The sequence below is a fragment of the Gambusia affinis genome, linkage group LG05, assembly GCF_019740435.1.
Source record: "Gambusia affinis linkage group LG05, SWU_Gaff_1.0, whole genome shotgun sequence".
NCBI classification, from domain to species: domain Eukaryota; kingdom Metazoa; phylum Chordata; class Actinopteri; order Cyprinodontiformes; family Poeciliidae; genus Gambusia; species Gambusia affinis.
In genome coordinates, this window is record NC_057872.1 from 25,841,121 (window position 1) to 25,985,299 (window position 144,179).

A 144,179-nucleotide genomic window follows, 5' to 3' on the forward strand; every position below is an offset into this window, starting at 1 on the left:
TGGCAGCAGGAACATGCACAGACAGTCACTGGGAGGTGCTAGAGCAGACAAGTTGCCCCTGCCTATTAAATGTTTAATTTCAATACATAAATAAGGTCATAAGAACTAGGTAACATTACAGTTTATCTGCTTGTGAAATTACATTTAATAAAGTTCTGTTCAGTAAAAACTGGGCATGTAGATGAAGTTATGCTTTCTTTTTCTGTGTTTGTAAAAATGACAATATGATGATAATAGTATACTAATACGTAAACAATATCAGCAGACATTGTGTTAACAGTTCTCAGGGCTTGTAGTTAATCTAATTAATTTTTACACTTTGGAGTAAATTTGGCTAGCTAGTCACTTTGGGGAGGATTCTGCTCTGTTTTCGTCATTTGAGGATATTGGTTTCTATGATTGTTGAGTCCCAATGCCTTAGGAATGGCTTTGCAAATGCATTGTCAGTGTTTGTATTTTGTCACCTGTTCTTGAATGTCCTAAGATCAGGGTTGATAAGTTGCTTATTGACATCTTTCATCCTTCTTTATGTTATTAGACATGTTGTTTTATAGGAATTTCTTGATTCTAGTGGTCTTGTAGTAAAGAACTGTGTTCGAATAATAAAATTGAACCAAAGAAAGTGATTAATTGCAGGAAGCTTATCATTTAATAATGGGTCTTGTATGTTTACAGACCAGAGTGGCTTGGATAGTTTTTTTTTCCCTTAGCAAATAAAATAATTAGAAAATTACTTTTTAATTTTTTTCTGGTTACTTTGGTCTGACATAAAATAAAAACATAATCGATGTCAATGTAGAAAAAAACAATGGCAGATAAAAGTCTGATTTTTAAAGCCCTGCTGAGAACTTGTGACCTAAAATGAGTAGTGATGCATAACGTCAGTGCCAACCAATCTTAGTTACGTTTTGACATATTGCTAATGGTCAACTAAGACAAATTGGGCCATTTAACAACCAATGTTTGTTTCCACCATGTTGCCAGCTGTGTATGTGATTTGTGAAGAGGACTGGAGGAGGTGGCCATGTTTTCATCAGATTTAGTACAACATAAAATGCAAAGATGACTGAATATAAATTGTATAAATATAAATTTAAATATATACAATTTAACCATTTTCAGTCCACTTCACAACTTTTTTGTGTTAATCTATCATAAAATCACAACAAGCTATATTGAAGTATATGGTTGTAACATTACAAAAAGCCCATTAGCTTAAAACTATAACCACACTGTTTCAAGAAATTATAATCCAGTAAGTCAGTGAACATCACCTACTCAGTCTTTCTTTGTATGACCATCATGACTGCTATTACTGAAGAGATGATCTAAGGTTTAAGTGCCTCCTGGTGAGACAATATTTAAAGTGTGTTTCTGCAGTGGGAGCCCAGGGTTTTCTGCCAAAACCTAAATAAGCTTAGAAGCATAAGAGGGATTTTCTCTTGATATGCTTCTTTATTTTTCATTTTGTGGGATTTCCACATTCTTATAAACTGATCCCATTTTGGAAAGATCACATTAAGATTTGCCAAGAATCTCAAGGTTTTTGTTGAACCTTAAAATGTATAAGGGACAAAAAGACAAGACCTAGTTTTATGAAACTAATCTGATCAACACTATTAAGAAATGCAGATTTATCTGTCAAAACTTTATTTCTACCATTGTTATTCTGAATTTTTTTAACAGCTAAAAGTGTAAAGCTCCAACAACATACCTGACTCAAATGGTACTTGTTGGTAGTTCCATGTTGAAGATTTACTTTGTATCTCCGTAAGTAAAGTATGAAAAATTGATAAATTGTAAATAGCTATTGTTTACTAAACATTTAATTTCATGGGAGCTCACCATGTAATTGCTATATAGTTACCCCATGCAATAAAATTAATAAAAATCTGCTCCTGTGCAATTATGGTTGATCACAGTTTATGTTTTTAAAGACAAAATTTATTTTTAAATGTTACAAAATGACTGCTCAAACTTATTTTTATGGAGCTTTTACATATTTCCAGATGCCATGATTGCTTTTCTGAATGTTCCCTTAAATGCAAATAAGACTTGTTCCCAGACATTCCTCACAGAACCATGCTGAGCACCAGACCTGGAGCTTCTGGTTGTATTTGGAGATTACATAGCTGACTGCAATTATATAAAAAGTGATCCAGTGATTGCCAAACTGTCCAGGGTGAACCCCGCCTCTCGCCCGGAACGTAGCTGGAGACAGGTACCAGCAGCCCTCCCAACCCCACTAAGGGACAAGGGTGAACAGAAAATGGATGGATGGATGGATGATCCGGTGATTTTGTGTTGAAAACACTCAAACATTCTATTGGAGCTTTCAAGAAATCTCTCACAGTAAATATTGAGTTTTAAACACTACACCTAGGATTTAGGAGGGTTTTCTTCCGGATATAAAATAAATTATGTCCTAAACCCTTTGTCATATTCAGGAAGGATTTATAAAGTGCCACTCCCAGGGATGCCAGGTTAATAGAACTGTAGCTTCCTTTACTATGTAAGTGTAACCCCCATAAACTATGCTCTTTAAACTATGCTCATTAAACTCTGTCTGCATGTTTAATGTGTTATTTTGTAGTTCTTAGAATGTCCTGTAGGGGGCATTAGACCCACATTTCCCCTGTGTCAGTACGAGAAGAAGAGTAAGAGCGAGGAAGAGAAAAGAAATGGCAGACTAAGCACGTTTCAGCAGGAATAGAGAAGCTACTATGCAAAAGAGCGGTTGTGATATGAAAGAAGTCTGTTTATCTTGAACTGGATGATGTATAGTCTGTTCTTAGATTTCTCCGGTGAGTCTGTTGTTTTATTTTCAGCTGCTTACTTACACTAAATGGCTACTTAGCTGGAGCTAACGTTGCTCAGTTTTTTTTCCGAACTGAAAGAACTGAAAAAAAAACCAACCGGAGTATTAGGTGTCGCTCTGTAAGTAGCATAGCTCTGTGAAATGCGACTGTTTATGATGAAGTGATGTTTGTTTAGTAAGTTTTTTTATTACTGAGCGTTTTTACAGATTTCTCTGATTTCCGTATACCTGCATGATCGGTTAACGTTCTGCATGCAGGTTGGTTTTTTTTTGTTTGGACAACTGAAATCTGAACGAGCCAGTGGAGTTCCAGAAGCACGAGGGTCCCGCCGCCATATTTGTGACTCGGACTGAAGCCTGGGACAACGCAGAGGGACTGATGCTACTGGAGCTGGATATTTTGCTTGGAAACCAGATAAGAGAATTGAACAAGAGAAAAGGGGGGCCCCCCAATCCTTTATTTTTTTTGGTTATTCCACAAACTACTTGTTCATGAACATTTTCAAACTGGACAATTTATGTCCACATTGACTGAACTGACTGACTGAACGTTATATTGAAGGACTAATTGAAATATGTAATATCTTTGTTGAAATGAGCTTTAAAGCTACAGTGTAGAAAAACCTACCCTAATTTTTTGAAATATTTGAGTTATTTTTAAGGGTGGACAATTTAAGTTTTATACCTTAATTTTATTAAGGTAATTATTCTTTTGTGGAGAAAGAAAATAAACCTGAGTTGTTAAAACGTGAATGCTTATCATCCTCCTGTATGACCCTAGAACAAAAGTAACTTTCCTACTGAATTTATTGTTAATTAAATTAAGTAGTGGTTACATGATAACATTTTGTGGCGAGCCAGCCAGGAGGATTATAAGTAATCTCAGCTCAGTTTAACATAACAGTAACTTTTAAGAAAACTGATATCAGAAAGAATGGAAGTCAATAAGAAAACTGTTTATGACATTGAGCAAAAGTATGGAGTGAATGCAAAGAGATCAGTTTTAGCTCTTGGCCTAAATGAAGATGCTACTGATGCAAACATTACTGAAGTTCTTAAAACTTATGGCACAGTGGTGAAGATAGTCAGGTTAAGGTTAAGCCATCATTGAGTTGGATGCTGAAGAAGCAGTTGAGCATCTTAAGCCAAATTTCCCATGTGAAATAGCTACAGCCAAATATCCAACTGCAAAGTGGTGCGTTGATGATATAGAGAAAGTTTTACTTTCACCTGTGTTTTCTCAGTCTCCATCAGAAATGAATGCTGAGGAAACAGCCTCAGAACAAGATGTTGGTGAGTCGACTAGTTCTGATAGTGAAGAGACTGAATCAGACAACACTGACACTGCCCTCACATCAAAAGGACATCAAAGACAAACTCAAGCAACTCATGCCATTAATCCATCACATTCCAAACAATCTGAAAAAAGTGTGAAAAGTAAAAGACGAGCTTTGCCAACTAACACAGCTTCACTGAGTGCTGATATATTGAACCCCCAAGATGTTCAGCGCTTAATCGTTGAGCATGTCATCAAAAATGAAGCTTCTTCATCGAGTTTGACTCCAAAGAGACTCCGTTCCTTTTCTGGACGAGTGCCTAAGCCTCCTGGAGAAGTAGATTTCGAGACTTGGTTCCTACATGTTGAACTGATGTTTCAAGATGGATTCCCTGTTGACATACAAAGAAGGATGATTCTGGAAAGTTTACTATCCCCTGCATTGGATATTGTGAAACAGCTTGGCTCTCATTCATATCCACAAGAATATGTCCGTCTCCTTCAGTCAGCATATGGACTTGTGGATGATGGTGAAGAGATATTTGCCAAGTTTTTGAGCATTCACCAGGATGCAGGGGAGAGAGCTTCTGAATATCTGCAAAGACTGCAGGCAGTACTTAGTACTGCGATCAAGCGAGGTGGTGTGAGTGAAGTTAATGCAAACAAACAACTGTACAAGCAGTTCATTCGTGGGTGCTGGGATCAGACTCTGCTTCTAACTCTTCAGCAGAGATTCAAAAGTGAGTCCCCTCCAGATTTCTCTGAACTTCTTCTCCAGTTAAGAACAGAAGAAGAACGGAGATCAGTAAAGATTGACCGAATGCAGCGTCACTTTGGAAGCTCAAAAGTAAAACCTTCTTTACATTTTCAGACTGTCCCAGAACCTCCACTAAAACACGACCATGACATTGTACAGAAGTACATCACAGAGACAGAAAGCTTAAGAAAACAAGTGGCTGAGCTGCAGATGCAACTTACAGAAAAAAGATCTCAGAGGAGGGAGAGAAGACAACAGAAAACAACTGAAGTTGTCGACCTGCCCCCTGTGGCAGCAGCGGAAATGCATGTGCAACAGCCAGCATGCCAACCTGCTCCAAAAGCTTGGTTTTGCTTTAAATGTGGAGAAACCGGCCATATTGCAAGACAATGTGAGAATCCTCCAAACAAAGAATTGGTTGATAAAAAGTACAAGGAACTAAAGGAAAAACGTCGACAGTGGGAAGCAAGATACGGAACGGCTTTAAACTGGACCGGGTTTCAGTAGAGGGGCGTACTGATACCCGACTAGAGGAGGCTCCACAATCAACGCAAGACGTAAAACATGATCAAAAATTGACAACCATCAACAATATGAGTCAGTTCCCTACATCTACATCAGATGAAGCACTTTTGGATGCTTTGGTAGGATCGAAAAACACTGCCAAGATGTTTATTGATGGAGTTCAAAGTATTTGCCTCCTTGACTCGGGCTCTCAAGTGACAACTGTTTCAGAAACATTTCATAAGCTCTACTTGCATTCACGACCAATCCAGCCACTAGGAGACCTTTTAGATATTCAGGGTGCAGGTGGTCAGAGAGTTCCTTATCTGGGGTACATTGAGGTAAATCTTTTCTTTCCAGAAGAGATTGTGGGGAGACCTGAAGAAGTGCAAACTTTAGCCTTAATTGTGCCAGATTGTAGGTCGAACAGAGAAGTTCCAGTGCTGGTTGGAACAAATGTGTTAGATGTTCTCTATGACATTTATACAACCTCTAAAAAGACCAGTGTTCACAACCAGCAGGTCCACTGTAAAAATCTGCCACTGATCAGGAAACTGTATGGCATGTACAAAGAAGATCGAGTGAGTGGTAGAGTAGGAAAGATAAAGTTACTAAGGAAGACGAGTCAGAAAGTGCCTGCAGGAGAAAAGGCTGTTTTGATGGGTTATGCCAGAAACATTAAAGTTTTCCCAGGCACTTCCCTATTGGTTGAACAAGCAGACTCCATCTTACCTGGTGGCTTAGTGTTCTGCAACTATGTTATGACAGCCCCATCGACAACATCTTTCAAAATCCCTATTTTGGTGAAGAATGAAAGAGCACATGACATCACAGTACCTGCTTCGTTAACTGTTGCTGAACTTTATAAGCCTCAGACAGTTTCAGCTCCTAAGTCAGCAGTGAAAAAAAACGAGTCAAGCTCTCAGTCTGACCTTACTCAAAAGACTGTCTTATGTCAAAACATTAACACACCTGTTACAGCCAGCCAGCTCAGACTTGACTTCACAGATACACCTCTTTCTGAAGAATGGAAAGAAAGGGTAACGAAGAAGTTAAGTTTGATGTCAGATGTATTTGCTACTCATGATTTAGACTATGGCCACACCACTGCGGTAAGACATAGGATACGCCTCTCTGATCCTAGTCCTTTTAAACAAAGACCGAGGCCAATACACCCATCAGATTATGAGGCTGTCAGGTTACACTTAAAAGAACTGTGTGATGCCAACATAATCCGTGAGTCCGAAAGCCCATTTGCATCCCCTATCGTGGTTGTAAAAAAGAAAAATGGTGCGATCCGGCTCTGTGTCGACTATCGTAAGTTAAACAATCAGACAATCAAAGACGCCTATGCTTTACCCAATATTGAGGAGGCTTTTTCGGCATTGACAGGGTCAAAGTGGTTCTCAGTCATGGATTTAAAGTCAGGATACTATCAGGTTGAGGTTGAGGAGGAGGACAAGTATAAAACGGCGTTTGTAACTCCTATGGGCTTCTGGGAGTTTAATCGGATGCCACAGGGTGTAACCAACGCTCCCAGCACTTTTCAGCGTGTAATGGAGAAGTGCATGGGCAGCCTCAACCTTAAAGAAGTTTTAGTATTTCTGGATGATCTGATTGTTTTTTCTAGCACATTAGAGGAGCATGAAGAACGCCTTATGCGTGTCCTAGGGAAGCTTAGAGAATATGGACTTAAACTTTCCCCTGACAAGTGTCAGTTTTTCAGAACATCAGTGAAGTACCTAGGACATGTAGTTTCTGAAAGAGGTGTCGAGACAGATCCTGAGAAAACTGCAGCGTTAACAACCTGGCCAACACCTAAAAACATTAAAGAACTAAAGTCCTTTTTAGGGTTTGCAGGGTACTATAGGAGATTTATCCGAGACTTTGCCAAAATTGCAAGACCCCTAAATGACCTTACCATAGGGTATTTTCCACCCAGAAAGGCTGCTAAACAGCACTTCAGACATACCTCAGCAGTTGACCTGAGAAGACCATTTGCTGAAAAATGGACATCAGAATGTGATGAGGCTTTTAATACTCTGATCCAGAAACTCACCACTGCACCAGTTTTAGGATTTGCAGATGCAACAAAGCCTTATATTCTGCATACTGATGCAAGTTTGCTCGGGTTGGGGGGAGCTCTTTATCAAGAGCAAGATGGTCAGCTGAGGGTTATTGCCTTTGCCAGTAGAGGTCTTTCAAAGTGTGAGAAGCGTTATCCAACTCATAAGCTTGAGTTCCTTGCTCTTAAGTGGGCAGTGACTGATAAGTTTTTTGATTATCTTTATGGAGCCAAGTTTACAGTAGTAACAGATAACAACCCTTTAACTTACGTATTGACAACTGCTAAACTAGACGCAGCTGGACATCGGTGGTTAGCTGCCCTCTCTACATTTGACTTTCAGATGCAGTACAGAGCAGGAAAGAAAAATCAAGATGCTGATGGTCTCTCTAGACGGCCGCATTTTGAGAGTGGACTGGATGATTCAACACATGAAGAAGACCAAACCATAGAGCGATTCATAGCTCACATTGCCAAAGAGACTGGTGACGCAGAGGTTTCAGCAGAGGTTGTAAATGCCATCTGTCAGAAACATCTGGCTGAACAAACAGGCCCTTTACACTCTGAACCTGCATTGAAACCATGTCTGGTTGAATGTATTGCTGTTGATGTGCATGTTATCCCTCCTGAGTACACACATGTTGACCTTTTACCAGGTTCATGCACATTACCCTGCATGTCTCAGAAAGACTGGGCTCTTGAACAACAGAGAGATCCGGCAATAAGCAGAGTCATTTCCATTTTAAAAGGTGGGAGGCGCTTATCGTACAGACAACGACAGCAGGAAAACAGAGAGGTACAACTGATGTTGCGCCTCTGGGATCAACTAACACTGAGAGAAGAGGTCCTCTATAGAAAACGTGTAACCAATGGAGAACCATCTTTTCAACTGGTTCTACCCAACAGCTTCAGGGAGGTTGCTCTGGAGGCTCTACATGATGCTGTTGGACACATGGGGGTTGACCGCACCACAGACTTGGTGCGTGCCCGGTTCTTCTGGCCACACATGTTAGACCACATTACAAACAAGTTGCAGACATGCGAAAGATGCATACGACAAAAGGCAAAAGCTGAACGGAGTGCCCCTCTGGTGAATATCCAGACAAGCAGGCCACTTGAGTTGGTTTGTATGGATTATTTATCATTGGAACCCGATAGCAAAGGAACCAAAAATATCCTAGTTATAACTGATCATTTCACCAAGTATTCTGTAGCAGTCCCGACACCTGACCAAAAGGCAAAAACAGTAGCCAAGGCTCTGTGGAACAATTTCTTCATCCATTATGGATTCCCTGAGCGGCTGCATAGTGATCAGGGCCGTGATTTTGAATCCAACCTAATCAAAGAACTCTGCACAATGCTTGGAATCAAGAAAACGCGTACAACGCCATACCATCCACGCGGAAACCCTGTGGAGAGGTTTAACAGAACATTACTGGCCATGTTAGGTACACTACAGGAAGAAGACAAGATGAGGTGGAAAGAGTTTGTACAGCCACTTGTACATGCTTATAACTGTACCAAGCATGACACTACCGGCTACTCTCCCTACCAACTGATGTTTGGGAGGCAACCTAATCTGCCTATCGACATTGCATTTGGATTAACCTGTGAAACTGGAAAAAGAGGGTCACACACACAATATGTGAAAAACCTCAAGGAAAGCCTGACAGAGAGTTACAAGATTGCTGTGGATCATAGCACTAAAGCTGCTCTTCATAACAAGAAGCTCTTTGACAAAAGAGTGAGAGAGTCAAAGTTGGAGACTGGAGATCGTGTCTTGGTGAAAAATGTTGGGCTACGTGGGAAACATAAGCTTTCCAACAGATGGAGCCAGACCATTTACCAAGTGGTGAAACAAGTGAAAGATCTACCTGTGTATGTTGTGTCTCCTTTGGAAGCAGATGGTTCACACAGAGTGTTGCATCGTGATCTGTTGTTGCCTTGTGGATTTTTACCACAAACTGAGAGTGAGCCAAGGCCAACCAAGGACAAGAAGGTGCCACACTGTTCTACAGGTTCTCAGCCTGTTGTGGATACAAATGATTTTGGACTTCAGGGTGAAGACGATCCCCTGTCAGAAAATGATGATGGAACAGATGAGGACTACTACTATCCTCCAGTTGTATTTGTGGATGACAAATCTACAAGAACTGAGGATGAAACAACCAAATATGACGTGCAGAACACTTCTGGAGAGGATTTGGGTTGTACTAATACAACTACTCTCACAAGTCAAGAGGATACGACGGCTAGTATCACAAGATCCCCATCCGGATACACACCAGAAATCAGTAGTGAAGAGTTGGGTGGAGATCATACACTTGATCCAGAAGCACCTCCTTTCCAACCACAAAGTTCTGTTGAAAGTGACATCAAATCTACATCCAAACCTGAAATTGTGGCCGAGGCACCGGCGCTTACAATATCTCAGGGGGAGCAAAGGTCGGAGGATTTGGCCAGAATTCAAATGCTAAATGACAGCAGTCACCAGGAGGAGAATGATAAAGCAGAAAACGTGGAGTTGAGACGATCATTGAGACAGCGGAATCAACCTAAAAGACTGACTTACCCATCACTGGGTAACCCTCTGGTTGTTGTTATGCAATCACTTTTTGATGGGTTAGATAAAGCTTTCACGACAGCTTTAAGTTCTGATTTCATACCTGCTATTTCACAGCTTCAAACTAACCCTGTGGAGACTGTGTAAATGAACATGCAGGGACGCATGAGAGGTTAGGGGGGGAGGATGTAACCCCCATAAACTATGCTCTTTAAACTATGCTCATTAAACTCTGTCTGCATGTTTAATGTGTTATTTTGTAGTTCTTAGAATGTCCTGTAGGGGGCATTAGACCCACATTTCCCCTGTGTCAGTACGAGAAGAAGAGTAAGAGCGAGGAAGAGAAAAGAAATGGCAGACTAAGCACGTTTCAGCAGGAATAGAGAAGCTACTATGCAAAAGAGCGGTTGTGATATGAAAGAAGTCTGTTTATCTTGAACTGGATGATGTATAGTCTGTTCTTAGATTTCTCCGGTGAGTCTGTTGTTTTATTTTCAGCTGCTTACTTACACTAAATGGCTACTTAGCTGGAGCTAACGTTGCTCAGTTTTTTTTCCGAACTGAAAGAACTGAAAAAAAAACCAACCGGAGTATTAGGTGTCGCTCTGTAAGTAGCATAGCTCTGTGAAATGCGACTGTTTATGATGAAGTGATGTTTGTTTAGTAAGTTTTTTTATTACTGAGCGTTTTTACAGATTTCTCTGATTTCCGTATACCTGCATGATCGGTTAACGTTCTGCATGCAGGTTGGTTTTTTTTTGTTTGGACAACTGAAATCTGAACGAGCCAGTGGAGTTCCAGAAGCACGAGGGTCCCGCCGCCATCTTTGTGACTCGGACTGAAGCCTGGGACAACGCAGAGGGACTGATGCTACTGGAGCTGGATATTTTGCTTGGAAACCAGATAAGAGAATTGAACAAGAGAAAAGGGGGGCCCCCAATCCTTTATTTTTTTGGTTATTCCACAAACTACTTGTTCATGAACATTTTCAAACTGGACAATTTATGTGCACATTGACTGAACTGACTGACTGAACGTTATATTGAAGGACTAATTGAAATATGTAATATCTTTGTTGAAATGAGCTTTAAAGCTACAGTGTAGAAAAACCTACCCTAATTTTTTGAAATATTTGAGTTATTTTTAAGGGTGGACAATTTAAGTTTTATACCTTAATTTTATTAAGGTAATTATTCTTTTGTGGAGAAAGAAAATAAACCTGAGTTGTTAAAACGTGAATGCTTATCATCCTCCTGTATGACCCTAGAACAAAAGTAACTTTCCTACTGAATTTATTGTTAATTAAATTAAGTAGTGGTTACATAAGTATACAATAATCAAGAACTAAATCTGATTCCAGTTAAATAAAATCACCAAAGAGATGTTGAGAGAAAATAAGGTTTATTCAACATAGGCATCACAGGTGTTCTTGACATTCTGCATAAGAATTCATTCTTAGCATAGTGTTGCACTGGGGATTTACAAATTCCAACTTTAGAGGTGACATGGAAAGCATTAAGGGATCAGAAAACATGTGGACAACTAAGACACAAGAGAATTAATTGCCTAAAGATAATTTTAAAACTCTCAGGTTGAACTTGAATCACCCAGGTCTTGCTTGTTTACAAAGTCCGAACAGCTTTCTATGAAACCCCTTCTCCTCTCACATGGTAATGAACTCATTAGCCCCTGAATGAGAAAAACATGTAAAACTTCTCAAGGAGTTTTATGCTGAAGTGTCGCCAGCTCCTTCACACTGAGGAGGATGGTGTGATTAACACTCTGGACAGTTCCAGAACATCTGTGGGAGGAGAAAAGTGCTTGACTGAAACATAAACAATGTTGGGCAGAGAGAAAAAGCATGTTTGGAGCTGTGTAGTCCATGCACCATGCAGAAAGAGGGGATGACAGAAACTTGCAAAGACGCAGAGCACTATACTTCATGTTTCATTTTCAAAAAGTCCTCAAAGTGCGATGGCTATTTTATTTGCACTATTTGCCATAGTTAAAATAATAACATTTGAAGTAATAAAGAATAGAAGAATAGGACAAAAAGTGATATTAATGGCACTGTAACTGTTTTGACTGCTGTGGTACGTAATTCATTGAAGTGTTTCATGGCAATGTTGGGGTGAAAGCCCTGGAGGTTCATATATTTGCATAATATTTATATCCATGACTGTTATTCGACATTTCCCAGATGACTGATTCTTTCTAATAAATGTTTGTGCTGTTTTTCTGTTTTAACTTAGTTTTTAGCTCACAGTTAATATATATACATATACTTTTATTTTTACTATTATACTACATCCACCAAGTCTTTGCAAATTCCTGCTGCCACTAGTCTGAAGGAGCTGAGTTGGGGTGTTGCGTGGGGAGGATTGCTCTGTAACGTGGAAGCTAGGCTTGGGGACTACAGTTCCAGGAACGAGCTTCCTTGAAAAAGCAGTTTCACCACTCATTTTCTTCACCCAGAATGGTCACCAGAGGAGATTGAAGGATTTCTCAAACATGCAAGAAAGAATAAAGAATTATGTTTTTTTGTTTGTTTTTTAAGAGGTTTTGTTGGATCTACTAACCTTTATTTGAAGGTAGTCTGACAGGAAGACATGCAGCAAATGTCACCAAGCCAGGAATCGAACGTGCAACTACCACCACAAGGACTTAAAACATCCATACGTGGATTGTGCTTTGCCCCTGAGCCGCCACAGCATCCCCAGCTATGTTTTTGATGAGAGAATAACATTGTATTATGATGTACAGTACAGACCAAAAGTTTGGACACACCTTCTCATTGAATTCAATTAGAAAGTGTGTCTAAACTTTTGGTCTGTACTGTAAATCTAAAAAAAATTCTATTTTACTTTATATTTCCCCCATTAAATTATCTGGCTAAACTAAATCTCTCAATAAAATGTAACCCTTGCAGTCTAAAATTAAAAATCACAGATTATTCCCATATGCACAGTTTGAAAGATTTGCATATGGGCAACATGCAAAGATAGTTTTGCAACTATTACCATAAATCATTAAAAAGAATTTAAAAAAATTATTGCTCAACAATAAAATGTGGAACTTGCCACTTGAGGGGACACTATTCCCAGGGTATGTATTTAAAACTTGTCTTACCCATTTGTAAATATTTCCACTGTATGAGTGAGGAGCTAAGGATTCAAAGCTGAATGGGATAACTTGGTGCAGATGGAGGGAGGTTCAGAAGCTTCTGTGACTGTGAGCTGTCTTCAGATGTGGGCATTAGTGGGCAGACGGGTAGATGAGTTATGCAGTAACCGACCCTAGATAAAAACTTACAACAGATCTTTGTGGATTGGGACAGATAATCCAAGTAGGTACATCTGATGGACTGCTCGAGTTCTGAGAATTTCTTAAGTGGAGACTCATAGTGAGACTCAGGTAAGCTATCCATGAACACAAGGCCTTGTGAGTTCCATAGCAACCGAGACCTCACTTCATGGGGGGTATTTTTATTGCAAACAAAGGAGATGAATCAAGTCTTGGAGGTCATAAATGCTAGACAGTTAAGGAGATGATTAAGCACAAATAAGTCAGCAGTGAAAATAAAAAACAACAAAAAAAGATGAACTTATATTGAACTAATAAATTGGGGTCCAAAAGTGATCTAAATATTTTTCAATCTTACATTGATTTTCATGGTGAAAGAAAGGCTGCATTGGTTATTGCTGCTCCTGGGATGTCTTTGTCATTTGATCTGCTTTTTGTGCTGTACTCATGTCCCCAGACAGCTGTAAGTGTAGGAGAGATATGTTCAGAGTACAGCTGGAAGACTAGTAGTAAAATTTTATGATGGTCAAATCCAACTAAAAAGCACTTACTCTGTAGTTTTGTCCACTGCACCAAGTCATCAACAATCCATATAAAAGCAGAAAAAGCATGCTTGAGTTAGCTTATGTCAGTAAATTGCTCTGCATGAAAGCACCAACGTTCCTGATGATTAATATTACACATTACCATAACACTGATGAGTTAAGTACTAATGTAGACCATACTAATACAATTTAATGTGTCATTTACAGTGAAACTTTAGAGCTACTGCATGTGGAATTGATTCTTAGAAGTGTTAAAGTAAGATTCAGAGCCGCCTAATCTTACATGATTGAGATAAGTATCAAGGACATAAAATCCTGATCAATATGTCCCTATTATTTTTTGTGCATCAGTAATACAATTCATGTTTAAATTTGTGCTTTGTGCTACAAATTTCGAACTTCTCTGCACGGACGTAAAACATACCTTTACACATGAAAAAGTGAAAACTGATGTTACTTCTGTTTCAGTCAGTATTCTTTAAGTTCAGTTGTTCAGATGCTAGCAGTTTAACAAATTATCTGAACCATTCATTCCTAAATGGTGAGTAGAAAGTCTTCCAATCAATCCTAATTATTTTCCCCTTCAATACAATATAACAATGCTACAAAATGGCTGTTGTGAGCACAGTTGGTTACAGCAAAAAAAGAGACTTGCCAACAAAATTAATGGCCGTCTCCACAATATCTCAATACCTGCAATTTGCAATTCTGTAAATTTATTGTAGGGAATAATCGCCCGAGGCTATCGACTCTAAAATATTCTGCAGGACAGGGAAACCAGAAACTTTGCAATTATCTTAATTAATTGTCAGACGTTGAGGTCTATTAAGTTGTTTGGTGCACATTGCATATCCAACCACTTTGCACTTATTGGCATTTTTCGTGTTTGTTTCAAGTGATTCCAGATATTTTTCTTCTGCTCATGAAGTCAGGGTGGTTTTGAAGCAGTTGGATTTGTCAAAGCTTACACACAGAAATACTACAACACACATCATGAGATACTATTTTCAAACATAGCAAAAACAATATCTGATTAGAGTGACTCATTAAGCCATTGCCTAAAAACAAAAATAAAGATGTAAACATTGTAATTTGTTGTTTTGGACATGAATACCATTAGGCTGACATTATAGGTGTTCTTTAACTATAACAATGTTTCTAAGATCTTCAGCACATTGCATATTTTTTTTTTTTACCCTCCTATTACATTGTCGGGCAAACTGGCCCATTTTAATTTAAAAAAATAATTTAAAAAACAAGTTAAAAGCACTCTTTCTATTTGAAACTTCTTCTGCTTGGCTTAATAAACATAATTAATCCATTAAATTAAAAACGGGCTGTTTTATGTATCTGCAGGCCTCCATTCAACTATATAGAGCAAAGATACTGTTCAGGTCAAGTTGATCCAGTGATCAGTTAAAAGTGTAAAAAGTGTTAAATAACTGTTTAATACTATTTGTTTGCAACTGTGAAGTAGACACACAAATATTTCCCTTTTCTGTTTACCTCACCAGTAAACTGTAAGAAGGTAGCTATTGTTACGACTTTTGACGGAAACCTTTTCTGTTCCCATGGGCAAACGTGATACATGTTGAGTGGAAACACATCAGAGGAGGGGGAAAAGATATAAATACTCTCTGCGAGAAAGTCCAGGAACATCCGGTCGGCCTCCCGTATCATAATATAGTAATTTTAAATAAGAATTTCTGGGTCTCTCAAAACTGAATTAAGTCACTAGCCTTTGCCTTCGAGGCCACAGTAGGTAGCATTTATTACAACACTAGGGTCTTAATTTAGTTTTGACAGACACAGAAATGCTTATTTAATATTATTATAAATAATAAATTTACAGGAAAATAATAATATGGGAGGTCAGTGGGAAAGACAGGTAAAATACTGTAGTTTCATGTCTAAAACTAGAGACTTGAGAGGTATGCCCGAACAGCTGCTACAGGAGATTCAAGAAGTTCTCAAACATGCAAAAAAGAATCAAAGCAACACTCCAGGTATGTTTTTGATGAGGAAATAACATTAAAACATAATATAAAGCCTAAAAAGGTCAATTGTACATAATACTGCTTTAAAAACATCTAAAACAGCTATTCTTCGTTGTGAATCATTTGGTGGTATGATGCAATTCGTCAACTGCAGGAGGTCAGAATGTCTCTTCAAAAATGTCTTTTTATGATCAGTAAAGTAAATGATTAGAGCTGATTAGCTTTTCTCCTAGCAGCTGTGTTCAAAATCTTAGCAAACAGTTTTATGTTTCTCTGGCAAAGGAAAGCCATCTTTGTGTGCACAGGCCAGATCCCCAGAGGAGATTTATAGGGTTGAGCCTCATGCACATGCTCACCTTAAACTACCTCTGATATTAGGGAAAACAAATTCTTTATCTTTAAGAAAATTAAATCTTTGAAATAATAATTAATAGTGCTTAACTGTTGTGCAATTGGTAATTCTTTAATGTTTGTCCCCATCATTCCATCAACATATTACATTATATTATTAGATCAATATGATCAATATAATACAATTTTTAATTAAATAAAGTTGTTTTAGTTTTTTGTCATTGTCTTATGTCAATGGGGAGCCAGAGGTTGGAGCCATACAGGACTTGCATGAACCACCTCTGCTGAAAAGTAATAAAGGCTGATTGATGTGATATCATAAGATATGAGGTACAATAAAGAGGTGAAAGTAGCATTTAATCTGTTTTTCTCCAGATGTGAGGGTTTTCTTGTCAATCCTTTGCCTTTAGAATGGATTAGTAAAAAGGTAATATGTGGCCAAATAATTGGTTAAGACCTGGAAATGCTAATAGTCTTAAGTTGTAAAAATCATATTCATAACTTTAAAACCAAATTCAGATCTTTGTTGTTGTTTTAAAAAAAAACAAAAAACTTGGATCTGTTAAATGGTCAGGCTAATGTAACATTCACCTTTTGAGTGTTACATCATATCATAATGTTATTCCTTCATCAAAAACATGCATAACTGAATCAAAACAACATATGAGTTTTTACTCACATTTTGTATTTTAGAACTCAAACGGGCCCAAGGGACAACAAAAGCTCAAAGCAACATTAAAACTTAACAACTCAGGAATCAGTTTTAAATGTTTCCAAACTAATTAGTGGAACAATATGAAAAGAGGGAATATTTTTTTCCCCACTCTAGCACTTCCGTTTTCTTCTGCTTGTAAATGATTATTATATTCTTATTCCTGTACTTAATTCCACAGTTTTTGCATCATCTCTTTTCAGTTTACTGAACGTTGCTGTAGTTCATAAACAATATTCAGGTGATACTGTCTGTGTATTGGTTCTTAGTAAGTTGAAAAATGTGAACCTAATCTCAAGTAGGTGAGTCAATATACTGATGAAATCTTATTTCACATCTGGATCTTTCAGACATCTATTGCAGACAAGTCATTTGTCTCATACATTTCTGGGCCTCTTTTGCCCTCCGACTGATTGATTTAATGACTGAAATTCTCATAGCAAGAGATGAGCTTCAACATTACCTAATGCTTTTAGAATGCAACTAATATCTATAATCAGTATCATATGACTTAAGGTCAGATAACTTTAAGTATAAGTACAAAACTATTTATTTTATTTTAGTTTCTGTCTGTTGAAACTCAAGCACATGTAGCTCACCTGCTTCAAATTGTCTTGGAACATCACATCCAATAAGATCTTCCAAAGGGAAATTTAAAATGCAGAACATTTCTGCTGTAGGAAATAGCTACAGTATCTTGCAAAAGTATTAATACCCTTTATTTTGTGCAATATTGTCTTGTTTTAACCATATAACTTGAATATGTTGGGATTTTATATAACTGGCTGATACAGTGAGGTGCACTGTGGAAAAATGAGGATATGGGTTTTTTATACTAGAAATCAGAAAAGTGTGGCATGTGTGTGCATTCTGCCAACATGAGTCAATGGCATTAAAATCACAGTTCACTGCAGCTACATTTGCATTTCATTTGGGATATGACTCTGCCAGCTTTGTATTTTTTGCAACAAAATTTTTTGCCAACTGTTTTTTTTTTTTTTTTTTTTTTTTTTTTTTTACAAAATAACTCAGGTTCATTGAGATTGGAAGGAGTGCATCAGTGAACAACAGTTTCACGTTTTCACACAGATTTTCAATTTAATTTAAGTCTGGATTTAAATCTAGGAAATTACATGGCATACATTTGCTTTGATATAAAATAATAAATTACACTCTTGCTGTATGTTTTGGCTCAATGGAAGGTGAATGCCCACAATCTCTTGCAAATTCAATATGATCAAACTTCACCCCTGTCCTGTCCAGTGTATTTCTTCATATTCATTATGCTACTTGTTCACTTTAAACAAGTGAACAACCTCTAACTAACCTCTAAGGTCATCATAGTACATGCATAGTACATTAGAAAAGACCCATGAGTTGATTATTAATTGCGAGGCTAGACATCCAGAGGTGACTGGTTGTTTTGGATTTTAGGGGTAAAACATTGAATGATTCTGAATTCATATACAAGTCACACTTGCATATAAAAAAATAATCTCATTAGTTTTGGAAAGTACTGTAAATGATTATTCTATCTTGTTTATTTTTTTCCTCCTATCTGTTATTAGTTTAGATTTAATGATTACTCAATCTTGTTTTTCTCCCCTTCTGTCTGTTATTAATTTACATTTCAAGACTGAGGTAAATCAGTTTCAGCCATGTCAACATATTGCAACTGATAAAAAAAAACAAAAAAACTACATTTGATTTCTTCCAATTTCTGGAAACTGTTGACATCCTTTTAGAGCAGCCACTTGGCTTTCGTGCTCAGACATCAGGTAATTTTCTCCTCGTCTTTTGGGTTGCTCATTTGAGGACCAATATGGCAAACACATGTTGGCAGCGGATAACTCTCCTGGCACACTGTTTCAAGTATGATCAATCATTATTTTCAAGCAGTGGGAAGACTTTCAAAGAAAAAGCTTCCCATAACATCTGAGGTATACATCTATCTTCTGTCCACTTGACAAGATGGCTTTTATTTAGATATTCTCAATCATAATGTTGATGTTAAAGAAAGGGATAGAGTTATTGTCTTGACTTGATAAATAGCTGCGTGCACAATGTTTACATCAGCTCAGATGACTATAAATGTATTGCAGGTTCAAAAATGAAAACGTCCATTATCCAGTAAACATACCTTTGTTACAGATGTAACATTACCGTTAGGACTGAGGTTAGAAATGTGAAACATTGTTAAAGCCACGGTTGTGAACATATACAAAAAGTGAACTTCAAAAATGGTAAATACGGATATTTATGTGGTTTAGAAATATGACTGAGACCGTAATAATTTTAAAGATGTATTGTATAAACACTTTGTCTCTAAAGGAATTATGAAGGCTCCAATATTCCAAATCCAAAAATAGTCAAAGGACATTCATTAATTTCATCTATCACTTTCCCATAAACGCTAAAGTAATCTTGGATAAGTACTAGATTGGATGGAAGGAATGCAGATAGGACTGCTGGCAACTCCTGCAAAATGTTTCTGTCTCTGTTCTCTTAAAACCATCAATTAAAGAATCTATTTCTGGGTATTCCTATTTTTAAAGGGTGCATAAACAGTATCTACATCTTCAGATATGTAAAAAAAATAAATAAATAAAAATTAACTAAAGGACTTTGCATGCATGTAATCCTCATATGTCATCATGTTTCTTCCACGCAAGGTATGATCAATTTACAGATGTGCCCTAAATGAGAATATAAACTGAAACTGGTTTATAGAGGCACATTATTTAAACATCTCTCAGCACAAATGGTTGGAATATTATGTCTGCAATTTGCAGGAATAAAATGTTCAAAAATAGAATTGAGAATAAGTAAGAGGCATCAGTTATTTACAATGAAGAAAAAAATGCAAAAAAGACTTTAAAAATAAATGTTGTTTTTCTTTGGATGGCATAATTTCTACCTTATCTCCACTGGGTCTGAAGCTGGAACTGTTTGCTTTAGTGAGATGGCCTCATTGATGGCCAAGTATGAGAGGTGTGCAGGTCCTTTTTAGCTGTGACTTAATGAACTCGTGAGGAGAAATGAGTGAAAAGAAGGCAGAAGGAGCAGCCCTGCCTTACAGTTTAACAGCACAGAGGGGAGGTGAACATGCACAATGAAGGAGACAGCAATCCCAGGATTATGACATCTTTCTGCTTTTTAAATTAAGGGGACCAAAGTGACTTACAGTTTAGCCAAACAAACAGAATCACAAAATAAATCAAAGTAGAAAGAAATTACGATGCATTAACTGCAGCTAGTTCACTATGCTACTCTAATTTAAACCACGAAAAAAGATGTCTCTCAAGAAGATATTTTCAAATCTTGGGTAAAACTCTTTAAAAATAATTAGAACAATTACTGCAAAGGGCTCAGTTACTTTTATGTTTTAATTCAGATATTGGAAATCTTAAAAATATCTACAAGGGTGTACTTTGAGTGTGGATGTTTATAAAAAAAAATATTTTTTTAAAGGAAAATGTATTTAAACTTAGAAATGGATAGAAATTTTAACACCAAGTAAAAGACAAGCAGCAGTTTTATGAAAAGTTTGGAAAGGATCTAATGAGATTAAAATGGTTCAGGCGGGAGGTCATAAAAATATGTTTTTCTAGGTCTCTTCCAAGGAAGGTATTACTTTGGTAGAACATTTAGTTGTAAAAATTTGGATTTCACAACCGCAGTAATGTGGTCATCTAACTTAGTTCTTAATAAAGTTTTATTTTGTTGAAAAGAAATTAATATTGAGGCGAAATAAGAATGTGTTCACCTTCCTTTGTGCTAAAGAAATTACAAGACAGGGGATGTCTGACTGATTTTCAGATTTAGAAAAACAAAAGCAGCCACCACACATGAGCAATTCAATTAAAACAGCTTGTCTTCAGATTGTCACTTTTGTTTTATATTATTGTACTCTTTGAACATTTTATTTGTATCTGAGAGTTTAAACTATTTGAACCTAATTGAAAAATAATTATTGAGTACTATACAGGAATCAGCGGATGGAGCACCAGTCGTTGTTCTCAGTGAAGAAAGTTTTGCATGAAAATGGACTGAGAAGATGTTGATAGTTCAACATCAACACAGTCAAGCAGAGCTGAAACTTTCAGTTGCCCACATGGACAAACCAATTCCTAGCAGAAGAATGATCCAAGCTAACAATAATCTTCAAGTATAGCCCTGACCTCGATGGCCATGAAGACCATTACAAAAATTCTGCACCTTACTAAGGGACATTTATTTAAACTTTAGTTAGAATTTTAATGTGGTTGAGCCTGCATGTACAATTTTGATCCTGTGTAGATTAGAGAAAGCTTATGCTAAATTAAAATTTGTGCAACCCAAGTTAAATAAGGGTTTATTATATCCTTGCCCATGATGTAAGATCATCAAAATCTGAGTGGCAATCTAAATGTTCCATTGCAATGTTGAAAAGCATATGTCTCTAAGGGTTTCATGATTAATATAGTCAGATCTATCCAAGTCACTGTCAAATCACTTCATTGTTTAGTCTTATGAGAAAAAAAAAGTAAACTTGTTATGTCTGCAATGACGTCAGTGTTCACGAAACACCACATTGTACACTCACCACTACTTCTTGCACAAGTTAAATGTTTATTGGCTGCATAATGTGAAAATTATCTAGAGTGAAAAAGCTCTTTCCTCCTCTTCTTTCATTGCTTGCACAACAGTTGATTTGTTTGCAAAAAGTCTGCACGAGAAAGATTCTTGATGATCAGTGCAAATACATTTATCCTGTACACCTGCTTCCTTTTGTTTAGTTGGTGTTTAACACATTGAAGCAAACAATTATAAATTATGATTCCCTAACTGACCAGGCTGTGGACCGAAAACTCAGAGAGAAAGCAGTCCTGACACACTTTCATTGCTTCCACTATTAGCTCAAGATTTTTCTTTTATCCTTTACATCTGCCATGGAGTGCATCTCAGTTTTTCATTTACAAAATAAAACACACTGATGTATGACGGTCCAAACACAGCCTTTCAACACAACCAGTAGAAACCAATTAGACTCTTTTTGCACCAGATCCACCCAAAAATTAAGAGTTCCCGGACATCCGAACGTTTTGGTGTTTGACTTAGAAACAATCCCATGTGAGATTTGCATCCTGCAAGCAAATTAAATCCAAATCTTTTTTTTTCTCTCTCTCTCTCTCTCTTTTCAAAATTGTCTGGTGTGTATTGTAAACCACTCTATCCAATAAATATAATTGGTTTTAAAATATTATTCCTCTTGTTCATAATTTTTGGGACAATAAAACTATGTTTGTTTATATTTGATTGATGTAACCACCATCTTTATAATATTTTCCAAAGTTCTCCCTGTTCTGTGGAGTCATAGTACAGTAGTCATAAACCTATCATTAGTCATCATTTAAACCCCTTGGCTCTGTTGAAACTGGCTGCTCTGCAGTCTACCCAGAAGGTACATGGTCCGTAACTACCCTTGGCTTTTAGACCGTGAGAAGAATTATGACCTTAATAAAGTTGACCTTGCAATATTTGCATGCATAAGGATTTTACGGCTGATACAAAATGACTGTCTGACTCTGTTTTAGGGCTCCCCTGGACCATCTCTTGGCAGTCAGTGGATGTACTCATGACATAATGAGCAGTCGGGATGATTTAAAAAGGACTGCAGAATAAGTGATAGCAGGATGTTTAAGGAGTGTTTATTGTCATTCACATTCAAAACTAAAGACGGTTGGAATACTTCTTTAACCCTTATGGATTCCACAGAGGATTTGGCTACAGCAAATTCTAAGAATATACGACCCCTGAGCCAGAATGTATTTACTAGAGAAATGTTTTAAAATTAATGGGTTTGTTTAAATTTGACCATTCACCGGTCTTCTTCTTACGTCATAAGAATCCAAGTGCATCACTAGACGTCATAGAGACAGGGTTATGCATGCTTTCAAGATCACGGCTCTGATTATCATTTCGTTAGGTGAAAAAACAGAGAGAAGACACTCTAAACCCGTTCTCACACTGAGCCTTTCAGAAGAATAAATATGTGTGTTTATCCAGTAGCCTATCTTGTTGAAATTCAGTTGATAAATGTCTCCTTCCTAAAAACACAACATTACTGTGGTGAATTTCCAAGAAATGTTGCTTATAGACTCCTGTAGGAGAAAGATGCAATGGAGACAGTTCTGCTGTTTTTTGCACAAACTGACAAAAGTTGTTTTTCTGACTTTTTCCTCTCATTTACTCTCATAAAGGCGATATTTTTCTTTCAAATTTTTTTTTTCTTTCCACTACAGACACCCCTGGCCCAGTGATTCTTTGTTTAGCACTGTCTCTTTCTTGGACACATCATTGGTGTTCTTAATTATGTCTACTGTGTATATTTACTAATGGCTCGGTGCTTCTGTGTTAAGTTTTCTTTTTTTTTCTAATTACACTCACTGAAAGATTAATTGATATTGTCAGTAATCTGTAGTGAGTATATTTTTCTAACAATGTTCAATTGTTCCCCTAGGAAGTCTCCTCGGTTAGTTATTCTGTGTTTAGTAGTGTTTCTTTCCTTAATGGAATTATTGACAGAGTTATTAAGTGACCTGTCTGTTTTCTTTTTGTTTTGTTTTGTTTTTTTCCAAACACAGACAAAGCCATATGACAGAGCAATATAAAACATGATGTCTACGTTTTTGTTTTTCTTTCCCATGTACCAGAGGCTTTTTGTTTGTTCTGTGCCTCTTTCCTTTAATTTTTATCACATCAGTGTCTTTAGATGGCATGTGTCAAGAATGTATGTTTTCAGTGCAGCTAGAAAAATACGAAACAAGGAAAATAATCTTAAAAAAGTTGGCTCACGTAGAGCTCACGTTTATTTTTTTAGATTGATACGCCTCAAATAATTAACAATCTGGCAATTAAAAATAAATGAATGAAGATAGCAAAATGCTAGAGGCTCATTCGTTAGCTTCCAGCTGTGCCAACGTGCAAAAGTATTTAATTCCGTCATATTGTTTTGTTTTATTGTAGGTTTATGTAAGAGTTCACACACACGCACACACACGCCCACCCACGCACACACACACAAAAACATACTGCGAGATGACACTAAACACGGGAACAGATATTTATTTAGCAGCATGTCTATAAGCGCAGGTTTTTCATTCTCTCTGTGAGAATGTAAGGGGCGGGCCTTGCAGTGCCCTCTGGCAGGGACTGCAGTTTATATGTTAATACTACAGCTTTGGAATCACTCAGTAGTTGGACGCAGTTGGAGCCCGAAAGTGCGTTTAAAAAGCGCACCTCGCAGGAGAGTCCGAACAAAGAAGCGCGTCGCGACTGAGAGAAAGGAGCAAAATTCAGACTGACCTGTTACAGCGGACTGTGCGCGCCTGCGTAGCTTTTGTACCTTTAAAAAAAATAATAATATAGATTTCATATTTTATTGTCGTGTGCATCGAGTATTAATATAATTGTTTAAAAGACAAGAGGAGAAAAAAAACTGCGAGTGAGTTTCCGGTAAAAAGGATCTCTTTGTGACTAAAGAAGTGAAGGATTGTAACTTAAAAGAGGGATCAGCTTCAGGCACAACATAATCAGGTGAGTTTATGGCTTTTATGTTATTGGATATATTTAGCTCTAAACCTGAAAGGTCAAGTAACTAAATTAAGCGAATTATTATTATTATTATTATGACTATTAGTTTTGCGTTATCAATTAACGATTTAATTGGACATATTTTTAATTGTAGAAGTAACCTAATAGGTTTGAGTTCCAGTGCGCCTAATTTTTTAATATTAGTTTTCTTTCGTGCCGTAATTTAAACATATTCATAAATCGGTGTAATACTACTTCTTCCAGTACACTGGGTATGAATGGATGAAAATGCGGTTTGTGTAGATTTGTTTTTGTTCTTTCAAGATAAAACCAAATTAACATTTATGTAGAAGTTTACGGTATAAGAAATTTCTGAGTTTTTAACAAAACTATCTGTGTCCAGCAGCAGAGATGAAATCTGTGTAGGTGTTTTTTTTTTTCCAACCTGTATTCAAAGAGCTGTCTTATGCACTTTACTGTAAACTGGCACGTTGTGCAAGCATCTGGAGGGGAAAGTTGACCTGCAATGATCTGAGCTGTGCAGGATCAACCCAAAGGCTGCTGGAGCTCTGCACGCCTTAGGAGTTATGTGGGGGTTTGACTCAGAGAACATGGCAGGGAGTCTTTCACTTGGCTGCCTGGTCTGATAAGTTATGTTAGTTGCTCCAATTTTGACCTCTCATGACAAGCGCAATTACAGCTTCTGCAGATACTCCTGAAGTAACCCAGTATGTAGCTGTCCATACTGCAAATGGTCTGGGCTGCTTATAGTGATTAGGATAAAAAAAAATGCAATAAAGAATTATACAAAGGTGTATATTTTACAGGTTTCTTCGTCAAAAACAACCAATGGTTTTTCTATTATGAGGTTTGAGAAAATCTTGCTGTAAAAAAAGTTTTACTTCTGAGAGCATCACCTCTCAGAAAAATTTTTTATCTTTTGAGGTCGTTTTGAAGCTTTTCTTTGAAAACTTAAACAAAATATAACATTTGCTTTGTTTGCAGGAAATGTTTTGTTTCCTGTGATTTTTCCTTTTATGCTATCGTGTTTCAGAAGTAATCTGACCCACATAGTATGAACAGAAGATTTGTCAGCACTCCAATATGCCAGTAGGTTGAATTACAGGCACAAAGTTCATCCACAACTCTGCTCTCAGAGTTGTGGCACTTTCTCTGGGTTCAATAAATTCCCAAAGTGGCAGCTCCTTTTCAGCATCTGAATAATTGATACATCAAACTTGGGGCTTACAAAGGAGGCAATTTAATCTCCTGATTTTTTAATGAGCTGTTTGAGCTCTGGGAGAGGAAAGACAAAGTAAAATGGAAGAGGGCGTAAAAGTGAAGAGAACTTTTAACAGCTTACACCACATTTGCCTTGGGAAACAAATGTTTGTGATGCAACATTAAAAGAAATAATATTTTATAGTAAATGATAAATATACTTTGGATCACTGTGCTCAGAAATGATTTCAGCCTTTGAGTAATATCGGAAGTGCCAAAGTTCAGGATTATAAAATCATTTCTGGCCCGTAGTTTGAGTGAGTGAGTTCTGGAAAATTTCACTCTGACTCATCCAAATGCTGAGTTTCCGGTTACTTGAATCACAATTTGCACAAAAATCAAAGCGGCAGTAATTAAATTGTACATTTGTAATATGCTTGCTGGGGGAAAAAAGTGTAAATGAATAATTTTATTTTTGATGATTAACAATGATACAATTTGCTTACCCTTGCATTCCACTGGAGTATAGATGTATGTACATACTCAAATTGTATAAATACATATAATTTGAATAACAGTAATACTAATGCGTACTCTCATGACATTTTGGTCTTAGGGATGCTCGGAATTCAAAAAATATTTTTGATTTATACATGAGCTAGAAATGCAATATTGCCTGCTGGAATGTTTAGACGCACCAAATGGTATTGTCCTCAGCGTGATTCAGAGCCACAAGCAGCTCAGCGGCCAAATATGGTCCTAATTTTCTTTATTGAGCTGCGAGGGAGGACCGCCCATTGCTCAGATATGAACATGTTCTGTGTGTCCTCTTCACACGGGAGCTGTAAATATGGGCGGCATATGACACTATCTTACAAAAAGATCTCAACACCAAATATGACAAAAGACTTTCGAGGTTCTAAGGTTCGTGTTGTGCCTCCAAGAGATGACACTGAATTTCCAGAAGATAAACACCCCTGAGTTATTGATCTGGGGCCAAATGCAGCTTAAGGTGTGAACGCAAAACATTTGTGTGATTCAGTTTCCCTGTTGCATGATGGATTGTTTCATTTAGCCAGTCATCTTAAAGTTTATGAGTAAGCACCACAGCACGCTGAACACAGTCTGGAGCCAAATTGCACATCTTTGTTGCATCTGTTTAGGATTTTGTGTCACTAGTTAACTGAATCAGAAGAAAATGATATAAACCTTTTTTCCTCTGCAAAAATGAGTCAAAAATATTTATATATTTTTAGGACTGAACATAAATATTGCCTCATTTGTGACCATTTGCTAACATTTACATCACAGGAAATTGAAACAACTCTGTACCAGAAAATCTAAAGATGCACACAGAATACTTTGCAAGAGTATTGTGTGCACCTTCTTCCGTGTGACTCAGACATGGTATTTGGCTTATTTGAGGAGACTTTTATGGGTTTCTTTCAAAATGGGGGAAAAGTAGTGTTAAGTACTTTCCCCAAAAAGCCAGATTTGTGGGGTGCACAACTAATAGCTGTTTTTGCCCTAGACTGTCACATATGAGTTCAGGATCCCTGCAGCTCCTCTGGAGTTACCGCAGGCCTTTTGGCTGCATCTGTGATTCATTCTGTCATTGTGCAGCTATGAGTTTAGATGAATATTCATATTTTGGCACATTTGCAGTTGCTATGGCCTCTTGTCTATCAGATGATGGATTGAACAACATCAGCTGATGTGTACAAATCTTGGGATGTCGTTCTGACTTAAACTTCCCTATATGTTTGTTTCTGGCATGTTTGTTGTGTTCCTTGACCTTCTCAATGTTGTTTCTTTCTAGATTTTCTCTGACAAAACCTATTACTCCTCTACACAGAACAGCTGAACTTATATATTCATACCTAATTTATAGTGAGATGAAATTTCACAGGGGTGAAGTCTTTTTAGCAATTAGGCAACTTCCAAAGGCAACTGAAAACATAGAATTTTTTAATGTACAAATGCACAACACACTCTAGATTTTTATTAAAAGACCTAGTGTTTGGCAAAATAATACTTCTCTTTCACTTAACAGTTATCCACTACTTTGGTATATTATGTCCATGTAGAATACCTTTAAGTTTGTTGTTTGTTGACAAAGATGTGGAAAACTGTATTTGTTGCCTTGCAGAAACAGTAATGGGGTTCAAAGCACTTTCATATTTTATAAGGAGGGAAGCTAAGGGATATTTTCTGGCCTGCTGCATTAACTTCTTGAGACGTTCTATTAAAGGATTTAGGTGAGATTTACATCATCCAATAAGTAGCCAATAAATCTCTGAAAATAATTCAGTTTGTCATTTACAAGACTCCTTTGTTGTTGATTAAAAAGAAAAACACGTGCCAATGAGAGGACTTTAGCTGTTCTTGCTGGCAGCTTCAAGGGTTTTCATATATATTCTTGCGATTGGCAAAAGTAATCAAAACTTTTAAACATTTTTCATATTTTGTCATGTCATATTCACAACCTTTAAGGCATTTAACTGAGATTTTATGTAACAGACCTAAGCAAAAATATTGCTCAACGGTGAAGTGGAAGGAATGGTGTACATGCTTTTTTAAAGATTTTATAAATAAAAGTGTGAAAATTGTGGGATTTATATTTAGCACCCTAATTGTTTCTGACTATTTTTTTTCAAATGTGCTTAAGGCTCAGATTATTTAGATTTGAACTTTAACTGGGCCATTCTATGCTGTAAGCTGTAGATTTAGTTTTAGATGTTCAGAAAATAAATTTCTCTAAAGTCTTTTACAACCTAAAAAACAGTTACCCTGCTGTTCAGGGTAACTGTGTTAAGATCTCGCCAGACTCCCGTTCCTCAAAGTTGGAGCGCCGGTTTTGCTAAAATGACATGGATCTCTCCCTTTCCCTTCCTTTGGCCACATTAGGAGAAGCAGAGCGCTCCTTGTCCTCCAAGAATAGAGTTTTCTTGTCTGTTTTGTCTGAACGACTTTCCTGTTTCCTTCAGGTTTTACTATGATGTGTTAGAGATTTAGATTTACGTGACACAGGTTATTTTGCATCTAGGGCAAAAAGTTATATTTTGGTCCCAACTAGCCGGAACATCTTCTTCCATTTGTTTATTGCATCCTCTCTTTGCAAAACAGAAGCAGTTTTCTGGGGAAAATCTAAAATCAAAACCATGTAAAACTTGTCTTTCACCCTATAATAATCAATTACTTTGACTTGATTCACCAAAAAACAAAACAATTAAACTTGATGAAGTTTGCTGCCGTGTGACAAAATGTGAAAAAGTTCAAAGGGCATGAAAACTTTGAAAGACATTGTGAAAAGGCAATGTATTTAGCAATCCCAGAAGATATAAAAAAAGTTTTCAAAAATGTTTAAATGTCAGTATTCTTTCTGTGATTTGCTGTGTCTGTATTTTCCACATAAAATCCATTCTAATTTTTTTCTTTTTTCTTCTCTAGTTACTTTTTGCTCATTAGGCACCGGATCAAACGAAAGTGCAACCAGACATCAGAAGAAAAACCTGTATCCGTCTTTTGTCAGCTTGCACACCATTACTTGCCACCATCTCCAAAGCAGCCCGCATACTTAAACGACAGCTTTAAGCTTTTTTAAAGCTCCTCATAAACTTCATGGGTTGACCCACAAGCACTCCACCACGCCTCCTCCTCATCCCCTGCTCTAACCCTTTTCGCTTCCCGCCGCCTCCGTCTGTTTACGCCACCTCTGACATGATGACTTGTTTTGCCTCGTACTTCCACGGACGTGTAATTGCAGCGTCACATTTTACATCTCCGACTTGTGGATATATCAGGCAGTAGAGTGAAAGATTCAGAGAGAGACCTGGGGAGGGAGAGGCAAACAGAAGGAGAGCAGCACTGCGTGTTGAGAAGAGGGTCCATCAGTACCTGCAGCAGAGGGATCCACCTGCCCCAAGGAGGAAGGGGGAACCCCCCCCTTACCTGATCCATCTGGTTGCAAGGGGGGGGCCTTGCACAGCCTAGACGGCAGCAGGGACTATGCAGCTGGGATTGGTGGCGCTGGCAATGATTATTCTCAGCTCCATGGGTCACAGTGACGTTCTCAAGCTCTCCAAGGCGAGAAGGCAGAGACGGGGTAAGTTGTAACGCTTTGGTTTGTTTTATTGGTTTCCGTTTCTTTCCACTGCACCAATGCTCCTTTTCATTTCTGTGGTCTTACTTACTGCGGTGGACATCTTATAAACATTTAACAAGCAAAGTAACGATAACATTTTGTTTATTTCCCCTTGACTCTTATTTGTTTTTCCAAGGCGGGTTATGTTGGGTTCAGAGTTTCCCCCGGAATGGATCATCTTTCTGGCTCTTTTAAGATTATGCCCCTCTCAGTTTATGTAAAACTTTTATGGGTATTAAAGTTGTTTATAGAAGGTTTTTTTGATGGATTCCCTCACAAAGCCATTGCTCATTTTGTGTTTGGCTGTGTGGGCACATAACAGAGTGAGTACCTGACAGCTCTAAGCTCTGTCTTGGACCAGGCAGCCAGTATTATTGTAAGCATTTTTCTGACCTCACGCAACTACAAAGACGGGGCGCCCAGATCGACTTGCGGCATATCTCTCTGCGCTGGTGTTTCTGTCAGCTTTGAAATAATTCTTCCTTTTCACACAAGGAGCTTTCAGTGGATGCCAAGCTCGCCTGACTCCTCAAAGTCAGAATACATATAATACCAAGACTGGCCTGAGTAACAGATGTGGTGCTAATGTTAGCACGCAAACTGGGAGGGAAAGTCAGAATTAATCTTGTGGCAATGTGATGAAAACATAAGATATGGAGCAACTAATAATACTTAGGAGGTTCCTTCCAGAGTGGCGCAGACAGCTCAAGGTTTCCCTCTCAAAATATGGGAAATGTTTTTAATTTACATGTCTCATCTTAAGATATCTTATCTTCAAAGGGACCAGATTTGGCTTCCTCAGCTGAAGAGAAATTTTGCTTTTAAAGGAACAAAAGCTGCTTTAAGTTTGATCCTTTTTGTTTTAATATCAAACTAAAATAAAAAGAACATTATCAGGAAAATCTCTTGACAAAAACTGCTTAAAACATTCCATCTCACATGTGAACTATGGTAGAAACCAGATTTTTTTCTTGTGGCATTTAATTTATTTTCCATCACCGTCTAACATTTAATTGGGAAGAGAATGCTTTATAATCTTTAAATTCAAAATTTATCTTTAAACTGTATGACTGAGTGTTGAACATTGACATGTTTTATTCTTCAACAATCTTCTTGTAATAGTTTGCTGGAAGTTTGACTGAACCCTGTGCACATAACTGGCGTAACTAAGTTAGATTTGTAGGCCAGCTTGATCTAATATACAAACATCCTTTGTGACCTCTCTAAAACTTACTTTGTTGTCTTTAAGTCAATTTGTAACTAATTTGATATTGATAATTTGGCATGCTTTGTGTCACTTTTCATTTGACAGAGACAAATAAAACCCATGCCTCAGGAATTGAGATGTTTCTTCAATATTTCCTCATATTCCCAGTAGGGATGTGTGATATGGCATAAAATTCATATCCTGATATCAGTTGTGATGGGTGGTGCTAATGATAAATGTCACAATGTGTTTGGTATAAAACTTATAAAAAAGGAAAAACAAAAAGCATATGTTCCACACAATTAGTGTATTTTTTTTTTAAATTTCTATTGTAAGTTTTAAAATGTTAAAGAAAATATTTTATTGTCTCAAACCAAGCATCTCAGTTTTTCATTCAGGGTGGCTGAAGAAGCCATTTTCTTTCAAATGTAATTTAAAAATGTTGGCTATAAACTGGTTGTGCTTCAGTGGAAGGATAATTCATCATTGCAAAAAGTAGGCAACACAATTTCTCGGTTTTATCCAGACGTTGAGCACACCAGTCTGATGCTCCTCCTTCTTTTCACTCATGTTTGTGACTCTGTATTACAAGCACAAGACCACGCTGCTAAAAACTAGATAGTCCTCCACAGGAGAGAGGCTTTTAGGTCAAAACAAGTAATGTGATCAAAGTGCATTACATAATATTAACATGCTAAACCTTTTAGATTAAATTGAGTTTAGTTTAAACTCAAACCAGGTCCAGAAAATTTACGTTTTTCCACCTGCCTTTTAGTGAGCTCCTCCCTCGCTGCTTCCAACTTGCTGTTTTGATGCCAGCTGATTACATCAAGTATTACTGCGGTTAGCTGGTATAATACAAATCTCTATCATAGGCCAAACTTCTATCGTTTCTGCTTTGTCCCGTATGTAATGAGCATTAGTAAATCTCACAATGCAATCTATTTTGTGAGGTGTTGCTTTCAGGGTAGTGAGTATTTGCTTGCTGAGTGGCCTTTCATACCATGTCAGTACAGGACTACACACAAGGAGTTTCCTGTGTGTGGTCCTGTATCAGTTTTGTTGTGAATAACGACTCTTACCAATTCACTTCTACTGCTTTTGTTCTGGTGTTCGTAGACCAACTAAAGCCGCTTTTAAAGGAATGTGGATGTTATTTAACTTTTTAAGGTCACACACAATATTGCACTTAATAAAACGAAAAGGTTGTTTTAAAAAAAAGACGCCCCATTCAGACGTTTGACAAATTAAACACCAAACCATGATCACCTCTCGGATGCCTCCTCTTTCCTCAACTATCATGGTTGGAAATCCCTTTGATGTTTTTACTTCCATATAATTGTCTAGTAAAATGTCAAATGTCTAGTCACTCCTTCAGGCATCTGAAAGTTGTACCACAAGAATGAACCAGACTTGTGGAAGTATACAATCGTCTTCCTTGATATCTAGGATGGCGTATTTTCCGTGGTGTCACACCAGAAAGACAGATTTTATCGATAGCACAATTTGTAACAGACTAACTAGAACTTTTACTGCTCACTGCTGCTTACCATTTTTCAGCCATGGAGAAATCTGTTCCTGGAAGAAACCTTTTAGCTGGTTTGGACTTCCCTCTTTATCTCTAGGAGGCAGCACGGCAGATTGATTGCTGTACAAATGAACATTGAGCTGATAGAGAACAGCACAGTAAATCAACTCAGATGACTGTTGTTTTGTTTTGTTTTTTTACCCAAGAACACTGCTAGTAATGGGTATGCACACACATTTCCTAGGAATGAATTTCTGCTTCTGTGTAAGTTGTCTTCTGCTTTTTTGTTGTTTTGGATTGAGGGATATGATTGCATAGGATGAAGAAAGTGTGTGTTGCATCTTTAAATGGGGTTTGTTTTCTTGCACGTTTGGCTGTATGTTAAATTTGTATGTTTACACTTGCTGTATTTTTTTTTCTAAACCATTTACCCATCAATCAGAAATGTTTGTTGACAAACTCTAGATTTTACTTAGTGTACTGGTAGTCACAATTTTGGTTAATTTTCCCACAGTAAAATATTTTTGCGCTCTCCATCAATCCAGTCTTGAAATAAACAAATAGTAGCAGCTTAAACAAATGTGCTTAGATATTTAGTCAATGTTTATTTAGATTCTGGACCCCTCTTCAAAGCTATAATCCTGATTTATCTGCGAAATCAGTCAAATTTACTTTAGATATAGTGTGTAGATCATAAAACATCAGCTTTTGTTTTTAAACAAGCTAGAAAAAAAAACTGGATTTGTGTGCACATACCTCTGATAAAATCAGTCAGCCTGAGGCTACTAATCAGCTTTCTTTTGAATATTCCTCTATGCATAGCTTTTATTGTTTGCTTTTTTAAATTTTACATTTCTCTTAACATATTCCTTTACAGGAGATTACTTAAAAGTAATCTCCTTTTAAGCTGCAGCAAAACAACTGAGCTGCATGTGGACGATGACGTTGATTTTCTGTTCTGCTTTAGAAATATAGTCTATTAATGGTTATAGTTTGTCAATGACAGCGGAGGCAGTGAATGAAGTCATTCATTCACTGCAAGTGTGTTGGCCACTCTTTCAAATATTGAGCAATAAAAGTCGGAGCAAGAGGAATGTTTAAGACATTTTATTACTGACGAAAATACCATTCGGCTCACCACTTTTTCTTTGTAGTTGGGGATTTTTGTTTACAGCGCAGAAAAGTTCCGTCAAGCGTCATAGCTTCCTGGTGCTGGTGCATTATGGTCGTCATGTGCATCATGCCCAAACGTTAGTGACTGGATAAATTCAGACCCAGTTCTTTAAAATTTCAACAGAGTCCTCACCTCTTTTTTATTATCCATCGTTTGATGTTTTTTGACCCAAAAAACTGTGAAAAATACCCAACTTTAATCCTGTGGACTGTAATAATGCTGGCATTGTGATAACAATTGGAGGAGTCAAAAACAGAAACACAGAAGCTCCCTGGTCTCATCAACCCAATGTGGACAAATACCATATTTTTTACTGTCTATAGGCTCATTATACCTGTTCCTTCCTCTTTGTTTATTCTCATGTTCCCACAGTTAGCACAGAGGGACCACCATCCTGCCCCAAAGGCTGTGACCGATGCTCTGAGTATAATGGCTGCATTAAATGCAATCCAAAACTCTTCATCTTCCTGGAGCGCAATGACATCCGTCAGATAGGAGTGTGCCTCCCCTCGTGTCCTGTGGGATACTTTGGCATGAGGAATCCAGAAGGCAACAACCGATGCACACGTGAGTAATACTTTCAACACTAGAAAACGGCAAAAGAAACTCAACCGAAAAGAGCTAGATGAACCTAAACAGGATATGAGTGGGCATAGCAAATTTGTTGACATCCCTATACAATCCTGCACAGTCGTGAAGGTTTCAGCATGCTCGTTTTCCGATAATTCTCAAATTAGACCTGTGGAAGACATGTGCGTACTATTGACTCGTCAAATCCTGTTTATGTGTGCATTTAGTGGTTTATACAAGATTTCTGCACAAGTTTTGGCTAAGTTGCGTCTCTTGCATCTGCAGATGTCTTAATAGAAGCTATATTCATTTATTTTGAATAGCTTAGGGAGAAATAGAAGGTAAATGCTTATTTTGATTCTCTATTTCTTTAGTTTTATGTTGCCAGTTTCATTTATATTATACAATCCACATATAAGCACCACCTAGACAAAGATATGTTCAAAGAAAATAAAATACATTTTGTTCTTACTATAAGATGCAAGATGTAGCAGATGTCTTTTCTCCATAACTACCATATTTACTGTACATTACAGCAAGACAAACCTGAACCCTCATCCAGTTTTAATTTTGGAAAGAAGCCTACAGCCACAGTATAAAGTGCTTTTTCACATTCTCATATTTTTACAGTCCACCTGGAGTGTTTGTTGCTGAAAACATTAAGCTTGCCTGACCAAATGATAGTCTTACCTGACTTTAGCAGACTCCACATGTGTGTGGCGGACAGAAAGGGCTTTCCTCTGGCATGCCTCCCAAACAACCATTTGGAATGTAGATAGCTTATAAAGGCTGTTACATAGACTTAGCGCCCCACTTTGCAGCACTTTGCTAACATTAAACTGTAAAGATGCTTCTTCTTTTTAACCCTCTCTGGGTGGGTGACCTCGTCCAACCTTGTTTGTCATAGTTCCAGTTGAATTATTGCTGACTGTGGTAATGTGCATTTTTCATTTTTTAAACAACTGATTGTGAAATTGCTTTTATATTGCTACTTTTCCAGTTGAAAATACTGGCAGAAATACATATTACAGCTATAAAAGTGCAAAGCTGCAGGAATGTAAGGATTTAAATACTCCTCTGCTCATTTACAGGGTGGTTAAAAGGGCAGCTGCATTCTCAATAGTTGATAAACTTCTTTTTTTTTCCTCTCAAGGCATTGGCTCCAGTGCTTTTAGGTGAAGAGTGCCAGGAGCTTTGTCTGATGTTTGTTTTCACAAATGTGTGGGTAGAAATAAGCATCGGACTAAAAATCCCAATGAAAAGACTTTTAAGAGTTTGTTTTGCAGTATTTGTCTGTTTTTTAGCTGGCTGTGATCTGCAGGTTTTATGTCAGGCCAGGATGTTTGTTGTGTTCTCACTATAGCAATGCTTTGAATAATATGCAGTCATATACAGTGGCTGGTTTGGATTATGAGTAAAACCAAAAGTGAAGCTGGTTTCCTAATTATGCATGTTAAATCATAAAAGAATGAGATAAATACTACTTTGAGCTACTTTTATGTCGGTGGATTTTGCTTCCATATGAATAATAGACTATTTTACACATCAAGTTAGATTATATTTGATAAATAAACATAATGGCATAATGGTTTGCAGACAAAACAAAACTCCAAAGAACACATTCTTTTTGTTGTTTTGTTTCAATTTTGTAGCTTAAATGGTTAAATTTATCCTTTACATTCTTTTCAGAGGCACTTAGTGGTAAACTGGGGTTATTATCCAATCATCTGGCTTTTTACATGTAACATTAGCAACATTAATCTTAAATTATCGTGTTAAAATGATTGTTTATGCCAAATTTAGCTGTCAAGGCTTGACAATACACTCTAAATTTTGATAAGTTGACTTTACTTAAAAAAAATCTTGGAAACCGATTGCCTTGAAAAATGTGAGTAAGTTTAACTACTATTCTTATGTTTTGTTTTCTTAACATATACTTGTTCAGTGTACTTAAGACCTTGTATAAATTTAATTGTGTCAAGTTAATTTAACTTAGTTAAGTGAAGTTATTTCAACTTAGAAATAGCAAGTAAATTATCCTCTTAACTCAACTACATCAAGTTAGGACAAGCATATTCTGAAGAAACTACATCACATTTTTTCACAATAAGTAGCATAAAATAATTATTCACCCTTATTTATTGTCTAATACTAGATTAGAATTTTGATGGTTGTACAGTTAAAGGACCAACAGCAATTTTCCAACCTGCTATCAGATGATTATTATATTAATGCCACAGACTGTTGCTCAATCATTCATTATTTCAACAACTGTGTTTTTTCCAGTCTCAATCACCCAAATATCATCAAGACAAATTCCCCCCAAACAATATGACTCAAGATTTTTACCTTTTAATGGTTTTGTACCGTGATTCTAACACAGGTGTGGGCACTCCTGGTCCTCGAGGGCCAGTGTCCTGCAACTCTTAGATGTCTCCCTGGTCCAACACACCTGAATCCAACAGCTGAATCACCTCCCAAGTGCAGTCAGGTTCTCCAGAGTCCTGCTAATGACCTCACTACTTGACTCAGGTGTGTTGAAGTAGAGATGCATCTAAAAGTTGCAGGACACCGGCCTTCGAGGACCAGGATTGCCCATCCCTGTTCTAACACACCGGTGTGCACCTCTGCAAAGCAACACGTCTCTGTCGCGAACCCACTGGTGAATCCTAGCATTGATGTTGCATTTAAAGACGGCTCTTAAAAACACATTACTGCATTTTAGCAACTGATTAAACTGTTGTAACATCTGAAAAAGTGCGGTGGAGCTCTTTCCGTATCAAATACGAGTTCACCACTCAGAGGTAAAAAATATAGATAAAAATACTAAATTAACAGCTTCGAAGCCAGGGAGGGCACGGCTGACTCTTTGAGAGGCCATGCTGCCGTGCCCATTAACAGTAAGGGCTAATGCTCAACAAAACATTCCATTCTCCGCCGTACTACATATGCAGAGCATTATGCGCAAGCAAAGTCATAAAAAAACAAAGAACGGCTCTCACTAACTGAGACTTGAGTCCTCCCGTTCACGGCATAGAGCCGTTAAAAAAAAAAACAGAATCGGATTGTTCCTGAACGCCACATTACACTCCGCATGGCCGACTATAATTAATGCTACATGAACGTCAGCAGGCTGGGTTTATACTTACAAACATGCTAAGGGTCTGCAGTTGAAAGACAGCCAATTATTATTGGAAGATCTCTTATCATGGAGAAAAACATTAAAGGCTCTCAAGTAAAAGGCATGACAGTTTTAGCTAATGTTGGACCCATGAGCCCATGCTAACATTAGCATATAAGCCAGTAAAGACTTATATGCATCATCCTTTTTGGTAAAAATCAACCTGTAACCATATATGAGAGCAGTAAAGGCATACATGACAAATTAAAATATACTGAAGACAAATAACTCACCTTTGGAGAAGCTCTATGTCTTCCAATGTGCAAGTCCACAAACATTGTGGAAGCTTCCTGCACTTTACTGCACATGCACACTGCTGAGCTGAAGCATTCACTCCAGTAACAAAAATATTCAAATGCAGTTTACTTAAAATAACTTTGTCTTGTACCTTTCTCAGGCCAAACACGTACATTACTCACATTACTTGAGTTAAATAAACAAGTTAGTGAGACTTGAGTAAAGCATACAAACCTATGCTTTAGGTTTGTATGCTAAAACAAAGCATACGGTTACTTAAGCAATATTAAGTAGGCTAACAATATTCTTACTTATTCTATTAAGTAAGAATAGGAATTGCCTTTTAGAGTGGAGTAATTGGCAGCAAAAAGGAAGAGCATTAAGATCTCACAGAGGGATCATTTCTGTTTTTGACAAAAAATGTAGCCTGATTTTTTTTTAAAACCCACGTTGTTATCTCTGTTTTAAAAAGATTTTACCTAACAGAACTTTATAAAGTACTTCACAATATCTTATTTTACTTTTTCTCTAATTAATGTATCTAAGAGAAGCATTGATACGTCAGTTAAATTATACAAAGGAGGATTTTTTTTTCTATATTGGACTTATCCTTCCCAATATGTTAAAAACACAATGACCACCACACTGCCAACAGCGTTTCACTGTTGATATGATCTTCCTTGTGTTGTCTGATTTCTAGATTCAACAAGTCAGACTGGAAGACCTGAGTGTATGGAGGTGTCAAGTGAAATTGAATTTAAAAAAATTATTAAACCACAGCTCATTCATTATTTAAAAATGACACAATTACAATTTACCATTAGATCAGATTGTGTTGGATAAAGTACATAAAATTAACATTTGAAAATCATTCTCATATTTACGTATGTATGCTCGACAAAACACATGCGTATGATGACCCAAAATGGATAAAAACAGAAGAAATCCGTAGATGATAAATACTTTGACACATTTTTTCTAGAGTTTGGACAATGCTTCTTTTAGCATAACGCTTTGGGATCATGAAGATATTTCTATTTTAAAGACTAACTATGAGAGTCCAGCAGGAGTATTTTTAATATAGCTGCACAAGAGAGGGAAGTGTGTTAAGGGTCGAATTTGAGGTACTTGTGGTCACCCCTATGTTGGAACGGTTTTCAAGCATGAGATATTGAGAAATCGCCTGTTGTGAAATCTGCTATAACAGATTCTGGCAGCAATTATTTAAACTAGTTTAAAAAATAAAAAAATCTCCCCTGTGTTGGATGTGTTATGAAAAGGCAACTGTAGTTACTCTGAAACAATAAAATCCTGTGCATTTTACGAGTACTAATAAATCTCTTTGAGAAACAATTTTGTCTTCAAGCTTTAAATGTTTAGATTGAATATTTCATTATCTGTGTTTGGAACTGAAAACATCCTGAAACTGATTGCTTTGAAATTCTCTTTGTTTTGTTTTCAGCGTGTAAAATTGACAATTGTGAAGCATGCTTCAGTCGCAACTTTTGCACAAAATGTAAGGAGGGCTTATATTCACACAGTGGCCGATGTTATGTCAGCTGCCCTCCAGGCAAGCACACCACCAATAACACCATGGATTGTGACGGTGAGTGAACGTTTATATGTTTTGCGTAAAACGTACAAAACAGCTTTGCCACTTCATCTTACTTGGATGAAAAATGTGAAGAGCAAATTTTACACATATCCTCTTTAGCCATTGTTTGAGACAATATCGACACTCTAATTTCCTTTTTAGTGCCTCAAGCACTTACAGTCGAAAGACTTCAAATGCCAAACTTTTTGGCATTGTAAAAGTAGTCATACACTTTAAACCTTTTCACATTTGACATATTACAACAACAAAGCCCAAGGTATATTTTAATTAGATTTTTATGTAATTGTTAAATTGTTTATATTTTTTATTTTACAAAGGATTCTCTGAAAAGTGTGTAATGCATTTCCATTCTACCTACGTACAATAAATACTCTGTAGAGCCACATTCACTGAAGTTACATCTGCAGGCCTTTTGGATACCTCTCTCTGGGTACAACCAGAAACTGTAATTTAGATTTTTCTAAATCTTTTCAAGTTTAGTCAGATTAGACGATAAGAGTCTATGAATTGGAATTTTAATACTTGCCACAGATTCTCCGTTACATTCTGGTTCTGAACAAACCAATGTGTTATAGTTCTTGCTGTATGTTCTGCAAGAAGGCAAACCTCTGCCTCAACCTAACAGCTCTTCATTCAGGATTTCAGTGGAAACAGTTAAATTGTGATCTTTATGGCAGAGGTTGTGAATACTTATTGTGATTTTCTGGTTTTCAATTTTTAGTAAATCCCCAAAATCTTTTTCCACATACTCATAGTGGGATATTTGTGTGTAGAATTTTGAGGAAAGAGAAAATGTCGAACATTGCAAATACTTTCTAGATGTCTGAAGTCTATTCTTATAACTTGGCAAAATGTTCAAATGCTCCAAAGATATGAATACTTTGCAAGGCACAGTATTACTAAGTTAAACTGGCTTTGCTCCTATTCATAATTGTCACATGCAGAGTCTGCTTAAAGACAACACATTTTCAGTTTCTTAGCAACTACCCAAACCTGTTGCTCCCCTGCTATAAATCCATCCACAAATCACAAATTGTTTTCAGATGTGCAGACTCCCTAAGCTCATTATTCTAAGTCAAACCTACTGAGGTGTGAAAAGCACAGAAAATATGAAGCGAATGTGAGATACTGGAGATTTGAACCCTTCACTCAGCTCCTACATTTTTTGAACATATATGTATATATGTATTTATATATATTTTTGTCCCAGGTCATCATGCTTCAGAGTGTGAACTAGGAGAGTGGAGCCAATGGAGTTCCTGCATGAAGAAGAACAAGACATGTGGATTTAAGAAGGGCTCACAAACCCGGGTTCGTTCACCCCTTCCCCAGATTCAAAGTGTGGACACCTCCTCTGCTAATGTGCCCTCACAGACCTGTGCTCCAGAGACAGAAAGGAGGAAGTGTGTTGTGATCAAGATGCCTTGTACTAGAGGTAAAAGACACAATCAAAAAAGATGATTCACAAATTAGAGTTTTTTTCCCCTTGAACATATGAGCAAATGAAAGTCAAAATGTTCCTTAAAAAAGGCATCTAATGACTCATTACTCACTTTTTAAAAGGTTGTTTTTGATCTGGCAGAAGAAGCTTAGCACGTATAAACAATAAACTCAATCCACCAGTTGAGCTGATGAAGGGTGGACATTACGCACTGCTGAGCTGGATGGGGATCTGAAAAACTAGAGAAAGGGCTGTTTGTTTCTGAAGACCACTGAAGCGAGAGGCTTTCATGGCTGCACACAACCACTTGCTCTCCAGCAGGTTAACAGTCATTCTCACAGTTTAGAGACCACTAATGTTTTATTAGTAACTCTATAGTTTGTTAACTGCTGAGGCCATCAAATAACAACTCAGGCAAAAAGCAAAAGTAAATTGCATATGAAGTTCAAGAAAAATGCAGTGTTTGTTTAGTTGAGAAACAGCTATCACACCTGGATTTAGGTTCAGACTTGACCAGGCTATTAATAAATTCCCACTGAAAGACTTATGTTCTTCAGATCTTCCCCCTGCTGCCAAGTATGTTGGATCTTAAGGTCACATTTTGATGACATATTGTGTCTACCGAATATTTTCCTAAAGGTAGTCAAGATGTCTTTTATTTCTTGAGAAAATGTGAATAGGTCTTTGTGTTCTTTTTGATCAGTAGTGGATTTTGCCAACAGTTTCAAATGTGTCCAGTGTTGTTCTTTCTGTTGGACTGCAAACATTTAATGTGATTGTAGTAGAAATAGGAGGCCAGTTATTCCTAGGATTCATTACTACTCATGTCTCTCACTCTGGAAGTCTCTGCCATAGTCTCAGAGCCAGAAGAAAGGCCCTGCAATTCTTATGAATTACTGATAAATGTTCTTGTTTCTCATTTGTTCTTACATTTCTTTAGATTAGGACATGAAAAGTTGCTTTTTGAGAGTTTAACTTAGTTCATGGTGTCACTGAGGTGCTATTTAAGTTACAGTCTTGCCACTGAATTTGAAACCGGCTTTCCAAAAATTGTTATTCACAATGGATAAATCATTTAACAAAGGGGAGAATTACTAAGTTGGTTTTGAAAGCATTTTCCCCTGAAAAACTTGAGCTCATTTGTGGAACAGATTTTGTATTCCTTGGGCTTTTGCCTGTCAAGAAGTTTTCTAAAATCTTTTTTGATAATAAAAAAAAAAAAGAAAGTGTCACAAGAAAAGCAAAAACAGAAAAATATGTAAAGGTTAGATACTTGTTTCCTGCACTTTGGTAGCTGTTGCTCCTACTTATTTAATTTCATTGGATTAGATCTCTTCAATTTCAATCGGATTAATGGTAATTTGAAGTTATTAGCAAATCACTTTCTCTTTAAATGCCCCCATATGTCAGTTTCTTTTACATACTGCACCAATTTTAACAAGGGCTAGAACAGTAAAGTTAGTTACAAGGGCAAGTGGAACTTTAAATAGGGAGTATTTAAAGTCTTTATTGGACGGTGGCACGCTTAGGGGATTTCGGCCACAGCAGCAATGTTGGCTAACAACATTTGCACAGTGCTGGCAGCAGTACAGATGTTTCAACATGTAACAGATGGCCTGCCCTGATACACTGTATGTGAGTAAACATGGGGAGGGCTCGCATATTATGTTTCCATTCTCTAAACTTGGAAAGTTCCTCTTGGGTTCTGGATCTAAACAACAGAACATGATCTGACAGTGTCCCGTACAGATCTGCTCGGATGGAGGATTGTAGTTGTTCATTGAAGAGCTGGCTATTCACTGACTTTGGACTACAGGGTGTCAAACATAAGAAGCAAATTCACTCTTGCCACGTCTTCTAGGAAACACTTTCAGCTTTGAGTTCAAAAGAATAGTTAGTGGTGAAAAATTGCAAACTCTTTCTAAACTTTATGCAAAGCTATTTTATAATTAAGAAAATAATAATGATAGAAGAGCTTTCATATGACACATATAAAGTCCTAGAAGCCCTATGGATTACGTAATAACCAACTGGTAACGTTAAGAAGCCTTTTTTCTTAGCCTCATCTTGCTAAACTTCTGCTAAAATGCACTGGAACAATTTTTATTGGCTGGATAATTCATGGGTGATGGCACTGTGACTCCAATGAACAAGTTCATGTGGGTAAAAGAGCACAGCTGTGGATTCATCTGTGGGAGCTGGCTGGCAGACGGGCTATATAAAACACAGGGGGCAGATCTTGTATAACATTAGTGATTTAGTGGCCTGCAGATCTCACGCTTTGTGTTGATTTGGCTGTGATTTCCCCCCCACTGTTTCATGACGCTCAACAAAAAAAAAAAAAAAAGTCTCACGCGAAAGGGTTTGCTGCATGTGTTATTGCATTTGTCAAGCAAAACTGTTTAGCTTGGATGAAAAGTAGGTGCAATCAGAGCTGTCATAAACTGATGGAGTCCCCGTCTCTGGGCTCCATCAGTGATTAGTTGGAGAACTAATTAAGTCCTTACACAGTGAGCACGAGTGCTAGTGTTTTTGAAATATTTTCAAGGACACTTCAAATATGTTCCACTCTTGCTCATCATGTTTAATTTCAGCTGTTCACGCTTAGTTTTAAGGGCTTGTCAAAATAGTGAGCATAAAAGCTCTGTTTATAGATGCAACATTAATGAAATTAAAGACACTAATGATTCACATTCTTTACAGAAAGTTGCTAAATGTCAGTCACTTCAAAAATGAGTGTTTAGTTGTATTTATTTTTAACAAATCAATTATGGCTGGAAAATTAACATGGCTCAGATTCTTCTAGGTTTTAGTTGTAAGTATGCCAACAATGATGTTTTTCTGGATTATTGGCAGAAATACAGATGTCTTTTTTTGTGACCAATATTTGAATGCTCACTTTGCCATTAAAGAGTCTAGCTGATTTTGTTTTCTGTGTAAGAGCTATAAATAAATCATTACTTGGTTTTTTACTGTTGTAAATAAATAAAAATTTAATAATATTTTATGATTTTTTTTCACATACAAACATTTGTTTACTTTACAAAATCAGATTTTAAAAAAATAGTCCAAAGTGGCTGAGTTGTGTCTCTCTGGGTCAATGAAAATCTACAAAAAATATGGGACAGAAACATCTGTAAATAAAACCCAGCCAAATGGAATGATGACATATCTCCTTTACAAGACGGAGCATATATCAATAATTATCTTTATACACCTGAAAATATAAGCCTGTGCATCATTTCACAAGATTTTCTTTTTTTATTAAAGCTTCAAAGTAAATGACTGAAGTCTCCAATTTAGTATTTAAGAGAAAAAAATCAATTGGTTTGCTATTGAATGCTAAAAAAGTTTGGTTTTTTGTCCCTCATTTCAGAATGTCAGTCACAATGTATGCATTCATTGACATTTTTCACTGTGTACAATGAACCAAAAACACATAGGAGTTTTATTTTGTGAAAAGAGTGACAAAAAATAATGAACTTATATATATTTAATTTGTTTATTTACATTTTTTAGATGTGCTTGTAGATTTTGTGGTGTTTGTTAGCACTCTGAATCACAATCAACTTTGATTCAGTGACTGTTAGACATTAATGTCTGTTTTCCACTTTGTGGCTACTATTCAAGTTGTCACTGGCCTTCGCTAGGCCCTTGACATTTGTCTCATTAAGTGATTTTAAGTAATTTGTAAAACAGAAAATTGCTACTTTACTATCCATAGTGCTCTTATAAACCTTTAAAATGGTCAGCTTAACCCACTTCTGAACTGATGGTGTCTGAAAATTAACTATAGTGTGGGAAGTCTGTTATTTAGGCTGTGATTATCCCCTTAAAATCTGTGACAGGTGTGTATAAGAGCTAAAGCAGAGAGTAGGGCGTGCATGGTTTGAGAGTGTGTCAAGTGGGACAAAGGAGTGAGTAGCTGTTGAAATTTAAATTAAACAGACCAAGAGACCACTGCCAGATCGGTCCCATGTGCTACAGGACAGCTGGGCTTTGAGTTCACTGCTAATGTTGATCCGTTGCTATAAAAGTTCTGGCTTGTTGATGTTAAAGAGATGATAGTTTTAATTTTCTGTGACTGTCTGCAAACATACACCATTCAGAGTTGGCTTTCTTCCTGCATGAGTGAGATTGTACAGTAGTGGAACTCAGTTGTGGAGACGGTTGTTGCTGCAAATAAGCTGTTGATCTAAGAAATAGGTCCTTATTTTAATTACAAATAAACAGGCCCTTGGTTATTTTGAGCAACCTACTATATATATATTTTTTTTACAACATTCAGTTGCACTAATCTAAAAACTTAGGAGTGACCACTTTATCTTCAGCAATTCAATTCTTAGGGAGTACTTAAAAAATTACAGTAATTGAACAATCCAACAAAGCATATCATATCTTTTCTTAGATTTAGGCAGATAATTATTGTAGTAAGTGTTGCTTTAGCAACTGACTCTACAGCAGCTCCCATTCTAAACATTATTCCAGCAATGTTGCAGGTGTTTATTTCCTGAGAATGTGAGTAATTCGTCCAAACCATTAAAACATATGTAGCACCCCACTGCTCTGTCTGCTAGTGACTGGGACAAGAACATAAACTCACTGGTGGGGTGGCTATTTGGGTTCATTAAGTTCTGGTAGATACCACGCAGGTTTACCAATATTGAGTAATTCCTTACTCGTCCAATTACCATACACTCCTTTGATGTAACATAAATAACTCCAGACAACCAGCTACCTGGACAGTTTCTTTTAATAAGAACTTGGGAAAATAAAACCTTAGATCCTCAAATCCCCAAGATAATCTGAAAACTTAAACATAGAGCAAGGTCATAAATTCCTCACACTAAATGTTTCCCAAAACAAAGTAAACCCGATAAGGCACCTTTTCTTTTCAGTCCCTTATGTTTTACTCACTTTACTTTTGTATTGTATTTTCTCCCTGTTTAAACAATAAACCAACTCCAACCTGCTTGCTCAGCCGACGTCCTCTGTCAAGAATGCTTCACGAGTCCAATTTCTTTTAGAACTCTGCCACCCGAGTTGCAAGACTCATCCGTCGCGCTGAAATCAGTATCGCCATGTTGACATGCTCCTCTCGCCACCAGTTTTCCTCCTTGCTTTTCAATACAGAATACTTGCGCAGATATCCCACACCATGTGCAGGATTACTCGTGCAGAACACGCCCTAAAAATCCAGTTCCTTCTCCCACCTCAATCTCTGCAAACATTCGCAGCGGTCTCCATTAGCTTCCTCCTTCTTCTCCCTTCTTCCTCCCATAATACCATTGTCCCGTTTTTTTTTTCTCTGTTGAGTTCACTTGACCCTCGTTAACCTAAACTACTTTCATAGATAGGATACTTAATACAGTGAGAAATTAAAAAAAATAGCAATCTGCAATTACCTGACATAAATGCCAGTGCATCTGTCTAAACTTTCAGCTCTCCTTGAAGGCTTTCTCGCATCATTTAAATAACGCTATGGATGAACAGAAGGTGATAAAAGATTTAAATCCATCCATCTATCCATTTTCTTACACCCTTGACTCTGGGGTTAGGAGGGTTGCTGGTGCCTATCTCCAGCTAACGTTCTGGGCGAGAGGTGGGGTACACCCTGGACAGGTCGCCAGTCTGTCGCAGGTTTTAAATCACAAGTGTCAAACTTCAGTCCTGGAGGGCCACTGCCCTGAAACTTTTAGATGTGCCTCTGCTGCACCACACCTGAATAGAATAATTAGTTCATTAGCAAGAATCTGGAGAACTTATCTACACAAGAAGGAGGTAAGTAAGCCATTTCATTCCAGTGTTGTGTAGCTGTAGCACATCTAAAACCTGCAGGGCAGTGGCCCTTGAGGACTGGAGTTTCACACCCCTGATTTAAATGATCTAATTATACAAAAGGATAAGTCGAGGCACAGACAGATATAAGTGAGGGAGTCTGCAATGCTAAAAGAGCTGCAATTTCTGAGTAGCCCTGTGTCCTTCATGTGATATTGGTCTCACATCTTATCTAAATGTTTAAACTGAAGAGGGCTGATAGACATAAGCGTTTTTAAAAGCTTTTTGTCGTGTCTAAAGTCTTCCAAGGTCTTGTGGAAGAATCTATTATGGGCTTATGAAGCCAAACTTGAAGAATACTCTACTGCATATCAACAAAAAAGCCTTATTTCCCATAGTGTCGGGAATATCCTGTGTCACCCTCCGAGGGCGGCACTGCGTTAGAAGGAGGTGAGGCAACGCAAAAAGATTTGGTGGAATAAGTTTTATTGGTGCTGCAGTTCACCAATACACCGACACCCATTTCTCTACTGCAAAGCACAGCAGCTGGCTTTAGCTTTTGGCCACTTCCACCCACACCAGGTAAAGGGGTGACAAAACAACAATAAATTATTTACAAATCCAACACAAAATAAATGGTACAAATAAATATTTACATGCATGCAACTTAGAAACAACTAATCCTAAAGTCAATCAAGAAATTAAATCAAACTTAATAAAACTTCAGAGCATTACCCTTCTTTGCTCAAATGGTATGCTCCACCCTTCTAAGGAGACACACCTGGAAGGTAAACCCCAATTAAACACACAACTGAAATACAGAAATGAAACAAAAAGTATCTATTCTATAAATAAATATCAATTAGTAGGGATGGAGCCCCTGGTCTCCATCACACTATGGGTGTATATTTTTCTCTTAAAAGTGAGGAATTTCTGGGGTGCTCTGTGGTGGCATAGGGGATAGCGCAACCCACATTTGGAGGCCTTAAGCCCTCGACGTGGCCATCCTGGGTTCGATTCCCAGACCTGGCCGACATTTGTCGCATGTCTTCCTCCCTCTTCTTCCCCCTTTCCTGTCAGCCTACTGTCATATAAGGGACACTAGAGCCCACAAAAAGACCCCCTGGAGGGGGAAAAAATAAAAAATATATATAAAAGTGAGTAATTTCAGAACAATTCTAAATACTAGTATGTTTCCATCCCAAACTCTCAGGTGTGTGCTTAGGATCGAAGAAGCTGTGGACAAGATTTATCCTCAAAATGTAACTTTACTAATGGATCCTGCAATCTTTGATGAGACATATTGACCAATTGTTGCAAAGTTAAGATGTAGGATATTAACCAAGTAAAAATTCTTCAAAGCTTAAACTGAATCAAAAGGTGCCTCAACAAAGCATTGGTTAAAGGGTGTGTACACTTCTGCAACCATTTTGTTGTTCTCTTTTTTTCATTTAAATTGTGCAGGATGTCATATCAAGGATTAAAATAGATTTGAAATTATGTTGGTCTTATTTTTTACAAAATCCTAACATTTTAATAGGGTTATCTAGACTTTTGAGATCAAGTGGCCATATTGATGCAGCCATTATTAGATTCATTTAGCAATTCATATTGTTCTTTTGACTGCAATTTCTCCACAAAACACAAGGTGATGATAATTACCTTTTAAGATTCCTTTAGGAAAGCAGAGCTATCAATCATTTTGTGTGTATATTGTCATTTCAGACAAAAAGAATAAGAGCAACAGACAGGATGATACAAACAGGAGAGAAAATGTACGTGGGAGAGGACGAGAAGGCAAAGGAGGAGGTGGAGGGGGTAAGAGGAGGAAAGGCCAAAGCAGGACCACCACTGCTTCCACCGTCACAACCAGCGCTGTCACCTAAACTCTGAAGCCTGCTGGGTGAGGATAGGAGAAAAACTGAGACGGTGCCTTGCCCAGCAGCACCAGAAAACACACAGAGATGAGTGGGAAAGAGTTACTGCTGCTATGCTGCATTGTAGAACATGCAATGAGAACTGGAGAACTGCTTCAACAAAAAGGCTGTCTGAAACTTTTGGAAAAAAAAAAAAAAATCCTGCGGATCTTGTGTTATTTTGACAGCTTTGCTGGTTTCCAGTTGAAATCACAGTTGTATAGCAAAGCCACATTGCAAATTGTGGTTTGGTTTGGTCTGTGTCATAAACTGATTGTACAAAAACTCTTGGACAGGTCTTTCTTTTCAAATTGCAGCATTAAGCGGGACGGTTGATTCTTCATGAAGATTTTCTAAAGTCTGTATAGGCAGACAAAGTGTATAATTTCCAACCTGATTGTAATCCCAATCTGTATTTCATTTGTTTTTGTATTTTGGAGAGGTGTCTGATGGAGTTCCTCAAACGTCACAGTTCATGATGTGGAGAAAATAAACAGCAATTGGTTGCAGCACCAATATTTTCTTTAGGAAGTTGAAACAAAACAAAGTCACTGGAAATGAATCATGGCTGCTGAGGATCAAAAGTCATTGGTGAATACATTTAAAGGCATTTGGTACAAAAATAACTTGAGAATAACCAATCATATCCTTCATATCCATATCCTTCTGTGGCTTCTAAGCAAAAATACAATACCATTGCTTTCTGATTGTTTTAAATGAAATATTTTATATGAAGAAAGAATATCTGCACAAGAATTAATATTTGCATGATACTAAGTAGCATTTGTGTACAAGTGCATTTGTGTGCATTTAAATCTACCTGAAGTATTCGTGTTTGCGTAGTTTATATGCATATCTGCACGGATGTCAGTGTTCGACGGATCTTTGCTGTGTGAACATGAGTAGTCAACGTTGCACATACAGTTTGTCTTATTACTCGTCTCATAGACTGAAAGAACCAAGTCTGGAAAATAAATGGAAGGACATATAGACACACATTAATATATAAGAACCACACTTACCATTACACTATCCATCAAATAAGCCCTGTCAATAACCAGAATGTAACATGGTCTGATGATTTTGCACAACTGTAATATTTTCCTACTGCTCATATTTCAGAACAATCACAGCATTTTACGCTTTTTGGTCTTTAAATAAATATCTGAAGATGTTACATGGTACTTTATTCATTCTTTGATGCTATGGATTGAGATATGTAATATGTCAAGTTTATGTTTACCAGTATTAGTATCATGATGTATAGCTTTTTTTCTGTGAAAGCCTGAATAAAATACAGATGAAGCTGGTGATGCATCAGTCATACACTAGATGTGCTTGTAATTTGTGCATTTGCCTTGTAATTATTCTTTTTAGAAATGGCAAGTTCTGTGAATACAAGCCAATAGTGATAGAGGATTTTTGTTTAATATGTTTATTTGTTTTAAACATTTGAACATTCAGAGGAAGGCAATGAACTGTCAGTCAATTCAATTTGAACAGCTTGCAAAGATGCTTTGAGTCTGAGTGGAAAGTGGCTGAGACCCTTGAGGAGGTTAAAAGATTGGAGGATAAGATCAGTTTCACATGTAAGTATTGGTTGAGCTCCTAAAATTGTGGAAATCGGGGCCGATTAATCTGTGCACCCGTGAGTGGATTTTGATCTTGATTTTGCTTTTATATTTTAATGACAGATCACATGATAAAACTAGTGCTGGTTTAACTCTTTGTCTTGCTGTTTTTTGTTTCTGCTCTTCAAAATTTTATTCTTTTTTAAATTACTTTGTTTTAAGACCCAAGACTTGTTTTGGAAGTTCTCTGGTAACTAATGCACATGATTATCAAAACCTAATCTAAAAGTGTATTAGCTCTGCAGTATCAAAAAAATAAAAAAATAATTTCACATAATGAAATCAAAGGACGAAGACGTAAAGGTTTTATAATTCAGATATTTTTAAGCTTAAGTAGCATTTAAAATTTTTGTGAATCAGAGTTTTATCAAATCAGCAAAGAATGCAAGTAAAATCCCTCTGTCTCATCGGCATAATAAAAAAAAATGCCTGGTAAACGACTTTACGCCTGGTAAAGTCTGGGTACAAACAGTCATCTTGGGAGGTGGAAGAGCTCAGATGGTGTGATAGGATGCTCGGGATCACCGGCCAAATGCTGGCGCCTGGGCAGGGGGTCGTAAAAGCAGAGACAGAAATAAAACCTAATGGTGTGTCATGGCCAGATGGGAGGGGGTGTACCACGTATTGGGCCCACAACAAAACAGCCGTTTCTCATTACCCAAAGGGAAGGCAGGGAAAATGGCAAAGCATACACCGTAAATTACACATTCATCGCTCTTCCTGACCATAAATTTTTGCCTTGGCTGCACTGGACGGAGCTCTCTCACCTCCCACTCTCACTCTCTGTAGTTTCTGGTCTCTTGTTCGCCACTCCACAGTTTTCCAAGCAAAACGTTTTGGTAAATCCTTGGAATATCTGGGTGCCATTAATTTACCAAGGCCGCAGATGCATGAAGGATTTGTCCAATTCTCTTCAAGTCCTGGTTTGTCCATAGAAATAGTTTTATGGCCATCTTAGGTCAACAGGTTCTTGTCCTTATTTACCTCTAACAACTGTGTTGAAAGATCGATTTTTTAAAAAAAATCTCCATGTTCTGTCCAAATCTAGCTAAAATCTTACAAAGTAAATATGGAAGTAACTCTTCCATATTTTGTTCCATTTCAACCACAAAGCTTAACACACAAGGTAGTGTTTAAACAGTAACATTTGATCTAAACCAGAGATTCAAAACATGGGGGCAGGCCAAGAAAGGCGATCTGGGTTTTTATAAGTGAGACAAACATAATGTTTTGCAGTTATAGAAAAATAATTGTAGACTAAGCCCAGAGTAATGTTGAATATCTACTTCAAATATTTGTTACTTCAAAGCCGGATTATTGTTTAATATGGAAAATCCTAAAAAGTCACTTAAAAACCTTGAACTTATCCTAAATGTTACTGTAAGAGTTTTGATGAAAGATTTCTCTCATTTTAGATTCATTTCAATGGCTCCCTGACAAATCCACAGTATAATTTTAAATCTTCCTTCCTGCGTGTTAAAAATCAAGCTTTACCATTCAACATTAGTCTGATCAATCAATATGTTCCCGACGGAGCACTTCTCACTTACTGGTGGCTCCTAAGATAAGAATATGGGGAAAACGCTTTCATCTATCTGCTTTGTGTCCTTTAAACAGCTCATAGTTTTAGTCCTTGTGGAAGACAAACTGTCTACTTTAAAATTGCAGCATTAAACCATCCTTTGTGATAAAGCTTATAGATAAAGTGGCTTAAATTATCATAAGCTATCTTTGAAGTTATGATGCTATAGGGCTGTGAAAGAGAACATGCTGACCACTTTTCCTTACTCTGATACTTTGTCCTACTCTCAAATTATGCAGTTTTTGAAGCCGTTGCTGATAATAACTTTGTGTACTGTTTCTTCTTTCCATAAAAATAAAAATTATAATTAATTTTCCTACACACAGACATTGATCAGACATTTGGTGTGTTTATCAGTGACACAATTCTGGAGGGGGTATTGACTGAGCTATGCCCCCCCTCCATAAATTCAACCAAAAGTTCATGGTCTCTCTTTATAGATGATACACCTTGCTCAGTCTTACTGTGTTTATGCCTCTCTCTCCTCTAGTCAAAGCATTTGACATGATGCCACCTGTCAACTATTCTTAGGGGTTTTTTCAGTAACTGACCACTCAGCAGTCACAATTTGTCCCAAAGTAAATGCCCCTTATCTAGAGATACTGAACCTCCATCAACATTGCTGGGGGTTTGTCATTGCTAACGCTGTGTGGTCATAGAGATTTTAGGAAATCATGGTTCAAAATTGTCAGTAGGGGACATACAATTTATTACATTTCCAAAACCCAAATGGAGTCTGGAATAATACAAGAAATAAATCAAGGTATGTGTGATAGCTCATCTGATGGTGAGGTTAACTGGTTGAAACCTATGTGCACCATAGATATTTCAAAACTCTAGGTGGCTGTGTCAATGAGTGTTGAAAAATGCTGCCTGTGTAACAAAAAAAAAAATACTTTAGAGTGTTCTTTATGAATTTCTTGTTATTAGTGAAAATGTTATGTATTTTTGGTCTTCTAAATTAATTTGGAAAAGCCACATAGTTTGATTTATACTGCCCCCTTTTGGATATAATCAGCATCACAAGAGGACCGTCTTCGACTGATGAAGAATGTCCAAATGTTTGTGTAGATTTGGATAGAAAGCACTACTTTATGGCTTAAAGATAGCAATCTCTGCTATAGTGAAGCATAAATATTACTGATTAAATACTTGGCTGTTTTTATTGAAACAAATATCTGCCTTTAATGCATCCAAATAGATCTTGCTTTGGATGATTGTAAAACTTTTGTCAAAAAACATGGGTGATAACAGATGTTCAGTGCAACGTTGGGTCACTTTTTTGAACTGTAGGAGAAAGAAAGACCAAAAACATGTTTTAGTTTAATGATAACCATGAACATAGAAAAAAAAGATGCAATTATCATGATTCAGGGATTTGCTAAAGGTCCAGTTGCAGTGAGGACTGAAGACAGCACTGGCTGGTGGAAGGATCCATTAGGAGCTGAAAAGAACAGTGAATAAAGAAAGGAGTGATTGCATTATATGAATCAGGTGGGTTATTAAATGAGGCAGTCTTGTATTTTGGAAAGACACAGAAAGATATACAGCATAAAATACATGGGGAAAAAGGTTTCTAGACAAACTTTAAAATAAAATAGGAACTATGAGGGAAAAAAGCCTCGTATTACCACTCACATCTAAACAGAAACAGATTTAAATACAAAACAGATGTACTAGGAAGAAGTAAATACAGAACACCAAACCAGTCACAAAATTAATCCTAATATAATATTAAACTAACAAGAATCCCAGCACAAACAGGAAAAAGAATATTTTCTTAGAAAATAATATGCTTGATGGGTAAAAGGAGTAAATATTTCATGCTGAGAAATTATTTCTGAAACTTCATCCAACCAGCGCTCTCATTGTTCATAATTAGTTTGTGTTAGGTTGTTGCTCATTTCAAGCAGTCAAAGGAAAAGTAGTTGGGATTCTTCCTAGACAGGTAGCCACTTTTTCAGGCACCCATCTAATAAATGAGACACGCAACCAGTCACATAATGTACACACACTTAAGGACAAGTAGAGGGAGTGACTGACCTGACATCAATTTATTGGGACCATGGTGAAGAACACCTCAAAAAAACCTGCAGACAGAATTGAATTGACTGGAATTGAAACAAGCCACGCACCTTTTCATTTTTCAACTTCTTTAACATATTAGTTTTGATCAGTTTAGAATATTATTGCAATAAAATAAATGTCCACCAGAAGGCTCTATTGGGACATAAATGATCTTGTCACCTTGCAACATCCCAAGTCTCCAAAATCTTAAGAAAACCTTGTATTTCTAAAACAATTTTTAAATGAATTATTATTATTAACATCTGAAGGAAGACTGGGCAGAAAGATTAGGTTTAACAGGAAATACCAGTCTGTTTTATTTAAGGTACAATGTATTTTAGTACAATCATGGTGAAAAACATCTATTAAGTAATTCTTTTTCTTCCTATAATATTTAAAGTGATCAAAATGTAAATGCTTTACAAGGATATTTTTTCCCCTCAGTGTAATGTGACAATTACTTTCCTCTGATGGCTTGACTGTTGTCATTGATGTGTGACTTTACACATTCCTTATCAGTCTGTCACAAGCTTTTTTTTTTTTGCAATAACGTCATTAAGCACTTGCAGTTTTACTGAGAACATTAAATCTTTCCTTACACTAACCTGCAAAATTCTCACAACTTTAAGAAACATCTCATTTAAAATCTTATGTGTTGTCTTAACTTTTTTTTCCAAAATATTGTTTGTAATTATGTATAGCTAAAAATATATTTAATACCTCATGTCTATTTGCAGTTTTGTTAGCACATGCAGAAAAAAAGGTGTGTTTTTTTTGTCATATGAACCAGATGACCACTTCATAATAATTTTGAGGCTATCGCTGTCTTTCAGCTAAATTCATCAGACACTGAAATACAGCTGATCATTGGCAACCATTCTTCAAACATTTTGCATACCAAACATTTTATCTCCAAAGCAACTGCTCTAAGCAAGCAGCCCAACTGGCAGGAGTGAGCAATTTCATGGGAATATAAATGGAAAGTCATTTTGAAATAAATTTAAAAAAAGATGGCCTCATCAAATTTCTATTTTATTTATGGACTGATGCTATTTCTACTGAAGAAGAAGCTTTTCTGTCAACAGTCTTGGTTGATTTGATTCATATTTCACCATTTTGTCATCTGGCCTTAAACCAACAAGCATTAAACCATGAAACAGTTAGTTTTATATTCTTTATATTGGAGTGCAGACTAGAGTTTGTTTCCCTCTGCTGGAAACATGCATTTCTATTGTCATGTTGAAAAGCAAGCTCATTAAAAATTTCAAAAGTAGCCACACAGTCTTGCCAAAATATTCATACCCCTTGAACTTTTTCCACATTTGGTCACTGTTAGAATGGCCCTTAGCAGCTGGATTCAGTAGCAACCTTGAGGCAGAGAAACAGTGCAATCCCACTGGGTGTTTATTCACCAACATTTAACAAACAGACAACCCTGCTTCACAATGGCCCAAGGTCTCAGCAGCAACAACTCTCAATGCGGACAAGATGCAGCGTTTTATAGTTTCATAGTTGACTGCTCCAATTAACAAACCTACCCAGAAGCAGGGTAAAAGAAAAATACATACTCAAATCAATTTAAGCACCTCTAAAAACACATTCCCAAAAATATAAATCCAACATTAAACTCCAAAAGTGCTTAGTTCTATGGCCTCTTCCGGAACCTTCAAAAAGGTGCTCAAGCCCCCAGGGAATCTTTGCCTGAACGTCCTGCAGAGGAAGACACAGAGATAAGCCACATCTACAAAGCCTTCAAACATTTCAGTGTATTTCAAACAGTCACAATACTTATATTATCCATTTTTTTGTTTTATTTTAACAGGACACCACTAGTTCCAGCTGAGAAGACTGCATAAAAACACATAATCAATAAAATACCTCAATCTGTTTGTACCTGTTTCTTTTATCATTCAACACACATTTTAAGTGTTTTCCAGCCAACCTTCAATTACAGCCACATTAAAAAATTAGACTTTGATGTTTTAATTCTGTTTTAAATAGCAAAACCAAAAAACGCAAAAGAACATCTGCCTTTATTTATCACTCTTTGCTGCAGTTGCAAGTTAGCTTTTTTACTACAGTGTACATTTTGGGACATCCTCAGATCCCAGGAGAACATTCTCACGCATTAAAACAAAAGGCTTCAGACGTCAGACCATAGACCAAAGACCATCAGTATGTTGTTTACACCTTATAGCTCAAGCTCAAGTCAAATTGGTTGGAGAGTTTCTGTAAACTTCAGTTTTCAAGACTTGTTTTATATTTCCGTGGGGTAGGTCATGCATATGCTTTGATCTAAACTACTCTCTTCTATTGTAGCTCTGGCTTAGAGCTTAGGGTTGTGTTTTTTTTTTTATTATTATTATTTTTTCTGTTGAAAAGTCTGCCTCTCTCCCAGTCAAACCTTTATATCCATAATCCTCTATATATAAATAAATCCAGCTGGTTGCATTGGATTTTAATTGGGGTTGTTGTAATAAAGACACTGAAATAAAGCTGTGCATCACACTTTCAACAGAAATAACTATGACATATATTGAAAAATGCAGTTATGATGTAATAAAATGTAAAAAAAAAAAAAAAGACTTCAAATAGTGTGAATAATTTTCCAAGGCATTGAATATCCCTTCAGCTGCTCCTGTGTGATGAGGCTTCAAGCTCCCATGATTTGGAATTGAAGGAGTTTCTTTACAGACGCTATTAGAAATGTTACAATTAAATAAATATATATTCCCTCAGTTTCAACCAAAATTATAAAGGTAACCCAAACATTAAGTCTACCAATACAGAGTCCTGTCTTCACTTGAACCAGGGTAAATATTTTACAACTCAAAACACATTTAGGTATTACATTTCTTCTGGTTTTCAACAAACCAAACACAGACCAGTACAAGTCTTAAAACCAAAGTCAGACAATAGACTTGTTTTGCCCTGAAGATGCTCGTGTCTAAAGATCCCTAAAAGAATTTATCACATTCCTTTGGTTCCACATCAATATAGGGTTTTGGTTGCAAAACCGCATACAGCTCCACAAACGTGCAAAATGTACATGGAGAGAGTTAATGGCACCAACACAAACAGACTGTGTGTACTGACACATTTTGCAGCTAATGTGTGATTTGGAGTGTGGGTGTAAAATGCAAGTGAACAGAAGTGAAGTGTAAATGTGACATTTACTGCAAAATCAGTTACCATGAGGTAACAGATTAAAATACCTCTTTAGGTCGCGTTAAGGTTTTTCTATTTGCGTTTAAACATAATATGATTAACTATTAAACGAGTCACAGATATAACACTCTTCAAAGGTTTGTTTCAAAGGATGCTGTTTTATTGTCTTCATTAGTAGATCTACTGATTTTCTCTTGCTTAGATTCGGCCTTTTAGCTGTGCTATCATTCCTTGTACCGGACAATGATTGTGTTAATATGTGCTTTAAAAAAGGAAGAAATAAAAGTGAGGGATAAATGATAAAAATGTCTGTTTTATAATACTTTTTTTAGAAAATGAAGGGGAAGGAGTGAATGCATTTAACTCACATAAACATTCATCTGAAAATATTATCCTCTAAAGAGGAACAGAACCTAACAACTGAGGGATAAGAAAAGCTGAAGAAATATTGCTCAGAATCACACTTACATCTTGCAAGTAAAGTTTAAATTAAATCAAGAATTATGTACTACCTTCGTACATAATTTTCACATTTCTATACAATTTATGATGACAGTAAAAACATGCAGAGACCCGACAGCCACCAATGACAGAAGCTTGGGTCTGATCTGAGCAGCACACACATCCAGCCCTGAGCTCTGGAAAAACAAGGATTTGTTTTCTTGCTGAGAGCACTCATTACAACAATTTAAAGACCTTGCCACAAGCACAACTCCTTGACCTGGGCTGGGAGTGAATGAAAAGGACAAAAGCCAGGCCTAAACCACAGAGGCCATTTTCAAACCCTGTCAACATCACAGGAACCACATCAGCCCTGCATACAGATGTAGTTTTTGAAATTGCTGATGAACTTCTAAGAGTGTCAATTCCTCTGATGGTGTGTTCTAATACATGTTGTATATATATATATATATATATATATGATTATCTAAGCTGCCCATGATTTATACATTCTGTTCACCCCATCATGCAACACCTCAGCCTGCAAACATACAGTTAGCAAGACAATGAAAATGCTAAATTACCATCAAGAGTATAATATCGCTGACATTTTGGGTAAGCCAACGTCTACTGAGGTTTTAAACAACATACGTGGCTGCGGTGGACCGGAGCTCTTTGTTAAGTGGACACCAAACACAAAGTTGAAAAATACACAGGCCAGCAAAGAAAAGAAAGAAGAAATAAGGATGCAAAATCTGATTTTGTGCTTTATTGTTTGACACGTGGCAGTCTCTTTTCAAAAATCCTTCATTTTGTAATGTAAAATTTTATGCAATAGTTATATGACAAACTTGTGTTTGAGTGGTTTAATTCTAAATTGTTTTGACCCTCCTTGTCAACCAGGAGAGATTAATGCAGTCTATTATGAACTACTAAAGTTAAATTTCAATCGAGTGAAACCCTCAATCTATTTATGAAAAGAAAAAAATATGTAACAAAAATATTTTAAAACTGAAAGTAGGAATGCACCAATATGAACATATTACTTTTGGGAGAATAGAACCAACTAGAAACAGATGGCAACAAGATAAAAATAAATATTGGTTGTTCATATTGGCCAGTTTTATTTATCGGACCGATACCAATATGTAAAAAAAAAAAAAGACTAATATCATCCAATACCAAGGTAGGTGCCAATATATTGTGGATCCCTACCTGAAATATCATTAAGATCTCCTTAAAATTGAACAAACAGAAAAACTACACTCTCAACTAATCAAGTGTGGGTCGATATGATCTGTACCAGGGTTCTTGAAATCCAGGCTTCCAGAGCCAGTGTCATGCAACCTTTAGATGTTTCTCTCCTTCAACACACCTGAGTCAAATAATGAGGTCAATAGCAGGAGTCTGGAGAACATGACCGCATGCTGAGGAGGTCATTGCCATTTGATTCAGGTGTGCTGGATCACGAACACATCTAAAATTTTCAAGACACCGACCCTCAAAGCCTGGATTTGAAAACTCCTGAGCTATACAAATTACAGATTTGGTAAAATGGATACTGATTTGAGAAACCTTCTTCATGAAGCACTTGCCTGAAACTATTAGAAATATTTTGTTTGTAAAATCTTCTAATGAGTTGCATGTATTATCATAGCCCTTCTGCATAGGAGGAAACGATTAGTTCCTCTTTCATTTCAACAGGTCAGAAATACAAATAACTCCCACAAAGAGGCAAAGCACCCTGAACAATAAAGCTAAACAATGAGGAACGGCAGTAAAGTAGAGCAACAATGTTCTGGCATTTAACCGAACTAACTGGGTCCAGTAAATACTGTGGCAACCATCAACCAATAGACAGCAGATGAGTGCAAATTATTGGAGGGTGAGAAGATAGGAGTAAAACTGCCTGTAGTAAGAAGGGAGAAACTGAAAATTTTAGATGCTCTGAATAAAATATATTTAGTTTGTATCATATGCATGTTCTTGCAGAAAGAAGTAGACAAGCATTATTCAACACAGTCAATTATTGAACTAAACTGAGATAAGAGCAGAAATCTTTTCATGGAGGGTTTTATAAAGGTTTAATGCAATCTGATAACCATTAAAGTCTCAGCTAAAGAAACTTCTAAATGTTCCCTTATTATTCTAGAGACTCGGCTTTTTACTTGTCATTACAAGTGCAGTAAGTTAGTTTGGTTTATTAGTTACTTCTAATTGGAAATCCTTTTTCAAATACTGTCTGTAAATGTCATTAACAGTTGGTTGTGTTAGTAACTTATGCTCAATTTCAGAAATATATTATTGCTAGAGTTTTGCAATATATTGAATTACTGAGACAGTTCAGGTACTGATGGACGGAGGGACTGAGCAGTGAATTCAGAAGTGGTATTTATTTAGGGCTGGGCTTTTCACAGTCAGACAGACCAGGGTCAGAGCCAGGGAATCCAAATCCAGGGTCAGGCAGTTCCAGATCTCAGGGTCAGACAGAAGAAGGGTCAAAGGCCAGGAGGTCCAAAACCGGTGGAGCAGATCAGAATCTGGGACAGGAAGGGCAACTGGACAGAAGAGAAGAGACAGAGAGCTTAGTAACATGGTGATTCACTCTAGTATCTACAGCAGACCTGAAGGTGTTACCGCTAAGGGTTTCACAGCAATCTGACACCATGTAGGAGGAAGATATCCTCTTAAATGGCAGCAGCTGGAGATCAGGGTGATGATGATCAGGTGTGAGTGGTCACAGCTCAGCAGCAGCTGTGACAATTACAATCATCAGTAAAAATTTAATGTGTTGAAGATTACAATCACACCAGACAGGACAAACCACAATGAATGCACACACTCATGCCTGAAGACAATGTACAGAGGCCTGTAGATATAAGAGTCATGGTTTTTGACTCTGGGAGGAGTACTCAAATCTACAGATGCATGGCGAGAAAATTCCAAAATTCAGTAAGACCACAGACAAGAATTTGAACCCAAAATATGAGTTAACTGAAAATAATATTATCACAATACTTAGCAGTAAAATTGAGGTTGCGTTTTCCTATTGCTAAGCCCTAATCACAGCACTGGTAAAGAAATGAAACTCCTTTTTAACAAAAAAAAACAAAAACAAAAAAAAAACACACTGACATCACTTCCTGTTGAATTTGACTAAAATTGTTAGAGTCCAGGAAAAAAAACAAAAGAATTCACTTCACTTGATTGATGAATATACTGATGAATGTATACCATGGATTGGTTAATAAACTAATACAATTTTACTCAGTGATAACATCTTTGACAAATGTAAGATTATTAGCTCTTCCATTAGTAATTTTAATAAATAAACCTGATTATTAGACAATGTTTTCCCTTCTTATGTTTGCATCCTAAACAAGAGCCACACCACGGTGTGGTGGTTGCCAAAGCTGAATAAAACATAATTTTTGAATCACTTGATCAACTTACAGAAAATCTAGCAATAAAAAGATCAGATTTTAATTTTTCTTAGAAATAATTAACATGGAAAAAGAGATCCTCATTTAAGACCTATCATATGATCTTAATAATCAACGCCATAATTTGGCTCCGTTTAGAGCGTGTGTCCTGTCTGACACAGTTCATTTTCAGCCTCTGACCCTTCATGTTAGCCCATCATTTCCCCTCTTGTCCCTTCTTCTAATAAATCCAGAGGGGGCCGCGTGTTAGCTGACCCCGCTCCAGATGAAAGTGCAATGGAGTAACTCCAGATGTGAACATCCTCCCTCTCTGTCTCTCTCCTCTCTTTCTCCCACACTCATTTCTCTCTCTGTGTTCCACCATTGCCCTCCCCCACGCAGCTATGACTTTTCCATCTCCTTTTTTGGTGAAAAAATCTGAAACACAGGCAGGGAGGAGGACATTTCGCCAACAGCCGACAGGAGAGTGGATCTGGTGTATGTGCACTCCATCAAGGCAGGAAAACTGTCGACTCAGCATAAACAGGAGTGCATGCATGTCCAATCAGGGGCAAAATGTCACACATGCGTTTCTTTGCGTTATGTATTTTGTACTTGTGCATATGATTATCTTAAGTGTATTAATACACTCATATTTTGCTTCCTGTTAAACATGCATGTTTTCTCCAACACTTTCTCTCACACACACATTTTCAGACCACCTCGCTCCTTAGCTGGACTCACACACACTTTCTTTCCTAGAAAGACATTTTGAATACTCCAACGGGGTTTTCTTTGGCGTAGGCCTTAAACACGATTCACCAGAAAGCCATGCCGGCTTAGTCTAGCAATAGATCTTCAGCATAACCACAAAATCTAAAATTATAATGAAGCTGTAAACACAAATCAGTCAGTGTCACTTTATTTAATTGATCTTTAAAAATAGAAGCAACAATTTATCCACAACAATCACAAACTGATTTACAGTAAATTAAAAAAAGATTATCATTTTGATGGCATATTTTCCATCTTAAAACATGTATTGGCCAACTCTGACTCACCAGCATCAAAGCAGAAATAATCAAAACAAACACTATAATTATGCTGCTGTGAAAAAAGTATTTGCCTCATTACTGATTTCTATTTTTTTTTGTCACACTTGAAAGTTTGAAATTATCAAACAAATTTTAATGCCAGAGAAAGATTTCCAGAATAAAGATTTTAAAAAATCTAAATGATTTCATTTAGAAGGGATAAAAGTTTCTAAATGAAGCTTTTATCTGACTTTTTTGAGATTAAAGTCAGAAAGTCAGAATTCTGAGATTAAAGTCAGAATTCTGAGATTGAAGTCAGAAAGTCAGAATTCTGACTTTAATCTCACACCTATGTTAAAAATTATTAGCAGCCCCCCTTCAGTAATTATAAATCTATAATTAACAAAACTTTTGGAAAGGCTAGGTAAGATTTCACTAGCCACACCCAGCCTTATTTACTACTTGACCTGTACAAAGAATGAAAACACATAAATAGAACTTGTCTGACAACAGAAAGTAGGATTAAAAGAGCTCAAAATGCAAAATATAAAAGGCATTGTTGTCTGGCTTCCCATTATCCACAAATGGATAAAATAGGGAAAGGGGGAAATTGTTCTGAAAAGGGGCTGGATGACCAGAATAACACTAAACACCCATTGGTGACTCACCCAGAAGATCACAGGAGAGCCCAGCCTACATATAAAGTGAGTGGCTTCAATTGCCTAAGTTAAGGTCCTTGTTCATTATTTAACACTAAGAAAATTGTATCAATAGGAAAGTTTCAAGGTGAAATTCACTGGTGATCTCTCAGATCTCATCTGTAAAAACAGCATCTTCTTTCCCAAAACATTTAGGGAAATATTATGTGCATTCATGAGACAAAAATAGAACTTTTGGAGGATGTACATCCTGTTACATCTGGCATAACAATAACAACTTCTCAGAAAAGGAACAGTATGCAAGCAGTCATACATAGTGGTGGTAAAGTGACGATGAGGCTGCTTTGCTGCTTCATGACCTGGATGACCAGCATTAAGTGATGCAAGCATGAATTGTCTGGCCATCAGTTTGTGACTTTAAAAGCACACTTTGGTTATGCAGCAGAATGGTAATCTATACCATCCCAATATGAACGGCTGAAAAAGCAAACAAAGCAATAAGACAGTTTTGCAGTAGCCAAGTCAAAACTGTCAATTGAATTGAGATCCTGTGGAATTAACTTTAAAAAAATAAGTTTATACTGGAAAACCATCAAATGTTGCTGAAATAAAACAATTCTGCAAAGAAACTTTGGACAAAATTCCTTTTAAGACTCACTGCCTCTTATTGTGAATGCATGACGACAGCTGTTGCTTCTTTGTTAGAAACCCAGTTATTAAGTGTCCTTTTCACGGTGGACCAGTTATATGGAGTTTCAACCTCAATAAATAAAATTATGTCAAAACTGCCTTTTCTATCTTTCTCCAATATAGGAATTTTGTTTGATGACTTAAAATGTGTGACAAAAAAAAGCCAAACAGAAGAAATCGCTAAGAGTGCAAATAGTTTGTTGCAACAGAGTAATTTTTGACATACATGACTGTAACTAACAATAAAAAACCCCCAACAAATTAAGTAATGAGAGAAACAGTGGCAAATGAAGGCATGCAAACTTTTGCAATGCAAAACAGTTTTGCATTTTCTTTCAAAGTTAAACATACTGACTCTTTGTGAACAGGTAATAAAAATACACATTAAAATATATATAAAAAAGAAGGCTGAACAGAACATTTGTGTAAAATAAGATAGGCAGACAAGTGGCAAAAAGAGATCTGTTGCTTTTGCCATGTGTTTCAACTGTGTAATTATGTGCACATAACAGTAAATAATGAAAGCACAAAAGCACATCTTTTCCAAAGTGCAAATGAAATGTCCTGGAAACCAAAAGCTACCTACACCAACAAACCTTCTACATGTTTTTACTTTAAGTTTAAGGAAAAGTATGTCCAATATTTGGCCACTTTTTACAAAAAGTGTCACACCTCCTTCTGTGTCACTGTATACAGTAACTTGTTCAAAATGCATAAGGTAAGGCATAAGATAATAAAGCAATAAGAGAAAAAGCAACATTCAAAATGCATAGACCTGCAGTTATAAGAGCATTAAAATAGTAATATAGACTGCAGCCATTTTTATATTATATCAGTGTTCTGAGTCTTTTCTTTAGAGCCCTGAAGTAATATTAATTAAGACATTTTTTGGCAAAGTGGCAAGCATTTGCAGATTTTTATTTAAACACAAAATAGCATAGAAATAATGTTGGTAATAAGGCACTCAATCTTTAACTTTTGCTGACGCAAACAACATAGCAACATCACAATTTTGCACACTAACATAGCTTCTCTTATATGACATGGATATTGAGAAACTAATGTCTTTATGTTAAAACGACCTGAGGCAGAATATTTTTAGCCTGTTACCCTCCATGGTAAATCTGAGTTATTTAAAAAAGCTATTGAAGAACAAAAGGAATGGTGAGATCAAGTTAACTAAGTGCTTTATAGGTTGCTGTTGCAGTCACGGCACAGGATCTTGTCGCCATTAGGGAAAAAGCCAGCGCCCACAAGTGAGATGGAGCACTGGGAGCAGGTGAAGCACGGCTGATGCCACTGACGATCTTCAAATGAGATGTACTTTCCTCCTCCAAATCCTAGAACAAGAAGTCTGGGTTTAAGAGATTGCTGGCTAATCTTTTAAATAAGTTTAGTTGCACAAAGGTAGACTTGGTTGTAATGAAGTCTGAGCCAAATAAGAATTTTTATGTTTGAAAAGATCTAGAATGGGTTCTAATTTTTATTTTATTTGAACAACTGCTTCACAGTATATGTTAAGTACGGAAGAGGATTAGGGCCACCGAAAAAAAAGAAAAAAAATTCTGAGATTAAAGTCAGAAAGTCAGAATTCTGACTTTAATCTCAGAATTCTGACTTTAATCTCAGAATTTTTTTTCTTTTTTTTCGGTGGCCCTAATCCTCTTCCGTAGTTAAGTCCTGATGAAAGATGAGGAAAAAATTATGTGCTATCAGGAATCAAAATATAGATATAAAATCTCTTTATTTTTCAACTAAATAATTAGATAAAAAGGATCTTAGGATAATTCAGTCAAGATCAAACTATCTTGAAGAACAAGCTTTCACTGTAATTGCAGTAGTAGAAACTTTTAGCCTTGACCTTTGGAAATAATTCAAGTAGTTGTCCTGTGTCAAGGCCTGGTTAGTGTCATTTTTATTCTTATTTGTGCAACTTTATTTTCAATTTGTGCCACTAAAACACCTACATTTTCCCCATAAAGCTCAATCAAGGTTTTTCTCTTTGAGACTTTCTTAATTCATACAAAAAAGTTCTTCTAACCTACAGCACACCAACTGATAAAGCTTTGTTAAATACTAAGGGACTGTTTTTGACTTTCAGAAATGTACATAATTGAATGATGTAAAGTAATTTCATCTTGCCTGTAATTGGTTTGCTGCAGGCCTCACACTTCTTGGCGTACAAGCTGCCAAAGCACTTCAGGCAATAGGGGCTCTCATCTCTGGAGGTGAAGTGTTGACCCGCCAACTGCGTCTTACAGTTTGTGCACACAAAACACTCCTTATGCCACGGCTCATCCCTATAGGTCACACCACCTTTAGCCAGGGCCTTAACAAAACAAATGTGGGGTCATTTCTCACATGGGTTTCTGCAGCATAAAAGATTTTCCTCTGCCTTATATAATGGGAACCATGTTAAACCGTAGATATTTGACAGATTTACAGACCTTTTTACAGCGCGTGCAGCGGGGAGCAAACTTTTCCTCATAGCAGGGCACACAGTAGTGGTCGTCCTTGTCAGGAATGAAGGACTTGGAGCCAATCGGCTGTTCACAGCTGTGACAAATGAAGCAGCCCTCGTGCCATGTGGAGCCTGCATACTCCAATTTTCTTGTGCCTGCAAAAAAGGAGACCAACAGGAATAAAATATGACAGGGTGCTCACTTAAAATGGGAAATAAGATACCTGATAGCACAACAGCATATAAAAATCCTTATATTTCATATTCTGATTGAATATGAATACCACAGGCCCATGCTTTATATCTAAGGCAAGAAAGTGGCAGCAAGCTTTAAACAAACAAAAAAAAAGTAATACAGTTTTTCCCTCTGTTACGCAAATCAATTGATCTTCCTGTAAATCCCCTGGATGTTGAGTTTATTATGCTGTGATCCAGTGGTTTATGTGGGGCTGACATTTCCACAGATTGCTTACGTTTCAGTGCTTCAGACTTCTGTGCCGCACTGCCCCCTAATCAAAAACATGAAAATAACCTGGAAAAGTCTTTCCAGATTATAAACTCATGCAGGACTCACTATGGCTCAAGATGGACAACAAAGCTGTTTGATGTGCACAGCTAAAAACAAGGACCAGTGTGAAAGTCTAAAATCTAGACTTGTTTCACAACAACTGAAGAGTGTTCCTCAGAGGTGCAAAGGATGAAAATTATATACTCCTAGATCATTATGTATTTAAATGTATTTATTTATTTTAAAAAATAACACATGAAAACCTGTGCTGTAAATAGTTTCAAATTCCAAAATAAACTTGAGATACGTTTTTAGATGGTAGTGATCAGGGACGGAAACACAGGCTCTGTCTTTGTCAGAGGATTTGACTCCAGGATGAATAGAATATCACTGAAAATAGGAGCATTTAAATAATCAATCAAATAATCTTGTTAAAAGATTCTGCTAAGGACGATTTCACAACTTTCCTGTGAGTTTATTTATACTTTCATGTCAGCTGGAGGTGTGAATCTGCTTGTTGTACATTTGGGTCCTGGCTGGATATCAACTTGAGAACATTAACAGTGGGGAGCAAATTATGAAGTGATTTGGAGAAATTCAATTACTTTACTTACAATAGTAAAAACTATTTTCATGTAGTAAACATGTAGTTGTGATAGTTAAATGAGTTTGCGACCAACAATTCTGCACACAATATCTGAATACTGCAAGAATTAATTTTGTTTTTCTGAAGTAAAACAGAACAAGTCATAAATCAATATTCTGTGTTCATGTTTTTAGCAGGTTTGTACCCCATTTTGAAAACAATTATCAAATTAATGTAAAAGTTGACACCTTATAAAGCAATGATACTACAGCAGAAATTTGGGTCGTTCACACAACAACACCTTGAGAGTCTTAAACAAGAAGTAAGTAGCCTCTTCATTACCAAAGAGTTATTATTTTACCCTCATGTCTACTAAATAAGATGCATCTAATACCATGAAAAAAAGATGACAAATAAGGTAACTCTAGAACCTCAATAAACAGCTATTACCAGTATATAAAATATGTCTAACGATCAACAATCTTACTTCTATCTTTGGGTTTAAGACCAAAGAAAACATAAAATTTTAACAATGTCTGTTTCCTCTTTGAGTGAATCAGGAAAAGGAATTCACTGATCCACTGTCATCAAATTCATTAACATCACTTATTAATTTGGGAATACAATCCTGAACATGTTTGCCCTCTGATATAGACAGATGATCTTGATCTGGTCAACCCCTGGCTGGAGTGCTTTATTAGGAAATTATTTTCTTGATATGATTTTTTTCTTCCATTGTGGTTGCATGGAAAAAAAGGGTGTGTTTTTATTTTCATGTATTCAGTGAAATCTATGCCACAAATCTGGTGCAGACAGTAGGATGCAATGACTAAGAGTTTGACTGTTTTCTGAGGTATCTGTATTTTCCTATTAACGTTTTCATCATTGCTGGAAGAGTCTATATTTAGCATAAAATTTCAACAAAATTTTATAAGCAGTCTCTCTGAATTTGACCCACTTGAGCTTTTCTAAATAAACAGCAGTGGGATTGTTCTGGGCTCTGTAAGGTGCTGTATAGGTGCTGGCTAACTGACTTTATCTCCATTAGTACCGGTGGTAGGCTTCCATACCCAATAATTCAGTTTACAGACCACATGTGATGCAGAGAGACAAACTGTTACATTCATCCTTGGCTGTTGCTTACTTATTGTTTTTCCTGACCCTTTTTTCTGAATTTTCTTCCTCTTACCTCTCTGTTTGATCTAATATGTAACTACTTTCATTCAACACAGTTGGTTACCTCTCTTGTATTTTCTGAAATCATTTGCCTATTATCTTTTGAGTTTGCATACTACATGGTATTTAAGAGGAGGAACAATGAGGCTTTGTACAGGAGGAAAAATAAAAGTGTGGATTGTATAACAACTATTTCCATAGGTTCCCAAATCTTTTTTTAAGGGATTTATGGCTTTTTCATGTTTCCAAAAAATGACCAGATAATTTCATCGGATTTGTAACCCCCCGCCCAAAAAAAAAAAACAATTGCTAAATCTATTTTCACCTTCACCTGGCATGACGATCTTGTCACAGGCGACACATTTGGAGGAGAACTCATTACAGTAGCAGTCATTGCAGAGCAGCGCGTCATCCTGGCTGGTGAAGGGCTCATCTGCCAGCGAGCGGTCGCAGCGGAAACAACGGAAACAATGCTCGTGATAATGTCGGTCCTCATAGAAGAGCTCCTAGAAGCGGAAAAGGGAAGAGACAAAGAAGATAGTGGAAGTCATTTTTTACAGCTGTAAAATCTCCAGAGATATTAAGCCAGTGACTTGGGAATCAAACAGGCCAAATAAGGGAATGACAGGAAGACTTAAAGTAAACAGGCACCCATATTTACAACAGGAGCAGAGAGGAGTTTTAAAGTGACAACAAGATTTCTGGACAGCGAAACAAAGTGAACCTACAGTGCCTTACAAATGAAATGAAATCCTTGGAGATTTTCACATTTTCACACAAAATTTAATGGGTTTTTTTATTGGGATTTTCTACAACAGACCAACATTAATTACCACATAGATGGGAAAGGGGTTTACAAAAACAAATAAATTGTAAAAGTTGTGGTAAGAAAATTTGTCTTCAGCAACTCTTTACTCTTAAATGACATCCAGTCAAGCAAATGCCTTCAGAAGTCTCCTACCTCCTGCCTGCAGTACCTTCCTGCAACTGAAACTCAGTTCAAGTACAGCTGTTCTGTGAGAGTCTCAGAGATTTATTAGAGAACATTAGTGCACAAACAGTACCATGAAAACCAACAAACACAACAAGCAGGCCAGGGAGAAAGTTGCAAAGTAGGTTAAAGCAGTTAAGTTAAAAAAAAAAAACCTATTTCCCAAACACTCTGGACATTTTAGAGCACTGTTCAGACCATAATCTGGAAACGAAGGGATTAAGCTACAGCTGGATCTGAACCCAAATTGACAGGCTGGGCAAAGCAAGCACTTATCACAATAGTATTCAAGAGAGATTAATAGCTCAGGTAGGAGATGAGTCAACAACTCAACAAACCTGATCTTTATCACAGAGTGGCAAGAAGAAAGCAATTGTTAATAGAAGTACATAAGAACTCCTGTTTGCAGTTTTTGAAGCCATATAAGGGACACAGCAAAAACATTTACATGAGGATTTTCCTACATCCTTTATCATGTGCATTTTTTTCATTTTTTAAATTTGGAGTTGTAGTACTGCTATATACACATCTGGTGACGTCAGCATGGAAGCCTTACCCTTGCATCATGGCCAATTAGCTCTTTGCATTCATCACAGGTGTTGGAAAACAGACTGTCGTAACAGGGGATGCAGTATGGGTTGTCATCAGATTGTAATCGGTCAGCCATTGTAGTTTTCTGAAAACCTGCAACCCAGAAAGAGGAAGGTCAGGACAACAGTGTTTAAAAAATAAATAAATAAATGAAAGAAAAAAAGTAAATATATCAGAAAGATGCAGCGATGAGGATGAGAAAATGTGGAAGTAATGGAGGGAGAGTCACACCATCAGCAGTAGCAGATGCTAGAGCAAACATAATTGGCTGTTCTCAGCTTAGACGAAACCCTGACCAAAAATGGAACCTAATGAAAATAAATAATAACTATCTGCTGCTAGAACTATAGAAAGGACAAAAAGCTGTTGCAGTCTTATCTTATATAAAACACACAATACATAATACACACCTATGAATATATATAAATTATTAATGTTGTTTGACTGTCTGTGTGTTTTTGTAAATTAGGTGTTGAATGACATAGGTAAGAATCTCTAGCTCAATACTTCATGTGGTTTTACATATCTATGCCTGTAGGGAAGCACACATAAACCTGACTTCTTGATTCAGTAGAGTACTTGATTAGTTATAGCCCTAATATAAATACCAAGATCCCTGAACAAATAGCTCCTTTTCGGAATAAAGGTAAAACTACATAATTCCCATAGATTTAGGGGGTGCATAATCTACCATCCTTGTTGGCCCCCTGACCATGACTGAGCACACAACAAAGTCAAAGAATAACATTATGAGAGTATTACGGCAACAATATCAGGTTGCCTAAGCGTTACGACATGGCTGGAGGGCAGCCCGGTGATAAGTGATCCGGTCCTCTGGCAGAGAACACGGCTGGATATCCATTCCCACCACCCAGGAATAATAATCAACACTGATATAGCAATCAATCAAACTTCAAACCAGACTCGTGCTGCCCATCTTACACACTCAAGTGTAATACACACACAAAAGCCCACCGAGGGCATGTAAACACACTCCCACACAAAAACCCACAGTGACATAGGAGAAAGGGAAAAAGAACAAAATGAGACAAATTACACACAATCCATCATCAAACAGAGAATCAAGTTTCTGTATGAACCCTCTGCAAGACAAAGGTTCCTAATGAGTAGGGGTGAGAGAGTCATGAGCCAACAGAGTTTACCTGCTCTCAGCTCCTACATGAAGCCCTTTGACAGGCTTTTTACTGTAGAATGACACATCTTTCCCCAAGGTACTTTCACCCCTTTCAGTGACCTTAAAACATTAATTATAAACTCTAAACTCACGACAGCCCTTCAGCCCAGTGTTTATAGCACTGTAGCTCACATTACTACAGCAACATCTCTAAGTGTACTCAGAGACTTGGCTAAATACATCACAAATATCTAATCACTCATGTTACAATATCCATCTGGAGGTTATGGCTAAATATCTAAGAACAGCTGTGGTTGGTCTGTGAAATGTAACATTAAGGCAATGAACTTGTCTGCATATATTCAACATCCGCTGAATTTCACAAGTCCATCCATCCCTAAATTCCAGCAATGTTGCAACGATAAGCCCACATCAAAATTACAAAGAGATTAGATCAACAAGGTATATACCTAAAAAGGAGAACTCGGATCATGTTGTAATCAGCAGCGCCAGGTAAAAAAGGTACAGAATGTGCTGTCTGCGCCTGCCAGGTGAGCGAACGAGATGAGGCATGACTCACAACAACACAAAAGCAACAGTAATTTCCAAAGCAAATTGTACTGGTAAGATATTTATTGCCCTCTACGTAAATTGCATGCATAATTTACGTATCAGCACGCCAAGAATGCTGCAAGAGTGAGTTCAGAAACTGTTAAGTAGAGACAATTTTACATCCTAGTACAAGCTACTTGAAATACAGTACTGTGAAGAATAATTCTTCGTCTTGCTTTCTGTGTATGCTTTTTGGCCACACTTATCTGATCATAAAACTGATTTTAGTATTAGACAGAATTGGATAGGCTGTACTGAAATTTTTTGTTGTGCTTCCGTACAATACCAATCAAAGCATTCTGACAAAAATTACCAGAGTAAAACAGTTTTCAAAAGATAATTGAAATTACTGAACCCTTATACAAAATATTGTGTTCCTATATGAAAATACAATGCTCCCCTGCTCCTTGTTAAATCCTGAATTAACTGTGATTAACTACATTTTTGTAGTTTAATTGGACAAGCAATACCCATGTCTGACTACTGTCTGACTACTGTCTGACTACCACCCATAGAACTAAGAAACCAGTTAAAAAGAAGATTTTTCATGACACGGATTAAGTCTTAAGCAACAAATCATGTTCCAACTTCTTTCTGTTACATCATACCCAATGTAAAACAGCATTTCAGTAAAAGAAAACACAGTACTGGCAGTCAAACAGCTTGGTGGTATGTCATCCTGTGGAAATGCTTCAGGAATGAAAAATTTGTGAAAAAAATTTACTTTGTAAAAAATCCTGATGAATAATGTCTATTCTGGTAATGAGGGCTTAATATGTATTGGCACATAGTCTGAATTTATAGCACAATCAAGTAACATTGTCACTATAAGGTGTTATGAAAATGTTTTATATTTCAAACTTAACTTGACTTGACTTTGCATCATAGCCATATCTGATTCCTTGAAATTGGCCTATGACTTTTTAAGAGCCTCCAATCTTCTCCAACACTCTCCCTTCATCATATTATCACAACAATGCTTCTTCCTGACATCCATTGATGCCAACTGTTCTTCAGAGCTTAACAGACATGCATTTCCATCACGTTTGCTTGTTGCCGTTGCCGCTAGTCTGGTGGAGCTGTGTGGGGGACGGGTGAAAACGTGGCTGGGGATTTCAAGAGTAACGTAAACAACTACTTTTCACCATTGCAATTATTTGCTAGCAGTTGGTGGTACAACTATTTTTGAGGGTTAGGGAGACTTTGATTGCATAAGACCAGCCTAAAGTGAAAGATTTTTATACCCCACAAAAAATCTAATTATTACTCAAAAAAAAAAAAGTATTGTATTGTCTTTGATTTAAAAATTAGCTTGATGATCAAAAACATTTAAAGGTCACAAAAATGTGTAAAAACGATAGAAATCAGCAAGGGGCAAATACCCATAGGACAAAAAATTACAATTTCCTCTCATGCTTTGTGTTCTCAAAAAAAAAAAAAGATCTGAGGGAGATCTAGTCATTTGGTACAACAGTTAAGACTGAACAACTGTGAAAAAAGACAAGAAAGCCTTGAAAACCTACACTACCCCATAAAGAAGAGTAAATGCTTGTTTTTTTCTGGCAGATCTTCTCATCTTTTGTCTGCCGATTTGCTTCCAGTATCAGTGTTTGACAAGCCAAAGTAAGGCCTGTAATGAACTTCTGATGACACGGTCTCACAGAGAGGGGCATGACGTCAACCCACTGACCCCAGGGGTGACGGACAAAGATGTGAGTGCATGCAAATGTTGCTGACCCAAAAGAGAAGAGGTTCCAGACGTGAGGCTGTGTTTCTCACAGTGCTGTTTACAGTCTCTACTCTGGTTGTTCCCAGCAGAGGTCCATCTCCTTGATTTCCAGTGCTCACAGACTAAGAACCTTACTAATAATTCTCCAAAATACCAGAGCTATGACTGATTTTAGGCCCCTGGGAAACTTGTGGGTTTTTTCAAGGAAATCATTATTGTACCAACACAGAACAAAGAGTCACGTTTATTGTCCTGAGCTATTTTTGGTATTTTTCAACCTTCCTAAGATTATACAATGGTATGCCTTATTACAGTCAGCCTGTGTTAGTATTGCGGATGATCTTAGTACCTTTGTACCTTTAAAAGGCCTCAAATATATTTTTTACCTTTTTAGGAAAAATTTCTACTTTTTCCTGAAATGACATCAGAAAGCAAATTATGTATTACAAAAAATATAATTATTCAGACATAGAGATTCAAGACGTTACAGAATCAACGTAACATGTAATATGGTTACTACCAGTCCGAGCTGTTTACTATAACAGACGACAACTAACGTAACTTTTCATATTCTCATAGAGAACTGCAGTTATTGTATTTAAATGGAGGTAGGACAAAAATGTAAAGCATGAATAATAAACACGAATGTATCTGGTAAGGTATTTCTGTTCAGGGTTAAATTACTGTTAAACTGTTTCACATCTTGCCATTATGTTGGCATTGTTAAAAAAAGGTGTTTCACGTAGTGCTGAGCAATATACCAATGAAAAAAGAAAAAATCAGATAATTATAAAAGAAAAACAAAGATGAACGAAAGACAAACAATTTTTTAGCCTATCATGCAGAGTGGATCTCTTCTCCATTAAAATGTGGAGAAGAGATTGCAGCCAGTAATGTGGTCTTAGGGACAAAGGTGAACAGAAAATGGATGGAAGGAATGGATGGATGGATAATTTCCTAATAATGTGGCATTTGACAAGCAACTAAATTATTTAAAATAAATTTTTATCAATGCAAACATTTTAATCTAAGCACAAAGGGACAAAAATGTTGCCTATTTAGGCATATGTGATCTAGCACAAATATCACTTACAAACAGCCTGCTGGATTCTTAGCTTGTTGTTACACATGTGGATATGAGATAAGGCAAGAATGTGAAGGTTGCATTCTGCTAGCCATCACAATACTCCCTGATTGGCAGAAAAAGGTCATATTCAGGGACAACTGTGAGACACCACAGAACAGACTGATGCATCCAAACCAACATCAAAGCTGTCCCTGAGAAACAGTCATGGACGGCTACTGGAGAGCTAGCTTGCACCAAGCTCAGTTCTTTCCCACAGGCCAGAAATCCGCAGCTCAAACTTTGCTTACTAGCTGCCTAATTCTAAATGAAAAGCCTTAGGAGCTTGATAGAAATAAGACTCCCAGCTTCCCATTTTTCTGCCATCCACTAGTGGAAAAATAAGCTAGACAAAGCTTGACATCCATCCATATGAGCATAGTCACAGAGAGAGCTTATCTTACCTGGGCCAGCTCATTTCTCAGTGTGATAGTAGATGCTCTGATCTGTTACATGTGCACAACTTTTCTGCCCAACCATCCTGATGAAAACAGAAATACTCCTGCGGTGATGAGTTTCTTCTCGTCCCATGATGATGTCATTCACAATTAACTCAATTATACAAACATCCTGCAAGGAGGTTGCCATAAATATTACTTTCAAACTTTTTCTACATTTCAATTCAGCCTGTCATGAAGATTAATATATTCATTGACAGGAATTCACATTCATTATTTATATATGACATTTGGGAAACTAAGTGGTTTATTATAAATGACCTTTTAATTATGAAACAGTCTGATGATGGATGTTTTTTTTCAACCATCTGGATTTATTTTAAGGTTTGTTTAATATGTAACGACAGTACTGAAAAGTAGAATTTTCCATTCTAGCTGACTGGTAATGATTTTACTCTGAGTTGGGAGTGATCTCTTGAAATATAGGTGTAGCCCCTGGTTAAAAACCATGCACTTAAGGCCTTTAATATTTACAAAATATTTACCAGGTTGGTTTTATGCAAGAAAAAAAAAGCATAAGTGAGAAATGTGTATTATTGTTTTTGTACATTTTATTATATACATAAGGGAAGATGTTACTGTAGTAACATGAGTAGTGATAGAAAAAACAGAAAGCCAAAACTTTTCTGTAGATGACTTGTGTAGTTACATAAGTGTATTGTTGTTTGATTAACAATCCAATTTGTGTAAAGACTGTATTGAGTATCCTATCTATGAAAGTAGTTTAGGTTAACGAGGGACAAGTGAACTCAGCAGAGAAAAAAAAAGCTACTGGAACAATGGGATTATGGGAAGAAGAAGAGAAAAGAACGCGGGAGAGGGAAGTAGGAAGAAGCTAATGGAGACCGCTGCTAATGTTTGCAGAGGTTGAGGTGGAAGAAGGAACTGGATTTTTCGGACGTGTTTTGAACAAGTAATCCTGCACACGGTGTGTGGGATATCTGCCCAAGTACTCTACAGTAAAAAGCACGGAGGAAAACTGCGGCTGATTCGAAGTGGCGAGAGGAACATGGCGATCCTGATTTCAGTGCGACAGAGGAGTAGTCCTGCAACTTGGGTGGCGGAGTTCTGAAAGAAATTGGACTCGCGAAGCATCCTTGACGAGGAGGACGTCGGCTGAGCGAGCAGGTTTGATTTGGTTTGTTGACGGGGAGAAGAGGATTGTCGTAGCGACATCGCACCCTAGCTTCATCAGGCCTGCAATGAAAACTTGAACCGGTACCGGACAGAGTGTGTGTGTGTGTGTGTGTGTGTGTGTGTCTGCACAGGTGAATTAACAGGACATTTCGCCTGTATACACGCAACACTAACGGGACATTTTGAATTAGTGGGACAGTGCCGATGTCCTCATAATTCTTGCAACATAAAAATGATTGGAGGGGGTTTGAATGGATGCCAAAGGGTTAAATTCCAAAAATCAGGCAAAGTCCCAATAATTCACAATTACATGACATTTGTGTATAACCTGTGTATCGATTTTGCGCCCCCGGTGGTAACTTTAGGTACTGCACTTGCTCATGAATAATTCACACATGTGTATATTTTTAGACATGCCGATTGGCCAGCATATGGGAGTCCCTGTAATGAAGGTTTTTGCGAGGAAAATGTGTGTTAAATAACAATTCTTCTAAAAATATGCTATTTTATTGAATGAAAATCTGGCTAAATTAAAACAGTGATCATTTCAGATGTACTAAATCAGTAGCTGGCTGTTGGGTGATTCATTTCAATAAAGTTAATCTTTAACCTATGGTTTTATAGTATACTGAAGGAGATAAGAGGATTAATAATATTGTGACTAAAATGTCAGTGGCCTAATGATATGATATTACTGACCATAACATATTTTTGGATTGTAAATTAAATATTGAATGATTCAAAGATAGCTGTTAATAAATATTGGGAGATTGAAAGATAATTATCACATGCAAATGTAATAGTTTAGGTGTAGAGACAAACCTTACTCAACTAAATCCTAACCTACAGTGATGCAACTCACTGGATGTTGCAGATTTAATGAGAAAATATTAATTTTTCTAAAAAGAGACTTAGACTTGTAAGAGGTTATGTAAACATCTCTGAATAACACCATTATATCCATATATACAGTGAATCTGGAAAATATTCACAATGCTTCATTTTTTCCATGTTTGGCTATGTTATAACGTTTTTCCAAATTGTATTAATCCCTATCCTCAAGATTCATAAAACAAATGTCCTATTATGACACAATGTGTGAAAAAGTGTGCAATTTTTGCAAACTAACTAAAAACAGAATAACTTAGAAATTACATTTACATACATAAGTATTCACAGCCTTTATTATGAAGCTCAAAATAGAGCTATTTTCACTGATAATTGCAGAGATTAAGTTCTACAACTTAAATAGAGTCCACCTGTAATAAATTCTGTTGATTTGATTAGATCTGGAAAAGCACACACCTGTCTTTATAAAGTTGCAAAATGGACAATGGATATCATGGATATGCAAACACCAAGCATGAAATAAAATATGTTGTCTGTAGACCTCAGAGACAGCATTGTTTTGAGGCAAAAATCTGGGGAAGAATATAAAAAATTCTGCTGCTTTGAAGGCCCCAATGAGCTCAGTAGCCTTCTTCATTCATAAATGGAATCAGTTTGGAATCACTAGGACTCTCTATTGACCTAGTTGGTTGTCTAAATTGAGTGAACAGGAGAGAAGGGCCTTAGTGAGGAAGGTAACCAAGTACCCTATGGTTACTCCAATGTTCCTCTTTTGAGAGAGAAGAACCAAGAATCCGACCGCTGGCTACAGAAGCTGGCTCTTGGGAGCCAGCGGAACATCACCTCTCTGGTGGGGAAGAAGCCTGAGCAGGTGTGGGAGGTTGAGAGGTTCCATCTGGAAATAGTCAGTCTCACCTTGACCCATGGCTCAGGTTCTGGAACCAGTCTCCTTGAGAGGGGTTGGACATTCCTTCTCTCTGGAGTTGCCCCCAGAGACAGACGTTTGGCCGGAGTGGTCATACTTGTTCCCCCCCATCTCAGTGCTTACACATTGAGCTTCATTCCGGTGAGCGAGAGGGTAGCCTCCCTCTGCTTAGAAGTGGGGTGATGGGATCTGATGGTTGTTTGTGCATGTGCACCAAACAGCAGTTAAGATTACCCACCCTTTTTGGAGTCCTTTGAGTGTTACTGGAGAGTGTACCTCCTGGGGACTCCCTTGTTCTGCTTGGAGACTTCAATGCTCACATGGGCAATAACAGTGAGACCTGGAGGGGCACGGTAGGAAGAAATGGATCTCCTGATCTGAACCTGAGTGGTGTTCTGTTGTTGGACTTCTGTGCTCATCATCAGTCATCAATGACTTTAGACCTGTTGCCCTGATATGCCATATCATGAAGATCCTGGAAAGACTCCTGTTGGCCAACTTGAATAAGCTGACAAGCACATATCAGGACCCCCTGCAGTTTGCTTATTGCCATGGAGTTGGAATTGATGAAGCCATCATACACCTGCTTCATCAAACCCACTGTCATCTGGACAAAGGCAGCACTTTGAGGATCATGTTCTTTGATTTCTCCAGTGCATTTAACACAATTCAACCTGATCTGCTCTGTGAGAAGCAGATCAGAAGACACAGATGGAGGCCTCAACAGTCAACTGGATCTATGACTACCTCACAAACAGACCACAGTTTGTGAGACTGAAGGACTGTGTGTCTAACCAGGTGGTCAGCAACACAGGAGCTCCACAGGGCATTGTACTCTCACCATTCCGTTTCACTCTGTACACGCCATGCTTCCAGCATAAGTCTGACTTCTGTCACCTATGAAAGACCCAATGAGATCAAGATATACACCACAGGTCACTAATAGGTGGACCCTGGTCTGCATCTAGACTAAAATTATGTCTCATGCGGACCCAAAACTGATACCAAAACAATAATTACAACCTAAAATCTTGTTGAGCACTGTCTGATTTAATGGTGCAGATTTTACCGTCTAAGCCAGTGTTTCTCAACCCTGATCCTCACAGCCCCCCTGTCCTGCATGTTTTAGGTATTTCCCTTCTGCCACACACCTGAATTGTATCTCTGGGTGATTAACAGGCTTCTGCAGTGCTTGATGGTCATGCAATCATTTGAATCATCTGTTCTGGAATAGAGGCACATCTAAAACATGCAGAGTAGGGGGGCGTGAGGACCAGGGTTGAGAAACACTGATCTAAGCAGATTTATCCCTGCAGGAACATTCTGTAAGGACTGATCCCCTGGCTCCAAAGGGCTACTGTCCTCAGCTTTCCTAGCTCTGAGGACAGTAGACCTGCAAATCTTAATTATGTTTGGTTCCACACACAACCGTGAGCCAGCTTTCTCTACAATTAATATTATAGAAACCAAATATTGTTCCTGGCTCACCAATGAGCACATCCACACATGCATGAGACTGGTTCTGACATCATTCAAGCACAGGTTAAAATTATGGCATGACAAGCACGTGCTCACTTCTGTTACTGAAAGCAAAAGTCATAAGTGATCTAAGTCTAAAAATGTTCAGTTATTAAATCTGTTCATTTTTAAATAGTTTAAGTCCAGCTGGTAAACAAAAAACATAAATCAAGCTTTCTTCAATTTGTTTTTTTCTGAGGTCAGTCATTTGTGAACATGCAGTTTTCTTGTTTTACTTAGGTTCTTCTTTTGACTTGACATCCTACTTTTACTCAGTGAATGAGAGAACATCAAAAATCATAAATCAAACATACATGTTCAGCTCCCTGTTTCATGACAATAAATATTGTCAAAAAGTACTTGAATAAGACTGAATTCATTTAATTTGAAAAGCAAATCAAGGCATGCAGATGCTGAAACAACTACCTTGCTACTAAGATTTAAGTAATATATATATATATATATATATATATATATATATATATATATATATATATATATATATATATATATATATATTATTTTTCTTCATATACTATATAACTTTGGTCACTATGGAAATAACACCTGTAATAATTTTGGAAATCACTATCATGAAGGTCCCAGGTAGTGGATAAATAATTAATCTATCACAAAACCTAGTGAATGATTTGTTCATCAAAGATCACCAAATTGGAGAAAGGAAAAGGGGTGGAGCCTTAACCCCTCCCCACCTGCCATTTTCCTCCCAAGACTGATGTTGTGCTCTCTGCGAGGAATGTACAATTATACTGCACTGCAACTCGGATGGATGTGGAGAAGTATGTAGGTAAGTCTTTGTTCAAGTGATTGGAACATAAGCAAGGTTGGCAAAGTTTTACTGATATTTGCAATGTGACTGACATGTATTTTCATGCAGCACTTCCTAATTAGGACACCGCTAATGAGCAAAAGCTAGCTTGTGTTGAGAACAAGAGACCACTTAGAACAAGGTTTAAACACTCCAGGTGTTAAATGGAATGGCCATTTAAAAACAGGAATTAGAATGTTACATTTGTGTTAAAACTGACTCGATGTCAACTAGAAACAAAAACAACAACATGAGCTAATGGCTGCTCACTTCAGTTATGATGTTAGCATGTGCAGCTAACCTTGTCTACTGTTTTATATTTTCGTTTTAGAAATGTTCAAGAATAGTTTCATTATAGAATACAGTGATTCACAGTGCATACCTCATAATCCATATCTCTTTTGCAATTTATGGTGCAGTTAATGTAAAAATAAATAAATATTAACAGAAGTTTTTTCATAAGAAAGTTTAAATACCCAGATCATTCAACAGTTTCACATGGTGTGATTTTAAGTTTTTTTGATGTTTCCCTTCTTAACTAGTGCTTTCTAAATATTTTGTAGATGTTATTGTTGGTTAAGTTAAACAAATATGAAAATATAAAACATCAGCTGCAACAGAGGTTAAGAGAAGTGCAGTCCTATGTTAATTTCCATGACTGTGATAAGAACACAATGCAGAAAAAAAGAGCAATGAATAAGTGCATTTATTCAGGAAGGAACATCAGACATCGAATAGTGTGAAGTTGTTCCCTATTCAGTCCCTTTTTTTATTAAATCAAAGAGGAGCTTTGTTATGCTTATTGTCAACCGTGGTACTAAGGACCCACTGCCTTGTATATTTTCCTGCAACTTTTAGATATCTCTCTTTTTCAGCATACCTGTCTCCAATATAAGCACAGTACAGGTTGATTACATGCTAGTGAGAATATTTCACCATGTAATCTAAGAATATAGGACAAGTTGCACATCTAAAAGTTACAGGACTTTGGCCCTTGAGGAATGCAGTTTGAGAACACTGTCTTAAGCATTTCCTTATTGTGGCACAGCTGATCTGAGTGAGTTACATCCACTGTGCTGAAACAGTGGTATACTGAGGAGGTAATACAATCATTTGATTTGGTTTTGGTGGAACAAAACCCAAAGGGCAGTGGGCCCTGATACCAGTAGACAGTGTAAACAACTGGAATAACTTCTTAACAGTGTAAGTTACTGCTTGCTGCTCTGACTTAGAAAGAATATATGAACAAATTGTACAGGAGTGCCTAGTTTAATCATAATTTAATTTTGCAAATGGTCATTGTGGTTGTTTAGCTGCTGTTCTGTTTAAAACTTGATGATGATAATATACCCATAGATTTTCTCAGTCTATTATTAAAGCATATGTTATTTTTATTTTCTCTTGATCACCATAGACTTTTTTTCTCTAGATGCACACAACAATGAGGCCACAGAGATTAAGAATAAATCCAAAGGATGAAGCAGCTCATTTTGTGAGTCTGAGTCAGGACAAAGATGGTTTTTCTGTACAATACATAAACTCTTTTAAGGGTAAGTTGACAAGCCGTAGTTTTTAAATGAGATTTTTGTCACTGTGGGCTGACAATGACATTTCATATGGTCTAACAGGTCGAGGAGTATTTAGTACATGCCACTTTCAGACAGGAGCTTTCTTATTGGAATATCGAGGCGATGTCATAAACAGCAAAGAGTATGAAAATCGGGTAAAAATCTATCATGATGCCATGAAGGTCTTCATGTTTGAGTTTCGTCATAATGGGAAAAAGTTGTGGTATGTAAATTTTAAAAATAACTTAAAGCAATTATAAAAATTAAGTTTTAATTGTTGAAATATTTAATGCCTTCTATTACTAGTTTTTAAAAACTTGAAATTATCCCAGAATTATATGGACAATGTTTTATATCCCGTCATCCTTGGCCATTTAGATTTTTCTTCTTCTTTCAGTGTTGATGCAGCGAGAGAGGATGGGTCTTTGGGAAGACTGGTTAATGACGACCATTTGATCCCTAACAGCAAAATGAAGACAATAACAGTGAATGGAAAACCTCATCTCTGTCTCTTTGCAATTAAGGACATAAATCCAGGGGAAGAGATTACCTATAACTATGGAAACGCTGAATGGCCATGGAGAGTGAAGGTAAATAACTAGAATTTCTGAAAGCTATTTGACAGTCAATAACATTTTATCAAAATGAAATCCATTGTATTTTGGTAAAAATACCAAAATGCAATCCATTGTATTTTGGTAAAAATACCAAAATATAACAGAATACAGAGTCTGTTTGCGGTCTACTCCAAAGGTGTCTGCTCGACACAGTCCCAGCAATGGTTATTCCTAACAAAGCACAGCATTCCTAAAACTGTGTATAGATAACCCGAAGAGTAATATTGTTTTCTATCACTAGGACCTTGCTTAAAATTCTTAGGCCAATTGGCTTACCTAGTATTGCCTTAGCTCTATATACAATGTTACTGTATCTTGCAATTAATGTTAAATGAATCTTAATGACTCGTTTGCTGTCTTCTCCACAGGTTTCTGCTCACCCTGACAAAACTGTAGGTGAGGAACCGATGGGATCATTATCCTCGTCTCTTGAACCACAGGTGAACGGCTATCCGACTTGGAAATCTTTGTAATTTTTCTGACATGTATTTTAGTGGACATGGGTTTTTGAGAGCGTAGACACAGTCCCAGCAATGCTTGTTCCTGTCAGGGGACAGCATTATGAGGACTGTGTGTAGATGACCCGAACAGTAATATTGTTGGCAATCACTCGGACCTTGCTAAAAATACTATTGCCAAACAACATGCCTAGTTTTACCATAGCTCTTCATACAGTGTTACTCTATAGTGTTCTAACTTGAAGTCAATATTAAATGAATCTTAATGACTCGTTTGCTGTCTTCTCCACAGGTTTCTGCTCACCCTGACAACACTGTAAGTGAGGAACCGATGGGATCACTATCCTCGTCTCTTGAACCACAGGTGAACAGCTATCTGACTTGAAACTCTTTGTAATTTGTTTGACATGTATTTTAGTGGACATGGGTTTTTGAGAGCGTAGACACAGTCCCAGCAATGCTTGTTCCTGTCAGGGGACAGCATTATGAGGACTGTGTGTTGATGACCCGAAGAGTAATATTGTTGGCAATCACTCGGACCTTGCTAAAAATACTATTGCCAAACAACTTGCCTAGTTTTACCATAGCTCTTTATACAGTGTTACTCTATAGTGTTCTAACTTGAAGTCAATATTAAATGAATCTTAATGACTCGTTTGCTGTCTTCTCCACAGGTTTCTGCTCACCCTGACAACACTGTACGTGAGGAACCGATGGGATCACTATGCTCGTCTCTTGAACCACAGGTGAACAGTTGTCCGACTTGGAAATCTTTGTAATTTTTCTGACAGGTATTTTAGTGGCCATGGGTTATTGAGAGCGTAGACACAGTCCCAGCAATGCTTGTTCCTGTCAGGGGACAGCATTATGAGGACTGTGTGTTGATGACCCGAAGAGTAATATTGTTGGCAATCACTCGGACCTTGCTAAAAATACTATTGCCAAACAACTTACCTAGTTTTACCATAGCTCTTTATACAGTGTTACTCTATAGTGTTCTAACTTGAAGTCAATATTAAATGAATCTTAATGACTCGTTTGCTGTCTTCTCCACAGGTTTCTGCTCACCCTGACAAAACTGTAGGTGAAGAACCGATGGGATCACTATCCTCGTCTCTTGAACCACAGGTGAACGGCTGTCTGACTTGGAAATCTTTGTAATTTTTCTGACATGTATTTTAGTGGACATGGGTTTTTGAGAGTGTAGACACAGTCCCAGCAATGCTTGTTCCTGTCAGGGGACAGCATTATGAGGACTGTGTGTAGATGACCCGAAGAGTAATATTGTTGGCAATCACGGACCTTGCTAAAAATACTATTGCCAAACAACATGCCTAGTTTTACCATAGCTCTTTATACAGTGTTACTCTATAGTGTTCTAACTTGAAGTCAATATTAAATGAATCTTAATGACTCGTTTGCTGTCTTCTCCACAGGTTTCTGCTCACCCTGACAACACTGTAGGTGAGGAACCGATGGGATCACTATGCTCGTCTCTTGAACCACAGGTGAACAGATATCAGACTTGAAAATCTTTGTAATTTGTGTGACAGGTATTTTAGTGGACATGGGTTTTGAGTAGACACAGTCCCAGCAATGCTTGTTCCTGTCAGGGGACAGCATTATGAGGACTGTGTGTTGATGACCCGAAGAGTAATATTGTTGGCAATCACTCGGACCTTGCTAAAAATACTATTGCCAAACAACTTGCCTAGTTTTACCATAGCTCTTTATACAGTGTTACTCTATAGTGTTCTAACTTGAAGTCAATATTAAATGAATCTTAATGACTCGTTTGCTGTCTTCTCCACAGGTTTCTGCTCACCCTGACAACACTGTACGTGAGGAACCGATGGGATCACTATGCTCGTCTCTTGAACCACAGGTGAACAGTTGTCCGACTTGGAAATCTTTGTAATTTTTCTGACAGGTATTTTAGTGGCCATGGGTTATTGAGAGCGTAGACACAGTCCCAGCAATGCTTGTTCCTGTCAGGGGACAGCATTATGAGGACTGTGTGTTGATGACACGAAGAGTAATATTGTTGGCAATCACTCAACCTTGCTAAAAATACTATTGCCAAACAACTTGCCTAGTTTTACCATAGCTCTTTATACAGTGTTACTCTATAGTGTTCTAACTTGAAGTCAATATTAAATGAATCTTAATGACTCGTTTGCTGTCTTCTCCACAGGTTTCTGCTCACCCTGACATAACTGTAGGTGAAGAACCGATGGGATCACTATCCTCGTCTCTTGAACCACAGGTGAACGGCTGTCTGACTTGGAAATCTTTGTAATTTTTCTGACATGTATTTTAGTGGACATGGGTTTTTGAGAGTGTAGACACAGTCCCAGCAATGCTTGTTCCTGTCAGGGGACAGCATTATGAGGACTGTGTGTAGATGACCCGAACAGTAATATTGTTGGCAATCACTCGGACCTTGCTAAAAATACTATTGCCAAACAACATGCCTAGTTTTACCATAGCTCTTCATACAGTGTTACTCTATAGTGTTCTAACTTGAAGTCAATATTAAATGAATCTCAATGACTCGTTTGCTGTCTTCTCCACAGGTTTCTGCTCACCCTGACAACACTGTAGGTGAGGAACCGATGGGATCACTATCCTCGTCTCTTGAACCACAGGTGAACAGCTATCTGACTTGAAACTCTTTGTAATTTGTTTGACAGGTATTTTAGTGGACATGGGTTTTTGAGAGCGTAGACACAGTCCCAGCAATGCTTGTTCCTGTCAGGGGACAGCATTATGAGGACTGTGTGTTGATGACCCGAAGAGTAATATTGTTGGCAATCACTCGGACCTTGCTAAAAATACTATTGCCAAACAACTTGCCTAGTTTTACCATAGCTCTTTATACAGTGTTACTCTATAGTGTTCTAACTTGAAGTCAATATTAAATGAATCTTAATGACTCGTTTGCTGTCTTCTCCACAGGTTTCTGCTAACCTTGACAACACTGTAGGTGAAGAACCGATGGGATCACTATCCTCGTCTCTTGAACCACAGGTGAACGGCTGTCTGACTTGGAAATCTTTGTAATTTTTCTGACATGTATTTTAGTGGACATGGGTTTTTGAGAGTGTAGACACAGTCCCAGCAATGCTTGTTCCTGTCAGGGGACAGCATTATGAGGACTGTGTGTAGATGACCCGAAGAGTAATATTGTTGGCAATCACTCGGACCTTGCTAAAAATACTATTGCCAAACAACTTGCCTAGTTTTACCATAGCTCTTTATACAGTGTTACTCTATAGTGTTCTAACTTGAAGTCAATATTAAATGAATCTTAATGACTCGTTTGCTGTCTTCTCCACAGGTTTCTGCTCACCCTGACAACACTGTAGGTGAGGAACCGATGGGATCACTATGCTCGTCTCTTGGACCACAGGTGAACAGCTATCTGACTTGAAACTCTTTATAATTTGTTTGACAGGTATATTAGTGGACATGGGTTTTTGAGAGTGTGGACACAGTCCCAGCAATGCTTGTTCCTGTCAGGGGACAGCATTATGAGGACTGTGTGTCGATAACCCGTAGTGTATTGTTCTTGGGAGCCTGCTTTAATTTTGTTTCTCCACCTTTTCTTGGCAATTTGTCTAGCTTTCCATAGCTTTTTACACAATGTTACCAAAGTTAGGGAACAAGATTCCCAGAACTGCATAGTTTGTGTTTGTACATGCCTGGAAGTTGCCTACAAAATTATCACTGAATGCTTTCAGTGATTTTTTATAAATGAAATGCATCTCTCAATATTCAGTTTCTGAAATTAAAAACCCTTTTACATCAGAATTGCACTCTTACTTTTTTAGTGATGCAATGTTTTTTCTCCAGAAATGCAACCATGTTGTACTGCGCTCATCATTTTCAAGCATTGAAAAATGCACACATTGCTTGGGACCTTTTGTTGCCCTCAAGTGGAATGGTCTGAAATGTAAAGGCGAGTTTTCCTTGTGTGGTTATTACTCCTTTAGTATTTTCAAAGTGGATTAGGATTGGATTTCTTAATGACTCTTAAAGTTTAACATCTATAGATCTTGTTATTCAGATGTATTGGATGATCAAAAATGTCATGTTTGTGATTAGTTTTACCTATTGAAATCATAGATGTTATCTCTACTACTTGTGACAATATCTAAATTATGACTTGTTATACAAACTTACTGTTTAATAAATACGACCATAAAACCCTTAACTTTACTCACAACCTCTTTTTCCAGACTGTTCTTCAATATGGCACAACATCTGCTATGAAAAGATCCAGAGGACTGATTTTTCACCATCTTCATGGGTAGGTGTCTTTAGTTCTCCTTTTGGTACTTTTTAAAAGAGCAATACTTGAACAATCTCTTTCTTTTTAAGGTTTCTGACGAATCATCTTCAGCTGATGATCTTTCAGACAAAGAATACATACCTGACTCTGTCAGTTACTCAGAAAGTTCAGTGGAACTCTCAATAGATGATTCAAATCATTTCAAAAGGACTATTCTTGATCCTTGTTTCAGTGCATCTTTGCCAGACTGTCAAAAGAGTGATGGTGCAGAGAATGACTTGGCTGAAGGTCTTATTTCTGAAAGTGAAGACCGTGCCAAAAAGGTTGTTCAGAAACAGATGAAAAGGTCTTCTAAAAATAAAAAAACTGTTGACGTTCAAACTGAAGGGAGACCTGTGGAGCCACTCACCAGATCTGAAGCTGTTGAAAGCATCCAGTCTACAAGTATATCATCATCAAGAGATAAAAAAAACTACTGCTTTGTTTGTGGCAAGCCCCAGTCTAAGATTGCTCGACACTTAAAAGTCCATGAGAAGACAAATGCTGAAGTCGCTCAAGCTTTGGCACAACCAAAAGCCTCAAAACTGCGGAAAAAAATACTAGGACAGTTGCGAAATAAGGGGAACTCTACTCACAATAAAGAGGTTTACAAAAGTGGCAGTGGACTGCTAAAAATCAAACGTAAACCCAAGCTGAAGTATAACATAAACCAGTATGTTCACTGCATGTTTTGCCAGGGATTGTACCTTCGGAATCACCTTTGGCGGCATGCTCGTAAATGTAAATCCAAACCAAGAACAACTGATGAGACAGGACCAAAAAGGGTTTTGAGCTTGGCCTTAATGGTGGATTCTGGACTATGTCAACAAATATCCCAAGGTGTTTTTAAGCTCCTAACAGTGATGAAAGATGATGAAGTGTCTGCTGCAGTGCGAAGTGACTTTTACATTCTACAGCTTGCACAATCATTTTTCAATAAACATGGTCAAGATCCCTCCAAGCATGAATATATTCGACAAAAAATTCGTGAAGTTGGAAGGCTTCTGCTAATCCTCCGGAATGAGTTTTCTATATACAACATTGAAGATGCTGTCAGGCCCTCAAACTTCCATGTACTTGTTCAAGCAGTCAAGAGAGTATCTGGCTTTGATGAAGACAGTCATTCATATAAAACTCCTAGCCTTGCTCTGAAATTAGGACACTCGTTGCACAAGATCAGTGACCTTATATGCTGCACAGCTTTAGTATCAGGGAATGATGAGCTTAAAAAGTCATGTCAGGCTTTCAAAACACTTTATTTATCAAAGTGGTCAGAACTTGTCTCTCACACAGCTTTAACAACCTTGAGTGACAAGCGCTTTAACAAGCCTTCCACGCTTCCTTTCACTGAGGATGTTCAGCATCTTCACCAGCATTTGGAAAAGGTTGCAAATTTAGCATCTGACACTTTGAAAAGTGATCCGTCACCACAAGCCTATAGGGAACTGTGCAGAACTACATTGGCAAAAATCATTTTGTTCAACCGAAGACGAGGTGGAGAGGTTTCTAAAATGCAGCTGTCTTCCTTTCTAGAGAGGGACACCACTCCCTTGCATAAAGATGTTGCAGTTGGTCTTACAGAGTTTGAACGACAACTTTGTGCCCATTTCAGCAGGGTAGAAATAAAGGGGAAAAGGGGCAAAAAGTTGCTGTGCTTTTATCACCAGACATGGTTGAAGCCATCATCCAGCTCATTAGCAGAAGAAGGGAGTGTGGAGTGCCAGACAAAAACACCTTTCTTTTGCTAGACCCAACTGTCTAACCCCTTACAGATGACAAGACTGTCTGAGGGTTTATGCTAATGACAGTGGTGCCCAAAACCCTGAACTTTTAAGATCAACACAACTTCGAAAGCATGTTGCAACATTGTCCCAAGTGTTAAACCTGCGAAATCACGAACTGGACCAAGTTGCAGACTTTCTGGGACATGATATACGTGTTCATAGAGAGTATTACAGGCTACCAGAGGCTACGACTCAACTGGCAAAAATTTCTAAATTGCTTCTGGCAATGGAAAGGGGGACTTTGGCAAATCTGCAAGGCAAAACACTGGAGGAGATTGAAATTGAAGGTACTTTTCAAAATTCTATGTACTTGTTTGGATTAGCATTTTATTTGTTACTGAACTGGTTTTAATTTTTCTTTTTTAGATGAGTTGGAACTGACTGACACTGAAAGTGGACAAAGTGAGGTTGATTGTGACCCATCCCCACTTGTAAATGATACTCAATGCTCTACAAATCAAGAATCTAATGAATCTTCTGGTGGTATGAATATCAATCGTCATGCCTGATGCAATATTACATGTTTTTAAAATTAGACATTCAGGTGTGTTCTGTTTACTTATCCAATTACAGATGGTTTAGGAGAAGAGACATCACAAGGTACCTTGTTTTTCTTTAAATTTTGGTTACTCATTGCTAGAAGATTTTGCCATTTCTTAAGGTTTTTCTTTACCCTCCTTGACAGCATTGTTGAAGTGTTTATGCTATATTCTAGGGAGAACATCCTCTATGCCATCTGCTGAGAAGCCTTCAGGCACAGCAAAAGATATGACTACCTTAACAACCTCACCCCACCTCACGGTTAATAATTTAGTTTCAATAACTTAACATAGTAATCATTGCACAATATAATAATGTAATATATATATATATATATATATATATATATATATATATATATATATATATATATATATATATATATAATATATAATTTTTAATTTTGGCTAAAGGTTAGGTTTCTGTGCAGTTAGTCTTATGACTAATATAGCAGACAACTTGTTTTGTATCTCTAATTTGACAGGATGCAGAAAACCTCAATCTCCTGTTGAATTACCTGGGACCTCTTCTGGTATGACTTATTTCAATTAACCTTTCATTGGACATTTAGTAACTGATTTTTAATGTTGTATCTTTTATTTTGTTAACCTGAAGTATTACTAATGTATTGTAGGAAAGGGAACGGAGATTATTGCACCACCAACTGAAAAACCCCCAGAACCACAAGATGGTATGACTGTCTTCCTATTCATGGTGGCTCTTTACTTAGTGGTATGGTTTAGAGATACTGTTTTAAGGCTCATCATAACATATTACAAGAATTGAGTATTATCCTGAGCTTTAAAAAGCCCAGTAAGAAACATGCAGAGAAGGGGTTGGGACTGTGCAATTTTTTTAAAATAAGGCTGAAACAATCTTACAAAGTTAGTTGCTGATTATGATCAAGTAATAAACTGCTTAAAACCAGAATGGACAGGACAGAATATGAATGATAAGCATGACCTGGTTCTATAACGACAGGTCATAAAGCTTGCAGTGTAGTATAAAATGAAGCTTTGAGTGATAGTTTATATTAGACGTGCCAGGGCTGTAGCTTCATGATTTCTAAGTGTAATAAATGCAGTGTATCACAACTTGCTAATGAATTTAATAATTTTAAAAAATTGGAGAAAATAATTTTAGTGGATACATATTTGATTCATGTGGTGACTAAATGCACGTTGAGAAATCTAATTGTCAAAGGGTTGTCTTCAATAAACACAATAAACAGAACAGGAATGTAAAACTTTATCACAAGCATACTTTTATAGCAGACTCCTACATATGATTTTTATTTTAAAAAGTAAAATTGTCTCTCTTGTTTGTAGATTATCCTGAAAAGGACCATCCTCAGAGAAATCAAAAACGGCCCTGGTCTCCTACAGAAATTGCAGCGGTGTTGAAACATTTTCAGAAACACATTGACACTGGGAAGCTGGCAAGTTTTGTTGAAATTCAACAGTGTCAACAGGCAGAACATCCTGCTTTAATAAATCGCTCACTTCGAACATAAGAGACTTTGTTAGAAATCGTGGTGTGTCCAAAAAGAAAAAGAAAAAGCTAAAAGTCAGATAAATCTTGAGCCAAGATGCTCTAAACAAAACCTTAAGAACTTTCAAGCATGCTTTTGTTTAAAAAATAAAACCCAGAAATTCAACTCTTAGGTGAGTATAAACGGCTCATTATATTAGAGATTATGTGCTGTTAAAAGTAACATTTAAAGGAGAAGGTGTTTTGTTTTTAAGCTTCACCTTTTTTTGGTTTTGTTTGCTTGTTTATTTTTGGAGTTGTTTTCTATAATGTGCTCTGATTTCTAAGTTGGTCCAAGATTGATGTGTGAATAGACTCAACAAAACTTGAACTCTTAATCATTTTCAAAGTAATTCAGAAGATTGATTTCCAGGTTGTTGAAAAAGGCAAAAATTGTTCTAGTAAGTCTGTCTAGTAGCCTGTGTTTTGGTTTGCTCCCAAAAATAAAAATTGCAAAAGACAATGTCGTTTGTTTATTCCATAATACGTTTTAATTTGTATAGGTCTAAACACTACCCTATTGGTAATGAACTAGCACTATGTTGCTGACCATATTTCTATTTGATTATTATTTTTTTCATATTTGGACTCAGATTTTTGTAGTCCATTCCTGTGTTCATGATAAATGAACACTACCATTATTGCAGGGTGTGGATTAAATACCATTTGATGCTCATTTGGGTACTTTAATATATTTTGGGGACATTCTTTGAAGTCTTATTTTAAATGTCCTTGCAATTCTCATTGGTACTTATAATGTATTGTTATGTCAGGGGTGTGGCCTATCTATCTAATTACCAATGTCCTGTTAATGTTGCATAAAGTCAGGTCATTATATTTAGATTTGTGTAGCATGTAAACACAATTTTAACTGAGATCTTTGTTGAGTGGCTCATTAAAGATTTTTTGAGACATTCAGCCGGTCTGTAGAGCAAGTGGAAAGGGGTGCTCCCATAATTCACCACTGTGACTGGTTTGGAAAAATTGTCCTTACAATTCACCGGGACCTGTATAGGTGTGTGTGTGTGTGTGTGAGAGAGAGAGAGAGTATGGGCCTATGTGTGATATTGTGTTTTAGAACTGTAAATTTAAGTTAAATGTATGGAGTTCTATTGGTAACAAAAACTGAATTCTGGTTATAGTAATACAACTGTTAAAAAGTAAGGGTTTTCTTAAAAAACACAAAGGTGAAGTGGGAAAAACATAAGGGACTGAAAAGAAAAGTGCCTTATCGGCTTTATTTTGTTCTGGGAAACATTAATGATGTTGCTCTATGTTTAAGTTTTTTTATTATTTTGGGGATTTGAGGATCTAAGGTTTTATTTTTCAAAGTTCCTATTAAAAGAAACTGTTCAGGTAGCTGGTTGTCTGGAGTTATTTATATTACATCAAAGGAGTGTATGGTAATTGGACGAGTAAGGAATTACTCAATTAAACCTGTGTGGTATCTATGAGAACTTAACAAACCCAAATAGCCACCCCACCAGTGAGTTTAAGTTCTTGTCCCAGTTACTAGCGGACAGAGCAGTGGGGTGCTACATAGGTATCAAACCTGTAGACACTGGCATCAAGCCATACATCTCCCCACTGATCCAGATGTCTCTGTCTGATATGTGATTTCAAATAGCCAAGTACAGCACAAAAGTTTGTAATAAAGTAGTTTGGTGTTTTATAAAGCCAACCAAAGTGGATAGGCACAAGATTAAATGCTGAAATTGGTAGGTTTGCCTTTTACAGGTCTATTATGACTGAGGGGCTATTTAGCTAAAGTGGATACTTCAGCATGTGTGGATTTTACTGTACTACTTCCAAAGTAGCAGCTAAAAAGGGCACTTGATCGCTTTTGTCTGGACGAATCCTCTAGCAACAAATCGACTCAGACACCAGTGGAAGAGTGTCCAATAAACTTGAGTATATACCTTCAAATACTCAAGTGTTGTTTTTTGGGGGTTTTTTTTGAAAAAGGTCCAAATTAATCCAGAAAAGGTGACAGTTAAGGAGAAAATTCAACTTTTGGGCAGGATCAATATCTAATAAAAACTGAAATCTCAAATATTTGGTGCCATTTTGTAGAACAATCAAGTAACTGTTACCTTTAGTTGTTATAGAAATACTGCATATATCAAACATAAGAAAAATTTGATTGATAATTTGACACATTGAATTTGGACTCTCTTTAAGAAACTCCTATTCTTCCCAATACTCCTCCTTCAGCACGTCAACACAACAATGGCATTCCATTTTGCTGTTTACAACCGGTCCTAGAAGTATTGGACTGAGAAGTAATGTGTACGATAAGCTCAGCAGGCACCCATTTCCAACAGGTGTTTGTTAATTGCTGCTGCTGCTGCTAGTCTGAAAGCTGAAGTGTATGACAAATACTCCTCAATGGTTCAGAAAAAGAAAATTACAACACAGCATCAGAGGAATTCATTTTGTGTTTTTCAGCACATTATATATTTAAGAGTCACACAAAACGAACCACAGCAACTAATTGTTATCTAATTGGTTTCAAACAGAAAAAAATCACAAAAACACTAGGATTTTCCAGGTCACAGTAACGCAAAACAGAGCATGACTCAGAGAAAGTGTGTGTGTGTGTGTGTGTGCGTGGGGGAGTGCGAGTGTGTGTTGTTTTTTTTTTAACAATTATCTAAAAACCTCTATGTTTTGTGTTTTGGCTTTCACTAGATCAGATAAATGTAGAGAAATAATCAAAAGGACACATTGAGTCAATGAATCTTATCACAGGAAGAGAGGAAATTGCTCATGAAGGGGATCTACATACAGACTCTTTTTATAAACACAATCCTGTTTAAACAGACTTCTGATGGCTGGTTCTGGAAATACAAAGGATGAAAAATTGAATCAACCTGAATGCCGTTTGTTTACTTGGAAGTTATTGTGGCAAAATACACCTTGGTCTCATCTGACTAAGGCACACAATTTCAGGTTTAGTAGAGTACAATAAAATGTTCATTCTTTCTGTGTTATGTCAGCGTCATATCTTATTAAAACAAGAAAATATGAACAACAGATTAGAATTTCTTAGGCACACACAAATCAAGTGATTTTGCTTTTTTTTCCTCCCCAGAATAAATTAATGTACTCACATTAAAAGTTGGATTTTTTTAAACCTAAAAATTTGAGAGCTCTTTCTGCATTAAGAGATTTATTTATGTTAAAACACATTTTTAACAGGAGTGCTAATCTACAGACCTCCAAGTTTATACTATGAGTTTGGAACTGAGCCACTGTTAAAATAGGGCTGGTAAATATTGGTAGTAACTGTGAATGTTGTCAGAATTGTTCTTTCTCCTTCTTGGATAAATAATAACCAAGTCTGCCAACAGCACATTACCAGGATGATAAAGGTTTGTAAATACATTAGTGACTGAGGATAAGCAGACTGAGGTTAATCCAGGCACACCAGAGACTGCTCCACAGTGTGAGCTGGGTCAGACTTGACGACAAGGTACGTGCTGCAGGACCAGACACTGGAACACAAACCTGTTATTGTCCCTGAGCTCTTAAACACTGCCTGGTGTTGAGTGGGAGGTGACAAAAGGTTCAAGTCAAAGCCAGCATCATAAACAAAGGGAAGAAAATGACTACCTGTAGCAGAAAATGTCAGTTTGCTCTTTGTAATTTATTCCATCTTTGGCAACATTTAATAACTATGCTACTGAGGAGATATGGCTTGATATTAGCCTTTACTGTATTATACAGTGCCCACTACGGGGTTAGAGAAAAACTATTTGTGGTCTAAAGTATTATAACCTCATTTATCAAATAGACTAGATCTGCAAAAGATAAACAAAGGTCTGGTAACTAATGTGCTGACATTTATTTAGCTAAAGTTAAAACACAAATTTGTCATACTGCAACAGTTGTTTGGCAAGTTTAGACTCGATGATCTGCTAAAGAAAATAACAGCATGTGCAATGCTCACTCCAGCTTGCAGTGCTGTAAAAACATTTATCCCCTTCCAAATTTCTTTCTTGGCTTTTGTGACACTATTAAATGTTTCAGATCTTCTGACCAATTTCAATATTGGACAAAAATAAGCAGAGTAAATACAATCAGAAAAAGTTAGCCAAACAAACTTAGTTCTGCATGAAAAAATATTCAACCCTCTTGTTAAGTCATAAATTAACAACTACCTGACCAATAGTATCAGGAAACAACTTAAAAAGAACTTGTCTGATAGCATAAAATAGGATAAAAGTAACACATTATTTATAAGAAAAGTCAAGAACATTGGAGAGTCAGTCTCCAAGGCTTGGAACAGGGGTGAACCACCCCAGGAGAGGCACAATCAAATTTGTTCCAATAGTGTGCCAAAGGCTTGTCCACCTAAGGCACTGGGGTCCTTGATGACTTGCAACAGTCAATGGAACCATGAACTCCTCTCTCTGTGGTAAAATCTTGATGAAAAATGTCCAGTCTCACTTTGTGGCCTTTAATTTAAGTGACGTTCACTTATGCAGCAGGGAAAGCTAACTTGAACCATACCAGTAAATTCATGTCTTAATGGTTTTAAAACCTACTCACAGAAGTTATGAAGTGGCCAAATTAAAACTCTGACTTAAATGTAATTGTGATATGATGCAGTTGTGGGACAACTTTAAAGTCCATGCTCCGTAAAACATTGGCTTTACTAAATTAAAACAATACGGTCAGACAGACTGGATCAGAATTCCTCCAGTGATGTAAAAGACTCATTGCCAGAAAAGGATAACCAGTTATTAGGTTAAAGGAGCAATTGCTTTTTGCATAAAGCCAAGGTGGTTTGGGTAGCTTTTTCTTCCCTTAAATGAAGTAATCATGTGAAAACTGCTTTTTGCAATTACTCAACATATGTTGGTATAGGATTAAGTTAGTTTGATGTGGAGAAAAAAACAGAGGCAAGTTGTAATGGGGGGAAATACTTTTTCAGAGCACTGTAGTTCAACTAGAAAATGTGACTGACTGGCTCATGTCATCTTTTTCTTTCCAAAAGCTTGTACCACAATACTCTGCCAAACAATAACATCGCAATTACTGCAAACCGTACAGTACTGACCCAACCACCCTGAGAGGAAGTTTGAAACTGAAATGACTGTATTTATTTCTATATCATCATGACTGGAGGACATTTTTAGCCTATGTTTGTCTTTCTTTTGGAAAAAAAAATACTGCCATACGTTAGTGCTTGACATCTGGTTTGCATTGACAAAACTATGCAGTTAACTCCTGTGTGCCAGTGGAGTGTCACTGCTTTCAAAATCCACGGAAGAGTGTCCTTTTTTCCCTCCTTTTTCTGTGCTGGAATTTCCTAAAAAGTGTTCAAATGACAGAAAGAAACTAGCAAAAAGCTAATCTTCACAGTACAAATGTCAGAAAACAATAAGCTCATAAAACTATTACCCATTATTTCTAAGTGACTTGTCACTTTCATTTTATCTTCACATCCTCCTTGTCATCCTATCCTTTTCTTCCAAAGGTGAGGCAATCCATTTAATATTTGAGGCCACCTCTTTTAACTAGAGCACCATTTCCCTTTTTACACCATTCTGTATTTTACTCAAGAGTATCCTTTTAAAACAAAACAGTAAACCCGAATGAACATTTTAAGGTAGGCCCACACAAGAGACATGCTCAGATGAGAATCAAGTAAAAGTATGCTAAATGAGGTCAGAATACTTCCACTGGCATGCTGGTTGATTTCGTAATTAGTTTGAAAGCACCAGAGAGGATGTTGTGCTCATAAGACCACCCCCATTCTGATGCAATACCTTCAGTGGCAAAACAGGAAAATATATTTTTCCTCTTTCTAACTGCTTTTGCTTTACTGCCAGGCAAACTCAGTGAATATATTATTAGGTCAATTGTTCCAACTTATAAAGCTGAGTTCTCTAAACTGTCTGATCCCACAAAAAAAAATAAAAAATAGGGGCCAATTTGGAAAACTCCCTCTATTTACACATTCTTGGATTTGAGGCACGTGCCTTTGACGAACTGCTGTGGGTTTTTAAGACCACAAGAATCTGAAGACATAAGAGTTGGAAAATGCTTTGACCTTGCTGTTAATGGCTTATGAGAGGATAATAATATTTGCCATAAAAGCTACTTTTATTTTCACATTATGGTGTTTATACCATTCTTAAAGCAATGATCCGTTCAATTTGACAGAGATGGGAATCAGTCATTAAGCAGATCTGATCAGTAATCAGCAGGTCAAGTACTTTTTAAACACATCAGCCAACGACATGTTGGCTGATGTAAGACAAGTATTAATTTGTCTTACTTTTTAAGACAAATTAATATTTTTTGTGTGTTTAGCTTTTTGGAAGCATAATATACATTATCCACCTAAAAACACAACCATTTAAAATTGACATTCTTGTTATAGTTGGTACAATACGTCTTGATATCTTAGTTTGATCCTTCTTTAGAGCCAGTAAGAGACCAACATCACTTATTTTATATACGTATGGACAGAAAATTGCTCCTTATGCTTCCTAAACATTTTCTCAATGTTGCTGAATCAACACAACCGGGCAGGCCATTAAGAAAGCAGTGAAAGATTTCACAGACTGCTAAGTCAGCAATGAAAGAGCTGTAAAAGCTGCAAGCAATCATTTATAACACGATTAGACTTAGAACTCATGGCAGCAGACATGCACCAGGTCATAAGGGTCAAGCTTATACCAAAAATCTTATTTTGTCAGTGTAAACAAACATCTCATCATCCTCTGACAGGAATATTAAGAGTGTTATGAGCAGCAGGTAGATGTATTATATAACTTCTCTAATGTTGTTCTTAATATTGTTACACTGCAAGAAAACTTTTAACAATACTTAAAGTCAGATATTTAGATACAATGAATAAAATGATATACGCATTTTTTCCCACTGTCTGTCTAAATCAAAGACAACTTATTTTTTTAGGTTAGTTAGAATTACTAAAATTATTTCTATTTGGTAAATTCCACAGAACCTAGCGAGAATATTTTTTAGACAATTTTTGTAACTTTTTAAAATTTATAAGTTTACATACATTTGGTCAGTATCAATTATTTTTGAGTTAATTGGAGCTACACCTGTGCCTGTTTTTAAGGGCACAGCTGGGACGCACTGCTTTCTTTTTAAACGCAATTGGAAAGTCAAAAGAAATCAGCCAAGATATCAGGAAGGTAACTGTGCAACTGCACAAGTCTGGTTCATCCTTGGGAACAATTTCCAGATGCTTGAAGGTGCTGCATTCATCTGTTCAAACAATTACATGCAAGTACAGACATGATGGGAATGTCCAACAATCATACCGCTCAGGCAGGAGACAGGTTCTGTATGTCATAGATGAACAGGTTTTAGTCCAAAATGTTCATGTTGACCCCAGAACAAAACCTTAAGATCTTGTGAAGATGCTGGTTGAAGCTGATAAGATAGTGTCATCATTCACAATCTAACTTGCCTGTACTCTCATGAGCTTTTATTTCAAAAGAAACATAAAAAGCCAGATTGTCGTTTGAAAATGCACACAGGTACAAAGACCTTCATTTTTGTAGATATGTCCTGGTCTGATGATTGGTCTTCCAAATGGACATTGACACTAAGCATACAGACAATGTGGTTACAAAGTGGCTTCAGGAAAACAAAGTCAATGTTTTGGTGTAACTATCACAAAATCCTCATCTCATTCCCATGGAGAAGTTGTGGGTAAATCTCAAAAGGCAGCCTATCTAACAAACCTGACTGTGTTACACAAGCTCTGTCAGAAGGAATGGACCAAAACTCCATAAAACTACTAAAAAGACACTTATGGTAGGAAATCCAAAAAGTTTGACCCAATACATATAGTTTAGGAAACAATTATCCCTGATACAGATTGGTAAGTGAACTTCTGAAAGAAAAAAAAAAAAAAATCTTTAAAAAATGTCTTCACCAAGTTTTCTGGCATTTAGCAAATATAAATAATCTGGTTAATTCTAACAGGACAACTCTGGTCTGATTTAACTTCAGATAGTGGCATTAAATCATGTGGTGTGCATGGTTCAATTCCATCTATCAATATCTTTCTAAGTCACAGGATTCAGCTCTGTCCACCACAGACTATAAATCAAGAGGCTGAATAAACATAACACTGTTTAAATTTGGGGAGACCTGGGATGACCAATTCATAAGTCATTTCCAGTTTAGTAGTCAAACTTTCCTTTCTCTGACTTGTCTCTATGGATACAAGAAAACAGTGGATACATTGCTGAGGACCATAAAGCTTTGGCAGCGACATTCAGTCACACTTTATGCTGCATGGTCTCAACTTAGTTCATAACCCTGAGGTTTTATTGAGAGCACAGTAGAAATGAGAAATACAACCATTTATGTTGTAGGAATACATATCAGAAAAAATGACTTTAATACGTTGGAAACTGAATTTTTAAAATAAGTTAAAGAACATACATTTTAGTGACAATACTGTAAAACATTGATTCTTCTTGTGTCTTCTTCCTTTTACAATGGTATTTTGCTAAACAAAAAAAACAAAAAACAACAAAAAAAGCAGCTTTATTTTCCTTTCGCCAATGACCCGGTCCACCCGTGCAGGGCTGATAGTAATGTCCAAGTCTGAATTAACATTGTGCTTCTTCCTGTTACCCCAAACAGAGCTGTCTCTGGAACATCTCAAAAAGACAGCTGAACATATACACACTAGCACACAGTTACAATGAAAAACAGCCTTATTATGTCTAAACACACAGACACTATCCTGCACAAGAACTAAGACAGGGTGACATGGACACACCTGCAGGCTCAAATTGCCAAACACCTCCAAGAGGATGCATGAATTCACACTCACTCAGGAAAACCAGGATAAAGGTTGCTATAGAGGGATCAAACAAAAAACGCAGAGCAATCAAACTGAGTGGCGCAGTGACACGGACACAGAAAGCACATAAAGTGAGCAGTTGCAAACACACATGCAGACTTTGAGTCTTTTTGTGGGAACTTCCTGTTGAGTGTAATTACTGTTCATATCCATGATCTCTAGCCTTACTGGTTGCATAAAATATACTGATAAGCTTAAACAATTTGATGGATATAGGAAATGAGCTGTTTTAACAGTGTTAAGATCAGAATGTGGCATGTGGATAATGAATTTAGACTCAAGAGCTGGTATTTACTACTTGTGTATCAAACATCTTTGTCTTCTACACCTCATGAAGAGAAAAACATACTTAGGTGAAGTCGTATTGTGATTCACTCACCCCCTTTAATTCAGTCACAATATGATTATGTGTTAAAGTTAGAGATTCACAAAAAAAGAAGCAGGTGGTGGCTGGAATCCACCTTTCTAGAATGATAATTCTTGACCAATGATTTTTGACTGGTCATTAGTGACTAGGACAACTAATGCTTTAGAGGCATTCGGTGGGTCAGTCAAAAACTCAAAAAGTTTGTATTTCCCAATCAGTGAACACTATCAGTGTCACATATTTACACAGTCAATATGTGAAGAGGACTCACATACAGCTACATTCATGATAATTGATGGGTTTAACGTGAAATCAACAGGAGGTGCAGAGACGCAAGAAGTTATCTAATTTTGTGAATGTATGCGAGAGAACAAGACTTTAGCAGATAACAGGAGAGCTGAGTGGAGTACGGAAAATGTTTCAGTCTCTCTCATGTAATATGGTGGATTTAGAAATGACTACCCATTTTTAAGGTTGGGGTCTAGATTTTTTTTTTTCACCAGCTAAGTATATCTCTCTGTTTGAGGTGTGCTGCTGGAATCATCACAAAAAGTTTGCTCTGCCCCAAATATGTAGTACAAATATAAGTCTGGGTAAGAGGCAGACAGAAAGGGGGAAAAGTATTTTGTCTTACTAAAAAAAAAAAAAAAAAAAATTCTGATTCCTTCTTTGCACTGACCTTCAAATATGTTATTGATAAATTAATGACATCCACACTGGATATTGTAGCAGCACATTTTTGCGTGGTTGAAAGCAAATGCACACTAATGATTACCAAAACCTCCAGCTGATTGGTACACTGGTAAAGATTATTGAGCAAAAAAGGTTTATTCTCTGTCACTTAGCTGAAAGCTGAATAGTCCTGGCACAAACATGTGTAGATGAAGACTTTGAGGTTGCACTGAGCTCACTTTAGAGCTATCCATAAATCATGCTTATTAAATCTTCGGCAAAACAAAATCTGTTGTCTTTTGAGTTTTTGTATCAATCAACTGAACGCTTATGTAGGGAGCTTTTATTGTTCATGAATCTTAAAAAGAATGTCATGTTAAATCCAACATAGCCCTACAGTGAAGAGTGAGGTGACATTGTCAGGCCTCTTTAAAAATGATCATTGCTATAAAAAAAACAAAACATTTTTAGTAACATTAACAGCAGATCTTAGCATCTGAGTCTTAAGAAGGCCTTCAAGTTCAGAATTGCTGCAGTTACTTTCTTGACTTTGCACAAAGAGAGCTGTAATCCTTCAGACCCTTATCTTAGTGTCACACACCAGGATCTCTTTATCATGCACTCATGCAAAACACCATTCATCTTCCCCCACCTAATTCATTACAAGTGATAAAATGCGAAGTCCCATCTGCTTATGTTAAATGGAGAGACAAAGAAAGAACAGGTGCTTTGGTAAATGCTGATAGCATGGCTGAATTACCCTGCTTCACAGTGCAGACCGGTCAACATCTTCCAATCTATCAACAACAAATCTTTACCGACCTTACTTCACTTTTATCCTGCTCCTTTTTCTATTCAGGGGGAATACTGGCTTCCATGGTTATAAGGAAAGCAAAGAACCCAAAACAGACGTAAACAAAAAGACTAGCATGCAGAAACCACAAAGCTCTTGTTGAGACACCGTAGACTCTTTGTCATTTAGGTCAGGTTTAAATATAATCCACATTTGAGTAAATTTAGAAGATATTTAAGTATTTCTACAATTTCTAGACTGGAAGGATCCAACGGTGGAAATCTTGCAAAAACAAATCACATATGTGGTCTATTACCAATAAATTCAAGACATGATGCGCCCAGCAGTCATGTATCAGATCTTATACTGCAACACATTTACTTCATTCTTTTTCAGCAGTCATTAAACCTTAAACAGTTTCCTCTCACCAGGGTTGAGAAAGCAAGCAATGGGATGAGGAAGGGGGTTAAGGGGGGCCAAATACTTAAAGAGTGAAGTCATAGTGCTTGTGTCATTGGCCCTCTGCAGTGCTTTGCTCACCGTCTGGCCTGCATTTTACCCATTGATCTAATTTCCATTGCCAACAGTGAATGTTGCTCTTTTTGAAGCAGAGTATTTAGGCCCATTAAAGAAGCAGACAGAATTGCAAACGTATGGTGGACCTAAGGACAAGTAGAGAAGAAACAACTAGGAGATGTCTGTCAGACTTATGAGAAGACCAACATAAATGGAATCTGTCATTTTTGGAGGCATTCACTGGACAGGAAAATGCACAACTCTGTGTGTACTTGAAAAATACATCAAGATATGTGCAGTCAAAAAAAGGAATGTATACACCGTGTTCCAAATTATTATGCAAATTGGATTTCAGTATCATAAAGATTAATTTTTTTTTGTTGTACTATTAAATTTATTGATGGTGTTGTGTGTCAGGGCTCTTTGAATCATTATAATTGATTTCAGAGAGCTGGGTTGATTAGTTTGTCTGGTGAGCTCAATTAAAGGAAATCTACTTAAGAAGGATGTTCCACATTATTAAGCAGGCCACAGGTTTCAAGCAATATGGAAAAGAGAAAGAATCTCTCTGCTGACGAAAATCATCCGATAGTGAAATGCCGTATGACAAGGTATGAAAATAGATATTTAATGAAAACTGAAGCGTTATCGTACTGTGAAGAGATTTATGGCTAATTCAGAACAAAGATGGGTTTGTACAGATAAAGACATAATGAAGAAGGTTTCTGTTAGACAAATTCATTGGATTAAGAGAGCAGCTGTTAAAATGCCCTTACAAATCAGCAAACAGTTATTTGAAGCTGCTGGTGCCTCAGGAACCTCAAGGTGGAGGATCCTCCAAAGGGCTTGCGGTGCATAAACCTATTATTTGGCCACCGCTAACCAGAGCTCACAAGCAGAAACGGTGGCAGTGGGCCCAGCCATACATGAAGATTAATTTTCAAACAGACTTGTTCACTGATGACTGCTGTGCAACCCTGGATGGTCCAGATGGACGCAGTAGTGGATTGATGGTGGATGGCCACCACATCCCGACATGGCTGTGACCTCAGCAAAGAGGTGGTGGATTAATTTTTTGGGCCAAAATCATGGGGAGAGAGCTGGTCAGCCCCTTCAGACTCCCCGAAGGTGTGAAAATGACGTCAACAAAGTACATGGACATTTTGACTGTTTGACTGATCAATTTCTGTCATGGTTCAAAAAGAAGCAAAATCATCTTCATGCATGACAGTGCATTATCTGATGCTGCAAGGAATACCACTGTGTCATTGGCTTTTATGGGCATAAAAGGGGAGAAACTCATGGTGTGGTTACCATCCTCCTCTGACCTCAACCCTATTGAGAACCGTCGGAGTTTCCTCAAGCAGAAGATCCGAGGGTGGAATGCAGTTCATATCAAAACTGCAGCTCTGGGAAGGTTTTCTGACATCCTGCAAAAAAAATTCAAACAGAAACTTTCCACAAACTCACAAGTTCAATGGATGCAAGAATTGTGCTGCGATATCAAAGAAGGGCTCCTATGTTAACATGTAACTCGGTCTGTTAAGATGTTTTTGATTGAAATAGCTTTTGATTTTAGTACATGTGACCACTTAATGCTGCACATTCAAAGAATGAGCGTTTGCATTTCTTTCTAATCCATAAAACGTTTAGAAAATCTGCTGTGCATAATAATTTGGAACAGTGCAAAGAAAAATACTGTTCTCATTGGGAGCTTTGTTCAATAAAATTTGATTTATACTTTAATAGTTCAAGACTTGAAAATTATACTGACCATCATTTGCATTGACCACTTAAGAAAATCTGAGAAAATATCACTTGCATAATAATTTGGAACACGGTGTAGCTTTTCTTACAAATACACTGATACAATAACAATGAGCACATCCATTGTGATCTACATTATTGGCTAACGGCATGAACACTGTAAAGATATCTGATGATGCACATCTACTGGTGTGTTCTTCAAGATATATCAATATTACATATACAGACTCTGAAAATATGCATACACCGTGCTAACAATTGGTGGAATGCTCCTTAGCAAACTTCAGCACTTAGACCAAACAGTTTCTTCTGCCATCAGCAGGCTTCTGTCACAAACCTGGTTAGGTATTCTTTCCAGCAGAGTTAGTATTCACTTTAGATCCGGATAACTAAAAGCATTTTTAAAAGAAACAGCTTTTTAAATTGTTCTGTTTTTTAAAGTGCATAATTGTTGGCTCCTGAATTATTTCAAGTTTCCAATTTCTCTTTAAGAAAACAGCTAACAGACCCTGGTCCATCTGTGTATCTTTACCTCCCGCCTGTTAATCTCCACATAAAGTTGAGCAAACCAAAATAAGTTCACGCTTTGCAGAAAAACGTGGCGTGACAGTTCTCACTTTGTAATACTTCAAAGATATTGTTACTTTTTAGCTCACATAACTGATAGTGCTTGTCCTGCTTTGCTTTCTATTCAGGTGTTCCCATCCGGATTTCTTTTTTCTATATTTTTCTAATTAGCCACTAGGTTTGTTAGCCCTTTGCTCTCCTTGCAGTTTTTTCCACTGTCATGTCTTTTTAGTTGTGAAACAAACTATCTAAGTGATGCAAATGTCTAAATGGAGTCTACATCTGTTCCTGACTAAGAAATTAATGAAAACCCGGCCTGGCTCATATGCACTCAGTTTCATAAGGAATAAGATCATAAAAAAATGGCACAACAGCTGTGGAACAAAGCAGGTGTCCACAGTTTTAAACATAATACTATACAGCACTGTGTGTTGCAGTGGGACTACTGGTGTTATTGTTCTTCTTAATTAGTAAAACAGTTATTATTACAACAGTTATTATTATATCAAACCACGCTAAAGAATTATTGTTTTCAGGAAGTTCCTCTTTCATAACTCAGTGCATTTTTAATGACAGGAATTTGTTACAATTTGAAGTTGCTGGTGAAACCGAGCCTCCTTTTCTGTAGGTGGTTTTGCTAACTGCCCAAAACCATAAACACAATATTAGTAGAAATACAGAACACTTAATGCTCAAACAATATAACCTATGCAGTATTGTTAAGTGAATGAGGTGCAATCCACACCTGATTAACATTTAGAACATGTTATGGTCTGCTGTCTACTAATGAAGGAGATAAGGAAGATATTACTGATTGCTTTTCTCTATTGTGCCTCTATGCACCTCAAATCTGGAACAAACTTCCATCACACTGCAAAACAGTTGACACGCAGAGTTCCTTTAAATCAAGACTAAAAATCCATCTCTTTAGAGTTGCTTTAGAACCCTAATAAATGGAACATTGACCAACATTTTTGATGGAGGCCTATATTGATTTATATTGATGATTTTGATGATGGCACTTGAGAAAGTGTAATCTTTATTATTAGTTTTTAAAACTGTTTTGTTTTCACATTGTAAAGCACATTGAGCTGCCATGTTGTGGAAATGTGCTAGCTCTGCATGATTGGCACTGCACCTTCTATTAGACAAAAAATATAAAAACTATTTTACTTTTCTGGACTCTTTCGTAACAGGAATATAGAACAGGTGCTGATAAATTAAGCAAGTTACAAAATGCTTCAACATGTAGATGTTGGAAAGTTATACATAGTGGATTGGATTTCAGCAGATAAATCACATACTGTATATAGAGAAAATGTTATTTATGTGAATTTATCATTTATGTCTCTATACTAACCTCCCAAACAGCCATTATTTACATATTCGAGAAGTCGTTAGATGCTCTCTCAGTCTCTCTTCACAACAACAGAATAAGCTCTCTGTAACTATCCCCTGTTGTACCTCGATGTGATGTGTCCATGCAGGAGCTGATGTCCTTTTATAGACACAGGACAGCACTTTCTGCCATTTACGGCTCCTCTAAAGCACAATATGAGGGTGGGTCAGCATCCAAGGTGAGAGAAGGCAGAGGCAAAAAAGGACAAGACAGTTCCTGTCAACTTCATACTTCTTCACACTAACCTTTGACAGCTTTAAAAATGAGTGCCAAAGTGTTTCTAAGCAATGCCAAGTGCAGTCTCCTCTGTGTGTTTTGAAAAGCACCCAACTGTCATATACAGTTCAATTAAGTAAGAGGCATAAATCCTCACCTCAGTGTATCTAGCAGCTGCGACTTGTCTAAACCTGCCTTGGTTGTGGAGACTATTGTTTCTCTCTCTGAGCCGAAGAGACAAAAGTGAGAGGCCACAGCTTGCAAAATGTGTATGCTCGTAAATACTAGTGAGTGAAAAGACATAAAAAGGCAGATGATGGAGAGAGATAATGTAATGCATTCTGGGTAAGAAGTCACATTCTTGATAACTTGCTAGTTTCATCATGCACAACGGCATTTTTACAGTGTTTACTTTGAATGAGGGGAATACTCTTTCCAGCAGCTGCACTGCAAATAAACACCACTGAACTTATCACAGAAAGGCTAATGCACTTCTAATCTGAACAAATAACACATTCTCACATCCTTGGGTTTCCTTCCTGGAAGATACTTGAGTAACATGCAATGCATTCATGTGCATTGAAATAATAGTGTAAACAGGCTAATCATCAAAATCCTTAACAATATTTTTTCTGCTGTAATGTCATGGTCTGAGTTCATTTTTTTTGCAAGTGTGGGATCCGTCTTTATTAAATGCTTTGGAAGCATGTCAAACCTGTGCAGTTCTGGAAAACTGACGTTACAAGGCATATAAAACTGAGCAATCACAAAGGCGTGAGATCCAGGTGGGAGTATACGAGGGAACACACAGTACATGGATATAAATGCCAATCTTTAATTATCTAATGCAAAAAAGAGCAACATTCTGCAGGGTAGAGGACAAAGTTTAAAAAAGCCTATTATCAGCCTATTCAGAAGAGCTACAGTGTGCTGAAAGATGGCATTTTGAGCTTCGGGCATTGTTGAATCACTTCATGCCGGGTGTGCAACTGCTTGCTTGAGAAGTGCACGGCTGATGCTTTGAATTTATTGCTTGATTTAGTTAACCTAGAAGGATACTCAGTGGGAAAGATGACGAAAGTGTTGCTTCTACAGAAACAAATACACTTAGTCATATTTATGTTGCCTAGAGCTTTGCATGCATAAAATGTTATTTGAAGCTAAGAATGTCATGGTATGATGTGGTGAACAGGAAAACCTCAAATATAACCTCTCACACACAGGGCTATTTCAAGCACTTTGAAATATATTTGCTTGAACTTTTAGATTCTCCAAGAAACTTCTTATTACATCTTGATAACATTTGTCAAAGTTTAACAAATGAATGTTAATCTTAAAGTGTTATCCTAAAAACTCTAAATACCACATCAAGTGTTAAAGTTAATTCCCATGTTTCAAATGTTCATCTTCAACTCAAATTGTGTATGATTGGAAAGCTTGGGATTTGGGACATTGAATGTGCAAATATCTCTGTCCAGCACATTATTTACCTCTAATAATTCCAGAGACAGTAAAAATTGTGGTGAAAGTTTTACATTTTAAATCTTATTTAGTAATATCTTAAAAATTCAGAAAACCACTTGACCCATTATAGATTACCACAAGAATAGCAAGATGATATCAGCTGGTTAATGCATTGGGTTGCTTAACAGACATCTTGCGGTTTGTTTGCCAACTTTAGAGTAAGAGTGAACGTCTGAAACTGAGAGTAAGAGTGATGAGTCAATCTTTTAGCTTCAATTCCACCACGGTTTTAAAGTTTCATAACTAAATGTACAACTTTGGTACTGATAACAGGCCCAAGTCTACTCCCAGTTCAGCATTAAATTCTATACTAAGCTGGCAAAAACTAAAGGATACAGGAATATAATAGTGGCATATTCTGGACAGAAGCTTTGATAATTATAGGCCAAGGCAGCAGAGACTCCTCCAATAGAAACATGATTCAAGAAAAGATTTTATTTTAACCCACATAAAAAAGTGGCATTACATCATAAATTCAGGGCTTGTCATTTTTAACTTTCTCATCATTCTCAGAAGAAGAAAAAATCAGAGTGGAATAATTGTTTTTACCTTATGTCATTAAAAAAAACACCTCTTAGGTAACTTCATTTTCCATTTACAGTGATTTGGACATCACAGTGTAACCATTAGGTTTATGATCTGGAATACAAACTGTATAAAACGGCAATGATTTGTCTCTTTCTGTGTTTTCAGGAAAAAAAAACCCATCTACCATTTATGCCCTCTGTAGGAGCAAACTATTTTCCCAGGATAAAATCTTTTACTGGTGCCAGAATACTAAGTAAGTCATGACATCAACACAATCCTAAAGCGATTTCCACACTTTCAGCACACATTTTGTTTACCCGAGGCAGAGGTGAACTGAGTTTTACGTACATCCAGACAGGTTCTTCTGGGATCTTGTTCCAATAAACAAAACAAGCCAGGTTTGGATGAAGGAGACGGTTAACTGCTGCAAGTTTGCATAACATTCCTTTAGTCAGGTCTTGTTAATTTGTGTGAACACCATGGACTTCTGTTGTACAGCCCTGCCCTCCTCCCTTTAGGCAAGGGTGAAGAACAGTCAGGCCTGACTCACGTTTCCTCAACACAAGGCAAATTGTGATGATGCAGCTGTGAATCTACAGCATTTCTGCGCGCAGACAACATCTGTTACATGAGCAATGTTTCAGAAGGGACGTGTTCCATCACTTCATGGTATATGAAATAGAATAAATATCACGTAGTGAGGGGTCAAGTGAGGTATACCAGCCCCATTCTTTCATGGCATGTAATTAGTTTGCATTAAACCATGTAGTTACAAGGCATCTGAAATTCGGCCTCACAATTTGGTATTTCCTTAAAAACAGAATTTCCTTTGAGTGTAGCAGGTAAGTACTAGGTATGGACCTGTAATTGTATCCCTAGAGAAATGTAATTACCCCCATTAGCAGGGGAGTCGGTTCCTATTCACACTATTTAGCAGACTATATCAAGTTTATGTTCTCTTTTTCTCTGAAATGTGGCACTGACTGAGCACTGTGGAGAAGACAGATTAACAGGTGAGGCGAGATGACTGGACTGTGAAGAGAGGGGTGGGGGGCAACACCTCCCACAGGGGCCCTGACTTAAGGGATCAAGTTTCAGACGTTTACCAACAGAAGCATCAATGGAGGAAGTCTCCGGACCCCCATGACATTGCTGCACCTGGCGATCTCCACACAGGAAATCTGAGGTCACTTCCCCCCTTTCAGGGAATGTAGACATGCTAGTCCATCCAGCCACGTGCCCCCACATCCTACAGAGGAGGGAACTGGCTTACTATAACAAGCTACAACAGAAACATGTGCCTGTGTATGGCAATGATTTTACTGATCTGTCAGAGGTGCTAAGCTTGAATTCCATTTAAATGCTCTGTTAATTTATAGAAATAAAGTGTTGAACACTGACAGTGATGAAAGAAATGCTGATCAGGGACACTCCTATCTTGTGAATTTGATGACATATGCCTGCACTAGCTGTGTAGCAATCAAATTCAAGCACTGCCCTATTCTGATTCAAAAACCTTTCAAAATCTTTGGGATTAAGTGCTACTGAGTAATTACCCAAAGAACAACTGTACCCAATGCCCTCAGAAACACCACTTAGGAATGGTCAGTTTCACAGTGTCAAAAGGGAGCAAATCTAAACTCTGTTCCCAAAGCACCTGCAAACACTTGACCGCTGATTCCTCTGTCATTATCGTTGGCCTGTTTTCAAATGGTGCCAACACATAAAAACCAGCCACAACCAGTCCAGGTTGTTTAAGCTGCAGTCCCACTGCAGTTTGGAACTGGCGGGGGTCCAATCACCATGCGGGGGCTAACCTTTGGAAAACACTGAGCCCTCTGAAGAATGTAACCACGGTCAGTGAGATGGAGAGGGAGAGGAAGAGGAAAAAAGGCAAACAAATACATTATACAGCCCGTGGGTTCTGTCAAGGCAAACTTCCCAGATGCTAAATGGGACAGAATGGCTAGCTTTTTTTTTGCTAGTAACGCTTTATTTAAGCTTGTTACTGTGACAAAAATGTTGTGTAAAAATAATCTGCCAGCCATGAGAACCCAGTGGGGTTCCTCATAGACCAAATTCCTTCAGGGTGTAAACAATAAAGACGCTAAAAGACATTTTGCTTTGGTGTTTGTTAGGGTGACCTCAAGAACAGAAAGGACACGACACAGAGATACTGAGATATGGCTAGTCAAACAAATCTTATAGGATCTTCTTTACCAATCTGTTACAATGCAAAATTACTTTCAAGCAACTACATCAAGTTGTCTGATCAGCTGATTAAGAAGCAGCAAGAATAATTTCCAAACCGAACTACAGTAAACAAATGGCAGTCAGCAATAAAATACAAATTTGACTCTATTCTCGGCAGACATTGAGTAGACTGGCAAGTGTCAGCTGATCATTTACAACAAGCATTACCAAACAATGTCACATACAGGTAGTAACATGGATGATCCTCAACTAAGAAAAAGACAAAAAAAAAAAACTTACAACCTCCCATGAAAGGATACACATTTAATATCTACTAATGTAGTATTGTAAAATTTTATTTCCTGCTAAAGTCACCAAAAATAGGGGTCTATCCGATTAGCTGTAACCCTTAACTTATTCTGAGGTATTCTTGACTTTTCTACAATCTCACTTCAATATGACACCGGTCTATAACAAATAGGGAAACTGTTACAAATAGTAACCTCACAGAGCCTCAGCCGAAAAATATCCAATCCACCTTTAATCCACCATTTTCCCACAAAATGTACTACAGAGTCAATGCAGAGTTTTAAATGTGCTACCTTTTGTTCATCACAAGCTCATTAATGTTCTTCCAATGAATCCAGTACAAAACACGGAGGCCTTCTGTGTAAACTGATAAATAAAGCAGCTTCTCCATCCTGGTATTGTTCCACCATTGACAAGTCCCAACACTTTGCTCTCCCACCATACCAACTGCACGCCTCCATGAAGCAACAAGTGCGCAAAAACAGTCGTCATGATGACAACACTAAGAGCTACACAGTATTGATGTACTGCCAACACAGCTCCACAGACCCTGCAGCACAGACACACCCTTTGCAGACTCACATTGCCATACTCCACTTCCTCCTAGGAGAGCAGACACGTTGAGCCTGAGGGACTTTGCTCTCTGATGTTTTCACACACGATTCAGATGGGAGCTTTAACATAATTCCCCCATAGACACTTCATTTGATAATGCAAGCCAATAGTTTCTTCAACAAGGCAAAATTATTGCTACTCTTAATTTAGTGGAAATGTAGAGGGGATATAACCAGAGGTGAAAGATGAAGTGAGAGTTTGTTTAGAAATATCTTCCGCAGCTTAAATCCTTATTTGTTTGAACTTTCAGCCTATTTTTTTAAAACTGTGTACAATTAGAAAGGAATAAACATGACTAACATCAATATGTGCAGAAAAAACACTAAAGATTAAACTTTCTAAATGAAAGCAATGAATTATTTATATCCAAAGGTACCAGAGTCACAATTATCAAACAAATAGCACTGACATGTCTACCACCTGTTCAAGCAATTTTATCTATGCAATCTCTCTGAGATAACAAAGCTATGGAAACTGTTAATTCTATTTACAGAGTTTTAATCATTTATGTTCTGAGAGGGGTTTTTTTGCAGTTACCTTAAGCACAGACAGCAATTATGGCTGAAAAATTACAGCTTGGTACTATATTTCATTGATTCATTTTAACGCCATTTTTTACACATCAACTGTGGTAACTATGATTGCATCTTTTTCCATTAAAAAAAAATTCAATCAGAAGTAGGTTTGATATGGATTAGAGAAAATTTCCAAAGGGAAACTGGCAAATTCATGGATAGATAAAACTAAGAAAGAAACAGGGAGGAAAAAGTTGATTGAAGTCTTACCAGGAGTAATGTGTGAAGTCTGGACTCGCCTTCCCAACGTGTCTGCGGTAAGTCTGCTGCTGTCAGGATCTGAGCTTAGATCAGTTTGCTCCTCTGACGGGTCAGGAGCTTCACTCTTCCAGCTGGAAAACTTTCTACGCTTCTTCTAACTGCAGTCAAACCTCTGTGGCGAAGATGGATGCGGCTTGCCGGCTACTTTTGTCCTACTACTGAGGAAGTTGCTTGTGAGTCACAAGATCCCGCCTCCCAAAATACATTCCTCCCTCCCCTTCCAGCCTCTGCGACTTCAAACAAGAGCAGACAGAGAACTCCAGGCAGGAGGGTAGAGTGCTTCAGGGCCCTTTGTGTCGTTCAGAGTTTAAGTCCGTGTTAAAAGTTTCTCACTTTCCTTTTTAGCAAATAGGCAACATTCTTGTATAGAGGAAGTAGAGACTAAAAATATTTTCAGTTGACTGAGAAATTTGATCCGAACAGGAAACGACTCATCTCATAATATAAAACTTGGTTAAAAAAGAGATCAGTTTGAAAGAATAAAAATTTATTTATTAACATTTTATTTTAAAAATTGCATGTCAATATTTATTTAGACCCTTCTTTGTAGGCGTTGGAAAAATTTATGTTATCTTTATTGGTATTTCTGTGACCACTGGAGACAGACACCTCTCTATATGGATGGGTGGATTTTCAGCAATAAAATCCCTTTTCTTACATTGTTGTCCAGCTTTGTACATGCTATTTTTTGACAATTTATTTTTGGCAATGGACTCCACGTCTTAGATATTGGAAGGCCCTGTTGCCATCATCCTAATCTTTACATCTCTTAATAGATTCTCTATGAAATTTAAATTGCCACTTGAAAACCTTAATGCTGCTTCCACTAAGATGACATGTGTTAAGAAGCTAAGAGATTACTTAGAACCTAAATCTTCCAGAGGTAGGAATAATTTGGGGCTTCACTGACTAATGGAATTTATTCAACAAGGTGTTAGAAACATTATCAAAGTATGGTCAATATTGACAGTATCGCTCAATTGAGTGGATTTGTCAGCTTCACATACATTATGTGAATCAGTCATTGCACTTCATCCTGAAGGAGCTCTGTTGGATTGAGATCTATTGACTGTACAGACTATTGAAGAAAATATTACCATGTAAAAAAATAGGTTGAAATAATTAAAGCTTTTGCCATAGGGCGCATTAACCATCTGGAGGTGGCAATCAGAATGGCACAAAAGTTTTATTAACTTTTTAATTAAACATAAAGTAGTTAGTGTATCTTAACAGGTTTTTAATCATCTCCCACATCCCCCAAAAGTGTAATGCTACATGTGATATTTGCCTCACATTTACATGTTTGTGGTGCTGATATTTCAGTCTTCTGGTTTTACCAAACCTCTTTTATGTATTTATCTTTATTTAGATATTTTAGAATACTTTTAAATGTATTCATTTTGGACAGATGAGTTCATGCTCCATTAAGTTTCACTTTTATTTAGTTACTGTTTTTGTTTGTTTGTTTGGTTTGGTTGACTGGTTAGTTGGTTGTTCATATAAACTTTTTACCATGATACTCTTGAATAACTTTGTCTTGTCTCCACCTCCAATCCCTCTACATGTGATGGTGGGATATGTCTCCCAAAGTCCTCTTATGGCCCCCATCTGATCACCCCTTTCCAAACTTTCTCCAGGCACCCTTAACCATTCCGAGGAAATGTTACATCCAAATAAATTCTTGTGAACAGACTAAGCACTGGCTGAACCATGACATCTCTTGCACTCTGTGACCTTTGCTGATCTGTCTATGTCCTAATATGACTAAAGTAAAGACCAGCCCAGTTATTGAATTTCACTTCCCTACTTCACAATATGCAGGCCTGATGTTTCATCTTTTTCATGACTCATCAAGTGGGAGAGACATTTGCCCAATGCAGAAGGCTGTGTGTTACTCAGGAAAGGGTTCGCACCTCTGATCGGCTTAATCATTAGTTACTCAGTTATATATTAAGAGAGAGAAAGGTGCCACCTTATGTGAATGGTCATTTTACTATTGTGTGTGTAATCACATACAATATTAAGCTAAGGTTTTCATTCTTACCTGCAGCAACTCAAGAAGAGAATGACTTTCATCTAGAAGAAAATCAGTTGCACTGTTTTTGCTGGCTCATTTCAAGTAAAATTTCTGCTATTATTTAATATCTGTTTACCTGTATGCATATAACGTATTGTAAATAGTCTGTTACATCATTTTTAAGATTAACATTATTATTATTATTATTATTATTATTATTATTATTATTATTATTATTATTATTCAGTTACACATCCCTTTGGTGGTGAATATGATATTTCTACCCAACAATATCTTTATGTTATAATCTTGTACAATATATTATTATTATTATTATTATTATTATTATTATTATTATTATTATTATTATTATTATTATTATTATTATTATTATTATTTATAAAAAAATTAGGATTTCATTGGTAATCTTTTTTTATATATTTGTAACACTTTTGTCTGTTTTCATTCTATCCTGGTTGTTTTCATTCTATTCTATTCTATTCTATTCTATTCTATTCTATTCTATTCTATTCTATTCTATTCTATTCTATTCTATTCTATTCTATTCTATTCTTGTAGATGTAAAATTGCTAAATAAATACATATCAGCCAAAGCTTGTGACTTGTGTTTTTCATGGTCCTGTGACAACTGGGGGAATGTGATCTGCACCGCGCTGACCCCTTAACTCCCCACAACCCCTTAATTATAAATTCTACTTTTACACTCCAAGGCGTGGCCCTGTCAGGCTGTATGCTACAAATTAAAGGATATACATGCTTGTCAATTCATTGAGGTAGATTGGGTAGGACAACTTGTACATTGCGTCTTTCTTTGAAAAAAGGTCAAGGGTGGCTGATTTAAAATGCCTCTTTGTTTTGTATTTGGAACAGCAAGCTAAACGAGTTACAGTGAGAATTTAGTGCCACAATGTAAACATTAAATTTTCCTAAACATTTGCAGTTTTAGGACACCTGAATAAAATTAGCTCTAATGAGAATCATGCCTCTGAGCACAAGGCTAAACTTTATACTGCTAAATCTTGCACTTCAGTTATAGGGTTGTAACTTGGAATCAGATGACACCGTTTTTATGACAAGCAGCAAAGTAACAAACTGGGATGGAGAAACCCACGCACAAAAGGCAAAGGTTTTTAGGCAAAAGATGCTGATTTTTAGTGCATTCTAAAAATTATATTAATTCCACTTAAACAAATTTTGCTATACCACAGATCTACAAATGTAACCCTAATGCTCATTCCACCTCTCCCCTGATACATGCTATTACACTTATTCCAAGGTTTTGCATATATTGCAAAAGTATGCATGGGAAGTGACCATGATTTCTGACCCATCTTAAAATAGAAAATGGAAAAAGAAATCAGGTTACGGATATCCAGATACAATCCTGACTTGGAATCTCAATCACAGCATAAAACGTCCCTCACTAAACACACTTCCCAACCAAGTTGTTGGACTTGAGTGTTTACAGTTTTCCAAGTAAACTTCAGCCATTTTTGTTTTTAATAACAGTCACAACCAGTTATTGAAACCATCCTTGCAAAACATAATTGTAGTTCAATCTTAATTTTCTGCTTTGAATCTGACCTTTTTTGCCATTTATAATGACTTTGACATTAGGAGAGAGGCTGCAGCAACTCCCTGTCTGCCTCTGTCATGCAATCTACCATATGGATGTTAACAACTTTAATGAAGAATATTATTGGGACACTGTGTCATAAATGACTATAATCCCTATTTGAGAAATCCTGATCAAAACATTTACCGTAATTTGTCACTTCCAAACTAAGTTATCCAACTAATTCTTAAATTGAGTAAGGTAAAATAACACACTTTGTATGAAGCTATGAAATGAGAAGACCTAATCTGTCACTCTGGATGACAAGCCCTCCTGTGAAGGAGTACACAGGTTTTTTATTACCTTTTTAAGCTGCTTCCAATTTCTACATTAAAACATCAACACAGCTCTAGTTTAGATGAACAAAGAAATTTGCCATTATTTCCTATCTAATAAAACTGCTATCTCGATGTTTAGTACAAAGTTTGGAGGTATGTCTGATGTTAACTCTTGGCCTCATGCCACACTAAATGGTAAATATAACTTTATGAAAGACAAATCTGATTGTCTCTGGCTGATAGTTTTGTTTTTAAAGATATGTTCTCAGCACGCTGTGCTAAAAACTATCTCACTAGTATCCTTAAGTTGTGCTGGGATCAAAGAGAAGAGAACAACAAAAGAATGTTTAGAACTGCAAATCGAATAGTCTCTATTAGCGTCACACTATGACAATTACATTATTAGATTGTGGACACCAATGCATCAAAACGGTTCAGATGGAGTTACTTTAATCAAATAACTCAAAGGTATTTGAAGGAGTAGGAATAATATCCTTTCTGGATAAAACAAAAGGATCCCCTATTTGTTTATCAAACACTTACTATTTAGTATTTGGTAATGTTCTTCAGCTACTTTACACCAGGGTAACAATTTATTTTAGATATATGTACATTTAGTAATAAGTATTTTAGTTCAAAAGTTAAGGAGCATACTTCGGGCAGGTTGTGGTTTCGTACCAAACCCAAGGACTAACATTTTACATGGTAATCTTTTCTTGGTTCTTTTCAAGTGGATCTTGATATATATTTTTTTGTGCAAAAATATGAATTTTTCCACATGAACAGTATAAGTAGTCCTAGCAACAATATATATGGTTTGTTGCATATTCATGTGACCTCCAAATTATCTACCCCACTCAGTAGACAGAAAAAAGCATTAGGATAATAAAGATTTTGTACAAATAAAAAAAGTTAAAGTCAAAAGTACAGTAAAACTACTCCTAGAAATATTTTTTTTTCCCCCAATAAAAGTTAGTTAAGTAAGTAAGTTGGTGCCATTAGAAAAAGAAAGAAAATTCTTAGTGAAAACACAAGATCTTCAAGGCATTTTGTCAGTGGTAACATTTTTGGAGAGAATATGCACTTTAAAATTGGACTTTATGTTATAATTAAGAAGATGAACGAGAAAGAACAGAGGATTTACTGCATTACGTTTTACCAAAACCAATAAAATGAGATGCATCTAAGCAACCATACGGGGAAACTTTTGTGTCATGCATTTTTTGACTTGGCTTGCTTGGCAGTTCACTCTCGATGAGGACCAACCATAGAGTGGGGAGACATACCAAAGTTGTGAGCTAAGCCTGAGCACAGAAGTCTTACAATATGTCAGCAGTGTTATTTTTACAGGGTCATATTAGCAAACCAAACGGTTCTGCATCTGCTCCACAAGGGCATTCCTCCACTGCTGACCCTGAACAAACCCACAAGCTCATGTGCTCCTGCTCCTGCATCAGCTTCTTACGAGCCTCTGATTTCCAAAGTAGTATTTACCCCTGCTGTGGCTCACCAGGCATTTCACTTGTAATGATAAATACTCACATGAATTAAACAGCGCGAAGCCCAGTAAGTCAGAGCGCAAGATGTTTTGCCTGCTGTCTGTATTTGCCTGGTTGAAACACGCTAGTGGTTGAGTGGATCAGACAGGCCTTGGGCTGAAACCTTCGCAAGAAAACAGGGTCATTGGCCATCAGACTGATAAACAAGCCTGTGACATAATGTGGAAACACTGATCCATTCACAGTTCTGCTCACCCACAAAACATTCTGCATGCCAGGCAAATCTCACACATATAAAACAAATTCCTTGTGGTCGGAAGGGGATAGTGACCCTTCCTAGAAGGGGGGATGGTTGTTGAGTGGAATATTTCCCTGTCTCACTGGCTTCTTCTCACATCCACAGACAGCTTGAAATCTGTGTAAGATTAGGGGACTGGTGCCACTGTGGCTTTGTCTTTGTCTTTCGTTGCAGAAGACTATATCATCTCAGGAAGTGGACAGTGGTTTTTCCCTAGGGTAAAGCAGTGACCCCCTAATCTTCTGAGTTCCTGCAGGAATCACTTAATGGAAAAACAACAAAGAGACTCCATATGTATCTGTCTCAAGAGAAAAGTCCTGATTGTACAGTTCCTGTGTGGTTGAAATTCATAATATGCTTTAAGTTCAAATGGGAAAGTTGTACAGTTTGTTTCCTGCTTGAGTTAATCTCTTTTAAGTCTGTTGAGTAGGTCCATAAATCAAACAGAGTTTATAAACCCTGAGGAACTAAAATAATGTTGGCAATATACAAACTTGTTACCAAATTAATGTCAACTGTTCATTCTGGCAAAAGCTAATCCTTTTCATAATTACTAAAATAATTTAATGTCCATAAAGGGCAGCCAATACATATATTTTGCCTGGCTTGTGGACTTTACAACTGAAAATGATTAATCCCATTATGATTTGGAGTTGATCTTTGTTGTGCAGCTTTTATAGCTCTGAATATTTAAAGATAAATGAATAGATACATGAAGAACTTTACGTAATGGTTTACATTATTAAGTAATGATGTTAATATGTTTTTTTTTTTATTACACAGATATATTATTATGAAACTTGGAGATCCAGTTGCTGCAAGAGAGCTATAAGTGTTGAATCTAGCATACTATCCCTGCAGTTTAAAGTAGAAGACAGTAGTTGGATTTAACTTATACTCACAGTTTTTGTTTGCATGCCACTTTGTAGTTTAACAGCAACAATTTTACAAAAATGAACACAAAATTAATACATTCTTCTACGATAAAAACAATTCAATAGAAGCTAAAATATATATTTAAAAAAATTATTGAAAAAGTAAAGTCATGGTAATTCTTTAAAAATGAGGATCTGCAGAGTCTCCTCCATACATACATAGATTTGACCGTCATACAAAACGTGGCAAGAAAAAAATAAGTGTTAAATGAAAGTCATGTGGTTTACAGCAGGCCATGCATGGTACCGCATTAGCAAGTGGACGAAGGTACTTTGGTGAGATGATATTATACTGAACATTTGAGCCTAAATCCAAAATATCACATGTGATGGAAAACTTACACTATCACTCAGAGAACACAATTTCACAGAATAGAACATGACATAGACAGTTTAATGCTTTGAGGCCTTAATGAAAAGTTGAATTGGAGTTAATGTTTCTTTTAAGTACATTGTAAGTATTTGTGAACAGACCAAAACACACATGAAAGATTAAAGACGTGACGTGATTGTAACTATGTTAGCACAACAACAAAGAATGAATATTCTTTACACTATTACAAAGTACACTTGCAAGTTACCTAAAACATTTGTCAATCTTTCCATTTATCTATAAAAAAATATTAAACCAAATTAAAAAGTATTTTAATTTTCAATAAAATTTATTTTTAAAAATATTAAATTTATTGTCTGTGTTAAGATTAAAGCATTGATGGGAGGCCCCTCCTGGACTTTTGGGCCCATCACAATAGCTTAGTTTGCTTATGGAACAAAGAATCATCAGTTTATAAAATGGGTTGATAGAAAACAAAATATCAGCATTCTAATCTATTATAAAACAAGAAACAAACAAACAAAAAAAAAAACAACTGATAATTTACAGTTAGTTTCTGAATTGTGAAAAGTGAGTTAAGTCCTTACCAAGACCAGCAGGAAAAGGGGCAGACAGCTATTAGGATTTAAGAGCTTATTTAAATAACAGACTTGTGTACAAGATAATTTAAAACATGGACATAGGTAAAGGATGTAACACATACTTCAACACTATACTTACTCTTAAATAGTGATTCTTGATTATAAGACTGTGACTACAAAAATTAAAGGCTATACATCAAATAACAGTTGCCACTGCTATAAATTACTCAGGCTTAGAAAGCGCCACGTCTAAAGCTTCAATGTTCTATGCAACAGCTCCCTCTAGTGTTGTTATACTCATCTGCAGTACCCACAAACGAATACCACAACAATTTGACTAAAGGGGGAACAAAACATTTATTGTTCTGTATTGTCTTTTATTTAAGCAAGTAATAATATAAAACAATAATATTTATTTGAAATGTCATGATCCCTTAATTTTCTCGTTTGCAAAGTTTTGCTATAAAGTAGCGAATCTGTGGTTAGGAAATGAGCAACAGTCCGCGAGACAGGCAGGAACCCACGTGCTCACAGGAAGCAACAGACCTGTTGTAGCAGTTAGCTTTCTGTGTTCACAAATACAACATTTATCTATTTTGACGGTTTTTAGGAGGTCTTAGGTCTGTGGACACTAACTAAAGATGTCTTCATTTAGAAAAGCGCTGAAGTCCCGACAGAGGAACCACCATGAAAGATCTCAGGTAAACATTAATGTTTTCTTGGTTAGCCAAGCGTTTATGCTCAAATTCAAGAATGTGTGGTTGTGTTTTCGTTTCAAGACGTATTACTAGTAATATTGAACTAATATTGAATAATATTAATGGTTTCAATTTGTCCAACCAGCCTGGTTTTAGGAAAACTATGGGTTTGTTGGAGAAGAAGAAAGACTACAAACTACGAGCAGAGTAAGTTCGGCTTTATTCCTTTTCATGGTTATGCAAAACATGTTTATCATTGTGTTTTTTGATGTTGTTATAGAGATTACCACAAGAAACAAAACACTCTCGCTGCTCTGCGAAAGAAAGCTCTCGAGAAAAACCCAGATGAGTTTTACTTCAAAATGATCAGCTCCAAACTGGAGGTTAGAAGTAGTTCAGCATAGTTTTGACCATTTTATATAGATTCCTCTATATTTGGATTTGACAGAGTAGTTATGTGCTGTGCTCTTTCATACTGACAGGACGGAGTTCATGTGATGAAAAAAACTGAGGTGGAGGTGACAGAGGAGCAGAAGAAAGTAATGAGGACGCAGGACATGAGATATGTGGAGATGAAACGGGTTGCAGAGGCAAAGGTATGTCAGCTGGTGCCAGGCCTTTGTCTATTTCCACAGAGTAGTACTGTTGTACCGCAATAAAATGAAACATTATTGTAAAGGTACTATAATTATGTAAACGTAATAATATTAAAACTGGTGTTCTATGTAGTTTATAGTGACAGTTCCCTTCTGGTATTAATAAAGTATTTTCATTTATGACATACATTTACTAAACAAATTCAATTCAAAAGATAACAAAAAAAATTACATTAGACCAATAAAAATATTTTTAATACACAAATGCTATAGCCAAGATATGAGCTACACAATTATGACAAAAATATCTGACTGTACACTAGTTATGTAGGTAGTCTTTGATGCACTCCACTGGAAGAGTAAGTCACAAGTCATTGCTTGTGCTGGAGCCAAGTGTATTTCTGAAAAGTTGAGTGGAAGAAAAAAAGTGCATAGGAAACAGGCATAGCTGTCACCTTGTGAGTATTGTAAAGCCTAAATACCTCTTAATTTTGTTGAAATTCAGAAAGTACAGTTGGCAAGTTACTGAAGGATTATAGAGAATACATGCACAATTTAAGACAGATGGCTTAAACATATACCTGATAATAGTGCTTTTTTTTGTCAGAAAATAGAGAGACTGAAAGGAGAGCTTCATCTTCTGGATGCAGAAAACAAAGAGAAGAACAAACACACTTTTTTTGTTGATTCCAAAAAGAAAGGTAAGTACAGCGTTTTAGTAGATAAAGATTTGAATAGTAATTGCTTGGAAGATGATTACTGCTAACTTGGGTTGTGTAGAACAAACAGTTTTGCAGAATTGACTATGCAAGATACATTTTTAGCCTTTATTTTTGTGTCCTCAGTGGGAACATTTAATCTGGCCAGCCACCTCTGTACTCATCCAGCACTGGTGGATCGAGTGTACAACAGACCAACTCTGCAAACATTGGAGACCAAAAGCATCAAAGGAGCTGTGAAACCAAATATTATTAACGTTAGTTTTTACAGTGTTGATTTTTTGTTTTATTTTTCTTGGCTAAAAATTCAGTCACGTGGTAATGACTGACAACTCCTTGTCAGTAAAGAGTGCTATCTTCAGTGTTTTGGTTGATAATTATTTTTCTGTTGAGCCCAGTGAGGTAAAAATCCTTCCTGTTTGCTTCACCTGTAGAAACTGGCCAAGCAGAGGAAGCATCAGTATAAAATCCTCTCTCAGAGGATTGACAGAGAGAAGAAAATGTTTGTCATCAGCCAGAAAATCCAGTCCCGTAAAGACCTACAGGTGAGTAGTGCAAAACACTTGAACACCAGAATCCTTAGTCAACATATTTATTCTTCTATATTTTGTTTACTTTGTCTTCAGGATAAAAACAAGAAAGTGAAAGTGAAAAAGGAGACACCTGACAGGGCAGCCATTTACAAGTTTGAGTCCAAGAGGAAACGCTAAGAAAGGACAACTGAGGACCAAGTTAGTTTTTGGATAGGATGCCTACAAAGTACTGAACTCACTCTTGATCCCAGGAGATCCAGAAGAGAGAGAATCTTTTTCACCAAACTGTTGGAGTATTGCCATTTAGTGCATATTTATGCAAATATTTTAGTTTTTTCCAAATAAAAATCTAAATGCAAATTAATTTCTCATTCAATTAATTCAGTAAGATAAGTGGCTGTTGGCTTTGCTTGCAAACTTTTGAGTTTCCATAGTTTTGGAGAACAAATGGATGATTTCTGAAGCGGCCCTAGGCTGAGTTTGAAAAGATGCAATCTGATCATATAAGCTTCTTAAATGGTGGAATTATATTTTAAGTTACCACTAGGGGGCATTAGTGTTCTTTGACTAAAAAAATTTTTTTTTTTTTCTAATATATCTAATAATTATAGAGAGAGGAGCCCAGGATGTTACTTTTGTGATTTACATTTTAAACACCTTAAATATTTATTTTAAATCTATAGACTCATTTAATAGTCTTTACATATTTTGATCTAAATATGAGAACCCCTCTGACTGGATTGTTCAAATCCAAACAAGCTAAACAAAGTATTTTAAGGTTTCTCACCACCTCGCAGGTTGGGAAACAAATCGGTGCAAGAAATCCTTAACCAGATGTAGTTTTTTCTGTTTTTCTCATTTTCTGATGCTACACTGGCACAGTCTTGTTCAATTGCAGTGGATTACCTTCATGTTGTGTTTTGGGCCATAGCAAGATAATTTAATAAGTAAGTTAATGCGATTTGTGTTTGATAAACAACCATCTATGAGTTTTTCATCTGCCACTTGGCACAAAAATGGCATGTTTTCAATGGCCCATTCTGGCATTTCCTTAAGGTCTCGATATGCTCAGTTGCTGTTGAAAGTTTTATAAATGATGGGTTTGATTCTGGAAATAAAGTCACTTTCATGGCTCAACCAGTGGCGCTAATCAATGATTTTTACTTTTCTGAAGTTGTATTTTCACTTTAACTGAGCTTGCTTAGAACCCTGGCCAAGTAGATAAAAGGAGCTGGTACCAGTATCCAATCAAAAACCCTAAAATCAAGTTAAGCTGTGTTGGTACATGTGGAAATGTGGCTTTTGAGAGGAAACAGCATCACACTAACTAAGAAACACAACAGCTGTGTCAGGGAGAAGTGTAAACCAGAGTTAAAATATAAAACGATATGCCAAGCTTTAAACATCTGATGAGGCATTGTTCAACACATCATCTAAACATCCATGAAAAGTTTAGATCTAAATAAACATTGTAAATTTTGACAATAAATCAAAAATGCACAATACAGATGCCCTCTATTTCATCAGACTTGGCATAAACTAATTTGCAAAGACAAACTGGCAAACCTTTCAGTGTCTCGATGTGCAAAACTGGTAGAGAGATATCTCAAAAACATGCAACTGCTGCCAAAAGTGTAGTTTTTATATATATAAAAAAACTTTTCAAGGTATTATAGATGCATTAAAACAACTACACACTCAGTGACTACATTTCATTTCTGTCTTTTTTTTGTGGTTACACATATGGGATAAGGTTCAGCGCCTTCTTCAGCTGAAGTTGGAGACTACGCTGAAGATCTGGCTCCCAGCAGCAGATCACAGTGAAGCTGATTTGACTGTTCATTGTGGTTTCAGCAGCTTCATAAGCAGAGCTCATCCATCATCTTCAACAGGGAGACACTGAAGGGAAAGGAAGGAGCGAGGGCATCGGACAAACAGACAGCTCAGGATGAACTATAGTCCACCTTGTGTAGCTGTTTAAATTTTAAATTAAACCCATCAGCTTTGAAATCATTGAAAGCTTGAAAACAAATCATTTAACCTGCGAGCAAGTGGTTATTTAAACATTTAAATTTAATTATATAGACACTTCCATATCCCAGAAGTCAATCATTCATTTCAGACTTGATGTATCCTGAATATGTTAGTGAATCACATTCTCAGCCTGCCCTGCGATTCTGCGTCACGATGCTGAGAGAGCGTGCGTGAACCAAGACCCCGGGGCCCACTGTCCGTAAGCTGAGGGGGTGTAGGTCGTTAAGAGGAGCCCAGGGGTCAAAACACTGTATGCGCAGTTCCGGGACCCCTCCCTTACTATGAGACCTGAGCACAGACAGGCCTCTGTCTCTTCTCAAGCTCTCCTTTTATTCCCTCCTCCACCGAAGGGGCTCTTGCGCTGGGGCGCAGTAGCAGAGCTCGGGTGGGCAGAGGGTGACCTTCTGATTTTAAAGATATAAACAGGCATTCCTTCTATTGTCGTAGACCTCATAACTCATTTGGCTGCTCGCACAGGCCATTTTTCCGTCCTATATGCCATGTCTAAAGTTAATGACCCGTGAGGTTTGTTAACGAATAGTCACTTTTTTGAGTGGGAACTGGAGGACAGGGTGTTAGCGGCACTGCTGCAGGGTATGATATTGACCCTGGTCCTTCTGAAAAGGGAAAGTGTAGCCTGGTTAAGAGGAAGTAATGAACAAAAGAGCTTTGTTCACTAAATGTAGATATTAGAGAATATAATAGTCCAAATTCACACTTTAAATAAATTTTTTTTTCTAATATTGTATTATTCAGTTGAAGTGTCATGGGTTCATAAATTGAGATCCATCGTTCATCTTCAGAGCCCAAAATTAGTTTTGTTTGCCTAATCCTGTGGTGCCACTACAACTGCTTGCAGTTTGGAAATGTTTGAATATAATGACAGCTATCAGATTTTCTAGAGTGCACTAAACAGTGTATCTGAAATAAAGCTGGTGACTATGTGAATGAAACCAAATGTCTTACAGATGCTAATAACTGTGTCATCTCCTTTGTAAAGATGTTTAATAAGAAAAACCGTCCAAAACAAAAATTTTAAAAACAAAAAAGGAAAATCCAACCAATTTTGAGCATTTTTTTCATTGCCAACAAAAATTTGACTCAATAAATTACCTGTTACAAGCAAAACCCCCTTTCAAAATAAGTTGAACTCAATGTGAACTTCATTTACATTCTAGGCACTTCTGCTTAAGAATCTACAAGTTTCTGTTTCCCTGGGGGCAAATATGACATGAAACAGAGGGACCATTTCTTTTAGCCACTGGCCACCATGCACATGGAGCAGAATGGTAAGGGAGGCAAAAAAAGTAAGCCATGATATCCATGGCTTACTGTGTGACACATTGGGGTCACCAAGTCACTAAGTCTTGGTAACTATCGGAGACTATATACCTGTCTGTCAGTTTTCTGAGAGACATGCCAGGAACAAGTACTTTCTATGTAAGTAAACATAGTTAGAGCTAAACTCTACACAACTGTGCTTTGTTCAGGTGGACCACCACCTCATGCCCATTGTTGGGTACAGAAGAGGATGTGTGAAGTTGTGCATCTGGGAACCTTGTAAGAATGTTATCATAAACTAAAAAAAATATGCCATATAAAGCTAAAAATTGGTTACTCTGACTTAAAAAATGCTAAAAGCAAGTCTGCATTTGGTCTTTCAATAGGTTAATAATCCAAATCCAAATCAGCCTGCTTCTCACCTGCCAGATCTAAATCCTACGGGAAACCTGTAAGGTGAACTGAAGCTTCTGTAATAAAAACTGAACATTTTTAAAGGTTTTTTTTTTTTTTACACATACTGACCTCAAAAAACTGGTCTGCATCTGGCTATGTATAGATAATGCATTGTGCTTCTATTTCTCACTCATAAATGACATGATATACAAATGTAGTTCTCCAACACTATTTTAACCTTGCACTTGCTCCTCTGAAAATCACAAGTGCAGCACCTCCATCCAGCTCCTCCACCAGGTTGCCCTGCATACTGATCCGAGGTTAAGGATGGTTAAGGACAGTGCTAATCGATCCCCCAATTACTGAGCTGAAGAACAAGAGGTGGGGAGACAAGAGAGGTAGCATGGGATTTTACTGTTAGGAGGCTTGCAAAGGGACGGTGAGAGCTAGTATTTATCTGTGAATCCCTTTTCTCCTTTAACTTAAAGCTGGGTGTCATGGGGCTTTTGAAGTTGTGGAAAGACAGTAGGGACAGAAGAGTGGGGGGAAGGAAGAGGTAGTGTCTTTCTCCATGCCAGAGGGAAGATGTCTGAAGGAAAATCTTTGCGGCCTTGACAGTGTCTTTTTTATGTGTGCGTGTGTGTGGATATCAATATGTATCGCAGCATGTTTGTGTGGGTTTGCATGTGGATGCCCGAGTTAAAAGTCTGGCTCTTGCAAAGAGGTTGGGATCACAGAGCCTCCTTTTTAAATTGCCGCTAATGAGCCCTGGCTGGCGAGAGGTACTCGAATTGATTAAATTTGCATGGGAGCCTAAATCATGACAGGGGCCTCATACTTGTGCACCCCACCTCTAGATGTGCACGCACTCACATTTATATACACAGGACCCCTGCTACGCCCCCTCCTCCCCATCAGACCTACAGGGGGTATCTCTGCAGGAGAGAGACCCAGGATGCACCAGGGGGAGGTTGTGTGTACACACTGGTGTGCCTGCGTGTGTACGTGTGTGTGGTGTTGAACGGGGCGTGGAGCGCACCCATCTGCCTCGGCATTACTGTCAGTCCATCATTCAGGGGAATGCCAGGTCCATGCCTTGGGGACGTGTTCATTACGCTTTAACTACCGGATCTGTCCTTGTCTTGCAGCCTCCTTGTGTCATTGTCTGCCTCAGATTGCATGTATGTATATTTATGCATGCGTCAATATGCATCACAACATTTCCTTCACATGAGGACTGGTATTTATGGAGTTTCAAAGAAATCAGGGATTTAAATAAAACGCACAAGATGACAGGTTTATACAGTAAGCTGTGGGTTTGTCATGCCCCTTTTTCACTCCTTTGTAATATTCTCAGCATCTTAATCTACCCCAACTCAAAGTTTTTAGTGTGTTTCTCTAACCTTCACTTCTCTAATGGAAATTGTGTGACAATGCATGATGAGAGCTGTTTCGCGTCTGCGTCGTATCTGCTCAGATAGCACCGTGGTGTTAGGATGAATGTGTGCGTGCGCTGGCAGGGGGACAGTGCTCGTGCGTGGTTAGCCTGGGTGATTGCAGTAATCAGATGGTTGTGTTAATCAGAGTTTGTTCGTCAGTGGCCTGATGAGGGGCGACGAGGGCCGCTGATTGTAATGCGATGCTTCGATCGGCATCTCTGACTACTTACGCAGACAAACTGGCAAGAGAATCATTATCATACAGTTTTGTTTTCTTCCCTCCACCCCCTTTCGGTTATCTGCTCCTGAAAACACCATGGAAGAAGTGTAAACAAACAAGCAGAACAATACGGTGATAAATGCAGAGAAGTACTGTTTTACTGGAAAGATCCAAACTCAATTATTATTACACGGAACGTTTTCACTCCAGTGGACAGAGCGGCACATTGTGATATGATGGGTTATATATCACTGTTTAGGTGTCAGTGTCACCCCGTTTGAATAACAAAGCCAGGGGAGAAATGTGATGGGGTGAAAGGGGTTGGGAGGCGGGGGATAAAAATGTGACCCCCTGGTTTATAGTCTTGCATCAGATCTTTGTCTACTCTCCCAACCTCATCCCCCTTTCTTTTTTTTGCAGGAAGGAGTTGCTGACGCTATTATGGCTGCCTCATCAGCCAAGTCCCTACAAGGGCTGATACAAATTAATTAACCTAATTAGAGACTGTGATTGCGGGTGTGATTATAGGGGATGGGAGCGAAGGGAGGGAGGGATTGGGAAAATGTGGCAGGAGGGATGGCTCATGGAGATGGGGGTGCGCTGGCAGCCATGGCCCAGGCGATGATGAGCCGGGAGGTGTGGGAGAGGAGCCAAGATGCTCTGCATGACTAATGAGGAAAGCTATAGCCAGATTCACTGCCTCTTTTTATTTTCTTGATTTTTTTTTTTTTATCCACACATTTTATTTACTTTTATTTAATTGTTTCACTTTTTTTATATTAAGCATAACGGTGCCCATCAAATGTATTCTAGAATATTTTTCAAAAAAATCCACTGCACATTATTGATAGTTTTTGTGATAGACAACACAGACAAGTATGACATGCATGGATTTAGTCCCTTACAATAAAGTACCCCTATATAAAATACTATAAAAGTTAAATAAGCAAATAGTGTGGAATAAAGTATTGATAAATACAACTATTATGTTAAGATGATGTTAAATTGTCAGGAGTATGCCACAACTTCAAACCGATCATAATATGGCCGTCCACCTATAGTTCTAGAGGAGCTGCAGAGATCCTCAGCTTGTTGAAAGAAATCCATTAGAAGTTCTTCTGGTAGATTAGCACACATCATGTAGGAAACACACTATGGTGAAACATAGTGAGTGCAGTATCCTATTTCGGGGATGTTAAGTTTAACAGAGAACAAAAAGGAGGGTTGATGGGAAGAGTAATAGAGCTAAATGCAGAAAAATCCTGGAAGATAAACTGTTAAGAGGCTGCACATGACTTAAGACTGGAATAGAGATTTACCTTTATAGGGCAGTATTCCAAATCCCGCAGCCAGATCTACATCAGAACGGTTTAGATCCAATCGGTCTTAGTTTGAACTATTTTACAATGGAGAATTTTTCAGTCAATAGATGTGCAAATATGCTAGTTATCTACTGCAAAAGAATTGCAGATGCAATGGCAAGAAAAGGCATTTCTATAAAACATTGACTTGTGGTGGCTGAATGCATATTCACACCACAACTTTTATCTTAGAAAAAAATTTAAAATCATATATGCTTCTTCCACACCTTCACAACTTTGAGCTGCTATGTCTTGTTCTATCACATTGAATTTCATAAAATTTAAAGTACATTAAGGGTATAATAAAAAGATATGAAAATTTTAAGGTTTATGTAGACTTTTGCAAGCTACTGTATCTGTAGAAGTATTATGTTCTTTAGTGTGCTTCTGTTGTGTTTACTAAGAGTTTTATACGACCTTCATGGCAGAAAAAAATTCATTTCTGAATCTATGGAGTTTAGCTCTACACTGTCTCTTAACTGGACTCCCTACAAGGAACAGAACTGCCTTGTACAACACACGTAGAGTCACACTCATACATACAAGCTCATGCAATATCTCATCCTTTCATATACACTCTGAACAGAAGCTCAGCTTCAGTTGCACAGACTCTCTTCCTTACCCCACAGGCACACAACAGAAGAATTGCATTTTAATCTCAGTTTATTTGTACTGGAAACAAAACAGACGTAGTCCTCAGACTGAAGCAAAATGTATTTTCATGCTGGCATCAGCAATTCTAATTTTTGTAATGAGCTGAAGAAGAAGAAGGGTGAGTGTAAACACTTAGGTATCAGTAAATAAAAAGAAACTCCTTAGAAGGTGCTGTTTCTTTTTTTTGTTGTGCCAGAAGTACAATAAATGCCGGTAGTGCTCACCTGCATTGTCTATTTTTCTATGCACCATTCTGAATTTTGCCTTTTGAATAGTTGCTTACTTTCTCCATTCTGCGTTCTCAAATATCTCCTCTGTCTTCTCCCTTACTGTCTTTTTCAGTCTCTGCCACAGAATCAGATGCAGGGATATGATTAGGAGCTCACTAGCAGTAGGATGTCTTCATATCACTACTCTAATCTGCAACCCTAGTATTTTATCCCTATTTCAGATAGCAATATATTCAAAGTACTAGGGAAAAAATTTAAATGTGTCCTTTTTATCAGTTTTGTCCAACTTCAAACAAAAAAAGATGTTAAAAGTCAGGCTTTGTTATTTCATTTTTTTCAGCTTCAATAGTGTTTAAATTATATAAGAGTAGACATCTTTATGTTGTCGATTACTCACCTTTAACAACTTACCCCTTTTTCATGTGTTGTTTGGAAGGACAGTAAAGTTTTTTGGGGGGGGATTTTGTTTCAACAAATTCTACTTGGCTGTCTTGTATTCCTCTCTTGAAGGTCTACAGCTTTAACTCGACCTATTTTACATGTATGGAACATATCAAGGGCAAGTGTTCAGGGAAAAAGTAAGAGAAACAGCAAGAGGGTAAAAATCACTGCAAGAGATATTTTACTATTGATGCAGTGAATATAGCATATACTGTGCCTATGTTTTAATAAATCATTTATAATTTTTTTTTTAAAACTGGTTTCAAACAGGAAATCAGCTGTCTTAAGATGTTGAGGGTTTGTTTTTTTTTTCAAAATTTTTTTCTCTTGGTTTAGAAACAGTACAGATAAGCAAGAGCCCTGTCAGGTGGAAGGTAAATACAGCACTTAAGGATTCCCCTTTCATTCTGTGGTCATACGTTTTAATTAAATCCCAGAGAAAAAGAGGACAGGTGAGAGCGATAGCCCTGTAACAAGCTGATGCTATCAGGAGTTCAGGTAAAACCTCTGGGAGATGTGCTACAGATCGTGTCTATGTAAACAGAGCACATACGCACAGTTGTGGAAATGCAGTATATGTTTAAGCATCTGCATATTACACATGAATGCACACATCTACAAAGAAAAAAGTGTTTGTGTGCTTGTGTACATGTGGTAGTGTCTTTGCACTGCCTTGCCAGCTAAACTGTTGTAACAAATACCACTATCAGGTATTTAGAAAGAGTCATGAATATGGATGGGTGGTGAGATCGGACTGATGTTTGTCCTCTAAGAGAGAATGTAAGGAGAATGTGCTCCCTTCCCTGAAAGATCAATTCAGAGCCGCTCACGGAGCCAGAGCAAGAGCTCTGGAGTTAGGTGGGTGCTGGCGGTTCTGGATAGATGGTTAATAAAATGGGATGTGGAGTCTCCAAATAAAAAACACGTTAACTATCACTCCCAGTTTCAAGACGAGTACAGATTTGTAGAGTTTCATTGTAGACCTTTTGATGTGGAGGCAATATATTACATGCAAATTATACAGACAAAGCTGGATTTGATGTTTCTGAGAACCTGTTTACAGAGTTGATAAATTTGGGAAGCTCGTTTAAGTTAATGACAAAAATGCTGTCAAATTAGTTAGATTTGATAAAGAAATAATTTAAAGAGTGTCATAAGAGACTAATATTTTCGTATTTAAATTGCTAGCTATGCTCATGCATTACAGTAATTTCATGGACAATACTTGAAATATTTGGCTGTAAAACATGTGGCAGCTGGAAGCAAACTATTAATCAAACAAACAAGGACATTCAGATTGAATTTTACAGAATGACATGCTTTGCAAAGAGCTCAAAAACATATAATAAATAAATACAGCATCCATGCTTTGGCGCATTACATTGACTGTAATAAACTATTGAAACTATTTGAATCTGCAGGAGTTCCAGACGTGTTGAGGAAAAAAAAAGGAGAGATTTAATGATTTGAATCAAGTCTGTTGGAGCATGAATACTTCCATAAAACAAACACTGGCCCCAGAGGACTGAATTAGTTAGTAGAACTTTGTAGCACCTTTTGCATCTAAAAATGACAAAGTGCTATATGATAAATTGTAACCATGATAAGAGAAAAACATTGAAAACAACTTTTCACTTTGTTGTCTTTAATTTTGAGTGTCATTCTTTTGTCTCTATGCCTTTCACATTTGTCTGTTTATAATTGTCAAAATCTGTCCCTTTTGTTCTCTTCAAAAGTTTTGGGTTGTAATTCCTTTAATTGTATTTAGTAACATATACATTAAAGGTTTCATTTTATTAAGCCGCCTATTTTAAAATGGATCTTCATCGTAACATAGACAACCAGAGCCACCATGCTGTTTGCAAAGCAGGACAAAACACATGGAAGACAATATGAGAGTAAAATTGTAAATCTTTTTAATTCTCATCACATTTGACTATTGTCACCTAGTGTATAGACTGAATCCATTTGAACCAAACTTATTATCCATTTTTAAAGCTACGTCTCAGTCATTATCTTTCCAGGTAATGCATGTTCAATCCAAGGTTGTGTCACTGAGTTCCTGAATCGAACATTTAGTTCTTTACAACTGACTAAAAAACTCCACAGCAGAGGTCGTTACACTGAAAAAAGGGATCAGAGGACATGGAGCATAGGGGCAGTCTGCAGCGCTCTAGTACAATGTACCTTTCAATGCTAATCACCGAGTCATCTATCAGAGTTAATATGTGGGCGCTAAGCAACCTGTACCTGCATTAGACCTACCCAATTATCATAATGGGTTGGTTTTTAATATGGTTAATAGGCTGGCACGACCTTGCCCATTCACTGAGAAGGTACATGAACCCTGCTGATGTGGGATGGACATATTTAGAGACTAAATGACCATTAGAGACTTTTAGCTGTTATGGGTCTAAAGTAATGCATGTGAAAAGGGGAAGCTAGATTGAAGGACAATCTGCTAGATGACAAATAGGAACATTTATGACATAAAGTTGATGATATTAAAGTGGAGAAAAAGCAGAAAGGGTGACGTATGCTGCACAGAAAGGATATTATTGTTTGTTTGCTTGTCTGGATATGCATAAGGGTACAAAAGAATTTTTAGCACGCAGCCATCTTCACATCTGAGAGTGCTGCTGTAGGAGCACCCTGTGGGCACCACTGGGGAACTACGTCAGCGTGGGTGCAATGTGGTCTCAAAAGGGCGGCTGGACAGAGATGAGAAGGGGCAGAATCTGAAAAATGCGCCTCCACAAAACCCCGGGAGGGGTTAACATTTTGGTTTTCTCTCAGTCTTTGTGGTGGTGGACAAATGATCCCAGGAGTTGGACAATAATGTTTTTTATGGGACTCTAAATGTTGAGCTCAACGAGGTCATTGTGGGAGTGTAATGACCAACACGTGGCCAGGCTTGAACTCCAGCAGCCTCACAGTTGGTCAGGGGGGCAGAGGGGAGGAGAATAGGTGGGAGTGGAGCACGGAGTTGCCCCTCCGGGTTTTCTAACAAGTCCTCACTTTGTTCGTATGGGCAACAAGAGCCACTCAGAACAAAATACCTAGATGGTCAAACTATGTCAGGCCTGAGGAGACTTGGTCTCATAAACTAGCCGGAGAGATAATGTTTCCTTGGTGCTAATCTGTTCCTGGGTGCCCACGCCCTGGCAGCTGGTGAACAATACCCCCTTCCTGCTTCAAACAAAAATCCTTTTCTCAGTCCCTCTTGTCAGATTTTACTGCCTATCTCTCTTCTTCTTCTGTGTATGTGATTTATCTGCTCCTCAGTCACGATAAAGAACTTCACTGTAGTCTAGCTCTCTATGTCACAGTCATGTAAGAAAGCTTTGTGTATGTTGACTGGAAGATGTTGATACATCATATAAAACAGAACTGCTGATTGCATAAGGAAACAGCATAAGATATTGTTACAAGCTGACAGTTAATTTTTAATTTTTTATTTTTTTCTAATATATGACAGATCCATATTAAGAAGACCTGACTTTTAAAATAATATTCTCCCAGAAAATCTTTGTTTTTGAATTGGATTAACATTTTGGTTTGGGCACTGAAAGGCCTATTCTGGATTCCTAAACATACCCATAACCTTAAACACTTTCACACATTTCAAGAGTGGTTAATATTTATTTGAATCTTGGATATGGGGGAAAAAAAGAAGTTCAACAATATTCCCTGAGCTGCAGTCCCACTGACCAGTTTTACCTATATCAATGAAAATCTATATCATCTTTATGAATGTAAAAAAAATAGTTCTGCCCTAAACCAAATAGAGCATATTTTCCCTAACCAGGTTCTAAATTGTGCATCAAATTAATATGTATTCTTCTTTGTTAAAACCTAGCTTAGCTGGGGAAAAACTGATGATAATACTGACCTAACTTAAAAGGCATAACCAGGATTTAGTTATAGGTTTTGACAAAAACTGATGGTTACCAGACTCTTCTTAAGCAAAAACCCCCCCCAAAAAACAACAAACCACCAATAACCAAACAAATGTTCAAGGAGCAGCACCTATAAAATTGCTGGCACTAAGCAATGAAGAAGCCTAACACCTTTGAATCTGAGGGGAAATAGGAAATAAACTATTTGTCTGTGCCTCCAATAACAGAATATGAATAGTTGGATGACAAAACAAGGTGTTGTTGAAACACTAAACAAGCTTTTCACAAGGGCAGTCATGAAAAGACACATAGGTGAGCTGTTCATGTCAAGTCACAGCCTCACAGACAGTTTTCTGGTGAGCATAGGCCAGGGCAGACTCAATCAGCAACAACAACCACTGAGAAGAACTAGAAAAGTCAAGCTGAAATTGCAAAAAATAAATAAATAAAAAAAATAAAAAATAATAATAAAAAAATCACAGATTAACAGAGTCTACTATGCACAATGCAAAGAACAAATCAGTGGTGTCCAAAGTCAGTCCTCAAGGGCCACAATGCAGCATGTTTTAGTTATTTCCCTGGATGAACGTGTCTGAATCAAACAATGGTTCATTAGCAGGCCTCTGCTGAACATTCTGACGTTATGAGAAGTAGTTGGTCCATTTGAATCAGCTGTATTGAAGAGGAGACAGACATAAATCTGGCAGGACAGTGGCCACTGAAGACTGGAGCTGGACACTCATGGAGTAAATCAAGCTCAAAAAAGCATGCTCACAATGACTGAAGGCCTTGGCAATGTCAAGTATATAAGGACATCATAAATTACATCCACAGAAGCCCCAAGAAGATTCCAAACAATCAACCAGAGCCACTGATTGGACCAAAATGTATTGACTTTGACTTGTGCCAATGCAGTGGTGTTTAAAACCAGGTAATGTGCCATTTTAGATGCACAAATATATATGGCAAGATAAATAATGTGATGATACCAGCTTGAGACTGGTCTGAAGAAGTTAAAAAGAAAAAAAAACGTTAATTTCCAACTCATTCCCCTGCATTTTCTATGATGTCTGAGTCGTGAGTGCAACTTGTTTGATTCGCTATCATTATATTCCCAATGATCTCTCAGTTTTGGGCACCTCTCATCAGTTACATATCAGCTAATAGACACATCTGCCAATCTGTCAGTCACTCTTTCCTGTTTACTTTAAGTCTTTTTGACCTCTTATATTTAAAAAAATTAATAATTTTTTGTCTACCTGCCTACATTTGGATTCTTTTTTACAGTTTCAAAAATGTCCATATTTATGTAATCCATGACATTTGGAAAGATTTATTTGTGACCGTGATATTGATTCAGCCAGATTTATAGTCAACAAATATTTAACCATTTTTCCGTTTTGTGTAAATGTTTGCTTAAATTTGAAAACAACAACAACAACAACAACAACAACAAACAAACAAAAAAGAAAACACTGTCTACAAAGGCCAGGTTAGTACAGAGCTGAACTCACATTCTTCAGTGAGCTTCTCCTATCCTGTTAAAGGATGTCTGGCTTGTTTGTAACACTGAACTATAATTCATTTCAAAATGACAAAGGTCACTGTTCCTTTGATATTTTAAAGGGTGCAAATGTTTTTTTAGTGTCCTTTCAAACATCTGTGCCTTGGCACAACCTTGTGTCACAAGTGTACAGAAAATTCTCTCACCCTCAAGGTCTGTTTTTCAGATTAACAAAAATAATCTACTCTGGGAAAGTATTGTACACAAATGCATTCCAGGGAAATGTCTGGCCACAGTGTTGTCTTTTGCTTATGGAAAAATAATGCAACTGTCCTGAGTTACAGTATACCAGTCATGATTTTATTGTTGTTGCTTGTAATTTTATGACATTGTATTTGTAAGAAAGAAATTTAACTTCAAAGCCTGTCTGCCTTGTACTGTCAGAGACACTCTGACAGTTCAATTTAGCAACAGGGATTGAATTGCTGAATTTGAAAGTAGTTTTAGCTGTAGATTAGGAGTTTTTGCTGTACAACTCCCCTTTCTTATGAAAAACGTAACGCCTTCTCAAGTAACTTCAAGAAAGTGTCTTGCTGTCAGTGCATTGGCAGCTCAAATGTGTAAAAGCACTGAAATAAAATGTGGGTTGCTTCTATTTGCCAGTACAGTACAAATATGGAAATATGTTGTTATATTTACATTATTCTCTCAATTTTTAGCTCCCAGAGCAGTATATTCTTCTTCCAAATTATCCTAACATCACAACTGAAAAACATTAAATTCATTCATAGTGAATCAAACAAAGCTGAATCTTTAATGAGGCTGTTCAAATCAATCCAAATGCATTCCAATGTGATAAAAATACAGTCACATTACTATCCAATTAAATACGGCCTGCTTCAGTCTTGATTAAAACACTATAATCAAAGTTAGTTGCTCACAGAATGCACGTTGGTAAAAAAAATTTACCCATCAAAGGGAGCAAAACGGATTGCACATTTAGTCCACTTATACAACTGCTATACTGCTTGAACAGCTGTTTAATATGACATCCTCCTCTTGTCTTCCCTTTGTCTCATAGTCCTGAAAGTCACATGGTAAATAGTTAAACCAAAGGCGTGTCTGTGTGCTTCACAGCCCAACGTTTCATGGTCCCCTGAGTAAAGTCGTATGTCGGCTGTTAAGATGAGCTGAAGCACCAGACAGCTAATCAATAGATCAATCATAACATTTCCACTTCAAATCAATTACACTTTGACTTCCTATCCATCCTAGTTACAATTGACTGCTCTTTGTCTTTTAAACAATTACCGCCATCGTCTAAGGTTTAATTAAGTATTAATTTATCCTTCTGGCTGTGTAGACGTTTTTTGTAGCATATTAAAAGCATACTATACTGCAATTTGTATAATTGGAACAATGATCCCACAGGGTAAATAGGATGGAAAATTACAACTACATTATTACAGACGGAATGATTCAAAATTACAGAAGAAGGAGTGACAGAGACAGCAAGCAGTACAAAGAAAAAGTAATAAAGAGGCCACTTTGTTTCCAATTTGCGCGCATGAGCTTTTTCTCTTCGACCATGTTAAATTCCAGCCATTCAAATGACTGAAGTGCGTAGGCTCAACTTCCAACGCGTTTCCCCGTCACCATCACAACGACTGCCATTCATGAGGCTTGACTCGCTGCTGGGACATCTGCACCACAAGTCTTGTCACCTAAGCCACTGTTCCCCGCTGCATACCGCTTTGACGAAACAAAACATGCTCTAACGCACTGGCAAAGAAGACTGCTTCTTGCAAGTGCACACGCAGGGAGCCTCTCTTGCTAAATGCCAGCAGAGAGAGTCAAACCGCCATCAGAGATAGCTGTTGTTTGCATACGCCTATGTGTGGTTTTGTCTGAATGGGATCTAAGAAAGGGGAGTTCTCTACAAGAGGGTACACGTGGGTGTGGAACATAGCTTGGCCCCTTGGGTGTGTCACAATGTTTTGGAGGATTGGGTGTAATCTTTAGACTTTGGATTGCACAGAGTAATCTGAGCAGGTTAGGTGACCGTTGAGCTGACAGATTTCTCACATATTTATTAATTTTTCTTATTCATTTATACATCTACAGAAAATGTATGTTTCTGAATTTATAGACAAAACTTTGTCTATGCTCAGTAGCCAAATAAACAACTGAGAGCTCATGGACTGCATTTTTCTTCAATTAGAACAGCATAATGTGTAAAGTTACCGTACTCATATTTTGTTATGATAATATTTATAATGATGGAATTCCCATTCATGATATTCCAAGCTGGCTCTTTGGCTGGTATTTCACAGTTTTGTGCGTTGGGCGTCAACACAGAGGTTTGCTGGATAAACATCCAATGCTGAGTAGGAGCGGCAAGCATCACTGTTATTGTTACTGCTTAATGCCATGCACCAGCATTGTTGTCTTGCAGCAATCAACACATACATATGTAATAAAGCTGAGAGCTAGTGGGACAATAGAAGCAATTGTAACGCCTCCAACTCAGATCAGCACAGAGCTTTGCCTTGCCATTCTTACTGGACTCGAGGTAACAAGTTCATTTGTTGAGATTGCAGAACAAGACACGTTCCTGTTTGATCTGGCTGGGTTTAAACTATCTGTTGAGGACATTGAGATTTTTGCAAACAAAACAGGCAGATGGATGGTGATGAGAATTCAATGAAGGGCAGTGGTAGAGGTGACAGAATACTTTGGACTCGCTGCTGTTCATGTGCTGCTCTGGTGTCTTTGCACATGTGCATTTCTAAGGGCAAACATTGATGGCAGTGTCAGCAATGAGTGATAACCCTGGTCTTTTCAACACCATGGGCTGGGTCAGAAGGATGTGATGGATGGTTAGCAGTCTGGCCCCTCTCTCCACGCCTCCTACCACTTGGGTGTCTGGAGCTCTGGGCTGAATGGCTTAGTGGTTGGGGGTGAACACGTTTTTGTAGACAATGCATGGCTGTGCAGAAGAAATACAAAATGTTTTACTGTTTTAGCTAAATTTTATCATAATAGAACAATTCAAAATTAACAAACAGTACTTAACCTTAACATTCAGTAAAGACTCTGGAGCTGCACTTTGACATAACTGTACAGCACAGTTGGCACAAAATGTTTACATTTAACGATGTTGATAAAAAAAAGGTTACAAATTTTAGTTTATTTGTGCTTTGAAGACAATTAGTTATAGACCTCCAAATTGCAATTAGGCTCCAACAATAAAGTCATGGATCAGGTTGCAGGCAAAGATTTATTGAAAGAAGATGTACAAGATCAGGAAGAGCCATTGGAGGAACTGTAGATCAACTGACTGAAAACAAACCAACCGAGACATAGTACAGGAAGAATAACAGGTGATGGACAACAGAGAATGGAAGGATCAGATTAGGTGGAAATGAAACTCGCTGGCACTTAAGATACTAATCTGCGTGACTAATCTGGATCATGCAGTTTTCTGAGCAGAAAAATTTAGGGAAGATGACAAATAAAAATGGACATGTACACAGGGGGAATAAATCTAAGGTACAGATACTTTGCGAAACACTGCAAGTTGTTTTCCACTATTATACATGTTTCTTACTTTCCTTTCTATTCTTTCCTTACTTTGTTCCCTTGATCTTAACACTCCTAATATTTCTTGGGAACAACCAGATCTTTGGGATGATAGAAAACTCTATCAAACAGTTCAAATAGATCTTTTCTGAGAAAGGACTTGTGCTCCATGACTCAGACTGTGTTTTTCTCCTGTGTTTAAAGCCTTTGTGGATTCTGTCTTAAAGAGGTGAAGAGAACAACCAAAACCCCAGAGAGAGCTGTACTAAAGTGAGTTGTGCCTTTCCTCAAACTTCAAACACAGAGGAGACTGAGAGTGGGAGACAGAGACGGAAGCAACAAAGGCTTGTGTGAAAGACCATGATTTCTTGAACACTCACTAATTGAAGGCTGCAGGCTGTATCAGGGAGACTGAAGCAAGCCACCAGACCTAGGTTGAACTGTTTAGATATCTGGAACATATAAACCTACATATCCTGTGATAACAAATTTTGCTTAAACATTTACCTTCTTCATAATGTTAACCTGCAAATCCCTCATTTGACACAAGAACAATTGCTTCATCTCATCTGCATGAAGATATGTATATATAGCACCAGACAAAAAAACTTCAAATTTCTTCCAGTTATCACCAATATTGTCACAAGCCAAAGGCCTAGGGCCACCATTTAATTGCATTGACCATGCAAACCAACGAGGTGCCACTACAATTAATCCCCTTGATGGTGGAGGGTTCTGCCCCCACACCTCCTGGCAGGGGAAGAAGGAGAGCTTTGAGTGGAAAAACACAACCAGAACCCTTAAACAACAACACATACCATATCTACAGCCCAGCATGGCCTCAACACCAGGCCTGTATCAAAATCGATGGAGGCCTTTCCTTTTTATGTTCAGGCAGCAAACAAAATTATGTTTAAAGAGGTGTGACCAGATTATGTTTGATACCAAAGTCTGCTATCATCTAATAAAGTTGCAGAGTTGGCATCATGTTTACAGTGGAAAATATCTGTATGACAGTATTGTTTTATTTTATTGACATATCAGAGGATTGGCTCACAGAGGCACCAAGATGCTGCTGACTCAAACAAGGAATATTAGTTCTAATAGTAGAAAGTCCTATACTTTAAATAATTTTTTATGAGGGTTGCAAATGCTTGCATGTATAAAAATTAACTTTGCGTCAAAGTTTGCGTAAATATATGCACACTTTTTTCCCTGGCGTGAAAATGCACGACAGTCATGCACATTTTTTTTCTGTGAACAATATCAAATTACAAAGTGTTAAAACTCACCTGCATATACTGAACTCTGACTACATTCAATGCAATTTAGACCAAGAAGCATCAGACTAGATTTTATTGTTTAAACAAAAACAATAAAACTGAATCGCATTTATCACCTAACACGCACACAAAATAAAGAAAAAAAAATAAATAAAAGGATGTGAAAACCTCACTCGAATGTAAATAGTACTTTCCCTCAGTTTTTGTCTCATAAAGATGTAACGTACTCTGTGCACTGAATGCACATAAAATCCATCTGTGGGGTAATTTCATTCTCACTAAAAAAAGAAAACCGAGTTGGATCAGCAGATTAACGTCAGACAGTTCAGGTTTGTTTATTTTTAAGGTAATTAAGGTGTGTATACAATCACACGTACATATGCTGTGCAAAGGTGAGCCGCGTAATTGTGGAGCACTTTGGCTCTGATGGAGAACATCTTCAGGGCAAGGATTCAGAGAGAGCGTGTGTTCAGAGATCATATTGATCTGCTGGGAAATGTTGATGATGATGTTTTAGCGTTTAGATTTCCCAGATTGACCATCCTGGAGCTCTGAGCAAAACTTAAAGAAGGAGCCGTGCGGAACCAGTACCGGTCCAGCTGTCATCCTTCAGTCAAGCCGCCAGCTTTGTGAATGCATCTTTATGGAGAGAAAGCATCTCTATCCAAATGTACAACTTATGCACATGATTCCACTATTTAGAATTAACAATAACATTCCCCACTCAAAGACTCTGACACGCTATCTGTCTTTAAATCCCAGCTGAACGCGTTACTGTTCAAACAGGAATTTGCACAATCTCTTCATTTTTTTAATTTGGATTTTTTTCTTTCTTTAAAATGTATTATTTTTATTTTTGTGAGGTGACCTTATGAGCCCTGAAAGCACCTTTGTATGCACCACAGTGATTGGAAGGCCCATCACAGGTGAAAATATTAGGAAGTGATAGAAAAATGTCTAAAACATTTCTCATCATTCTTTCAGTTTTTCACCAAGGTAAAAATTAGATCCCAAAGAGAAATAGAGAAACTAGAGAAGTAGATTCATGCAAAGACAGGGAAGGACCACCACTGACCTTTTATCTTATTTAAAAATCAAAGAGTACCACTTCTGCATCCATGGGGGAATCGAGTTTTGCTGGGTCGAGGCGAAGGTTGCCTGGGTGCTAATCCATGGGACCACAGATGACCTCCTGACCCTACAGGGCGAAAGGCTGGATCCTGCCGAAGTTTTCTTGTAGAAATCGAGATTTTCCTCTGTGGTTCAAACAAACCAAACCTCCCAAATCCTCCTCCCTGTAATGATTTATGGGGCAGGGTGTGATCGACACTCCATTAGCCCTGGGGATGAACCTAAATGGTAGTTTTGACACCACTGAGAGAGGAGGTTACAGGTGATCAATAACAAGGCACTGAAGGATGGAGGGAACAGAAGGACAGGCAGAATGGGGTGGAGAAAGTGTGGTAGAGAGAGCAGCTCATTTTAATTGGTCTCTGCTCATTAGTTGGATCTTTGTGTGCATCATCACCTCCTTTGTGTGTCTCTACTTTCATCTCTGGATCACATATGTGTTAGGAGTTTGGGGGGGGGGGTGTTGTTTGTAAAGGTGATCTCTGCACTTACTACTCCAAATTTGACCCAGCATCATACTGTAAAGAGGAAAGTCAAACATTTACTTTTGTTATATTCTACATCTTTTTTCCCTCTTCAAAATGATAGCTCTTCTTTATTTTTCATTTTGCTCATCTGGGGGTAATAGTTAAACAATGCATTACAAATATATAAACATATATATATATATATATATGATGGTGGTGTCATGTTACCACCATAATCTCTGTAATAATAGTGGGTTTATATGTGACAGATTAAAGCAAAGTAGTACAAGATGGCAGGAAAATTGTTGTTTAAAATGTACAGACCCACCTAATAAGCTAGAATATTATTGAAAAGTTTATGTATTTCAGAAACTTAATTCACTAAGTGAAACACATTATATAGCCTAATTACACACACACACACACACACTGATGTTTTTAAGGCTTTATTTCTATTCATTATAATGATTTTCAATTTACAGCTAATGAAAATATGACATAGGATTGGAAAATATTGGAACATCTACATTCAGCTCATTGGACAACAACATTCCAGTCTTGCTTCTGATTATCATTGGGATTAAGGTCAAGACTTTGCTTGGGCCCTTCATGAATGTGTGTAACCATTCCAATGTAGCTCTATTCCAGTTTCCATTCAGTCATGTTTAATATGCACACTTTCAATATTGTAATGAGTTTCATTATCCTATTTCTATCATCCCATTCTGTCAGCTGTGTTTCCCCTTGTGATTCCCTGCTTATGTCTTGTGCCTGGGCACATTTCTGGTGCCTGGTTGTTCACAGTGCACACAATTTCCCATAAGCTTCAAAACATAGCTTCCTTTATGATCGAGCTGGCCCATTACATACACAGCCAAACATTAGTGAATAATAAAATCAGATTCAGTCATTTAAAAAGTCAACAGAGTCCATGCCTCCATTCTCAATAGCTCAGGCTAAAGACCTTCTGTACCTGACATTCTCTTACAAAACTCTGCATACATATAATAAACCAAAGTATTTATATTAAGGTTAATTTACTCACAAGTGAAATTTGTTGCACTGGGTTTTATTTAGAAATATCAGATGAAAATGATACTAAATAATATCACATGTATCATGGATAATTTGCTTCCCCTTCACAGGTTATGTCTTATCTTAAGCCATAGCAAATGAGTTATACTGGATACACCGAATACCTTTAATACACATTACACAATTTGTCACCATGTACAGGTTTTCAATAAATGTATCCATGTTTTCTTTCACTCTTTTCCCTCAGTGTTATTCTCATCTCTGCATGTTGAACTGTCTCTGTGGAGGAGTTTTTTTTAGTTTTTTTTTTTTTTTTGGCATATCCTCCTTAAACTTGTAGTGAGGGGAGAGCATAAATGTGTAAGTCCCTTCTGAACATACACACACATACACACAGCAACAGCAGTGGAGCAACTCTCAGAAGTGAGCTGATTAGGCCCAGGACTGGGGACTGCTCTACCTAATCATATCGCTGCATCCAAATCATCTGTGTACATTTCTAATTACATGGTGGCATGCAGTGTCCTTGAGCACAGTGGCAGGCCTTCATTTCATCACTCTGCTGCGTCTATCCCCACCTACTTGCCTCGTCTCCCCCCCCCCGTCTTCCAAAATCCTTATTTATTTATTCCCATCATTCTTATCTTTGTTGTTGTTTCGGTTGACTGTGTGGGCTGAGCAGCAGCACTCATTTACCCACCAATCTACATCCTTTGAACTGAGCATCATGGGCCACAGCCAGCTGTCGTGGACAGTGAAATCATTTTTATGATCTTTTTCTTGTCTACCTCCAATTTGCTGAGGTTCAGAACATCAACATCTAGTCTGACATGCATAAAAAAGAGACATGGATAGAGGACAAAAGTATGAAATGTGAATACACTTTTAGATTTTCCAAAGCCCTACTCGAAACAACAAGCTGCTTTGTGTATGCAAAACATATATATACATTTTTCAACTGGTATGCATTTCTATATAGGTATATTTTTCATTCTTTTCAGATGCATTTGATAGAAGGAAGACCCTGAACATCTCTCTGAGCTCTGGGGTTAGCTGACCTTCATTTTTCTTTGCTGGTGTGTGTCTCTTTACGACGAGGCTGCATCTTTTTTTCTTTTCTCTGCAGTAAACCTTGTTACTGAAGTCAAGAGACATCGCAGCGCCTTTTGCAATAGTTGACAAAAGGCCTATTTGAAGGTGAAGAGAAGGGACAATCTTTTACGTGAGGCTGCCGTGTCCTTTTTGGTGCAACAATTAACTTTGCAACCTTGTGGAGTAGTCTGAAAGATCTCCCCTG

General features: G+C 37.3%; 4 protein-coding genes and 2 long non-coding RNA genes across 6 annotated transcripts; 5 read left to right on the plus strand and 1 right to left on the minus strand.

The window, feature by feature from the left end:
* The first annotated feature begins 2,550 nt into the window (after positions 1-2,550).
* LOC122831690 lies at positions 2,551-3,571 on the plus strand. The gene is made up of 2 exons (XR_006370736.1): positions 2,551-2,804; positions 3,077-3,571. It is a non-coding gene; the product is annotated as an uncharacterized LOC122831690 (long non-coding RNA).
* Positions 3,572-24,061: 20,490 nt separating this feature from the next.
* Positions 24,062-49,784, plus strand: rspo1 (R-spondin 1). Its single transcript, XM_044118070.1, has 6 exons — positions 24,062-24,469; positions 29,138-29,792; positions 34,113-34,307; positions 39,191-39,334; positions 40,554-40,778; positions 48,288-49,784. The coding sequence occupies exons 2-6, from the start codon at positions 29,696-29,698 to the stop codon at positions 48,446-48,448; spliced, it is 822 nt and encodes a 273-aa protein (XP_043974005.1). The 5' UTR covers positions 24,062-24,469; positions 29,138-29,695; the 3' UTR covers positions 48,449-49,784.
* Positions 49,785-61,695: 11,911 nt separating this feature from the next.
* fhl3a (four and a half LIM domains 3a) lies at positions 61,696-111,957 on the minus strand. The gene is made up of 6 exons (XM_044118071.1): positions 111,751-111,957; positions 69,451-69,578; positions 68,235-68,409; positions 65,620-65,789; positions 65,315-65,501; positions 61,696-64,512 (listed from the first exon to the last, which is right to left on the minus strand). Exons 2-6 carry the CDS (start codon positions 69,559-69,561, stop codon positions 64,361-64,363), a joined length of 795 nt encoding a protein of 264 aa, XP_043974006.1. The 5' UTR covers positions 69,562-69,578; positions 111,751-111,957; the 3' UTR covers positions 61,696-64,360.
* On the plus strand, positions 79,527-88,524 carry LOC122831137. The gene is made up of 16 exons (XM_044117090.1): positions 79,527-81,350; positions 81,429-81,591; positions 81,766-81,958; positions 82,354-82,425; positions 82,736-82,807; positions 83,118-83,189; positions 83,500-83,571; positions 83,880-83,951; positions 84,257-84,328; positions 84,638-84,709; positions 85,020-85,091; positions 85,402-85,473; positions 85,784-85,855; positions 86,299-86,404; positions 86,685-86,755; positions 86,827-88,524. The coding sequence occupies exons 1-16, from the start codon at positions 81,230-81,232 to the stop codon at positions 88,522-88,524; spliced, it is 3,072 nt and encodes a 1,023-aa protein (XP_043973025.1). The 5' UTR covers positions 79,527-81,229.
* Positions 89,345-90,598, plus strand: LOC122831693. The gene is made up of 4 exons (XR_006370737.1): positions 89,345-89,361; positions 89,585-89,632; positions 89,735-89,791; positions 90,429-90,598. It is a non-coding gene; the product is annotated as an uncharacterized LOC122831693 (long non-coding RNA).
* A 7,912-nt stretch (positions 111,958-119,869) lies between the features above and the next one.
* utp11 (UTP11 small subunit processome component) lies at positions 119,870-122,285 on the plus strand. The gene is made up of 8 exons (XM_044118072.1): positions 119,870-120,080; positions 120,223-120,284; positions 120,358-120,460; positions 120,560-120,673; positions 121,281-121,374; positions 121,519-121,649; positions 121,827-121,937; positions 122,019-122,285. Exons 1-8 carry the CDS (start codon positions 120,021-120,023, stop codon positions 122,100-122,102), a joined length of 759 nt encoding a protein of 252 aa, XP_043974007.1. The 5' UTR covers positions 119,870-120,020; the 3' UTR covers positions 122,103-122,285.
* Positions 122,286-144,179: the final 21,894 nt, after the last annotated feature.

Excerpts from the sequence above, each read along its gene's own strand:
- fhl3a (XM_044118071.1), bottom strand. The coding sequence starts at position 69,561 with ATGGCTGACCGATTACAATCTGATGACAACCCATACTGCATCCCCTGT. Across the intron at positions 65,502-65,619 it reads GCTGCACGCGCTGTAAAAAG|GCCCTGGCTAAAGGTGGTGT; the intron begins GTCTGTAAATCT and ends TGTTTTGTTAAG. Across the intron at positions 64,513-65,314 it reads CTGCAGCAAACCAATTACAG|GATTTGGAGGAGGAAAGTAC; the intron begins GCAAGATGAAAT and ends TTCTTGTTCTAG.
- LOC122831137 (XM_044117090.1), top strand. The coding sequence starts at position 81,230 with ATGCACACAACAATGAGGCCACAGAGATTAAGAATAAATCCAAAGGAT. Across the intron at positions 83,190-83,499 it reads GCTCGTCTCTTGAACCACAG|GTTTCTGCTCACCCTGACAA; the intron begins GTGAACAGTTGT and ends TCTTCTCCACAG. Across the intron at positions 83,572-83,879 it reads CCTCGTCTCTTGAACCACAG|GTTTCTGCTCACCCTGACAA; the intron begins GTGAACGGCTGT and ends TCTTCTCCACAG.
- rspo1 (XM_044118070.1), top strand. The coding sequence starts at position 29,696 with ATGCAGCTGGGATTGGTGGCGCTGGCAATGATTATTCTCAGCTCCATG. Across the intron at positions 34,308-39,190 it reads AGGCAACAACCGATGCACAC|CGTGTAAAATTGACAATTGT; the intron begins GTGAGTAATACT and ends TTTTGTTTTCAG. Across the intron at positions 39,335-40,553 it reads TAACACCATGGATTGTGACG|GTCATCATGCTTCAGAGTGT; the intron begins GTGAGTGAACGT and ends TTTTTGTCCCAG.
- utp11 (XM_044118072.1), top strand. The coding sequence starts at position 120,021 with ATGTCTTCATTTAGAAAAGCGCTGAAGTCCCGACAGAGGAACCACCAT. Across the intron at positions 120,285-120,357 it reads GACTACAAACTACGAGCAGA|AGATTACCACAAGAAACAAA; the intron begins GTAAGTTCGGCT and ends ATGTTGTTATAG. Across the intron at positions 121,650-121,826 it reads TGAAACCAAATATTATTAAC|AAACTGGCCAAGCAGAGGAA; the intron begins GTTAGTTTTTAC and ends CTTCACCTGTAG.